Here is a 144,179-nt window from a genome sequence, read left to right on the forward strand (position 1 = left end):
AGGGTCGTGGGAAGGATGCCATTATCATTCTTGAGGCTGTTGCCGATCAAGAAACATGGTTTTGGCATTCATATTTTGGGATGCATGGATCTTGCAATGACATCAACGTGCTCGATCGGTCACCTCTTTTTGCCAAGTTAGCAAATGGAGAAGCACCACCGGTGACCTTCGAAGCAAATGGCTGCACATACAACTATGGTTACTATCTTGCGGATGGGATCTACCCGAGGTGGAGTACTTTTGTCAAGCCAATTGCAAAACCCCAAGGTAAGAGAGAACTCATATTTCAAATGCACAAGCGGTGGCTAAGAAAGATGTTTAGAGGGCTTTTGGGATTTTGTAATCCCAATTTGCTATTGTGTGAGGACCATCTAGATTCTGGGATCAAAAAACCCTTCGGTATCATGACCGCTTGCGTGATCATGCATAACATGATCATTGAGAATGAGCGTGGACAAAATTTAGATTACACCTTCTATCATTTAATGGGCATACGCGTTATGCCAATGACAAAAGAGGAGAGAATCAAAGGTTTCATGAATGTGTACAATGAAATTAGAGACTCCGATGCGCACGATCAACGTAAGAAGGATTTGATGGAGGAGCATTGGAAATGGCATGGCGAAAGTGCCGTCTAGTTTCATTATTTGTTTGTTGTATTGTGCAAAACTATGTTGTTTTTGTGTTGCATTTGATCTTGTGGATTTGATGAATTGTGTAATAATTTGATATTGTGGAAATGTGATATGTGAAATGTTTTATTTGTTTTTCGGATGTTTTATTTCAATTTGTGCGGCAGCTGCGCAGCCGTCGGCAGCTTTTACATGTCCAATTTGCATCTTCGGCTGGACTTGCTCTTTTACATCTCCAATATGCATTATCTGTTGGAGATGGCTCTTTTTTGAAGATGTAAATTTTTACATCTCCGGTTTTACATCTCCAAATGTGCATCTTCTATTTGAGATGCTCTTAGGAGCACTATAAGACTGAATTATGACCTTCAAACAATGTAGAGGCATCTATCTTGAGGCGATTTTAAACCTACGATTTGGTCCACAAAACAAAAATCATGAAGATTAAATTGTCTTTTTTAAACATTAATTATAGTATAGACACACACACACACATGCAGACATCTCAATACACACAGTTCATGGCATGATTGTTGATGAAGAATAAAAGATGAGAGAAGAATCTCATTAAAAGTTTCAAGGAGAAGCAAAAGTGCTTCTCCACGCAAATGAGTGCGTGAGGGAAAGATTTGCAAAAGGCACACTGAATGTAGTTGATGAATACAACACCAGGTTGTCGAAGAAAAAGGTTGAAGAAACAGCCCAAACAAAACACATTGCTGAGGCAGAAAAGAAAACTAAGGCGGTCGAAGCAGTTGCCCGCAAGAGAAAGTTTGAAGAACTTGAAAGTGAGCGAAAGAAAAAAACATATGCATTGTCATTTGCATGTCGTTGTGATACATATCAAATGTATATTTTTGTTGTTATGTTCATGTTACATTCATATCATTTATACATGGTTTTAACAAAGTTTTTTATCATTTTTTATAGACTAGCATATTAATTTAGTGTTAAGTGTCGTGTGTTTTTCACTATTTTTGTGCATTAGGATCAAGTATCCTATGAAAACCAAAAACTAAGAAAATCACTTCACGCATTTTTATCACTAAAGGGCCACTAGAACAAAAGATGAGCGAGAGGGGGGGTGGGGCCCGTGTTCACCCTCTGCGACACTTCTTTGCCCCTGCCATTTTATATACTACGGAAACCTTCTTAGGCATTTGTCGTTGATTTTTTTGCCGCCGCTTCATCGCGATGTGTGGCAATCCAATATGGAGTTCCTCTTAGTCTGTCAGAGGGAGGAATTTGTTGTCAGAGCCTTCTTCATCAACTTTGCTGCTCTGATGAGTATGCGCGAGTAGTGAAGGTGCATATTATCGAGGGTGGTCAGGCCCCGGGAAGTCGGTCCGCTAGGCCGACCTCTGTGCCCAATAGGCCAAGGCATGGTCTAGGCCCCTCGCTCGGTAGGAGGCCCATCATTCAGAAGACTCTAGACTTTACGGACACGCTTGAGACTCCATGTCTGAAGTAGCCTCTAGGTCCGTTAGTGATGAGTGATATTTTCAAACAATTATTCATCTTTATGTCTTCTACAATGAGTTCATTTTGTGATCCGATTGCCATATGTGAGTAATTAGGTAAGGCAATGGGTTGAGGCAAGGCCTTGCAACCCAATGTATTTGTGCAAGGGATCATTGGAATGACTTCGTATAAGGGCCTGCTCCATGCACCAGAAAAGGAAAGTGGGATTTAGCAATGCCGCCTCCCCCTCCCTTGGCAGTGGTAGAGTCTAGAGCACCATCTGTGTTGATGTTCACCCATTCAGGGTCTTGAGGCCTCTCGCATTGGTCATTTGAGGATTTGGAATGCACTAGAGGAATATCCATCAAAGACAACAATTCAAGTGCCCACTTCACAGCTTGCATAGGACCGTATGTCTCCATACACTAGTATGCGTCGGTGCTATACAAACGGTTTTTAACCCCTTTCCGCGATGGCATTTTGAACCGTCGCCTAGTGATTGACGGCGATAGGGGGTCCTTCCCACACGACCCAAAATCCATCGGGGATAGGAACCCTACAATACTCCTACTCATTTCTGCTCGCATTGCCATCGCAGTCGGTATTCTGTGGTGCTATGTTTACGATGCACGACCCATCACAACCGGTTCACTATTATAGAACGTGTATGATGTGCGGCCCATCACAAACGGTTCACTATTAAGAAGATTAGCTAATCGTCGTACGAGTGTCGGACAGGATTACAAAACGTCGGACCATCGTAAAATCGTCGTACACGACAACTATCGCACACGCTATTTTGTGGTGCAACGTTTATGATGCATACTTCATCAGAAACAGTTCATGGTTGCGAATCGTGTATGATAAGGCAACTAACACAAACGTTTAGTTTGCCCGCACCGCTTGTGATATTGTCTGACATCGCACACGCTTTGCAAACAGCAACTGTGTGCATGCTTGCACATGTTTCCTCTCTGTGAACCGTCTCGGATTATGGTGTATATCGCAAACATTTGTGTTTTACCAACCGTGTGTGCCGTAACGACCTGAAGGGCGTAATTTCGCCGTAATTTAATTGCTGCTGTTTCAAATTGTACTGGATTTGAATTTTAATTTGAATGTATGCTACAGCTTTATTCATATCCATCAGGTTCAAACAACCAATGCATTATTCGATTCATAGGTACATATGTTCAAGAATTAATTAAGAACCAAATAAAGAATGATGAACCACAGTTGTATACTTGTACTATTAAAGACGGTAAAGAAAGAGGCGAAATACATTCTGGTTGCTGAACAAGGTGAAGCGGAATGCCCATATTGTGCCCTCCTCCATGAAGAAGGCACGCACGACTCTAGTCCAACCCCTTATGATGGCCGACCGCCCATCCTTCACGGTCTTCATGAAAACATCTAGATAATCATCGTGCTCTGGTAGAAATACTTTAACCTTTGCATGCCCACCAATCATGTAGTTTGAGAGGTAATCTTGAGTAAACTGCTTTGGCAACCACTGCAAAGGAAAATGATTCAGACATTGTCATCTAACACAACTCATTATGGGCAGTAAAAAAAAGGCTGCAGAGTTCTTACTTACCATCCAACAGTTCGCTGTTGTCTTGGATAAAGTGTAAACAAATAGTTTAATTGCCATCTTTGGACCCATTTTACTAACAATCTTTATCAGCTTCCTCACTTGATGCTGGTTCATTGATATCTCATTGCCCCATACGCAGAAAGGGTCGAAGCGCGGATCTTTACCAATGACATATGTACCTAAAAGCACCAAGTTAATATTAGAAGCTAAACAGCAATTGCACAATGATGTAGTACAACACTCTTTTATAATACTCCCTCCGTTCCTAAATATTTGTCTTTCTAGCGATTTCAACAAGTGACTACATACGGAGCAAAATGAGTGAATCTACACTCTAAAATATGTCTATATACATCCGCATGTGGTAGTCCATTTGAAATATCTAAAAGGAAAAATATTTAGGAATAGAGGGAGTATCTTATAACATCCAATATACTCACATATTAGATGAATTAACATCTTATATTATGGGCCAGAAGGAGTTCAGTGCATTCTTACAAATTATTGGCTGATTAACTGCTGCTCTATCCATGGGTTACAGTTAGTTTGAGCTAGTTCGGGCTCAAATAGCCCTAAAGTATATCTAAACATCATGGCTGGTTTGAGCTAGTTGCATCTATAACCCACCCAAAAAAACTATCCAACCCAAGAGGTGCTAATTGGAGCTAGTTCTCCTAGTGCATTTATTGTCAATCTAACCCTGCCATCCAAACAACTCTTTGGATGGAGTTAGTTCAGGGTTAGTCATGAGCTAGAAACTAAATCTAACCTCTAGCTAAGTTGAGTATCCAAACAGGGTTGTGTTATTGTTGTTGCTGCTGCTGCTCTTCTACGTATATCTAGACATCATTAGAACATTAATGTAGCACTCTTCCTTGTTGCTATGTAGCCTAGGATTGCATATTTAGACATTAAGTACAGTGCATGTTGCCATGTAGCCTCAGATATATTACATATGGCCCTAGTTAACCTAACGATAAATGGGTTGCAGATATATTCAGTTAAAAGTCCAATTCACCGATTAGTCCCTTATCAGCCCCCATCCTATATGGTACCAGTTACAGATATCCTGAACAGTGAGCATATATCAGCCATGGGATGAAACTAACCTCGATGGAAAACAGCAGTCGTTCCCAAAATTTTCTTGTGTAGGTACATCGAGAAGCATGTTAAGCACAACAGGCTAAACATCAACCAAAATTATCCATGGCAGACAAAATAATCTCCAAAAGATAGCTTCAGTGTGCAGGTTTAAGCACGCCAGTAAAGCAAAACAAGTGGAAAGGTGTGCTAACTGCAACAGGCCTAACATTTAACAACAAGCAAACATAGTCACTCAAGCTGGTATTGTGCCGGTCTAAGTACACTGGTTATTGTTAAATAAAAATGGAAATGTGTGTTAACTACAAGATGCAGCAACCAAATGTAGTCATTCAAAGTGGTATTGTTGAAACTGGTACTGATGAAATTGAACTGCACAGTTCATACTTGCACATATAGAACATCACGTTGTGAATAACTGGAATAAACAAGGCATACTATGAACAACCAAAGATATCATTTGAAACTGGACATATGCTAACTACAAACAACCGAACAATAAAAAAACTTTAAAAGGGGCATATGTTAGCTATAACAGGCTTAATAGCAAGCAAATATATGCATTCCTATCGGTATGTTTAAAACTGGATTGATGAAATGTACTGCACAGTAAATAATTGCACATATAGAGCATCACATTGTGAACAACTGAAATAAACAAGGCATACTACAAACAACCAGATATAGCAATTAAAACTGGACATATTCTCACTACACTACAAAAGGGACCCGACAAAACAAATCATGGGTTTCCCCCTGTGAAGAGGCACGGCAAAACAAATCATGGGTTTCCTCACTTGTCACAGATGGGCTCGTTCCCGTGGGAAGAGCACGGACCCTGGATGTGCTCCATGTTGTCGCAGATGGGCTCCTTCCCCTTGGAAGAGCACGGCTGTAGGGTGCCCTCCCTGATGTCGCAGACAGGCGCTTTCCCCTTGGAAGAGCAGATGGGCTCTTTCCCCTTGGAAGAGCCGGAGAGGGTGCCCTCCACGTGGCCGCCGTCGATGAGGTCTGACTTGGAACCTGTGGATCCCAAGCCAGCATCGCAGAACGTGTCCTTCAGAAATGACAAAAGGGGCTCGATGGCGATGTAGGATGGCAAATTGTTGACAGCGAGCCAGAGGAGATCAGCGGCGGGGCCATGGATGAGATCGACGGCGGTTGAACCCGAGGGGTTGGGGGTGGGCCACTTAACCTGTGACATAGCCCACCTCAGGCCGTCGCTGTCGATGACCTCGATGTCATAGCCGGCGGCCGAGACATGTCCGCATACTCTAGCCCGCTGCTTGAGTGCCTGCCGCCAGTAATAGTCGTCAACTTCCTCGGCGATGTCGGGCGAAGAGACCACGATACGCCTCTTTTGGGCCAGTCGCTCCTCGAGCTCCACGGGAAGCGCAGCCGGGCTTAGGCTGCAATGCTCTGGAGTGGGGGATGGGGATGGGGATGGGAATCTGTGGGAAAGGGGGCATTTGGCAGGCATCATCTAAGAAACTCAGGGCGCCCTGGGTATGGAGATCGGTGGGTAAGCTGCACAGGCAAACCGGCAGATGTTGACAATGGAGGCCTTGCGGCAGCGGCGGCGGGAACCTTGCTAGGGTTTCGAGCGAGGGAGGGTGTGTGTGTGTGCGCGCACGCCCGAGGAGGTTTTGGTGTGTGTGTGTGGGCGGGGGGTGTTTGAGGAAATGACACGGGTACTGAAAATTTTACTACGCGGGAGTGAAATGCCGGGGCTATTGAAAATTTTGATGATAGTGCATCACACACCGTCCGGAGATAACAACCGTGTGTTATGAAACAGAAAAACCCTCGAGGCGGGCATATATTTTCTAGGGATGCAGGCAAGATTGGGAACAAGAAACATCGCACACGGTCCGAGGATAACAACTGTGTGTTATGAAACAGAAAAACCCTCGAGGCGGGTAGATATTTTCTAGGGATGCAGGCGGGATTGGGAACAAGAAACATCGCACACGGTCCGGAGATAACAACCGTGTGTTATGAAACAAAAAAACCCTCGAGGCGGGCAAATATTTTTGATGAGGGGAGCCTCGTGGAGCCCAATGTACTGTGCGGATGTGTGCGTGACAGGGGCACCGGCGTGGCACACGGTTAGTTTGAGTGAACCATGTCTTTTGTGTCACCCGACTTGTCTAATGTTCATAAATTTGGCGAAAAATGACACGGGAGAGGGTCAGAACACGAACACACTTGCATGTGGACCAAATTTATGTATTAAAAGGATGGTTTGATTTTCAAATACCAAATGCAACTTCGATGCGGCACCTATCTCGCAAAGCACACGGTATTGCTTGCCCCCACCCCCCTCGTGTCGACACAAAGGGAATCCTAAGCTATGACTGCATGCCCCCTCCCCCCAACCGAGGTTCACCCTAGCAAAGTGCGAAGTAGCTAGCAGCCCCCTCCCTCGTGTCGGCACGAAGGGAATCCTAAGCTATGAATGCATGCTCCCCCAACCGAGGTTCACCTAGCAAAGTGCGAAGTAGGTAGCAGCCCCCCTCCCTCGTGTCGGCACGAAGGGAATCTTAAGCTATGAATGCATGCCCCCCAACCGAGGTTCACCCTAGCAAAGTGCGAAGTAGCTAGCAGCCCGGCCCCCCTCCCTCGTGTCGACACGAAGGGAATCCTTAGCTATGAATGCATGCCCCCCAACCGAGGTTCACCTAGCAAAGTGTGAAGTAGCTAGCAGCCCCCCTCGTGTCACCACGAAGGGAATCCTAAGCTATGAATGCATGCCCCCCAACCGAGGTTCACCTAGCAAAGTGCGAAGTAGCAACCCCCCCCCCCACAGACACACTTCCAGTCGGCGAGCCAGAGAGGCATATCTCACCAAGATGGATCATTAAACGGACCAAGAATAATCCACCTTGGTCGTACAACCTCTCTCTTGTTGTTGGTCAAAGTGATGGTCGTCCATGCGACCCCGGAGATGGGCTAGCTCGCCAATAATCATGCAAGTAGCTAGTCCCCGAAGACAACCACTGCATGCGTGTGGCCCAAACATATGTATGGAGAGGTGTGTTTTTGAGTAACAATGGAACAACTTTGATGTGGCACCGTAATTTCGAACTAGAAATCCCCACACCGAGTGAGGGTTAGGTTGATGATGCATATGTATGTTACACCACACTTCAAGCCAACGACGGGGATTCATGCATGCATGCGCGCATAGTATATGCGCTCAAACTTAAGGTCTGAATCTCACCATGACCTATACTATGATAACACGAACCAAATGAAGAACCTGCCATGGTAACCTATCTTGTTGATGGTCAAGGTGATCATGGATGTCCACAAAGGCCCACGAATATATAGGCTTGTCGCCGATAACCATGCGAGGGAGTGTACCGTTCGAAGGCAACCACTACATGCATATGTACGGAGTTGATGCATGCAGGCATGTTTGAATACCATTTCACAATATTGATGTGGCGCGTGCGTCAAAAATCATACACTAGCTCCCCACACAAAGCGAGATCCATTCGTGACGTGTCGTTGTACTAGCCACTTCGACTCGATGGGAGGGATTCATGCATACACATGCATGTGTGTGTGCTCAAATTGTATCATGCATGTCATCCTAGAGCATGACTATATATATATATATACATACCGTATTACAAGCAAAAATAATAATCCCCTCCTAAGTCAAATTAACCTCTCTTGTTGTCAGGCAAAAAGTGAAGGAAATATGCCCTAGAGGCAATAATAAAGTATTATATATTTCCTTATATCATGATAAATGTTTATTATTCATGCTAGAATTGTATTAACCGGAAACATAATACATGTGTGAATACATAGACAAACAGAGTGTCACTAGTATGCCTCTACTTGACTAGCTCGTTAATCAAAGATGGTTATGTTTCCTAGCCATAGACATGAGTTGTCATTTGATTAACGAGATCACCTCATTAGGAGAATGATGTGATTGACTTGACCCATTCCGTTAGCTTAGCACCCGATCGTTTAGTATGTTGCTATTGCTTTCTTCATGACTTATACATGTTCCTATGACTATGAGATTATGCAACTCCCATTTACCGGAGGAACACTTTGTGTGCTACCAAACGTCACAACGTAAATGGGTGATTATAAAGGTGCTCTACAGGTGTCTCCAAAGGTACTTGTTGGGTTGGCGTATTTCGAGATTAGGATTTGTCACTCCGATTGTCGGAGAGGTATCTATGGGCCCACTCGGTAATGCACATCACTATAAGCCTTGCAAGCATTGTGACTAATAAGTTAGTTGCGGGATGATGTGTTACGGAACGAGTAAAGAGACTTGCCGGTAACGAGATTGAACTAGGTATCGAGATACCGACGATCGAATCTCGGGCAAGTAACATACTGATGACAAAGGGAACAACGTATGTTGTTATGCGGTCTGACCGATAAAGATCTTCGTAGAATATGTGGGAGCCAATATGGGCATCCAGGTCCCGCTATTGGTTATTGACCGGAGACGTGTCTCGGTCATGTCTACATAGTTCTCGAACCCGTAGGGTCCGCACGCTTAAAGTTACGATGACAGTTTTATTATGAGTTTATGTATGTTGATGTACCGAAGGAGTTCGGAGTCCCGGATGAGATCGGGGACATGACGAGGAGTCTCGAAATGGTCGAGACGTAAAGATCGATATATTGGACGACTATATTCGGACTTCGGAAAGGTTCCGAGTGATTCGGGTATTTTTCGGAGTACCGGAGAGTTACGGGAATACATATTGGGCCTTATTGGGCCATACGGGAAAGAAGAAAAAGGGCCTCAAGGGTGGCCGCACCCCTCCCCTTGGTCTGGTCCGAATTGGACTAGGGAAGGGGGGCGCCCCCTTCCTTCCTTCTCTTTTTCCCTTCCTCTTTTCCTATTCCATATGGGAGGTGGAATCCTACTAGGACTAGGGAGTCCTAGTAGGACTCCACACTTGGTGCGCCCCCTCCTAGGGCCGGCCTCCTCCTCCCTTGCTCCTTTATATACGGGGGCAAGGGGGCACCCCAGAGACACAAAAATTGATCCTTGAGATCTCTTAGCCGTGTGCGGTGCCCCCCTCCACCATATTACACCTCGATAATACCGTTGCGGAGCTTAGGCGAAGCCCTGCGTCGGTGGAACATCACCATCGTCACCACGCCGTCGTGCTGACGAAACTCTCCCTCAACACTCGGCTGGATCGGAGTTCGAGGGACGTCATCGAGCTGAACGTGTGTAGAACTCGGAGGTGCCGTACGTTCGGTACTTGATCGGTCGGATCGTGAAGACGTACGACTACATCAACCGCGTTGTGATAACGCTTCCGCTGTCGGTCTACGAGGGTACGTGGACAACACTCTCCCCTCTCGTTGCTATGCATCACCATGATCTTGCGTGTGCGTAGGAATTTTTTTGAAATTACTACGTTCCCCAACAAAAAGTAGTGATGGACCAAGCGGGCCCAGAGATGGAAAGCATCGATATAGCTGATAACCACTTAAGTGGGTGCGAGAGGACAACCACCACCGCGTTGCATGTGGGCCAAACATATATATGTTGAATACCCAAAATGCACAACTTTGATATGCCACATGCCTCAAAAACTGTAAATCATGCACCCACACAGAGCAAGGCTCATGAAGCGTACTACATATGATGGTCCCCTTCCCCCACTCTTCACCGCATACTATATGCTCCTGCGGTAATATGTACAACCCAAAAGAATCCTCATCGATGGTGAAATTAATTAACCTCTCCCGATGTAGGTCAAAGTGATGCATGCATGCATCGACGATGGCCTCGTGGGCCCACAGATGGAAGCATCACACGTGAGTGTCCTAGCTAGGATAACCACCGCGTGCATGCATGTGGCCCAAAGAGGTGTTGTGTGATGTTTGAATATCCAATTTCACAATTTTGATCTGGCACGTGCCTCGGAAACCAAAAAGTCCTGACACTGAGTGAGGTGTACTTGTTCATGGACGCGTACGTATAGTATATATGCTAGTCCCCTCCCACCTCTTCAACGCGTACTATATACCACCATAACATAAACAAAAAATATTCTACCTTGCTAGTCAAATTAACCTCACTGCCGACTGTTCGTGAAAGTGATGGATGACGACCTCGCGGGCCCACAGTAAGCGTCACACGCGAGTATCGAGTGTCGTGTAGGACAACCATCGACTGCATGTGGCCAAAACATGTATGTATGAAAGGGTTGTGTAATGTTTTAAATAATGATTTCACGACTCTGATGTGGCACCGGCCTGCCTAACAAAATGGCCAACCCACACGGTGGCTCACAACTCGTAATGTACTACGAGCCACCCGCCACCCCCAGAAGATGAACTTAGTCCTGATAGTATTTTGCAAATTATGTTGTAGATCAATAGCTCGCATTGTTGCTTCCCTGTGTTTATTTTTGATATGTTCCTAGAGAAAAATTATGTTGAAAGATGTTAGTAGCAAAGATGCGGATTGGATCCGTGATCTGAGGATTATCCTCATTGCTGCACAGAAAAATTATGTCCTTGATGCACCGCTAGGTGACAGACCTATTGCAGGAGCAGATGCAGACGTTATGAACGTTTGGCTAGCTCAACATGATGACTACTTGATAGTTTAGTGCACCATGCTTAACGGCTTAGAATCGGGACTTCAAAGATGTTTTGAACGTCATGGACCATATGAGATGTTCCAGGAGTTGAAGTTAATATTTCAAGCAAATACCCGAGTTGAGAGATATGAAATCTCCAACAAGTTCTATAGCAAAAAGATGGAGGAGAATCGCTCAACTAGTGAGCATGTGCTCAGATTGTCTGGGTACTACAATCGCTTGAATCAAGTGGGAGTTTATCTTCCAGATAAAATAGTGATTGACAGAATTCTCTAGTCACCATCACCAAGTTAGTAGAACTTCGTGATGAACTATGGTATGCAAGGGATGATGAAAGTAATTCCCGAGCTCTTCGTGATGCTGAAATCGACGAAGGTAGAAATCAAGAAAAACATCAAGTGTTGATGGTTGACGAGACCACTTCAAATGTTGATGGTTGACGAGACCACTAGTTTCAAGAAAAGGGCAAAGGGAAGAAGGGGAACTTCAAAAAGAACGGCAAGCAAGTTGCTGCTCAAGTGAAGAAGCCTAAGTCTGGTCCTAAGCCTGAGACTAAGTGCTTCTACTGCAAAGGGACTGGTCACTGGAAGCGGAACTACCCCAACTATTTGGTGGATAAGAAGGATGGCAAAGTGAACAAAGGTATATTTGATATACAGATTATTGATGTGTACTTTACTAGTGTTTATAGCAACCCCTCGGTAATTGATACTGGTTCAGTTGCTAAAGAGTAGTAACTCGAAATGGGAGTTGCAGAATAAACAGAGACTAGTAAAAGTGAACAAAGGTTATTTGATATACAGATTATTGATGTGTACTTTACTAGTGTTTATAGCAACCCCTCGGTAATTGATACTGGTTCAGTTGCTAAAGAGTAGTAACTCGAAAACGGGAGTTGCAGAATAAACAGAGACTAGTAAAAGGCGAGGTGACGATGTGTGTTGGAAGTAGTTCCAAGATTGATATGATCATCATCGCACACTCCCTGTACTTTCGGGATTAGTGTTGAAACTAAATAAGTGTTATTTGGTGTTTGCGTTGAGCATGAATATGATTTGATCATGTTTATTGCAATACAGTTATTCATTTAAGTTAGAGAACAATTGTTGTTCTGTTTACATGAATAAAACCTTTATGGTCATACACACCAACGAAAAATGGTTTGTTGGATCTCGATCGTAGTGATACACATATTCATAATATTGAAGCCAAAAGATGCAAAGTTAATAATGATAGTGCAACTTATTTGTGGTACTGCCGTTTTGGTCATATTGGTGTAAAGCGCATGAAGAAACTCCATACTGATGGGATTTTGGAATCACTTGATTATGAATCACTTGATGCTTGCGAACCGTGCCTCATGGGCAAGATGACTGAAACGCCGTTCTCCGGAACTATGGAGAGAGCAACAGATTTGTTGGAAATCATACATACAGATGTATGTGGTCCGATGAATATTGAGGCTCGTAGCAGGTATCATTATTTTCTGACCTTCACAGATGATTTGAGCAGATATGGGTATATCTACTTGATGAAACACAAAGTCTGAAACATTTGAAAAGTTCAAAGAATTTCAGAGTGAAGTGGAGAATCATCATAACAAGAAAATAAAAGTTTCTACGATATGATCGCAGAGGTAAAATATTTGAGTTACGAGTTTGGCCTTCAGTTAAAACAATGTGAAATAGTTTCACTACTCACGCCACCTGGAACACCACAGTGTAATGGTGTGTCCGAACGTCATAACCGTACTTTATTGGATATAGTGCAATCTATGATGTCTCTTACCAATTTACCACTATCGTTTTGGGGTTATGCATTAGAGACAGCTACATTCACGTTAAATAGGGCACCATCAAAATCCGTTGAGACAACGCCTTATGAACTGAGGTTTGGCAAGAAACCAAAGTTGTCGTTTCTTAAAGTTTGGGGTTGCGATGCTTATGTGAAAAAGTTTCATCCTGATAAGCTCAAACCCAAATCGGAGAAATGTATCTTCATAGGATACCCAAAGGAGACAGTTGGGTACACCTTCTATCACAGATCCGAAGGCAAGACATTCGTTGCTTAGTATGGATCCTTTCTAGAGAAGGAGTTTCTCTCAAAAGAAGTGAGTGGGAGAAAAGTAGAACTTGATGAGGTAACTGTACCTGCTCCCTTATTGGAAAGTAGTTCATCACAGAAATCTGTTCCTATGACTCCTACACCAATTAGTGAGGAAGTTAATGATGATGATCATGTAACTTCAGATCAAGTTACTACCAAAACTCGTAGGTAAACCAGAGTGAGATCCACACCAGAGTGGTATGGTAATCCTGTTCTGGAGGTCATGTTATTTGACCATGACGAACCTACGAACTATGAAGAAGCGATGGTGAGCCCAGATTCCGCAAAATGGCTTGAGGCCATGAAATCTGAGACGAGATCCATGTATGAGAACAAAGTATGGACTTTGATTGACTTGCCCAATGGTCGGCGAGCCATTGAGATTAAATGGATCTTCAAGAGGAAGACGGACGCTGATAGTAGTGTCACTATCTACAAAGCTAGAATTGTTGCAAAAAGGTTTTCGACAAGTTCAAGATGTTGACTACGATGAGAGTTTGTCACTCGTATCTATGCTTAAGTATGTCCGAATCATGTTAGCAATTGCCGCATTTTATGAAATCTGGCAAAGGGATAAACAAAACTGCATTCCTTAATGGATTTATTAAAGAAGAGTTGTATATGATGCAACCAGAAGGTTTTGTCAATCCTAAAAGTGCTAACAAAATATGCAAGCTCCAGCGATCCATCTATGGACTGGTGCAAGCATCTCAGAGTTGGAATATACGCTTTGATAAGTTGATCAAAGGATATAGTTTTATACAGACTTGCGATGAAGCCCGTACTTACAAGAAAAGTGAGTGGGAGCACTACAGCATTTCTGATAAGTATATGTGAATGACATATTGTTGATCAGAAATAATGTAGAATTATTCTGCAAAGCATAAAGGAGTTTTTCAAAGAAAGACCTCGGTGAAGCTGCTTACATATTGAGCATCAAGATCTATAGAGATAGATGAAGACGCTTGATAAGTTTTTCAATGAGTACATACCTTAACAAGATTTTGAAGTAGTTCAAAATAGAACAGTCAAAGAAAGAGTTCTTGCCTGTGTTACAAGGTGTGAAATTGAGTAAAACTCAAAGCCCGACCACGGCAGAAGATAGAAAGAGAATGAAAGTCATTCCCTATGCCTTGGCCATAGGTTCTATAAAGTATGCCATGCTGTGTACCAGATCTATTGTATACCCTACACTGATTTTGGCAAGGGAGTACAATAGTAGATCACTGGACAGCGGTCAAAATTATCCTTGGTGGAATAAGGATATATTTCTCGATTATGGAAGTGACAAAAAGGTTCGTCGTAAAGGGTTACGTCGATACAAGTTTTTGACACTAAATCTAGATGACTCTAAGTCTCGGTCTAGATACATATTGAAAGTGGAAGCAATTAGCTAGAGTAGCGCCGTGCAGAGCATTGTAGACATAGAAATTTGCAAAATACTTATGGATCTGAATGTGGCAGACCCGTTGACTAAAATTATCTCACAATCAAAACATGATCACACCTTAGTACTCTTTGGGTGTTAATCGCATAGCGATATGAACTAGATTATTGACTCTAGTAAACCCTTTGAGTGTTGGTCATATAGAGATGTGAACTATGGGTGTTAATCACATGGTGATGTGAATTATTGATGTTAAATCACATGGCGATGTGAACTAGATTATCGACTCTAGTGCAAGTGGGAGACTGAAGGAAATATGCCCTAGAGGCAATAATAAAGTATTATATATTTCCTTATATCATGATAAATGTTTATTATTCATGCTAGAATTGTATTAACCGGAAACATAATACACGTGTGAATACATAGACAAACAGAGTGTCACTAGTATGCCTCCACTTGACTAGCTCGTTAATCAAAGATGGTTATGTTTCCTAGCCATAGACATGAGTTGTCATTTGATTAACGAGATCACCTCATTAGGAGAATGACGTGATTGACTTGACCCATTCCGTTAGCTTAGCAACCGATCGTTTAGTATGTTGCTATTGCTTTCTTCATGACTTATACATGTTCCTATGACTATGAGATTATGCAACTCCCGTTTACCGGAGGAACACTTTGTGTGCTACCAAACGTCACAACGTAAATGGGTGATTATAAAGGTGCTCTACAGGTGTCTCCAAAGGTACTTGTTGGGTTGGCGTATTTCGAGATTAGGATTTGTCACTCCGATTGTCGGAGAGGTATCTATGGGCCCACTCGGTAATGCACATCACTATAAGCCTTGCAAGCATTGTGACTAATAAGTTAGTTGCGGGATGATGTGTTACGGAACGAGTAAAGAGACTTGCCGGTAACGAGATTGAACTAGGTATCGAGATACCGACGATCGAATCTCGGGCAAGTAACATACTGATGACAAAGGGAACAACGTATGTTGTTATGCGGTCTGACCGATAAAGATCTTCGTAGAATATGTGGGAGCCAATATGGGCATCCAGGTCCCGCTATTGGTTATTGACCGGAGACGTGTCTCGGTCATGTCTATATAGTTCTCGAACCCGTAGGGTCCGCACGCTTAAAGTTACGATGACAGTTTTATTATGAGTTTATGTATGTTGATGTACCGAAGGAGTTCGGAGTCCCGAATGAGATCGGGGACATGACAAGGAGTCTCGAAATGGTCGAGACGTAAAGATCGATATATTGGACGACTATATTCGGACTTTGGAAAGGTTCCGAGTGATTCGGGTATTTTTCGGAGTACCGGAGAGTTACGGGAATACGTATTGGGCCTTATTGGGCCATACGGGAAAGAAGAAAAAGGGCCTCAAGGGTGGCCGCACCCCTCCCCTTGGTCTGGTCCGAATTGGACTAGGGAAGGGGGGCGCCCCCTTCCTTCCTTCTCTTTTTCCCTTCCTCTTTTCCTATTCCATATGGGAGGTGGAATCCTACTAGGACTAGGGAGTCCTAGTAGGACTCCACACTTGGTGCGCCCCCTCCTAGGGCCGGCCTCCTCCTCCCTTGCTCCTTTATATACGGGGGCAAGGGGGCACCCCAGAGACACAACAATTGATCCTTGAGATCTCTTAGCCGTGTGCGGTGCCCCCCTCCACCATATTACACCTCGATAATACCGTTGCGGAGCTTAGGCGAAGCCCTGCGTCGGTGGAACATCACCATCGTCACCACGCCGTCGTGCTGACGAAACTCTCCCTCAACACTCGGCTGGATCGGAGTTCGAGGGACGTCATCGAGCTGAACGTGTGTAGAACTCGGAGGTGCCGTACGTTCGGTACTTGATCGGTCGGATCGTGAAGACGTACGACTACATCAACCGCGTTGTGATAACGCTTCCGCTGTCGGTCTACGAGGGTACGTGGACAACACCCTCCCCTCTCGTTGCTATGCATCACCATGATCTTGCGTGTGCGTAGGAATTTTTTTGAAATTACTACGTTCCCCAACAAAAAGTAGTGATGGACCAAGCGGGCCCAGAGATGGAAAGCATCGATATAGCTGATAACCACTTAAGTGGGTGCGAGAGGACAACCTCCACCGCGTTGCATGTGGGCCAAACATATATATGTTGAATACCCAAAATGCACAACTTTGATATGCCACATGCCTCAAAAACCGTAAACCATGCACCCACACAGAGCAAGGCTCATGAAGCGTACTACATATGATGGTCCCCTTCCCCCACTCTTCACCGCATACTATATGCTCCTGCCGTAATATGTATAACCCAAAAGAATCCTCATCGATGGTGAAATTAATTAACCTCTCCCGATGTAGGTCAAAGTGATGCATGCATGCATCGACGATGGCCTCGTGGGCCATAGATGGAAGCGTCACACGTGAGTGTCCTAGCTAGGATAACCACCGCGTGCATGCATGTGGCCCAAAGAGGTGTTGTGTGATGTTTGAATATCCAATTTCACAATTTTGATGTGGCACGTGCCTCGGAAACCAAAAAGTCCTGACACTGAGTGAGGTGTACTTGTTCACGGACGCGTACGTATAGTATATATGCTAGTCCCCTCCCACCTCTTCAACGCGTACTATATACCACCATAACATAAACAAAAAATATTCTACCTTGCTAGTCAAATTAACCTCACTGCCGACTGTTCGTCAAAGTGATGGATGACGACCTCGCGGGCCCACAGTAAGCGTCACACGCGAGTATCGAGTGTTGTGTAGGACAACCATCGACTGCATGTGGCCAAAACATGTATGTATGAAAGGGTTGTGTAATGTTTTAAATAATGATTTCACGACTCTGATGTGGCACCGACCTGCCTAACAAAATGGCCAACCCACACGGTGGCTCACAACTCGTAATGTACTACGAGCCACCCGCCACCCCCAGACGCACACACCCACACACACACCGCGAATCCACTACAACTACGATGCATGTTAAATTAAATATCCCGCGGAGGGACGTTTTAATTTCAAAAAAACACAAGAGATCATTAAGACGTTTTAGTACATTAATTGATTGATTTTCTACGGGTATAATGTGTAAAAATTAAATTTGAGCTACATGCACACGTGACAGTGCACCTAAATGGATTGCAAAAACACATGTGTCTCACTGGGTGCATGTTTACTCCCCGTGCAACAAATTTCAAACATTGAGAATCTTGATTTTTAAATTCTAGTACATCCAAAACTTATTTGAAGTTCATGAAACTTATCGTGTTGTCATATGGACACCAATAAAAAGTGGCATTGTACTTTTTTGGGGTCAAATTTGAGACCAGTTTTCATGTAATATTTATCTAATTACAAACGGAAGACTGTTAATAATTGGGAACCAATATCCCAAACGGATTATTTATTTGAACCGTGAGGGTTAGACCAACAATGGATATGTGCCATGCTTCGGTTAAGCAATAAAGCAGCAGCATTAATCATCCAAATAGAAAAACAATATACGTGCCGTCGCGCGACCCGTGTGCCGTGCGAGCAGGCGTGAGTTTCTTGGGGAACGTAGTATTTCAAAAAAATCCTACGATCACGCAAGATCTATCTAGGAGAAGCATAGCAACGAGCGGAGAGAGTGTGTCCACGTACCCTCGTAGACCGAAAGCGGAAGCGTTAACTAACGCGGTTGATGTAGTCGAACGTCTTCGCGATCCAACCGATCAACTACCGAACGCACGGCACCTCCGTGATCTGCACACGTACAGCTCGGTGGCGTGGTGACGGTGATGATGAAGTTACCGGCGCAGGGCTTCGCCTGAGCACTACGACGATATGACCGAGGTGAGTAACTGTGGAGAGGGGCACCGCACACGGCTAAGAGATTGTCTGTTGTGTTATTGGGGTGCCCCCTGGCCACGTATATAAAGGAGGGAGGAAGAGGAGGCCGACCTAGGAGGGGCGCGCCTATAGGGGGAGTCCAATTAGGATTCCCAATCCTAGTTGGAGTCCCCTTCCTTTTCCAAGAGGGGAGAGAGGGAAGGAGTAGGAGAGGGAGAAGGAAAGAGAGGGGGGCGGCGCCCCCTCCCTAGTCCAATTCGTACTTGCCATGGGGGGGGGGGGGGCGGCCACCCCTTGAGGCCCTTCTCTCCTTTCCCGTATGGCCCATTAAGGCCCACTACTTCCCTCGGAGAATTCCCGTAACTCTCGGGTACTCCGAAAAATACCCGAATCACTCGGAACCTTTCCGATGTCCGAATATAGCCTTCCAATATATCGATCTTTACGTCTCGACCATTTCGAGACTCCTCGTCATGTCCGTGATATCATCCGGGACTCCAAACAACATTCGGTACATCAAATCACATAACTCATAATACAAATCGTCATCGAATGTTAAGCATGCGGACCCTACGGGTTCGAGAACTATGTAGACATGACCGAGACACATCTCCAGTCAATAACCAATAGCGGAACCTGGATGCTCATATTGGCTCCTACATATTCTATGAAGATCTTTATCGGTCAAACCGCATAACAACATACGTTGTTCCCTTTGTCATCGGTATGTTACTTGCCCGAGATTCGATCATCGGTATCACCATACCTAGTTCAATCTTGTTACCGGCAAGTCTCTTTACTCGTTCCGTAATGCATCATCCCGCAACTAACTCATTAGTCACATTGCTTGCAAGGCTTATAGTGATGTGCATTACCGAGAGGGCCCAGAGATACTTCTCTGATACACGGAGTGACAAATCCTAATCTTGATATATGCCAACCCAACAAACACCTTTGGAGACACCTGTAGAGCATCTTTATAATCACCCAGTTACATTGTGATGTTTGATAGCACACAAGGTGTTCCTCTGGTATTCGGGAGTTGCATAATCTCATAGTCAGAGGAACATGTATAAGTCATGAAGAAAGCAATAGCAATAAAACTAAACGATCATTTATGCTAAGCTAACGGATGGGTCTTGTCCATTACACGATTCTCCTAATGATGTGATCCCGTTCATCAAATGACAACTTGATGTCTACTACGCAACCTTCTTCTTGTAGACGTTGTTGGGCCTCCAAGTGCAGAGGTTTGTAGGACAGTAGCAAATTTCCCTCAAGTGGATGACCTAAGGTTTATCAATCCATGGGATGCGTAGGATGAAGATGGTCTCTCTCAAGCAACCCTGCAACCAAATAACAAAGAGTCTCTTGTGTCCCCAACACACCCAATACAATGGTAAATTGTATAGGTGCACTAGTTCGGCGAAGAGATGGTGATACAAGTGCAATATGGATGGTAGATATAGGATTTTGTAATCTAAAAATATAAAAACAGCAAGGTAACAAGTAATAAAAGTGAGCGTAAACGGTATTGCAATGCGTTGAAACAAGGCCTAGGGTTCATACTTTCACTAGTGCAAGTTCTCTCAACAATAATAACATAATTGGATCATATAACTATCCCTCAACGTGCAACAAAGAGTCACTCCAAAGTCACTAATAGCGGAGAACAAACAAAGAGAGTATTGTAGGGTACGAAACCATCTCAAAGTTATCCTTTCTGATCGATCTATTCAAGAGTCCGTAGTAAAATAACACGAAGCTATTCTTTCCGTTTGATCTATCCTAGAGTTCGTACTAGAATAACACCTTAAGACACAAATCAAGAAAAACCCTAATGTCACCTAGATACTCCAATGTCACCTCAAGTATCCATGGGTAGATTATACGATATGCATCACACAATCTCAGATTCATCTATTCAACTAACACAAAGAACTTCAAAGAGTGCTCCAAAGTTTCTACCGGAGAGTCAAGACGAAAACATGTGCCAACCCCTATGCATAAGTTCACAATGTTACGGAACCCGCAAGTTGATCACCAAAACATGCATCAAGTGGATCGCGTGAATATCCCATTGTCACCACAGATAAGCACATGCAAGATATACATCAAGTGTTCTCAAATCCTTAAAGACTCAATCCGATAAGATAACTTCAAAGGGAAAACTCAATCCATTACAAGAGAGTAGCGGGGGAGAAACATCATAAGATCCAACTATAATAGCAAAGCTCGTGATACATCAAGATCGTGCCAACTCAAGAACACGAGAGAGAGAGAGAGATCAAACACATAGCTACTAGTACATACCCTCAGCCCCGAGGGTGAACTACTCCCTCCTCGTCATGGAGAGCACCGGGATGATGAAGATGGCCACCGGTGAGGGATCCCCCCCTCCGGCAGGGTGCCGAAACGGGTCTAGATTGGTTTTAGGTGGCTACAGAGGCTTGCGGCGGCGGAACTCCCGATCTAGGTTATGTTCTGGGGGTTTCTGCATATATAAGAGGTTTTGGCGTCGAGAACAAGTCAGGGGGGTCTCCGAGCTGTCCACGAGGTAGGGAGGCGCGCCCAGGGGGGTGGGCGCGCCCCCCACCCTCATGGGCAGCCCGGGGCTCTTCTGGCCCAACTCTTTTACTCCATGGCCTTCTTCTGGTCCAAAAAAAAGTTCTGTGAAGTTTCAGGTCAATTGGACTCCATTTGGTTTTCCTTTTCTGCAATACTCAAAAACAAGGAAAAAACAGAAACTGGCACTGGGCTCTAGGTTAATAGGTTAGTCCCAAAAATCATATAAAATAGCATATAAATGCATATAAGACATCCTAGATGGATAATATAATAGCATGGAACAATCAAAAATTATAGATACGTAGGAGACGTATCAAGCATCCCCAAGCTTAATTCCTGCTCGTCCTCGAGTAGGTAAATGATAAAAACAGAATTTTTGATGTGGAATGCTATCTAACATATTTATCAATGTAATCTTCTTTATTGTGGCAAGAATATTCAGATCCATAAGATTCAAGACAAAAGTTTAATATTGACATGAAAACAATAATACTTCAAGCATAGTAACAAAGCAATCATGTCTTCTAAAAATAACATGGCCAAAGAAAGTTATCCCTACAAAGTCATATAGTCTGGCTATGCTCTATCTTCATCACACAAAATATTTAAATCATGCACAACACCGATGACAAGCCAAGCAATTGTTTCATACTTTTGATGTTCTCAAACTTTTTCAATCTTCACGCAATACATGAGCGTGAGCCATGGACATAGCACTATAGGTGGAATAGAATGGTGGTTGTGGAGAAGACAAAAAGGAGAAGCTAGTCTCACATCAACTAGGCGTATCAACGGGCTATGGAGATGCCCATCAATAGATATCAATGTGAGTGAGTAGGGATTGCCATGCAACGGATGCACTAGAGCTATAAGTGTATGAAAGCTCAACAAAAGAAACTAAGTGGGTGTGCATCCAACTTGCTTGCTCACGAAGACCTAGGGCATTTTGAGGAAGCCCATCATTGGAATATACAAGCCAAGTTCTATAATGAAAGATTCCCATTAGTATATGAAAGTGACAACATAAGAGACTCTCTATCATGAAGATCATGGTGCTACTTTGAAGCACACGTGTGGTAAAAGGATAGTAACATTGTCCCTTCTCTCTTTTTCTCTCATTTTTTAAATTATTTTTTGGTTTTTGTTTGGGCCTTTTTCTCTCTTTTTTTGGCCTCTTTTTTTCCTTTTTTTTTCATCCAGAGTCTCATCCCGACTTGTGGGGGAATCATAGTCTCCATCATCCTTTCCTCACTGGGACAATACTCTAATAATGATGATCATCACACTTTTATTTACTTACAACTCAAGAATTACAACTCAATACTTAGAACAAAAATATGACTCTATGTGAATGCCTCCGGCGGTGTACCGGGTTGTGCAATGAATCAAGAGTGACATGTATGAAAGAATTATGAAGGTGGCTTTGCCACAAATACGATGTCAACTACATGATCATGCAAAGCAATATGACAATGATGAAGCGTGTCATAATAAACAGAACGGTGGAAAGTTGCATGGCAATATATCTCGGAATGGCTATGGAGATGCCATAATAGGTAGATATGGTGGCTGTTTTGAGGAAGGTATATGGTAAGTGTATGATACCGGCGAAAGGTGCGCGGTATTAGAGAGGCTAGCAATGGTGGAAGGGTGAGAGTGTGTATAATCCATGGACTCAACATTAGTCATAAAGAACTCACATACTTATTGCAAAAATATATTAGTTATCGAAACAAAGTACTACGCGCATGCTCCTAGGGGGATAGATTGGTAGGAAAAGACCATCGCTCGTCCTCGACCGCCACTCATAAGGAAGACAATCAATAAATAAATCATGCTCCGACTTCATCACATAACGGTTCACCATACGTGCATGCTACGGGAATCACAAACTTTAACACAAGTATCTCTCAAATTCACAACTACTCAACTAGCATGACTCTAATATCACCATCTTCATATCTCAAAACAATCATAAGGAATCAAACTTCTCATAGTATTCAATGCACTTTATATGAAAGTTTTTATTATATCCCTCTTGGATGCCCATCATATTAGGACTAAATTCATAACCAAAGAAAATTACCATGCTGTTACAAAGACTCTCAAATATAATATAAGTGAAGCATGAGAGTTCATATATTTCTTCAAAATAAAACCACCGCCGTGCTCTAAAAAGATATAAGTGAAGCACTAGAGCAAACGACAAACTACTCCAAAAGATATAAGTGAAGATCAATGAGTAGTTAAATAATTATGTAGCTATGTGAAGACTCTCTCTCATTTAAGAATTTCAGATCTTGGTATTTTATTCATACATCAAGCAAAACAAAAGAAAACAAAATGATGCTCCAAGCAAAACACATATCATGTGGTGAATAAAAATATAGCTCCAAGTAAAGTTACCGATGAACAAAGACGAAAGAGGGGATGCCATCCGGGGCATCCCCAAGCTTAGACTCTTGCTTGTCCTTGAATATTACCTTGGGGTGCCTTGGTCATCCCCAAGCTTAGGCTCTTGCCACTCCTTATTCCATAGTCCACCGAATATTTACCCAAAACTTGAAAAGTTCACAACACAAAACTTAACAGAAAACTCGTAAGCTCCGTTAGTATAAGAAAATAAATCACCACTTAGGTACTATTGTGAACTCATTCTAAATTCATATTGGTGTAATATCTACTGTATTCCAACTTATATATGGTTCATACCCTCCGATACTACTCATAGATTCATCAAAATAAGCAAACAACACATAGAAAACAGAATCTGTCAAAAACAGAACAGTCTGTAGTAATCTGTATCAAACGTATACTTATGGAACTCGAAAAATTCTGAAATAAATTTGTGGACCTGAGGAATTTGTCTATTAATCTTCTGCAAAAATAATCAACCTAAAAGCACTCTCCAGTAAAAAATGGCAGCTAATCTTGTGAGCGCTAAAGTTTCTGTTTTTTACAGCAAGATCATAAAGACTTCACCGAAGTCTTCCCAAAGGTTCGACTTGGCACAAACACTAATTAAAACATAAAACCACATATAACCAGAGGCTAGATGAATTATTTATTACTAAACAGGAACAAAAAGCAGGGAACAAAAATAAAAATGGGTTGCCTCCCAACAAGCGCTAACGTTTAACGCCCCTAGCTAGGCATGATGATTTTAATGATGCTCACATAAAAGATAAGAATTGAAACATAAAGAGAGCATCATGAAGAATATGACTAGCACATTTAAGTCTAACCCACTTCCCATGCATAGGGATTTTGTGAGCAAACAACTTATGGGAACAATAATCAACTAGCATAGGAAGGCAAAACAAGCATAACTTCAAAACTTTAAGCACATAGAGAGGAAACTTGATATTGTTGCAATTCCTACAAGCATATATTCCTCCCTCATAATATTTTTTAGTAGCATCATGAATTAATTCAACAATATAACCATCACCTAAAGCATTCTTTTCATGATCTACTTGCATAAAAAATTTACTACTCTCCACATAAGCAAAATTCTTCTCATTCGGAATAGTGGGAGTATCATAAGAGACTCGAATACTATAAATTGTTTCCACATTAAAAGAGTAATGTTCAGAAAAAGGGTAATCATAATCATGACAAGTTTTATAAATATAATCATCACTACTTTTTATAGCATACGTATCATCACAATATTATCATAAGTAGCAACTTTGTTATCATCATAATCGATTGAAACCTCTTCCAAGATAGTGGAATCATCACTAAATAAAGTCATGACCTCTCCAAATCCACTTTCATATATTATATGATTCAACACCCTCCAAAATAGTGGGATCATTACTTCCTAAAGTTGACACTCTTCCAAACCCACTTTCATCAATATAACCATCATAAATAGGAGGCATGCTATCATCATAATAAATTTGCTCATCAAAACTTGGGAGGCTAAAAATATCGTCTTCATTAAACATAGCATCCCCAAGCTTGGGACAAACATTAATTGCAGCAAATATATTCTCAAACATGTCATTCTCATCAAACATAGCATCCCCAAGCTTGGGCCTTTTCATATCATAAGCATAATCACTCTCATCATTAATAGTATGGATAACACCAATAGTATAGCAATTATTATCATCACAATGAGTAATAGGAGCAACATCAGTTGGGAGGGATACCTTTCTACCTTTGCTTCTCCGTCTTTTCTTTTTCTTCTTCACATCATGTTTGGGTTTAACCCTCTTTTTTGAGCTCCTTATTAATGAGATTGGTTGAATAGAAAGCTCCTCCTCGTTACCTGATTCATCATAAGAAATAATAGGAGGATATTGGGAAATCTCTTCCCTTTCATTAGTGTTCTCTTCATCTTCTATTTGTTTTATTTTCTTTATGTAATTGGCAATATAAGGATTTTCAATGCAATTCACCGCACAATACATAAAAATTTCTTCTAGATCAAAATCAAGAACTTTATCAAGGACAAATTTTGGCATATCCTTAGTTATACGTTTCATTTCTTCATAACCCAAAAGCAAACTATGTTCATTATGATGTGCAAGGGAAATCAAGTCATCACAATTTTTGGACACGATACGATCATGAAACAATTTGCATTGGGGATTTAAATGATCACGTTCATTGCAAAGTTCACAAGGATGGCAAAGAAATTTTAAATTTTCAGCACAAGCATCTAGCCTTTCTTGCAACCATTTAGTTTCTAAGTACTTATGCCTCTTGCAAAATCTATCTTCCCTATTTGGTGTGTACTTACAAACTCTATGCACTCCACAAAAATTGACATGCTTATAAGAGACATTTTCATCATGACTAGTGCAATCATCATTAGTACTATCGATATTCAAAGAGTTCATACTAATAACATTGCAATCATGCTCATCATTCAAAGATTTAGTGCCAAACATTCTAATGCATTCTTCTTCTAACACTCTGGCACAATTATCAGAATCCTTATTTTCATGAAAGATATTAAAAAGATGAAGCATATGAGGCACCCTCAATTCCATTTTTTGTAGCTTTCTTTTATAGACTAAACTAGTGATAAAACAAGAAACTAAAAGATTTTATTGCAAGACCTAAAGATATACCTTCAAGCACTCACCTCCCCGACAACGGCGCCAGAAACTTCTTGATGTCTACTACGCAACCTTCTTCTTGTAGACGTTGTTGGGCCTCCAAGTGGAGAGGTTTGTAGGACAGTAGCAAATTTCCCTCAAGTGGATGACCTAAGGTTTATCAATCTGTGGGAGGCGTAGGATGAAGATGGTCTGTCTCAAGCAACCCTGCAACCAAATAACAAAGAGTCTCTTGTGTCCCCAACACACCCAATACAATGGTAAATTGAATAGGTGCACTAGTTCGGCGAAGAGATGGTGATACAAGTGCAATATGGATGGTAGATATAGGTTTTTGTAATCTGAAAATATAAAAACAATAAGGTAACAAGTAATAAAAGTGAGCGTAAACGGTATTGCAATGCGTTGAAACAAGGCCTAGGGTTCATACTTTCACTAGTGCAAGTTCTCTCAACAATAATAACATAATTGGATCATATAACTATCTCTCAACATGCAACAAAGAGTCACTCCAAAGTCACTAATAGCGGAGAACAAACAAAGAGTCACTCCAAAAACATCCTAGATGGATAATATAATAGCATGGAACAATAAAAAATTATAGATACGTTGGAGACGTATCACAACTCATGTCTATGGTCAGGAAACTTAACCATCTTTGATTAACGAGCTAGTCTAGTAGAGGCATACTAGGGACACTTTGTTTTGTCTATGTATTCACACATGTATCAAGTTTCCGGTTAATACAATTCTAGCATGAATAATAAACATTTATCATGATATAAGGAAATAAAATAATAACTTTATTATTGCCTCTAGGGCATATTTCCTTCAGTCTCCCACTTGCACTAGAGTCAATAATCTAGTTCACATCGCCATGTGATTTAACACCAATAGTTCACATCACCATGTGATTAACACCCATAGTTCACATTGCAATGTGACCAACACTCAAAGGGTTTACTAGAATCAATAATCTACTTCACATCGTGTAACGCCCCGAGACCGTCGCTTCAGAAGACTTCCTTATTTTCGTGATCACCGCATGTTTCTTTTGGTGCTTGCTCTTTTATTTTTGCATTGCATCATGCCATCATGCCATCATGTCATTAAATCCTTGCATTAAAAAAAACTCATCTAAATAAAACTGTATGGATCTTCGGTCCATTTAAATCGAGGGATATTCACAATGGTGATTTCTCTTTATAACATACCCTCCCAATATAAGGGAGCTATAACAAAATATTCCATTTATTTGGAGGCCCTCGAAACAAACTTGCATTTGAAATCTCTCTCGTTTTCAAATATTCTATGTCTTGATCTTTCTCCAAATACTTAAATTCCAGTTGTGGCACTTTGAAATATGTCAAAGTAGCTCAATGCCAGTTTTCATCTCAACTTGTATTTATTTTGCCCTCCAAATAGATATTTTCTTCTATCTCTTTTCTGTAAATAGAAAAGGATTTTCCCCTTCTTTTCTTTTAATCCAGCCTGCTAGGCCTCCTGGCCTATTCCCCCTCCACCGAAATGGCCCAAGGCCCACCTAAACCTTTCCTAACCCTAGCCCGATGCCTCACCCGATCTCCTCATCTCCCTCTCGTTTCCCCTCCGCCGCCACTCACACGCTCGCATCGAGCCAAGGAGAGGAGCTCCCTGTGCCCCTCTCCCTCGCGTCCTCGCCGTGGTCCTGCATGCTGCCCGGTGCCCCGCCGCCGAAAATCGCGAGGCCGCAGCCTCCTCCTCGTCCAGAGACGCAGCGCCATCCCCTCCTCCAGCCGCGCCCGTCCTGGAGCTCGCCCGCCGTCCAGTCGCGTCGCCATGCCTGGCTTGCTCCGGCCATGGCCACGTCGCCCCGCGCCTCTGCCTCCGCGCCACTCGTCGGAGCCCCGCGAGTTCGTCCCCGCCGCGCCAAGCCCTCTCCATCGACCTCCGCGACCAGCGCCTCCACTACCTCCCCGTCGCTGCGCCTGCCTCCTCTCGTCGCTGCCGCCTTCCGTTCCTCGTCACCGCGCCAGTAGCCGTCGCTGCCGTGGTCTTCTGCATCGCCAAATCCCAGCACCCGCGGCCCTCTGCTTCGCCTCGCCAAACCGTCGATGTTCCTCCTCCGGTGCCCTGTCCCCGTTGGTTTTGCTCGAGCACGCCACCACTGCACCTCAAGTTCTGCTACATGAGCACCTCAAGTTCTGCTACAGGAGCACCTCAAGTTCTGCTACATGTAACAGCTAGTACCTTGGAACGTCTACGACTACGCGGACTCACCAAGTACCACGACGACCGTGTACCACTACTTCCACTACGACCGTTTCAAGAACGTCAACTTCCTCTACACCGCACCGAAATGCCGAGTTCCTCGCCGTGACCCCGAACATCTACGGAAACTTGTGCGACTATGAACGTGAACGACTATCGTTGACCCTAAGTTACTCGGATTCGTCAAGTACCTCTCTGAAAACGAACGGGTGCCACTACTTCCACTACCGTCGCCGAAGACCCGTGTAACGGAACCGTCAAGTTCGACCTACCTTCGTGTGTACCACTACTTCCCCTACGACACGTGAACAACTACTTCCACTTCGAACGCGTTCCGCCCCAAATGCATGCTTCGAAGGTATAACCCCGAGACGATGACCCGTGGATGAGCGCTTGTGATGTGTTGTATGAGATGCCCGTGTTTGCACCATGTTCGAATTGGTCCTTGCACGTTCCTCGTTTCCTTGCCACCGTCATGTGGGAACCCGGTAACCGGGATCACCCCACCATCGTTTGCATGTTCCGTTCATCCACAGTTTCTTTTGCACCGACATCTCGACGAGTTGTCGGATCACCGTTATGTTGCCGTGGCATCATTTTCGGATTCGTTGCCGTGGCACCCCTTTCTTCCACCACGGTAACAAATGCCCCGTATCATTTTATACCAACATTTTCATAAAATTGCTTAAAACTTGCATCTGTCATTCGCATCATGATAACAACATTTAAATGTTTACAACTGATGTTTGCATTAAAATTGTTAAATGACATATGGGGATTTTCCGGAATTGTTATTTGTTATTTCCGGCCTCTTTTAAACTTGCCTAAATAGATAGTTTATTATGCTTCACCTCTTGCCATGGTAATCAACATTTAATATGGTCGAGTACATAACGAGAGAGAACTAAATAATTAAATGTGGTGTTTCTTCAATATGCAACTCGTTGCATATTGAGCTCCACTTAAATTGTAGTGTTGTTTGTTGCACTTTGCCATGCCATGCCTCATTAAACCGGACATGCATCATACTTGATTGTGCATCATGCCATGTGTATGTGTTGGTTGTTTACCATGTTGTTTGTTTCTTTCCGGGTTGCTTCTCTCATTAGCTTCGGTTTCTTTCCGGAGTTGTGAGGATTCGTTCGACTCCGTCCGTTTGTCTTCTTCATGGACTCGTTCTTCTTCCTTGCGGGATCTCAGGCAAGATGACCATACCCTCGAAATCACTTCTATCTTTGCTTTGCTTGTTGCTCGTTCTATTGCCATGCTGCGCTACCTACCACTTGCTATATCATGCCTCCCATACTGCCATGTCAGCCCCTAACCTTTTCACCCTTCCTAGCAAACCGTTGTTTGGCTATGTTACCGCTTTGCTCAGCCCCTTCTTATAGCGTTGCTAGTTGCAGGTGAAGATGAAGATTGCTCCATGTTGGATTATGTTTATGTTGGGATATCACAATATCTCTTATCTTAATTAATGCATCTATATACTTGGTAAAGGGTGGAAGGCTCGGCCTTATGCCTGGTGTTTTGTTCCACTCTTGCCGCCCTAGTTTCCGTCATACCGGTGTTATGTTCCTTGATTTTGCGTTCCTTACGCGGTCGGGTGATTTATGGGACCCCCTCGACAGTTCGCTTTGAATAAAACTCCTCCAGCAAGGACCAACCTTGGTTTTACCATTCGCCTACCTAAGCCTTTTTCCCTTGGGTTCTGCAGACTCAAGGGTCATCTTTATTTACCCCCCGGGCCAGTTCTCCTTCGAGTGCTGGTCCAAACCGAGCGATGTCCGGCGCCCCCTGGGCAACCAGGGTCTATGCCAACCCGACGTCTGGCTCATCCGGTGTGCCCTGAGAACGAGATATGTGCAGCTCCTATCGGGATTTGTCGGCACATTCGGGAGGCTTTGCTGGTCTTGTTTTACCATTGTCGAAACGTCTTGTAAACCGGGATTCCGAGACTGATTGGGTCTTCCTGGGAGAAGGTTTATCCTTCGTTGACCGTGAGAGCTTATAATGGGCTAAGTTGGGACACCCCTGCAGGGTATTATCTTTCAGAAGCCGTGCCCGCGGTTATGTGGCAGATGGGAATTTGTTAATATCCGGTTGTAGAGAACTTGACACTTGACCTTAATTAAAATGCATCAACCGCGTGTGTAGCCGTGATGGTCTCTTCTCGGCGGAGTCCGGGAAGTGAACACGGTTTCTGGGTTATGTTTGACGTGAGTAGGAGTTCAGGATCACTTCTTGATCATTGCTAGCTTCATGACCGTTCCGTTGCTTCTCTTCTCGCTCTCATTTGCGTATGTTAGCCACCATATATGCTTAGTGCTTGCTGCAGCTCCACCTCATTACCCCATCCTTTCCTTTAAGCTTAAATAGTCTTGATCTCGCGGGTGTGAGATTGCTGAGTCCTCGTGACTCACAGATACTTCCAAACAGTTGCAGGTGCCGATGATACCAGTGCAGGTGACGCAACTGAGCTCAAGTGGGATCTCGATGAAGATCTTGTTCGTTGTGTTGTTTCTGTTCTTTTTGATCAGTAGTGGTGCCCAGTTGGGACGATCAGGGATCTTGCAGTTGGGTTGTCTTCTTTTCTTTTGGTTCCGTAGTCGGACCTATGTGTGTACTCTGATTGATGTATGATTTATTTATGTATTGTGTGAAGTGGCGATTGTAAGCCAACTCTTTATCCCATTCTTGTTCATTACATGGGATGTGTGAAGATGACCCTTCTTGCAACAAAACCACAATGCGGTTATGCCTCTAAGTCGTGCCTCGACACGTGGGAGATATAGCCGCATCGTGGGCGTTACACATCGCTATGTGATTAACACCCAAGAGCACTAAGGTGTGATCATGTTTTGCTTGTGAGATAAATTTAGTTAACGGGTCTGCCACATTCAGAGCCGTATGTATTTTGCAAATTTTCTATGTCTACAATGCTTTGCACGGAGCTACTCTAGCTAATTGCTCCCACTTTCAATATGTATCTAGATCGAGACTCAGAGTCATCCAGATCGGTGTCAAAGCATTGCGTAACTCTTTACGACGAACTCTTTATCACCTCCATAACCGAGAAATATCTACTTAGTCTTCTAAGGATAATTTTGATCGCTGTCAAGTGATCCACTCCTAGATCACTATTGTACCCTCTTGCTAAACTCATGGTGAGGTACACAATAGGTCTGATACACAGCATAGCATACTTTATAGAACCTATGACTGAGGCATAGGGAATGACTTTTCATTCTCTTTCTATTTTCTGCCGTGGTCGGGTTTTGAGTCTTTACTCAACTTTACACCTTGCAACGCAGGCAAGAACTCCTTCTTTGACTGTTCCATTTTGAACTACTTCAAAATCTTGTCAAGGTATGTACTCATTGAAAAAAAATCTTATTAAGCGTCTTGATCTATCTCTATAGATCTTGATGCCCAATATTTAAGCAGCTTCACCGAGGTCTTTCTTTGAAAAACTCCTTTCAAACACTCCTTTATGCTTTACAGAAAATTCTACATTATTTCCGATCAACAATATGTCATTCACATATACTTATCAGAAAGGCTGTAGTGCTCCCACTCACTTTCTTGTAAATACAGGCTTCACCGCAAGTCTGTATAAAACTATATGCTTTGATCAACTTATCAAAGCGTATATTCCAACTCCGAGATGCTTGCACCAGTCCATAGATGGATCGCTGGAGCTTGCATATTTTGTTAGCACCTTTAGGATTGACAAAACCTTCTGGTTGTATCATATACAACTCTTCTTTAATAAATCCATTAAGAAATGCAGTTTTGATATCCATTTGTCAGATTTCATAAAATGTGGCAATTGCTAACATGATTTGGACAGACTTTAAGCATCGATACGAGTGAGAAAATCTCATCGTAGTCAACATCTTGAATTTGTCAAAAACCCTTTTCGACAAGTCGAGCTTTGTAGATAGTAACACTACTATCAGCGTCGTCTTCCTCTTGAAGATCCATTTATTCTCAATAGCTTGGCGATCATCGGGCAAGTCCACCAAAGTCCATACTTTGTTCTCATACATGGATCCCATCTCAGATTTCATGGCCTCAAGCCATTTCGCGGAATCTGGGCTCATCATCGCTTCCTCATAGTTTGTAGGTTCGTCATGGTCAAGTAACATGACTTCCAGAACAGGATTTTCGTACCACTCTCGTGCTGATCTTACTCTAGTTGACCTACGAGGTTTGGTAGTAACTTGATCAGAAGTTTCATGATCATCATCATTATCTTCCTCACTAATTGGTGTAGGAATCACTAGAACTGATTTCTGTGACGAACTACTTTCCAATAAGGGAGCAGGTACAATTACCTCTCAAGTTCTACTTTCCTCCCATTCACTTCTTTCGAGAGAAACTCCTTCTCTAGAAAGGACCATTCTTAGCAACGAATATCTTGCCTTCGGATCTGTGATAGAAGGTGTACCCAACAGTTTCCTTTGGGTATCCTATGAAGACACATTTCTCCGATTTCGGTTCGAGCTTATCAGGTTGAAGCTTTTTCACATAAGCATCGCAGCCCCAAACTTTAAGAAATGACAGCTTAGGTTTCTTGCCAAACCATAGTTCATACGGTGTCGTCTCAACGGATTTAGATGGTGCCCTGTTTAACGTGAAAGCAGTTGTCTTTAATGCATAACCCCAAAACGATAGCGGTAAACCGGTAAGAGACATCATAGATCGTACCATATCTAATAAAGTAAGGTTATGACGTTCAGACACACCATTACACTGTGGTGTTCCAGGTGGCGTGAGTTGTGAAACTATTCCACATTGTTTTAAATGAAGGCCAAACTTGTAACTCAAATATTCGCCTTCATGATCAGATCGTAGAAACTTTATTTTCTTGTTACAATGATTCTCAACTTCACTCTGAAATTCTTTGAACTTCTCAAATGTTTCAGACTTGTGTTTCATTAAGCAGATATACCCATATCTGCTCAAATCATCTGTGAAGGTCAGAAAATAACGATACCCGCCGCGAGCCTCAACACTCATCGGACCGCATACATCGGTATGTATTATTTCCAATAAGTCCGTGGCTCACTCCATTGTTCCGGAGAACGGAGTCTTTAGTCATCTTGCCCATGAGGCATGGTTCGCAAGCATCAAGTGATTCATAATCAAGTGATTCCAAAAGCCCACCAGCATGGAGTTTCTTCATACGCTTTACACCAATATGACCTAAACGGTAGTGCCACAAATAAGTTGCACTATCATTATTAACCTTGTATCTTTTGGCTTCAATATTATGAATATTTGTATCACTACAATCGAGATTCAATAAACCATTCACCTTGGGTGTATGACCACAGAAGGTTTTATTCATGTAAACAGAATAATAATTATTCTTTGACTTAAACGAATAACTGTATTGCAATAAACATGATCCAATCATATTATGCTCAACGCAAACACCAAATAACATTTATTTTAGGTTCAACACTAATCCCGAAGGTAAAGGGAGTGTGCGATGGTGATCTTATCAACCTTGGAATCATTTCCAACACACATCGTCACCTTGCCCTCAACTAGTCTCTGTTCATTTTATAACTCATGTTTCAAGTTACTAATCATAGCAACTGAACCAGTATCAAATACCCAGGGGTACTATGAATACTAGTAAAGTACACGTCAATAACATGTATATCATATATACTTTTGTTCACTTTTCCATCCTTCTTATCGGCCAAGTATTTGGGGCAGTTCCGCTTCTAGTGACCATTTCCTTTGCAGTAGAAGCACTCAATTTTAGGCTTGGGTCTAGCATTGGGCTTCTTCATGGGAGTGGCAACTTGCTTGTCATTCTTCTTGAAGTTCCCTTTCTTTCCCTTGCCCTTTTATTTTAAACTAGTGGTCTTGTCAACCATCAACATTTGATGCTTTTCTTGATTTCTACCTTCGTCGATTTCAGCATCACGAAGAGCCCGGGAATCATTTTCGTCATCCCTTGCATATTATAGTTCATCACGAAGTTTCAGTAACTTGGTGATAGTGACTAGAGAACTCTGTTAATCACTATTTTATCTGGAAGATTAACTCCCACTTGATTCAAGCAATTGTAGTACTCAGACAATCTGAGCACATGCTCACTGGTTGAGCTATTCTCCTCCATCTTGTAGGCAAAGTACTTGTCAGAGGTCTCATACCTCTTGACTCGGGCATGAGTCCAAAATACCAATTTCAGCTCTTGGAACGTCTTATATGCTCCATGGCGCTCAAAACGTTTTTGAAGTCCCGGTTCTAAGCCGTAAATCATGGTGCACTAAACTATCAAGTAGTCATCATACCGAGCTTTGCCAAACGTTCATAACGTCTGCAACTACTCCTGCAATAGGTCCGTCACCTAGCGGTGCATCAAGGACATAATTCTTCTGTGCAGCAATGAGGATAATCCTCAGATCACGGACCTAGCCCGCATCATTGCTACTATCATCTTTCAACATAGTTTTTCTCTAGGAACATATCAAAAATAAACGGGGAGCTAGATCGCGAGCTATTAATCTACAACATAGTTATGCAAATACTATCAGGATTAAGTTCATGATAAATTAAAGTTCAATTAATCATATTACTTAAGAATTCCCACTTAGATAGACATCCCTCTAGTCATCTAAATGATCACGCGATCCATATCAACTAAACCATGTCCGATCATCGCGTGAGATGGAGAAGTTTTCAATGGTGAACATCACTATGTTGATCATATCTACTATATGATTCATGCTCGACCTTTCGATCTTAGTGTTCCGAGGCCATATCTGCATATGCTAGGCTCGTCAAGTTTAACCTGAGTATTCTGCGTGTGCAAAACTGGCTTGCACCTGTTGTATGTGAACGTAGAGCTTATCACACCCGATCATCACGTGGTGTCTCAGCACGAAGAACTGTAGCAACGACGCATACTCAGGGAGAACACTTATACCTTAAAATTTAGTGAGAGATCATCTTATAATGCTACCACCGTACTAAGCAAAATAAGATGCATAATAAGATAAACATCACATGCAATCAAATAAGTGATATGATATGGCCATCATCATCTTGTGCCTTTGATCTCCATCTCCAAAGCACCGTCATGATCACCATCGTCACAGGCTTGACACCTTGATCTCCATCGTAGTATCGTTGTCGTCTCGCCAACTATTGCTTCTACGACTATCGCTACCGTTTAGTGATAAAGTAAAGCAATTACATGGCGATTGCATTTCATACAATAAAGCGACAACCATATGGCTCCTGCCAGTTGCCGATAACTGTTACAAAACATGATCATACAACAATTTATATATCATCACGTCTTGACCATATCACAGCACAGCAAGCCCTGCAAAAACAAGTTAGACGTCCTCTACTTTTTTGTTGCAAATTTTACGTGGCTGCTACGGGCTTTAGCAAGAACCGTTCTTACCTACGCATCAAAACCACAACGATTTTTCGTCAAGTGTGCTGTTTTAACCTTCAACAAGGACCGGGCGTAGTCACACTCGATTCAACTAAAGCTGGAGAAACAAACACCCACTAGCCACCTATGTGCGAAGCACGGCGGTAGAAACAGTATCATGAACGCGGTCATGTAATGTCGGTCTGGGCTGCTTCATCCAACAATACCGCCGAACCAAAGTATGACATGCTGGTAAGCAGTATGACTATTATCGCCCACAACTCTTTGTGTTCTACTCGTGCATATAACATCTACGCATACACCTGGCTCGGATACCACTGTTGGGGAACGTAGTATTTCAAAAAAAATCCTACGATCACGCAAGATCTATCTAGGAGAAGCATAGCAACGAGGGGGGAGAGTGTGTCCACGTACCCTCGTAGACCGAAAGCGGAAGCGTTAAGTAACATGATTGATGTAGTCGAACGTCTTCGCGATCCAACCGATCAAGTACCGAACGCAGGACACCTCCACGATCTGCACACGTGCAGCTTGGTGATGTCCCTCGAACTCTTGATCTAGTTGAGGCCGATGGAGAGTTCCGTCAGCACGACGGCATGGTGACGGTGATGATGAAGTTACTGGCGTAGGGCTTCGGCTAAGCACTATGACGATATGACCGAGGTGTGTAACTGTGGAAGGGGGCACCGCACACGGCTAAGAGATTGTCTGTTGTGTTATTGGGGTGCCCCCTGGCCACTTATATAAAGGAGGGAGGAAGAGGAGGCCGGCCTAGGAGGGGCGCGCCTATAGGGGGAGTCCAACTAGGATTCCCAATCCTAGTTGGAGTCCCCTTCCTTTTCCAAGAGGGGAGAGAGGGAAGGAGTAGGAGAGGGAGAAGGAAAGAGAGGGGGGCACCGCCCCCTCCCTAGTCCAATTCGGACTTGCCATGGGGGGCGTGCAGCCACCCCTTGAGGCCCTTCTATCCTTTCGTGTATGGCCCATTAAGGCCCACTACTTCCCCCCGGCGAATCCCGTAACTCTCCGGTACTCCAAAAATACCCGAATCACTCAGAACCTTTCCGATGTCCGAATATAGCCTTTCAATATATCAATCTTTACCTCTCGACCATTTCGAGACTCCTCATCATGTCCGTGATCTCATCCGGGACTCCGAACAACCTTCGGTACATCAAATCACATAACTCATAATACAAATCGTCATCGAACGTTAAGTGTGCGGACCCTACGGGTTCGAGAACTATGTAGACATGACCGAGACACATCTCCGGTCAATAACCAATCGAGGAACCTAGATGCACATATGGGCTCCTACATATTCTACGAAGATCTTTATCGGTCAAACCGCATAACAACATACGTTGTCCCCTTTTTCATCGGTATGTTACTTGCCCGAGATTCGATCGTCGGTATCACCATACCTAGTTCAATCTCGTTACCGGCAAGTCTCTTTACTTGTTCCGTAATACATCATCCCGCAACTATCTCATTAGTCACATTGCTTGCAAGGCTTATAGTGATGTGCATTACCGAGAGGGCCCAGAGATACCTCTCCGATACACGGAGTGACAAATCCTAATCTTGATCTATGCCAACCCAACAAACACCTTTGGAGACACCTGTAGAGCATCTTTATAATCACCCAGTTACGTTGTGACATTTGATAGCACACAAGGTGTTCCTCCGGTATTCGGGAGTTGCATAATATCATAGTCAGAGGAACATGTATAAGTCATGAAGAAAGCAATAGCAATAAAACTAAACGATCATTTATGCTAAGCTAACGGATGGGTCTTGTCCATCACATCATTCTCCTAATGATGTGATCACGTTCATCAAATGTCAACTCATGTCTATGGTCAGGAAACTTAACCATCTTTGATTAACGAGCTAGTCTAGTAGAGGCATACTAGGGACACTTTGTTTTGTCTATGTATTCACACATGTATCAAGTTTCCGGTTAATACAATTCTAGCATGAATAATAAACATTTATCATGATATAAGGAAATAAAATAATAACTTTATTATTGCCTCTAGGGCATATTTCCTTCAGAGTTGACGGGACGCATGCGAGCAGTCCGCCGCGCAGGCAGACGGGGAGGCGTGCGTGCAGGCGTGTGAATTGATGGAGGCGTGCGCGCTACGCAGTGTCATTGGGAGGCGTGCGAGTAGCTATGTGAAACTTTGATAGGCATGCCAGTAGTCCAGTCCGCCGCCCGCCTCTCTCCCACAACTCCCACTACTCCATATTAATGGTGCGCCCGAGCGGCCACACCCTCCATCCTCGGCACACACACACAACCCTCTCTCTCCGCTTGCATCCTCGACGCCACTCTCAGTCCTCAAAGCCGTCAGTGTATGAGGATGCTGCCGAAGCGCCCCATCGGAGGGAGTGGCGATGCCGGGGCTGCTAAAACACCAGAGCACGGCGTGGAGATGGAGACAGAGGTTGCCGTCACTGCCGGCGAGTTATCGCTGCACCCTGACATCATCGATGGCGTCGAGCTTCCAAGCCGGATGTGGAGGTCCACATCGACTCTGGTGACGGCCCCGACGATGACTCCGATGACCACTCCGGTGATGACTCCGACGACGACGGACAACTGGTTAGTCATCTATACCCATTTATGTGTCAAATAGATCATAGGGTTTCTCTGGTTACTCCTGCCTCCCCCTTTATGGAATAGAAATCCTATGGTTATGTTCTCCCAATCCATGAAATCTGAGTAAGTTTCGTTAGATCCGTGTAGTGTATTGATTGTTTGAATGGTACAAGTCATAAGTGATTAGTTGTTTCATCTGTGCAAATGATTTCTGCTAGTAATCCGACTAGGGTTAGTGTTCGTGCTAATAATTCCTAGCCAGGACTTGACAATTGATTTTGAATGACCTACATATGTTTGTGCCATTATCTTCTTCAAGATTGGTCTGTACATAGACGACTGTGCTTAAAATTGAACCATAATATCTGGATATGTATAAATAAATAGCCATAAATTCCTAATCCTACTTCACGACATGTAATCATTGATTTTATGCCAAATTTGTTTTACTATTTGTATAGGTGCTGTCTGATGATGTGGACAGCGAGGATGAAGATGGCCAGAGGAGGTACAAGAGGCAAATCCTGAGGGAGCTTTTTGTGGGAATGCATAACAGGCGTATTAGGACTCGGAACGGCGGCTATCGATGGCCATTTTGCAACCACAAGCTTCATGACGCATATCTAAGTGTTCTGGCGCATGCAATAGGACGGACTGTTGGCTCCTTCAAGCAGAAGTATTCTCGCAGGGTGGCGCACGGCGTGTACGCCGAGTACCTGGAGAAGCTTCAGGATCGTGCCGGCATGTGAGATGAGATGTGGGATGGATCAAACTATGTGCACTTGAGTATGCTTAATGACGGTTGAACTATGTACTTATGGTTGAACTATGCTTATGTACGTGTACGCTTATTATCTATGTCTGAGTATGTTAAATATTTGGTCAGAATCTGGTAAAAATTACAAAGGGGGACCATTAAACCAGAACGAAGGTAGTACGTCAATCACACACGGTTCCCAAAATTGGAATCGTGTGCAATGACTTTCATTTTGCATGTTGCATCAATCACACACTGCTCGCTCTAGCAAACCGTCGCCTCCAATTTTTTTTATGGGACAGAAAACCCTAACCATCCCCACATCACAAAAATCCTCACCCCGCCCGCCACCCCCTCCGATCCCCATTCACACCTGCACAAGCTCCTCCGTGTCTATGCCATGGCACCGCCTATCACGGCAGTAAACACTTAGCTCGACGCCTTCCGCCGCCGCCAGGCTGCCGGCAAAGCCCACCACATTTCGCCACTTCCGCTTGCCGCCGCCTATCGCCATCGACTTTCTCGACGCTGCTCCCGGTCGACCCAGCTCCGCTCGGTTGGGGAATCTGCCGTACTGAGGGTTCTTTCTCATGGACGACAAGGTAACTAATTTAATGAGATATTATCTCATCTCTTATCCGAGTTCATCTGCCTCCTTTAATCAGCCGGCGGAAATCGCCGTGAATTCATTTTTATTCGAGCTGATCTGAGGGTTTTCTTTCATTCATAGAATGTACAGTGCGCCGACACATCGGGACTTTGCGACCTCCGCCAGAGATTCCATCTCACCGTACCAAATCACTTGAGGGCGCGCGCGGTATGTTCAATCTCACCCGAAATCAGTTGGCATGGCCTACTTTCCTGAACATATTCTAAATATTGCTACATTTGGATAAAAGGTGCCACATGCACCATATACATCAAAGGGGATTTCCCCCCTCTTCTTTCTATATTAGGCAAATTAATGATGTATTGTTCTTTCGATTACTCTCATATTTCCATGACATCATGTTTACCCTATCTGTTTAATTATAGACTTTTGTCCTTCGATTTCAACTGTTGTACAGTTCTTTCAATTTGGGCCCATATTTGCATGTTACCATATTTTCTTTAACAATCCTACCATTTTCTGCAGTGCATCCCTTGCTATGCAACATATTATGTAGTGCACAATCTTTCGCTGTACATAGATCAAGACTGCACGGATGTCATACTGCACACAAACCATGGATTTACAATCGTTGCTACTGTAGGACCTTATGAACATGGTGACTCCTATTTTGACACTGGATTTTGGAAAGAAATTTCTAAGTTTTATGTACTAAAAGCTGGCACTAAAATTGCACTGCACATAAAAGGGCCTGGTCATGAGATATATGCTAACTTCGCCGACAAAATCATCCGTCTAGACTTTGTTCCAAGTAATCTTTCTTTTCAACTATCTGCATGTTGACTTACCCAACAATGTCAAATGAATTGTGTAGTATTTAAGCAACCAACTGTTATTCCCTTTTCTTACTATATTCCTACCTAATAACTTCTAGTTACCAATACACTTTTCTATTGCCCTGTTTTAACTAAATATTCCCTGTACTCCCATTTCTATCAGAAAGCGCCGCTGACAAGGAGACTCTATAGGTGGAGAACGGGGCTACCAAGAAGTGGAGGCGGGGCGAGCTAGAACCGCAAGCGACTCCAGCAGGCCTAGACTTCATCAACAGCCTCCCCGATGATATGTTGACAGTCGTCATCTCCCTCCTCCCAATCAAATATGGGGCGCGGACAACCGTCCTTTCTCCGCGGTGGCGCCCCCTATGGAACTCCAGCCCTCTCGACCTCATCGACACCCACGAGCTCTGCCATGGCTATCACAAAAGCTTGGATGCGTTCTCCAAGATACTCGGCAGTCACCTTGGCCCAACCAACGGCCTTAGAATGTGCAAGTTCCATTCCAATGGTAGGGATCAAGCCAAGCTTGACGATTGGTTCCGATCCCCCGCCCTAGATCAGCTCGAGGAGCTCACTTCTGATGATGGGCATATGCGGTCGCTGCCAACATCCGCACTCTGCCTCGCGCCCACGCTGTGCGTCGCCAATTTCAGGAACTACTATTCCCCTCCCCCCTTAATGACGCGCCCGCTCTTATTCTACCATGACTGAAGCACCTCGAGCTTGTCGCTGTCTACCTCTCAAACGGTGACATGGAGCGCCTGCTCCGTGGCTATACTGCACTCAAGTACCTTCGTCTTCAGGCGATCAATGGGTTGAGTACCTTCGACATCACCTCCATGACTCTCCGGACTATTTATGTGTGTTGCTGGTGCGGCAGGAAGACATCACAAGATGTGTACCACGGTATGGTCATTGAGGACACACCTGCACTTTAGAGATTAATTGTAGTTGATCAAGAAGGTCCAACAAGAATCAATGTCATTTCTGCACCGAAATTGACAGTGGCGGGCTACTCGTCTGACAAATACTCCGAACTTGTTATTGGATCCACACCCGTTCAGGTACACCATCCGCCTTCTACCTCTCCTTCTACAAATTAACATTATTTCTAATTTTGAAGATGTTTGTTCGTCTGTCATTCAGAAAATGATTCCGACAAGCTTGACCCCGAAACTACGCATAGTGAAGGTCTTGGCACTAGAATCTATCGGCCCCAACCTAGAGCAACTTGTCAGTTTCCTGGGATGCTTTCCGTGCCTGGAGAAGCTATATATCGAGGTGATGTTCCTTTCCTGTTAAATGTTAGCCATAAGGGAGTTCAATTTGTGACACTTTTTTCCAAGTTTACAATGAAAATGTACTACGATTTCTAAAGGATTCTTTTGGAGGATTTCACTACATACATGTTCCACCCCCCTATTGGTTGCATGATCCATATGGTTACAATCAATAAGCATTTCTCCTTTGGATTCATCTGTACTAGTTTTCTTAGGGAACTTTTCATCCACTCCAGCCTCTTGTGAAGAAGGCTACATTTTTCTAGAATGTAATCAAATGCCCATGTTAATCATGTCTGATCGAAGATGGCATGTTAGTGCATTTTACAAATCTTGCAAACCAAATAGGCTTGTAGTAATGTTCAGAACTGCAAGTAGGCACTAACACATTTTCTTCTTTTGCAGATAAGATTAGGCCCAGTGGTGGATAATGTGATACAATATAACAATCACGTCAAATGCCTAGATCTGCATCTCTCAGAAATTACTTTGAACTCCTATCGAGGGACCTTACCGGAGATTATATTCACCAGGTTCTTTGTTCTCAGAGCAAGGGTGCTGAAGGAAATGAGGTTTGCACTACATTTATTTCGCAAAACCGAATGGTTTGTTGATCAACGCCGGCGCCTGCGGCAGAATGGAATAGGCTCCACAAATGCTGAATTTCATTTTGGAACTTCAGATGACAGAGTAATCGGAAGTCATCGTGTCAAACCCATACATGACTTCTTAGTGGCTGACCCCTTTGCAAAAATTCCGAGGTTTTGAAACCAGACTTAGAAGTGGTAATATTAGTTTGAACCTCTCTGATATCCATGTTCAGCGGATCAGCGCGAGCGTTTGCAGCCGATGAGCTGAATTTCATTTCTAATATCAGTTTGAACCTTGTAACCTTTGAATTTGAGCCGTGTAACTCTGGAATTTGAACCTTGTAATATTTCGAGCTTTTGTGGCACAATCATTGAAATGACATCGTATGAGACTCATATATTGGTAGCACTATTTTGACCTTAATATGCAATGGTCTTAGATTTTATTAACCATTCTCGAATCTGTTTACCTTGTCGATCTCACAACCCACGATCTGTATACCTATCTCGACTGTGATCTTTGACATTATTGCACACAGCTGGTTTCTTCCATTGTGTGCCTTGTAGAGCGCAGAATTAATTATCGCACTCAAGTGTCCATCATCACCCTTCCGTGTAACTTTGACCTTATCACCCATGGGTAAACTTATGACCGAAGTCATTCCATGCACTTTGTTTTTACAAAGCTTTTTGCCAATAAAAGCCCATGATTTGTCCCTCTTCTAGCCGACGCATGGCCAAACTAGCCGGGTGGGAACCTTGCATGGTAAACTGCGCGGTAGCATGGGAACAGGCTCACCGATGATACATTTGGCGCCTCTTCGAGCCCACGCGTGCGGTGTGGTGTTGTCAAGCGTGCACTGGAATCCTCCGCTATGAATGCCGTGACAAGACGTGACGATTACAGGCCGTCCGGCCCCCATTTATTACAGTGTCCAACCTTTCGATCGTGCCCCACCATTGCAAGAAGCACACCCACCACGAGAAATCCTTAAAGGGTATCCTGCGCGACTCCAATGGCGCTCCGAGCGGCTGCCAACGACGAGCGGTAGTTCACCATGCATGCCGCGGTGGACACCCACAGAAGGTTCATGGACCTCTCGGTGGTGTACACCAACGACCCGGTCTGGGTGGAGCACTCCATCCACATCATAGAGTTGTTGCTTGCAGAGGAGAAGTACAAGGTGGTGGGGTTCGACCTCGAGTACACCCGCGCTCGTGCCGGGTCTCGTCCCAAGGTCGCCGTCGCCCAGATGTGCGCGCGCCACCACGTCCTCGTCTACCACTACTACCTGGCCACAAGGCCTTGCGAGCGTTTTGCCAGGTTTGTCAACAGCCCCCACTACATGTTCGCTACGGTGGACCTCGCCAATGATGTAAAGGCGCTCGAGAATTCGGGCATCGCCTGCCAGAATCTTGTCGCAATCCAGCGCCAATACAAGATCTGTGGCAGCAAGGAGCATGAGAAGGACTCACTTGTTCACCTTGCTGAGGCCATCATCGACCCCTACTATAGAGACATGAAGGATTTGTGCAACAAGGACAAGCGTGCCTGGCACTCGGCCTGGATGGAGAAACTTGACAAAGCTCACGTCGTGTACGCGGCCAAGGAGGCGTACACGAGCTACGACATGTATAGGCGGATCGTTGACATGAGGAAGTGCCTCCTTCCCCAAAACGGCTAGGGATCTAGCCGGAAGCAGAGCAATGGCAAGCATTGTCGCAACAATAAGTAGATGATTAGATCCTCATTTCTCCTACTTTAGTATGCATGTAATTGCTTACTTTGGTGTGTGGAAATGTTATGTGTGTAGTCACTTGTGTAATTGTATGCTTAATTTGGTTATGCAATGCTGTCTTTCGAAGTATATATGTTGATGCTCTGTAGACAGAGCGTAGATGTTGTGCGGACAAAGAAAATCACATCGCACACGGACTAAACAATGGAACCCGCCGGTGATGTTTTCATCAATCACTCACAATTGTATACCAGCAATCGTTTGCTCACAACACACACGACTTGTTACAAGTAATCGTCTATGTTGTTATCGGTCTTCGCACACGTTTCCGATTACAGACCTGTTTGCCACGTATCACACACATCTTGTTAAGTTGAACCGTTTCTGTTCTCATGTCTCAACGCAAACAGTTCATCCGAGTGAACCGCATGCGTATATTGCACACACCTTGATCTGGCTGACCGTTTCTTTTGTGTTGCCTAATCACAAACAGTTCATCCGAGTGAATCGTATGCTATATATTGCACACACCTTCATCTGGCTGCCCGTTTCTTTTGTTGCTCCTCATCGCAAACAGTTAATTGAGCTGAACCGTATGCCCTGCATCACACACACAGCTAAAATCTGAACCATGTTTGATGCATCCTCCATCACAAACGCCTTGCACCTTTTTTGACGGGTTTTTTACACCACTGTTTGCTATTATGGCATCGCACACAGTTTCCTCGAAGGGTCTCTGATCGTAGTGTCGCGTTAGCAGCATCCTGCAGTAGTGATACCATGAGTCAAGCGATTGAAGGACGACCAGATATGATACATGACAGTAGTAATCTGGCTCCTCTCTTGCTCGTTGAACAAACTGTCCACAAGAATAGCTTTGGAACACGTCACATGATGCAATTTTGGAAGCATGTCGCATCCCAGAATTTCTCCGCATGGGAACAGTGGATCAATGCATGCATCAGATCCTCGTCCATCGCTTCACAGATTTCACATCTCGGAATAGCTTTAATGTGTCGATATTTCAGCGTCATCGAGTATGGGAGGACGCCCCGAAGAACTCTCCACCAAAAAACTCGGATTTTCAAACAACTTTTAGCTTCCATGGGGTTGATCATAACTATTATTCTGCCAATCAAGATCCCATAATTGTCTCTTCCTTTGGAGCAGGTAGCTCATTTTAGCAAATCTAACAAAGTGGTTGCCAAATTGTTCCAACGCCTAGGTTAGAAAATTCACGTCACCATTGGACCTAAGTGGTATGTTAAGTGTTGCGTCAGCATCAACTGGAAGAAAATTCCGCCGCAACAAATCCACCTTCCAGCCTCCCATCTTTGCATCGATAAAATCTTAAACTTTGTCGATATGACCATTACTAATTCTTCTTGAATGTGCGAAAGTAGCCTGTTGATACGTCTCCAACGTATCTATAATTTTTTATTGTTCCATGTTGTTATATTATCATTCTTGGATGTTTTACAATCATTTTATAGCAACTTTATATCATTTTTTGGGACTAACCTATTGACATAGTGCCCAGTGCCAGTTGCTATTTTTGCTTGTTTTTTACTTCGTAGAATATCCCTATCAAACGGAGTCCAAATGCAGCGAAACTTTTGGAGAATTTTTTGGACCAGAAGACAACTTGGGGGCCAAGAAAGACCAGAGGGGAGGCCCGTGTGGACCACAAGACACCAGGGCATGCCCAGGAGCCCAAGCGCACCCTGGTGGTTGTGGGGCCCACGGGGGTCTCCAACACCACCTCTTCACCCTATAAATTCCCAAATATTTCAGGAACCCTAGGGGAGTCGAAGAAACACAACACAATTTCAGCCGCTGCAAGTTCCAGAACCATGAGATCCATTCTAACACCACCACGGAGGGGTTCATCATCCTCATTGGTGCCTCTCCGATGATGCATGAGTAGTCCACATATGGGTCTGTAGGCAGTAGCTAGATGGCTTGTTCTCTCTTTTTGATTCTCATTGCAATGGTCTCTCGGAGATCTATTTGATGTAAACCTTATTGTGGTGTGTTTGTTGGGATCCGATGAACTTTGAGTTTATGATCAGATCTATATCCATGAATATTATTTGAGTCTTCTTTGATCTCTTATATGCATGATTATTTATAGCCTCATATTTCTTCTTCGAATCTTTGGTTTAGTTAGGCCAACTAGATTAGATGCTATTGAAAATAAGATGGTCACCGAAGAACAAATTGAAAATTTGGATAAAAGGATGCAAAATCTTGCTAATAAAATTGGGTCAAAAGTGGGTGATGTTCTTAAGTTACTAAGGGAGAAGGAAACCATAGTTAACGAAAGAATTGGAGAAAGTCATTCTCAGATTGATAAGTTGGAAGAAATTTTAGTAACTTAAGCTCGACCTTTTCTTCTGTTAGAACTATTGAAAAAACTCCCATAAAAATTTGCGAGTCTACTCAAGTCACTAAGAACAAGGGTGCCACTTCTAATAGCAACAAAGAGGATCTTAAAATGATTAGTATCCATCCTAATTTTTTTGAAGTAGTGAAAGGCCCTACCTGCAAGAATGAAATTTAAACTCTTATTCCTAGAAGTATTGTTATTGAAAATATGCATGCTAAATCCTTGAGGAATTCTAGTTGTGTTATCGAGGAGTTGAAAACCAAAGGTGACAATACTTGAATCTATGCATTATGCCTATCTATGGGCATAAAATGATAGCGCTTGTTGGGAGGCAACCCAATGAATAAAATTTATTTTTGCCTTTTTTCTTTCTGTTCTTAAGTGTCCACAAAATTATGCTACTATTCTGGTTGTGTTTTTTATGTTTTAATTAGTGTTTGCTCCAAGTAAAGCCTTTGGGATCATGTTTGGTGATAGTTGATTTGATCTTGTTGTAAAATAGAAGCTTTTGCGCCCAGTAGAAGAATTGTTAAAAATGATAAAAGCATGATAAAATTCTGAATTTTCTTACACAGGATTGATATACAAGTTGCCCATGTTGTCCTAATTTTTCACAATTTTTGGAGTTACAGAAGTATGGACAAAGTCCAGATTACTACAGACTGTTCTGTTTTTGACAGATTTTGTTTTCGCTGCATTATGTGCTTATTTTGATGAATCTATGGATCGTCTTGGAGGGTATAAGCCATGGAAAAGTTGGAATACAGTAGATATAATGCAATAATAAAATATGAATGGGTTTGCAACAGTACTTAGAGTAGTGTTTTGCTTTATTATACTAACGGATCTCACGAAGGTTTTGTTAAGTTTTGTGTGATTGAAGTTTTCAAGTTTTGGGTGAGATCACGATGGATGAGGAATATGGAGTGAAAAGAGCCTAAGCTTGGGGATGCCCATGGCACCCCATGTTATTATTCAAGGAGAACTAAGAAACTAAGCTTGGGGATGCCCCGGAAGGCATCCCCTCTTTTTTTTCTAACAACCATCGGCAATTTTACTTGGAGCTATATTTTTATTCGTCACGTATCATGAGTTTGTCACAAGTATCCTTGCTGGACACACCTATTTGAGAGAGCCAAAATTATGCTATGATTTGTTAGAATTGCTCTATGTGCTTCACTTAAAAAAATTGAGCTATGGAATTGCTCTAGTGCTTCACTTATATCTTTTTGAGCATGGTGTGCTTTAATATTTTTGAAGAAATACTCTCATGCTTCACATAGATTTATTTGAGAGTTAGTAAACTTTTGAAGAAATTCTCTCATGTTTCACTTATATTATTTTGAGAGATGAAAATCTTTATGCTCGTGTTCTTCACTTAAATTTGTTTGTGCTTGTCAAAAGCAATTGCAATATATGAAACTAGTCCCGAAGTGATAGATATTCAAGATGGATATAATAACAACTTTCATGAAGATCATTGCACAAAATAAACTTGATTCTTTGTAATAGTTTTGAGATATGATGATAATAATATATGAGTCATGTTGGTGAGTAATTATGCTTTAGTAAGAATATTGATGTTAAGGTTTGTGATTTCCTATGCAAGCACGAAAGTCAATAGTTATGCAATGAAATTACATCCTACTTATGGTGCATTATTCGGTGTTAGTTATGCTTAATGCTCGTTTATGTGAATTTTTGTTTCTTGGTTTGTTGCTTCTCAATCTTTTTGCTAGCCTCCACTTGTACTAAGTAGAAATAGTACTTATGCATCCAAAATCCTTAAAACCAATTTTGCCATATGAGTCCACCATACCTACCCATATGCGGTATTTCTATGCCATTCTAAGTAAATTTGTATGTGCCATCTCTAATTTTCAAAATGAATTTCCTTTTTGTGTGCCCGTACTGCTCATGAAGCGGCAAGGGGTGGCCAATATTTTCCATGCTAGATGTGTTATTCTGAAGATGAGTGTTTATTCACTTGTCATTGCACGAGAGTACGGTGGTAATAGGGATGTCGTCAATGCATATCACAATCAGCATCCGCTCCTGGACGACCTCCCAACCTTCGCGTCGACGCTGGAGAAGACATCGTCTCAACGCCGGAGCCCGAGGACACAAGTCCACCACAAGGATGTCACTGCCGCCACAACATCCCCGCTTGAACAGACTTGTTTCCAAATCCATCGCCGACCATAGAGACAATCGCCTCGCTGGAGAAGAATTTGGAGCTTCTTTATTTAGCATCATCATCACCGCCGTAGAAGCCAAGACATTGAACGATGCAAAACCTAAGCTACTAGGGCCCTAGAACCTAAAGCTAAAGCGATCTGCACGCATGGGATCTGGCGACCCCCCTCACCAGCAATGACCAAGAGTTCGTCGGCGGAGGGGGGACGCTGGAGAACGGCACCGAAAGGCTAGCCTCTTGCTGGTGGCGGCTAGGGTTTCAAGCCGCGGACGAGAGGAAAACTGTGTCTAATGGACGCCTTTCGATCCTGGTTGTGCTTATTTTGTAAGTGCATCAAGTGCCCCCTTAGTGGTTTTTGAGTATTGAAGACATATAGGTTGAGGAACGAATGTGTTTATGAGTATACACAGAAAATAGAGTTCTTGAATATTTGGTTTAACACATGGAAGACGACCGCTAAAAATGGATTTCTTCAAGTGAAGAATTTGGTGATGAAATAGGTACGACCTTTGAAGAAATTGATGTGAAGACTTTGAAGCTTGAAGACTTTGTTTTCATAGTTCCTTTTCTTCTTATTTGAGTCATAGGAAAAACTGTACTGTTAAAGGGGTCTAGGTGAAACATGTTTCAAATTTCCAAAGTGATGCTCAAACTTAGTCAAACCTATATACACACAAAACCCTCTTCGAGTGAAGCCTTTGGAAATCTCTAGAACAATTGATGTCTACTACGCAACTTTATTCTTGTAGACTCGTGTTGGGCCTCCAAGAGCTGAGTTTTGTAGGACAATAGCAATTTTCCCTCAAGTGGATGACCTAAGGTTTGTCAGTTCATGGGAGGCGTGGGATGAAGATGGTCTCTCTCAAACAACCCTGCAACCAAATAACAAAGAGTCTCTTGTGTCCCCAACACACCAAATACAATGGTACATTGTATAGGTGCACTAGTTTGGCGAAGAGATGGTGATACACGTGTAGTAATGATAGTAGATATTAATTTTTGTAATAGGAACAATAAAAATAGCAAGGTGGCAAGTAACAAAAGTGAACACAAACGATATTGCAATGCTTGAAAATGAGGCCTAGCTAGGGTTCATACTTTCACTAGTGCAATCTCTCAACAATGCTAATATAATTGGATCATATAACCTTCCCTCAACGTGAGATGAAGAGTCACTCCAAAGTTATTATCTGGCGGAGAACATAAGACGAAATTGTTTGTAGGGTACGAAACCACCTCAAAGTTATCCTTTCCGATCGATCTATCGAGCTATCCCTATAAGTGTCACAAACAACCCAAGAGTTTGTACTAAAATAACACCAGATGATACACATCAACCAACTCTAATGTCACCTAGATACTCTAATGTCACCACGAGTATCCATGAGTTGATTATACGATATGCATCTGAAAGCACAAGTGCTCCCTGGGTGATTTTGGTAATTAATGTCAACATATCTCTTGTTTGACTAATACCTTTACGTAGTGTATTTCAGATCAGTTCAACAATGGCGTGGTAGGGATAAGAGGATGTGGAACCCCTTCAAAATGCTAAGGACAAAGATTGGCAAAGGCTCAAGACTCTTCATTTTCATTTTAGTGATCTGAGATCACACTGAGTCCATAGGAAAGCCAATACTATTAAAAGGGGATGAGGTGTTGATTAATGGTCTACTTTCTCAAAGTTCTTAGTGATATTGCTCCAAAACCCTCAACCACTTTCTCATTTCCACATATGTCCAAAATCTAAAGTCAAACTCGGCCCCACTGATTTGATCTCTCTGGAGCCACCGAGTTCATTTGACCTAGCCACTGCGAGAAACCCTAGACGATTCGGTCTCACCGATCGGGATCTCGGTCTCACCGAGATGGCCTTGCAAACTCTCTGTTGCCTATTGTAATTATTTCGATCTCATCGAAATGTGCAATCGGTCCCACCGAGTTTGCTTGACCAACTCTCTGTTTGCTCATTGCTGAAATCGGTCTCACCGAGTTTATGCAATCGGTCTCACCAAGATGAGGTTTTGCCCTAACCCTAGCACATCGGTCCCACTGAGTTGATCATGTTGGTCCCACCGAGATTCCTAACATTCACATTTTGAACTAAAACATTCTCACCGAGTTCTTCTATTCGGTTTGACCGAGTTGGATCAAATGTGTGTAATGGTTGGATTTTGTGTGTAACAGTTGGATCTTGTTGGCTACTCCGATTCGGACTACGCCGGTGACAAGGTTGATAGAAAGTCCACTTCGGGTACTTGTCGATTTCTTGGTAGATCTCTTATATCTTGGTCCTCCAAGAAACAAAACTCGGTATCCTTTTCCACCGCCAAAGCGGAATACATTGCTGCCGGATCATGTTGTGATCTGTTACTTTGGATGACCCAAACTCTTAAGGATTATGGGATATATGTGAAACATGTTCCATTGCTATGTGATAATGAGAGTGCTATTAAGATTGCTCACAATCCCGTGCAACATTCTTGAACTAGGCATATTGAAGTTCGTCATCATTTGACTCGAGATCATGTTGCTAAAGGAGACATCAATCTAAAGCATGTTCGTACCGATAAGCAATTGACGGATATATTCACCAAAACGCTTGATGAGAAAGTATTTTGCCGTTTGAGAGGTGAATTGAACATCATTATTGATGCCTCAAGCTTGGAGTAGAAACTCCATTTGGATACATGCAAGGCATGAGCCCTTTTTGACCAATCCTTGATATTTCTCTTATGATGATGATCATATTTCTTGGATCTATACTTGTACTCTTGCATCTTATCTAACCTTGTAGGTACTTGGATGAGCCAAATCTATGAGATTGCAAGTCACTCACATCTTGAGCAATCTCTACATCACCAAGTTCCTACCTTATGGATGTTGAATACAAGGAAGCATGAATCCAGTCAACATATCCTTTGACAATTTCTATATATATCAAATTTCATTTGGTATCAAGTTTCATGATTGTCATTTTGGATACACAAGTGCTCTTCCTTGCAAGACTAACCCATGTAGGAAGATGAACTCAAACTATAAGTTGTGCTCCCAACTCTTGATGAACTACATCAACTTTGAGCATCCAACACAAGTTCAACTACATGATCAAGATCAACACCACCACCCAAGGTATGTTATTCCATCTTAGAGAAGCTTTATTCCAAGTCATGGGTCAAAGCAACTCAACAAGATGTGAATACATCAAAGTGCTTAAACAAAAAATGGTAACCCACTTGTGCACGTCGGTCCTAAACAAACGGTTTTTAACCCCTTTCCGCGACGGCATTTGGAACCATCGCCAAGTGAGTGTGTGCGATAGGGTGTCCTTCCCACACGACCCAGAAATCATCGGGGATAGGCCCTCTGGGACCCAGGCTGGGGCCGTGTGCGATCGGGCGAGGCATCGAAACCCAATCATTTCCGTTCGTATGTATATCCCACACGGTAATCCAAGAAAATCATTTTCGTAGGTATGTACATCCCACACGGTGAATCCCAGAAAAACATTTACGTTCGTATGTATATCACACAGTCAATCCAAGGAATACGTTTCCGTTCTTATGTACATCCCACATAGTCAATCCAGGGAAAACGTTTCCGTTTGTATGTACATCCCACACAGTTTTATGTGTAGGCTCGTTTGTGAAAGGTGTAACTATCACACACGCTCTGCCTTGGTTAATTGTTTGCTTTCATTAACTACATCACACACGATTTGATGTAGAAAACTGTGTGGCATTGGGCTATCCATCACAAGCGCTTTTACTACCAGAACCATTTGCAAAGTTCCATGACGGTCTATTCTCTTTTTATTTTTGCCTGTAATTTATTATTCTAATTGGAAATTTTGAAATATGAAACGTGCAATTCTAATTCTCAGCACAATGGTTCAACAACGAATCCATAAATAAAATTGTCAGTACAATATGTTCAGTAATTACAGGATTAGGCAGCAATTAACTATGATGAACCACAATATTTAAAGGCGGTAAAGTTGAAGAGACAAGTGTAAATCATTTTGACTGCCGACGGTCTTGAAGAAGCGGAATGCCCATAATGTGCCTTCCTGCATGCCATAGGCACGAACCACTTTTGTCCAACCCCTTGTGACGATCGCCCGCCCATCCTTCACCGCCTTCAGGAAGACTTCTAGAGCATTATCATGGTAGCATGAATTATATACTTTAACCTTAGTTGCCTCCACTCCGGTCATGTAGTTTGCAAGGTAATCATCAGTAAATAGCTTCAGAAACCACTGAAAAGATAAAAATATCAGATACTGAGGTCTAATAGAGTAACTTGTTGTGGGCAGCGGGAAAAGGCAACACATTACTTACCATCCTAAAGTTCATTGTTGTCTTCGACAAAGTGTAAATAAAGAGCTTAATTCCAATCACCCGTTTCTTTCGCCTAACAATCTTTCTTAGTTTCCTCACTTGACGCTTGTTCATGAATATCTCATTGCCCCATACGCAAAAGGGAACGAAGCGTGGATCAGTACCGCTCATATATGTACCTACAAGCAACCAGTAAATGTTAGAAGCTAAACTGAGATTGCACAAATGATGTAAAATACAACTACCTATGTTCCTAAGTACAAGTATTTTTTTTTGAGATTTCAATATGAACTACATACAGATGTATATAGAATTATAGATATAGTTTAGATTAGAATCTAGATTCACTCATTTTGCTCCTTATGTAGTCTATATTGGAATCTCTAAAAATACTTATATTTAGGAATAGATGGTGTATAAGACATGGGATGCAGCTAACCTCGACGGCAAACAACAGCATCGCCCATTGTAGCCCTGTGTAAGTACATGGAAAGCCAATGTTAACTACAACAGGGTTAACATCCACCAAAAATAGCAAATGGTAATAAAACGGCAGCATCTGTAGTGATATCTTCATTTCGAAAGAGTAGCACGGTAGCAAAGGGACGGATTAAAAAATGGATACAACTGTTAATTGCAACAGGCTTAACAACATCCTAATTCATGTTTTGTAAGTTTGTAGCCATTGAAATACAACTCTTTAAAAATGGATACAATTGTTAATTGCAACAGGCTTAGTGGCCATTGAAACCGGCACTGATAAAAATGCAATTGGCAGAGTTAAACATCACAGGACAGGGGCTGCCAGAGCAGATAATGGCCCATCTGTCTATAAAAAGGTAGGGAAAATAGCTAAAACGTGTTAGGCATGTTTACGGCAACATGCTTAATACATCAACAATACAAAACGTAGCCATTAATTGCAACTGGTATTGGTAAGATGAACTGGTGGGTACATACTTGGTCAGTCCTGAGAGGTAGTTGCTGGGGCACTTCATCTTGGCCAGAGCACACCCAAAGTTAGCGGCGGCGGAGGTGAGCTATTCCTCCGGGTTGAAGCGTGGATCAGTGCCACTGACATGTGTACCTACAGGCAACCAGTAAATGGTAGAAGTTAAACTACAATTGCACAAATGATGTGAAATACTGTAAGACATGGGATGCAGCTAACCTCGACGACAAACAACAGCATCAACCGTTATGACCCTGTGTAAGTACATGGACAAGCATGTTAAGTACAACAGGGTTAGCATCCACCAAAAATAGCAAATGGGGCAGCATCTCTAGTATATCTTCATTGCGAAGAGTAGCATGGTAGCAAATGGACAGATTAAAAAATGGATACAACTGTTAATTGCAACAGGCTTAACAGCATCCTAAGTCATGTTTTGTAAGTTTGTAGCCATTGAAATACAACTGTTTAAAAATGGATTCAACTGTTAATTGCAACATGCTTAATAGACATTGAAACCGGTACTGATAAAAATGCAATTGGCATAGTTAAACATCACAAGGCAGGTGCTGCCAGAGCAGAGTATGGCCCAGATGTCTATAAAAAGGTAGGGAAAGTAGCAAAAACGTGTTAGGCATTGCTGGGGCACTTCATCTTGGCCAGAGCTCGCCCAAAGTCAGCGACGGCAGAGGCGAGCTGTTCCTCCGGGTTGAAGCATGGATCAGTGCCACTGACATGTGTACCTACAGGCAACCAGTAAATGGTAGAAGTTAAACTGCAATTGCACAAATTATTTGAAATACTATAAGACATGGGATGCAGCTCGCCTCGACGGCAAACAAAACCATTGGCCGTTATGACCCTGCGTAAGTACATGGACAGGCATGTTAAGTACAACAGGGTTATCATCCACTAAAAATAGCAAATGGGCAGCATCTCTGGTGATATCCCGAGTCATGTATTGTAAGTTTGTTGCTGGTATTAGTGAAATTGAGCTGGACACGGTAATATTTGAACATCACACAGTGTGCAGTACTGAAATAAACAAGGCACGAACATGCTTAGTACATCAACCGTACAAATCATAGCCGTTGCAAGTGGTATTGGTAAGATTTAGCTGGCCAGATCTTACCTGTTAAGTCCTGGGGGTAGTCGCCGGGGGACTTCATTTGGGCCAGAGCCTGCACCATGTCGGCGGCGGAGGCGGAGGCGAGGTGTTCCTCCAGGACACCACGCACAACAGCCATCGCGCCATGGACCGCCATTAGCTCCTAGCGGGGGGGGGGGATTTGGAGGCATGAGGATGTTTCACAGGCGCCATTTAAGCAATCAGGTCGGGGTCGTGATAGAGATTGGTGGGTTACCTGACTGGATCCGAGCAGAACGTAGATGTGGTTGAAGCTGTGGTTGCGGCGGCGGCGGTTTGAGATGCCGATAGGGGGAGGCGCGAGGGAGGGGGGATTCTGAGGGGAAGGGGATGTGGTTGGAGGAATAAATTCTGAAATCACGCACCTAATGAAAATTTCGGTGCGAAACTTGAAACTTGGGCGGGGGAAACACACAACACAGACGAAGCATGTAAAATACTTGTGTGCGAGAAAAAAGAAAGTTGGCAGATCCCGTGTCCAAAAAAATGTACACGTGTACTTGATTTTTTTCGGTCAATGGTACGCCTGGTTTATTAGGAAACATCGCACAGGTAACTGACTTATGGGTCATTAACGCAAAAAAGCAGACGGGTACGGCATAGAAACCGTATGTTTTGTGATCTTCTAATGATTAACGCAAAAAACGCACACGGGCACACGTGATAATCAACGCTCGAAGCCCTCAAAGGATGCTCTTACCGACATTCTACGTTAATACTACAAACTTAAAGTACTACTGGTAATTTGCTCTAATACTACAAACTTAAACTACTTCTCACATGCTGCCATCAGGGCATGTTGGCCAGACGCCGGTGTTCTCCTTCCCGGCCTTGTAGGCGGCATCCCACCGTGCTTCGTTCTCCGCCAAGCTCTCCTCACCACCGCGTGCGGCCTCTTTTTTCTTGCAGAGGCGGGACTCTCTTTTCTTGACTGCTTTCTGCCTTTTGCGCTCCTTGTGTGCGGCTTTGGCCGCCTCTAGATCCACCACCCATTCGGCCATGGCAGCCTCAAAGTCCACCCATGTAACTGTGTGGCCGCCGGCAGCGATGAACTCAGCGCGGTGAGATACCATCGCTTCATTACCATGTGTGCAGTCGTGGGCGGCGAGGAACGCGTCGCGGCGGGATGCCATCGCTTCCTTACCAGTTACTGTGCGCCACGGTGCCATGGACGACACCTGGAGAGAGCTCTGGGACAGAGGGGCCGAGCAGTCGTACAGTGCGGTGGTATTCAAGAGCTCAACGACAAACGATAACAGAAATTTGGCTTCCCTTACAATTTTGCTCGTTCATTATCGCACACGATTCGTCTCCGTCGCTTCCGGAAACAGTGTGCGCTGAGCCTATTGTGTGTTGCGTTGTGATTGGCCGGAACCCCAGCCACGCAGATCGCGCACGTGCATCGTTGGATGTGCCGCGATCGAACGGCAATCCACGTCCCTCACATCACACCCATGCACCTGTAGCTGGATTGGACTTATATGCGCTAAATGCCTAGAAAATGCACATAATCCCCTAAATATGGTAAATGAGCCCGAAAAAAATGCCAAATTTGAACACGGTGATTTGCAGGGTGTATGTTTGTCGTAGAAAAAAACTCCAGGGCAAAGAACCAAGAAAATTTGGATTCCCCTTCAATCTTGGGGATTTCCCTCTCGAAAGCATGGAACTTCCTCGGTGATGGTTCGATTTATGAAGGGCGTTCATGACGACATAAGCCAAACCTTCTCAAATTTTTACCAGGGCATGGTGAGGTCATACCATGGCACCATGCCAGGTGTCATGTTTTTTAAGCATTCATTTCATTTTTTCTATAGTTGAAAACCCAACAAACAAACATTTGTGGTTGATTATTGCAACACATTTCATTGAAATATCTGTCCATTCCTTGTAAAAGGCATGAGAATTTACTAATGGCATGAGCATGGTTTTCTAGGCCGTTCTTGTGGACCCTTTCATCCACCGATTGTTTGAACTTGAATTATGCGCATTAATGCCTAGGAAATGCACATAATCCCCTAAATATGGCAAATGAACCCGGAAAAGTGCCAAATTTGAACACGGTGATTTGCAGGTTGTATGTTCATCGTAGAAAAAAACTCCTGGACAAAGGAAAAAGGAAATTTGGACCTCCCCTTCAATCTTGGTGATTTCCCCCTCAAAACCATGAAACGTCCACTATGATGGTTCGATTTATGGAAGGCGCGCATCACGACATAAGGAAAACATTCTCCAATTTTTACCAGGGCATGGTGAGGCCATACCATGGCACCACGACAGGCGTCATGTTTTCCAACCATGTGTTTCATTTTTTGTATAGTTGTTAACCGAGTAAACGACGCGTTTATGGTTGACTATTGCCACACATTTCCTTGAAATATCTGCCCATTCCTTGTAAAAGGCATGAGAATGTACTAAATAAATAACACGAGCATGGTTTTCCAGACGGTTCTTGTGCACCTTTTCATGCACCGATTGTTCTAATTTGAATTATGTCCATTAATGCCTAGAAAGTGTACACAATCCCCTAAATATGGTAAATGAGCCTGAAAAAAATGTCAAATTTAAACATGTTGCATTTGAGGCGGTATGTTGATCGTTGGAAAAAACTGAATGACAAGCTAGGATGGAAATTTGGATTCCCCTTCAATCTTGGGGATTTCCCTCTCGAAAGCATGGAACTTCCTCGGTGATGGTTCGATTTATGAAGGGCGTGCATGACGACATAAGCCAAACCTTCTCAAATTTTTACCAGGGCATGGTGAGGTGATATCATGGCACCATCCCCGGCGTCATGTTTTTTAGGCATTTATTTCATTTTTTCTATAGTTGAAAACCCAACAAACAAATATTTGTGGTTGACTATTGCCACACATTTCATTGAAATATCTATCCATTATTCCTTGTAAAAGGCATGATAATTTACTAAATGGCATGAGCATGGTTTTCTAGGCCGTTCTTGTGGACCCTTTCATCCATCGATTGTTTGAACTTGAATTATGCGCATTAATGCCGAGGAAATGCACATAATCCCCTAAATATGGCAAATGAACTCGGAAAAGTGCCAAATTTGAACACGGTGATTTGCAGGTTGTATGTTCATCGTAGAAAAAAACTCGTGGACAAAGGACAAAGGAAATTTGGACCTCCCCTTCAATCTTGGTGATTTCCCCCTCGAAACCATGAAACTTCCTCGGTGATGGTTCGTTTTATATATGGCGCGCATCACGACATAAGGAAAACATTCTCCAATTTTTACCAGGGCATGGTGAGGCCATACCATGGCACCACGACAGGCGTCATGTTTTCCAACCATGTGTTTCATTTTTTGTATAGTTGTTAACCGAGTAAACGACGCGTTTATGGTTGACTATTGGCACACATTTCCTTGAAATATCTGCCCATTCCTTGTAAAAGGCATGAGAATGTCCTAAATAACACGAGCATGGTTTTCGAGACCGTTCTTGTGCACCTTTTCATGCACCGATTGTTCGAATTTGAATTATGTCCATTAATGCCTAGAAAATGCACATAATCCCCTAAATATGGTAAATGAGCCCGGAAAAATGTCAAATTTGAACACGTTCATTTGAGGCGGTCTGTTGATCATTGGAAAAAACTGAATGACAAACTAGGACGGAAATTTGGATTCCCCTTCAATCTTGGGGATTTCCCTCTCGAAAGCATGGAACTTCCTCGGTGATGGTTCGATTTATGAAGGGCATGCATGACGACATAAGCCAAACCTTCTCAAATTTTTACCAGGGCATGGTGAGATCATACCATGGCACCATGCCAGGTGTCATGTTTTGTAAATATTTATTTCATTTTTTCTATAGTTGAAAACCCAACAAACAAACATTTATGGTTGACTATTGCCACACATTTCATCGAAATATCTATCCATTATTCCTTGTAAAAGGCATGAGAATTTACTAAATGCCACGAGCATGGTTTCCAGTCCGTTCTTGTGGACCCTTTCATGCACCGATTTGTTTGAACTTGAATTATGTGCATTAATGCCTAGGAAATGCACATAATCCCCTAAATATGGCAAATGAACCCGGAAAAGTGCCAAATTTGAACACGGTGATTTGCAGGTTGTATGTTCATCATAGAAAAAACTTGTGGACAAAGGACAAAAGGAAATTTGGATCCCCCTTCAATCTTGGTGATTTCCCCCTCGAAACCATGAAACTTCCTCGGTGATGGTTCGTTTTATATATGAAAGGCGTGCATGACGACATTTTTACCAGGGCACGGGGAGGTCATACCATGGCACCACACAAGGCGTCATGTTTTTCCAAGCATGTATTTCATTTTTGTATAGTAAATGCACATAATCCCCTAAATATGGTAAATGAGTTTAGAAAAATGTCAAATTTGAACACGTTGCATTTGAGGCGGTATGTTGATCATTGGAAAAAAACTGAATGACAAACTAGGACGGAAATTTGGATTCCCCTTCAATCTTGGGGATTTCCCTCTCGATGGCATTGAACTTCCTCGGTGATGGTTTGATTTATGAAGGGCGTGCATGACGACATAGATCAAACCTTCTCAGCTTTTAACCAGGGCACGGTGAGGCCATACCATGGCACCATGCCAGCCGTCATGTTTTTCAAGCACATATTTCATTGTTCTATAGTTGATAACCCAGTAAATGACGAGTTTGTGGTTGACTATTGCCACGCATTCCATGAAATCTCTGCCCATTGATGTCTACTACGCAACCTTCTTCTTGTAGACGTTGTTGGGCCTCCAAGTGTAGAGGTTTGTAGGACAGTAGCAAATTTCCCTCAAGTGGATGACCTAAGGTTTATCAATCCGTGGGAGGCGTAGGATGAAGATGGTCTCTCTCAAGCAACCCTGCAACCAAATAACAAAGAGTCTCTTGTGTCCCCAACACACCCAATACAATGGTAAATTGTACAGGTGCACTAGTTCGGCGAAGAGATGGTGATACAAGTGCAATATGGATGGTAGATATAGGTTTTTGTAATCTGAAAATATAAAAAACAGCAAGGTAACTAATGATAAAAGTGAGCGTAAACGGTATTGCAATGCAAGGAAACAAGGCCTAGGGTTTATACTTTCACTAGTGCAAGTTCTCTCAACAATAATAACATAATTGGATCATATAACTATGCCTCAACATGCAACAAAGAGTCACTCCAAAGTCACTAATAGCGGAGAACAAACGAAGAGATTATGGTAGGGTACAAAACCACCTCAAAGTTATTCTTTCCAATCAATCCGTTGGGCTATTCCTATAAGTGTCACAAACAGCCCTAGAGTTTGTACTAGAATAACACCTTAAGACACAAATCAACCAAAACCCTAATGTCACCTAGATACTCCAATGTCACCTCAAGTATCCGTGGGTATGATTATACGATATGCATCACACAATCTCAGATTCATCTATTAAACCAACACAAAGTACTTCAAAGAGTGCCCCAAAGTTTCTACCAGGGAATCAAGAAAACGTGTGCCAACCCCTATGCATAGGTTCATGGGCAGAACCCGCAAGTTGATCACCAAAACATACATCAAGTGAATCACGTGATATCCCATTGTCACCACAGATACGCACGACAAGACATACATCAAGTGTTCTCAAATCATTAAAGACTCAATCCGATAAGATAACTTTAGAGGGAAAACTACATCCATCACAAGAGAGTAGAGGGGGAGAAGAAACATAAGATCCAACTATAATAGCAAAGCTTGCGATACATCAAGATCGTGCCAAATCAAGAACACGAGAGAGAGAGAGAGAGATCAAACACATAGCTACTGGTACATACCCTCAGCCCCAAGGGTGAACTACTCCCTCCCAGTCATGGAGAGCGCCGGGATGATGAAGATAGCCACCGGTGAGGGTTCCCCCCTCCGGCAGGGTGCCGGAACAGGGCCCCGATTGGTTTTTGGTGGCTACAGAGGCTTGCGGCGGCGGAACTCCCGATCTCTTCTGTTCCCCGAAGGTTTTAGGGTATATGGATATATATAGGCGGAAGAAGTACGTCAGGGCGCGCCCCCTGCCTCGTGCCTTCCTCGTTGCTTTCTTGACATGGACTCCAAGTCTCCTGGGTTGCTTTCCTTCCAAAAATAACTTCTTCAGAAGGTTTCATTCCATTTCAACTCCGTTTGATATTCCTTTTCTTCGAAACACTGAAACAAGGGAAAAAACAGGAACTGGCACTGGGCTCTGGGTCAATAGGTTAGTCCCAAAAGTAATATAAAAGTGTAAAATAAAGCCGATAAACATCCAAGATGGATAATATAATAGCATGGAACAATAAAAAATTATAGATACGTTGGAGACATATCAGCATCCCCAAGCTTAATTCCTGCTCGTCCTCGAGTAGGTAAATGATAAAAACAGAATTTTTGATGTGGAATGCTACTTGGCATAATTTCAATGTAGTTCTTCTTAATTGTGGTATGAATATCCAGATCCGAAAGATTCAAGATAAAAGTTCATATTGACATAAAAGTAATAATACTTCAAGCATACTAACTAAGCAATTATGTCCTCTCAAAATAACATGGCCAAAGAAAGTTCATACCTACAAAATAATATAGTTTAGTCATGCTCCATTTTTGTCACACAAGAATGCTCTCATCATGCACAACCCCGACGACAAGCCAAGCAATTGTTTCATACTTTAGTAATCTCAAACTTTATAAACCTTCACGCAATACATGAGCGCGAGCCATGGACATAGCACTATGGGTGGAATAGAATATGATGATGGGGGTTTATGTGGAGAAGACAAAAAAGGAGAAAGTCTCACATCAACGAGGCTAATCAATGGGCTATGGAGATGCCCATCGATTGATGTTAATGCGAGGAGTAGGGATTGCCATGCAACGGATGCACTAGAGCTATAAATATATGAAAGCTCAACAAAAGAAACTAAGTGGGTGTGTATCCAACTTGCTTGCTCACGAAGACCTAGGGCACTTGAGGAGGCCCATTGTTGGAATATACAAGCCAAGTTCTATAATGAAAAATTCCCACTAGTATATGAATATGACAAAACAAGAGACTCTCTATCATGAAGATTATGGTGCTACTTTGAAGCACAAGTGTGGTAAAAGGATAGTAACATTGTCCCTTCTCTCTTTTTCTCTCATTTTTTGCGCCTTCTTTTTTTATGGCCTTTCTCTCTCTTTTTTTATTCCTCACTTGGGACAATACTCTAGAAAAGATGATCATCACACTCCTATTTATTTACAACTCAATGATTACAACTCGATACTAGAAGAAAGTATGACCCTATATGAATGCCTCCGGCGGTGTACCGGGATATGCAATGAACCAAGAGTGACATGTATGAAAGAATTATGAACGGTGGCTTTGCCACAAATACTATGTCAACTACATGATCATGCAAAGCAATATGACAATGATGAACCTGTCATGATAAACGGGATGGTGGAAAGTTGCATGGCAATATATCTCGGAATGGCTATGGAAATGCTATAATAAGTAGGTATGGTGGTTGTTTTGAGGAAGATATAAGGAGGTTTATGTGTGAAAGAGCGTATCATATCACGGGGTTTGGATGCACCGACGAAGTTTGCACCAACTCTCAATGTGTAGCGACCCGACCTCAGACGGTCAAGTCTCTGTGCATAAGTGTCATCCCTGGATCGGTATGCTGACACACACAGTACTCGAGGATTTATAACAGAGGTAAATCACATGTATAAAGTAACATAAATACTATTACCTCAATCCAAATAGCGGAAGTAACAACAAGGTTGTGGATTCCCATCAACACCAATGGCAAAGTTGAGTGTAGAAATCGTAACCCTAACGTATCACTTACTCGTCGTAAGAATCCTGCAACATGAGACGTTGCAGCCACAAAGGGTCAATACATTGAATGTACTGGCAAATTCACACCATAGAGAAATGATGAACAATGGCTATCACTACATGCACATATGGCTGGTGGAAAAGCTCTATGGTTATAAGGTTTTTGCGAAAAGCCAATTTTTTCCTACTGCAAAGGAATATATTTTATTTAACTACAAAGTTGGTTGAAAATATTGAGAAGGTAAACCCCCTCTCAATACCAAGAGTAATCATTAACAACCCAACAAATTAATTAAGTAACGTGATGAGATCAACATGATAATCCAAGAACTAGATACTCAAGAAGTCCATAACCGGGGACACGGCTAATCATGATTAGTTTGTACACTCTGCAGAGTTTGCGCACTTTTCCCCACAAGACTCGATCTCCTCCGTTGGATTTCTCGCACTTCATGATGTTTGAGAAACGGATGACCGAGACACAGTCTTTCAGAAGCGTTAGCACCTTACGATGGGTAGATAGTTACACCTACTTTCCCCTACATCTGCTAGTCTACCACTGTAAGAGTTCACACGACTTAATCAACTATGCTAGAGCCCATAATAGCTTGTGGTTGCACACGGAAGTTTCTAGCATGAATAATTTTATGATCCCTTTGAGCCTGGGTAGCAGTCCATAGGAGAATCACACGGTACCCCGGGATTTCCAAAAAAATACAGGCAATCACTGGAATTCCCCAGGTGCCTCAATCCACCCAGATGTGTATTCAAGTTGCCACCTTAAGTTGAACCATTAATTAACAATCTCACATCTGTCATGAATACTCTCAAACCCAATCCACGTCTACGAGCATAGCATAGCAGTATAAGCATAACGGAATAGTAACTCCCAAGGTTTGAATGCAGGGCAATAGGTTCCTACCTCATCAACTACTTCCCAATACCCACATGTTATCAATCCTACTCATGCAATGTTTGAGGGTGAAACTAATGCATAAAAACTGGGTATGGAAGGGATATGATCAAAGTGTGAACTTGCCTGCAATGTTGATGAAGATGATTCGCACTCAACACTCTTGATAGTTCTACTCGTCACACTCCGGTCAATCTATCGTAAGCAAGCAATAGTAACCACGCATAAGCAATCACTCAAAAGATCGGGAAGAACGAAGAAGACAATTCAGAAAACATCAAAACCAAGCAAATAACTCTTGCAACATAAAACAATTTCTAACAGTACCAAAATTAAGTGAATTTGGCCTTATCAGAAAGTTTAGGTCAAGAGCTTCGATTTGCAAAAAGAATCAATTAAATCGGAGTTATAAAACTCAAGTTATGATCAAAAGAAGTTTGAATGCTAATCTGTTCTAATTCAAATTTTAAACTTTCAAAAACATGTTCAAGTTGTTTTACTGGATAGAGGGGATCACAACGAAGAAGTGGGCATTGGTTTCGTTGGATTTTGGACTAACGAGTAAAAAGTTGTGATTGTTTGAAAAACAGGGGCCAATCTGTAAATAAAATATTCAGAAACAAGTCCCTGGCACGAAACTAAAAATAAAAAGAAAGAGACTAAACAGTGAACGTTCGCTACAGAGAACTAAAGAACGATCTCGTTCACTACCGAACCCTAACTAATGAACGTCCATAAAATAAATCTAACTAAAGAGAAAAACGATCTAACTAACCCAAAAGAACCGAAATAAAAACCTAATTAGGGTTTTACCAGTCGGGGCGGTTTTTACCGGTTAAACGGGGTCCGGCCGGCGGCGGTCAACGGCGAGGCGGGTGGCGGCTCCGGCGAGGCGAGCGGCGGCTCCGGCGAGAGGCGGCGCGGGGCGGCTACGTGGCACGAGGCAGCGGCAGTGGCGGTAGGTGGCGCGGGCGAAGTGCGGCGGGGCGGCGCAGCTTGTCGGCGGCAGCGGCGAGATGCAGCGGGCTCCGGCGGCTCGGCGAGATGCGGGAGAGGCGGCGCGGTGCGGCAGAGAGAGAGGCGGGGCCCGGGGCCGCTATTTAAGGAGGGGAGGAGGCGCGAGGCGTGGGCGAGGGGGCAACGGAGAGGCGGCGAAGGGAGTCTGGGCGGCGTACGGCGGCGGCGACGCCGTGCGGGAGTCCGTCCCGAGCTCGGGGACGAGCGGGGCGCGGCGCTGGGCTGGGCCGGCTGGCTGGGCTTCGGCCCAGTTGGCCCGCGGGGAAAGAAGTTTTTTTAATAAAGATTTTCCACACGATCAAAAAAGAATAAAACAAAATAAATAAAAATATTATATAGGCATATAATATATCAAAATTTCCAGAAATTTTTTTCCTACAACATGAACATTTTACTAACGTCAAATAAAATCCTCAAAAATTCAAATAAAGCAAAGAGTGCTTCTGGTGCAATAAAACCCACTAAAAATCATTTAAAATACCAAAATGATTTCAAATTAATTTGTCTCCAATTTTTTTATTGTAGGGAATCATGTTACCCTATTTTCCGTATATTTTATTTTTGGAGAAAAATAATTTGAATAAAACCCAAATATCTCCAAATTGAGAATAATTTCCAAAAGGACTTTGAATTTGATCTTTGAAACTCTCAACTCGTATTTCATATAATTTGAAGAAGTCATTTTATCTTCTCTCGTGAAAATCATTGAGTTGCATAAAGTTTCAGAATTGGAAATATTTTCAAATGAAATTCAAATATTTTCCACACCCCTTGTCATTTAAATAAATGGAAGAAGTCATGTCATCTTCTCTCCAGGGTTTTGTGGTGAAAAGAATTTGAATTCACGGAGATCATAAAAGCAAAAATGAAAGTTTGGGAAAGTCCTTTTATTCCCTCTCATTTAACTTTCAAAAAGTTTCGAATTTCACTCAATTTCACTCAATCAATCAACAATCAATCAAATCTATCTATTTATTATAACATTCCAAAATTTAGAATTTTGGGATGTTACAAACCTACCACCCTTAAAATGAATCTCGTCCTCGAGATTCGGAGAGGCTAGAAAGAAAATAGGTTAGGTTTGGGGTCTTCTCAAAATCCATCTATCATCACAGGGGTCTGGGGTGCTACCACCCTTAGAAACATGGTTACGATTCCATCAAAACTTATATACTCCATCCATTATTCTTGACAATGTCGGTCTTCTCAGATTCTCGGGAAAATTCCTTCTCTGGGCTCTTCCGGTAGTGGCATAACCTTTACCTCGATTCTTGTGTCCTTTTATCTTGGTAAGGTTATTCCGAGACTGGGTCTTCATAGCTGATAGGTCTGGCGCCAATACTAAACAACTATCGATATCTCATGGTGGTCAACAATTTATGGTTTGTCCTGCCGGAAATGGGTCTGGGTTGAACCTCACCGTATAATCTACGGTTGGCAACAACTGCCGTGTACAAGGGAAAAATATTGCTATACCATTCTAAGGTTTAAACAAGGTTTTGATCGTCGTCTCTCTACTATAGGTAAGTCACTCAGATTTACCATCCCATTTAGCAAGGCGAACAATAAGACTAAGTCGGTATGGTGATCAATCCATCCCGCACCCAAATCATTACCCTGTATATGGTTTAGAGAATCTCGCCTTCTAACACTCGGTCATCCTCACAAGCATAACAGAATTTCTCTTGTCGACGAACTAGGTTCGGATAAATCCATTGATTCTGCAAGCCAAACAAACATCTATCGTTCCTTCACAACTCTCGGGTTTGCGTAAACTCCTATAAAATCGTCTGTTGCTAAAATCGTAACTTCTTCCAGGGTTTTTCCTTCAGCAAGAATGTGCTTGCTTCTTGGGAGGTCCTGGGGCCTGTGGGTTATGGCCTATCATCACTTGTAGTCCTTGAACTTATCATCGGGCAACTGATCATTATTCCAACTTCCAACTTCCTAGTATTCTTAAATCCATCCAATTGTACTGTCTTCCTTCCTTCTATTGGCACCAAACTAGGACATGATTACTCAGACTCATCATGGAATTTCCATTGATCCATATTTCCAACATCATACCTCCTTTATATCCAATAGTAATTCATCTCTTCATCCTCGTGGGATATCCCACATACCGAGATAAAAAATTTATACTTATGAAGTCCATACTCCACTTCGTGGAACATCATTATCCTTTCCAGGGTCAAGCGTCCTTAAAGGGGAATATTGGCCATCTCTGCATGGCACTTCTTGAACTGGGAAACGTGAAACACATCATGAACTCCTGACAGTCCTTCGGGTGACTCCAACTTGTCGGCCACTTCTCCCATACGCTCCAAAACTCGGTATGGTCCTACAAATCTCGGGGCTAACTTTCCCTTAACTCCAAATCGTTTAACTCCTCGCAGAGGTGGTACACGAAGATATGATATGTCTCCGATTTCATAGACTACCTCCTTGCATTTTTGAGTCTGCATAACTCTTCTGCCTGGACTGAGCTGCCTTCAGTCTATCTCAAATCAACTTAACATTCTCTTTTGACTCCTTGATCACATTTGGTCCAAACAACTGACGATCTCCAACTTCATCCCGCATCAACGGTGTCTGGCTCCTTCTCCCATACAAAGCTTCAAAAGGGGCCATCTTCAAACTGGCTTGGTAACTGTTGTTGTATGAGAACTCCGCGTAAGGTAGATTATCATCCCTACTAGATCCATAATCTAGCGCACACGCTCTCAACATGTCCTCCAGAATCTGATTGACTCTCTCGGTCTATCCATCTGTCTGCGGATGAAAGGCTGTACTGAACTCTAGCCTAGTACCCAAAGTCTGGTGCAGCTGATTCCAAAACTTTGAGGTAAATTGTGTTCCTCTATCTGATACGATGGTCCTCAGAACTCCATGCAGACATACGATCCTGGTCATATATATCTTGGCCAACTTCGCACTTGTATAGGTGGTTTTCACTAGGATAAAGTGAGCCACTTTGGTCAAGCGAATCAACTACTACCCAGATAGAATCATATCCCGATCGGGTTCTGAGAAATCCGATAATGAAATCCATGCCAAGCTTATTCCACTTCCATTCGGGCATCGACATAGGCTGTAGTAATCCGGCTGGCTTCTGATGCTCTGCATTTACTCTCTGGCATACATCACCTACGACTACATACTCCGCAATATCCTTCTTCATACCAGTCCACCAGAAACGCTCCTGCAAATCCAAATACATCTTGGTGTTTCCAGGGCGAATCGAGTATGGTGAGTCATGAGCCTCCTGAAGTATTAACTTCCTGATCTTTGCATTATTGGGCACGTATACACGGTCCTCGAACCATAAGGTGTCGTGCTCATCCTTACGAAAACCTTTGGTCTTTCCTTTGCTCATCCTCTCTTTTACCTCAGCAATCTCTTTGTCATCCTTCTGAGCTTCACGGATCTTTCCCAACAATGTAGACTGAACTTCCATTGGTGCAACAAAACCTTTGGGAACAATCTCCAACCGAAGTTCCCTGAGATCCTCAACTAACTCCTTTGGTAATCCTCCACTTATGAGGGTATTCGTCCTTGTTTTCTTTATGGTTGTGTCCTATTTCTCCACAAAGCTTGTATGCACAAGGTTTCTACCTATCCTTTCCATAAGGCCTCAACTTCCGGGACACAAGACGAGATCTTTGTAGAGTCAGCTTAAATTCTTCCCAAGTGGTTACTCTTTGCCATCCATTGATGGTTTGGTACATCCTCCACCAAGTAGCAGCAACTCTTACAAAGCACTGAAGAGCATGTTGGGCCATATCCTTTCCGTTTATCGTGTTATTCTCCATATGATCCTCCATGTTCTGAATCCATCGCTCCATCTCCAATTTAATCATTGGTCCAGAAAATATAAGCTCATCTCCATTCATCCTCTATTGGGTCCAAGGGTTTTGGGGGTGGGATAAGAGAGATAGAGATGGATACACACAATACAAACAATAGTTTTGAAAAGACGGATTTTATTTTGTGGATGTCGGAAAAACAACAAACAAAATGACAGCTCACAATCGTCGCATCTAACGTAGGTATATAATAGGGGTTTGGTCTTCTAAAGGTCAATAAATCTTCAAAGTCATCAAACTCTTCAAGTCTTGTTCATGCCTCCAATGGCTTCTTCCAATCATGCTTGTCTTTCTCCAGTTCTTTTGCCAGATCATCTCTATTGACGTGAAGTCTCTCGTGACATCCTTTAATATTTTTGGATTTGCGTTCCAAACTTCCGGGTTTCAAAATCCTTGACATGAACCATGGCACTACGGTCCTTCCGTTCCTGATGAATCTCCTGTATCTCGAGGTTTTGCTCCTCCAGCTTGGCTACATTCAGCTTCTAGGTCCTGAGTTCTTCACGAAATGCTTCCTTTCAAATACGGCATCTTGTAGCTCCATCTTAACTTCTTGATGTAACACTCCAGATCCTGGTGATACACCGGCTAAGGTTAAAACTTCACCTTGCTGATAGGTGCTTCATCAGCCTTCTACCATCAAATCCTTCCATGCATATGCATGCTTAACTCAGCACGGTGACAATAGCATAAGTGGGCGATAACATCATGGATAGCCATGTTTCTGCTCTTGTCATTTCCATGAGCTATCTCTCCATAGTTGATACCTCCTGCCTTAGGGTTTTCCTTGACAGAACTTTGAGTTTTTAACTCTCCATGCTCCGGTCTTTCTTTGATACACCTTGATCTCGGGTATTGACAACTTCCATAGTCTGCCAAGTTCCATAAGGGTAGCCTTCCTAGGTCATAAAAAAATCTGGGAATTCTTCAGAGCCTTCAAATTCTCCTAGTCTTCGGAGACTTCAACTGTTGTAGTTTCCATTATCATAATGTATGGTAAAATCCTCTTCATTCCAAATGGTTTTAATTGTCCGATATCTTGTACTTCTTGGAGTGGTCTCATCAGTCGAATCTTCAAATGGTCAAAAGGGGAAAGGGGTATAGTCTCACTTAAAGGGAATGTTTGAATAAGCTCAGAAGAGAAGAGAGGTAAAAGATCTTTTTGAAAAAGAAAGTTTTAGATAAAATCCTTCCTATGGGCTTGCCAGTTTCTAGGGTCACGTCCTATAGTCAACATGTGCTCTGATACCATCTTGTAGCGACCCAACCTCAGACGGTCAAGTCTCTGTGCTTAAGTGTCATCCCTGGATCGGTATGCTGACACACACAGTACTCGAGGATTTATAACAGAGGTAAATCACATGTATAAAGTAACGTAAATACTATTACCTCAATCCAAATAGCGGAAGTAACAACAAGGTTGTGGATTCCCATCAACACCAACGGCAAAGTTGAGTGTAGAAATCGTAACCCTAACGTATCACTTACTCGTCGTAAGAATCCTGCAACATGAGACGTTGCAGCCATAAAGGGTCAGTACATTGAATGTACTGGCAAATTCACACCATAGAGAAATGATGAACAATGGCTATCACTACATCCATATATGGCTGGTGGAAAAGCTCTATGGTTATAAGGTTTTTGCGAAAAGCCAATTTTTCCCTACTGCAAAGGAATATATTTTATTTAACTACAAAGTTGGTTGAAAATATTGAGAAGGTAAACCCCCTCTCAATCCCAATTAAAAGTAATCATTAACAACCCAACAAATTAATTAAGTAACGTGATGAGATCAACATGATAATCCAAGAACTAGATACTCAAGATGTCCATAACCGGGGAGACGGCTAATCATGATTAGTTTGTACACTCTGCAGAGGTTTGCGCACTTTTCCCCACAAGACTCGATCTCCTCCGTTGGATTTCTCGCACTTCATGATGTTTGAGAAACGGATGACCGAGACACAGTCTTTCAGAAGCGTTAGCACCTTACGATGGGTAGATAGTTACACCTACTTTCCCCTACATCTGCTAGTCTACCACTGTAAGAGTTCACACGACTTAATCAACTATGCTAGAGCCCATAATAGCTTGTGGCTGCACACGAAAGTTTCTGGCATGAATAATCTTATGATCCCTTTGAGTCTGGGTGGCAGTCCATAGGAGAATCGCACGGTACCTCGGGATTTCCAAAAAAATACAGGCAATCACTGGAATTCCCCAGGTGCCTCAATCCACCCAGATGTGTATTCAAGTTGCCACCTTAAGTTGAACCATTAATTAACAATCTCACATCTGTCATGAATACTCTCAAACCCAATCCACGTCTACGAGCATAGCATAGCAGTATAAGCATAACGTAATAGTAACTCCCAAGGTTTGAATGCAGGGCAATAGATTCCTACCTCATCAACTACTTCCCAATACCCACATGTTATCAATCCTACTCATGCAATGTTTGAGGGTGAAACTAATGCATAAAAACTGGGTATGGAAGGGATATGATCAAAGTGTGAACTTTCCTGCAATGTTGATGAAGATGATTTGCACTCAACACTCTTGATAGTTCTACTCGCCACACTTCGGTCAATCTATTGTAAGCAAGCAATAGTAACCACACATAAGCAATCACTCAAAAGATCGGGAAGAACGAAGAAGACAATTCGGAAAACATCAAAACCAAGCAAATAACTCTTGCAACATAAAACAATTTCTAACAATACTAAAATTAAGTGAATTTGGCCTTATCAGAAAGTTTAGGTCAAGAGCTTCGATTTGCAAAAAGAATCAATTAAATCGGAGTTATAAAACTCAAGTTATGATCAAAAGAAGTTTGAATTCTAATATGTTCTAATTCAAATTTTAAAACTTTCAAAAACATGTTCAAGTTGTTTTACTGGATAGAGGGGATCATAACGAAGAAGTGGGTGTTGGTTTCGTTGGATTTGGACTAACGAGTAAAAAGTTGTGATTGTTTGAAAAACAGGGGCCAATTTGTAAATAAAATATTCACAAACGAGTCCCTGGCACGAAACTAAAAATAAAGAGAAAGAGACTAAACAGCGAACGTTCGCTACAGAGAACTAAAGAACGATCTCGTTCACTACCGAACCCTAACTAATGAACGTCCATAAAATAAATCTAACTAAAGGGAAAAGCCGATCTAACTAACCGAAAAGAACCGAAATAAAAACCTAATTAGGGTTTTACCAGTCGGGGCGGTTTTTACCGGTTAAACGGGGTCCGGCCGGCGGCAGTCAACGGCGAGGCGGGCAGCGGCTCCGGCGAGGCGAGCGGCGGCTCCGGCGAGAGGCGGCGCGGGGCGGCTACGTGGCACGAGGCAGCGGCGGTAGGCGGCGCGGGCGAAGTGCGGCGGGGCGGCGCAGCTCGTCGACGGCAGCGGCGGTTGCGGCGTGATGCGGGAGAGGCGGCGCGGCGTGGCAGAGAGAGAGGCGGGGCCCGGGGCCGCTATTTAAGGAGGGGAGGAGGCGCGAGGGGGCAACGGAGAGGCGGCGGAGGGAGTCCGGGGGGCGTACGGCGGCGGCGACGCTGTGTGGGTGCGGGAGTCCGTCCCGAGCTCGGGGACGAGCAGGGCGCGGCGCTGGGCTGGGCCGGCTGGCTGGGCTTCGGCCCAGTTGGCCCGCGGGGAAAGAAGTTTTTTTAATAAAGATTTTCCAGACGATCAAAAACAAATAAAACAAAATAAATAAAAATATTATATAGGCATATAATATATCAAAATTTCCAGAATTTTTTTTCCTACAACATGAACATTTTACTAACGTCAAATAAAATCCTCAAAAATTCAAATAAAGCAAAGAGTGCTTCTGGTGCAATAAAACCCACTAAAAATCATTGAAAATACCAAAATGATTTCAAATTAATTTGTCTCCAATTTTTTTTATTGTAGGGAATCATGTTACCCTATTTTCCGTATATTTTATTTTTGGAGAAAAATAATTTGAATAAAACCCAAATGTCTCCAAATTGAGAATAATTTCCAAAAGGACTTTGAATTTGATCTTTGAAACTCTCAACTCTTATTTCATATAATTTGAAGAAGTCATTTTATCTTCTCTCATGAAAATCATTGAGTTGCATAAAGTTTCAGAATTGGAAATATTTTCAAATGAAATTCAAATATTTTCCACACCCCTTGTCATTTAAATAAATGGAAGAAGTCATGTCATCTTCTCTCCAGGGTTTTGTGGTGAAAAGAATTTGAATTCACGGAGATCATAAAAGCAAAAATGAAAGTTTGGGAAAGTCCTTTTATTCCCTCTCATTTAACTTTCAAAAAGTTTCGAATTTCACTCAATTTCAGTCAACCAATCAACAATCAATCAAATCTATCTATTTATTATAACATTCCAAAATTTAGAATTTTGGGATGTTACACAATGTGAGAAAGGGCAATGCACGGTACCGAAGAGGCTAGAAATGATGGAAGGGTAAGAGTGCGTATAATCCATGGACTCAACATTAGTCATAAAGAACTCACATACTTATTGCAAAAATCTACAAGTTATCAAAAACCAAGCACTACGCGCATGCTCCTAGGGGGATAGATTGGTAGGAAAAGACCATCGCTCGTCCCCGACCGCCACTCATAAGGAGGACAATCAAAGAACACCTCATGTTTCAAATTTGTTACATAACGTTTACCATACGTGCATGCTACGGGACTTGCAAACTTCAACACAAGTATTTCTCAAATTCACAACTACTCAACTAGCACAACTTTAATATCACTACCTCCATATCTCAGAACAATCATCAAGCATCGAACTTCTCTTAATATTCAACACACTCATAAGGAAGTTTTTACTAGTCTTGAATACCTAGCATATTAGGATTAAGCAAATTACCATGCTGTTTAAGACTCTCAAAATTATATAAGTGAAGCACTAGAGCAAACAACAAACTACTCCAAAAGATATAAGTGAAGATCAATGAGTAGTTGTATAATTATGTAGCTATGTGAAGACTCTCTAACATTTAAGAATTTCAGATCTTGGTATTTTATTCAAACAGAAAGCAAGGCTAAAGAAAATAAAATGACGCTCCAAGAAAAACACATATCATGTGGTGAATAAAAATATAGCTCCAAATAAAGTTACCGATGAATGAAGACGAAAGAGGGGATGCCTTCCGGGGCATCCCCAAGCTTAGGCTCTTGGTTATCCTTGAATATTACCTTGGGATGCCTTGGGAATCCCCAAGCTTAGGCTCTTGCCACTCCTTAGTCCATAGTCCATCGGATCTTTACCCAAAACTTGAAAACTTCACAACACAAAACTTAACAGAAAATCTCGTGAGCTCCGTTAGCGAAAGAAAACAAAACACCACTTCAAGGTACTGTAATGAACTCATTATTCATTTATATTGGTGTTAAACCTACTGTATTCCAACTTCTCTATGGTTTATAAACTATTTTACTGGCCATAGAGTCATCAAAATAAGCAAACAACACACGAAAAACAGAATCTGTCAAAAACAGAACAGTCTGTAGTAATCTGTAACTAACGCAAACTTATGTAACTCCAAAAATTCTAAAATAAATTGGTGGGCCTGAGGAATTTGGATAGTAATCATATGCAAAAAGAATCAACTAAATATCACTCTCCAGTAAAAAGTTTTAGCTAATCTCGTGAGCGCTAAAGTTTCTATTTTTTTACAGCATGATCATAAAGACTTCACCCAAGTCTTCCCAAAGGTTCTACTTGGCAAAAACACTAATTAAAACACAAAACCACATCTAAACATAAGCTATATGGATTATTTATTAATAAACAGAACCAAAAATCAAGAAACTAGAATAAAAATTGGGTTGCCTCCCAACAAGCGCTATCGTTTAATGCCCCTAGCTAGGCATGATGATTTCAATGACGCTCACATAAAGGATAAGAATTGAAACATAAAGAGAGAATCATGAAGAATATGAATAGCACATTTAAGTCTAACCCACTTCCTATGCATAGGGATTTTGTGATCAAACAATTTATGGGAACAATAATCAACTAGCATAGGAAGGCAAAACAAGCATAACTTCAAAACTTTAAGCACATAGAGAGGAAACTTGATATTATTGCAATTCCTACAAGCATATATTCCTCCCTCATAATAATTTTCAGTAGCATCATGAATGAATTCAACAATTTAACCAGCACCTAAAGCATTCTTTTCATGATCTACATGCATAGAAATTTTATTACTCTCCACATAAGCAAATTTCTTCACATGAATAATAGTGGGAGCAAACTCAACAAAATAATTATCATGTGAGGCATAATCCAATTGAAAACTAAAATCATGGTGACAAGTTTCATGGTTATCATTATTCTTAATAGCATACAAATCATCACAATAATCATCATAGATAGCAACTTTGTTCTCATAATCAATTGGAACCTCTTCCGAAATAGTGGAATCATTACTAAATAAAGTCATGACCTCTCCAAATCCACTTTCATAATTATCACAATAATATTCAACATCCTCCAAAATAGTGGGATCATTACTTCCTAAAGTTGACACTCTTCCAAACCCACTTTCATCAATATAATCATCATAAATAGGAGGCATGCTTTCATCATAATAAATATTCTCATCAAAACTTGGGGGACTAAACATATCATCTTCATCAAACATAGCATCCCCAAGCTTGTGGCTTTGCATATCATTAGCATCATGGGTATTCAAATAATTCATACTAACAACATTGCAATCATGCTCATCATTCAAATATTTAGTGCCAAACATTCTAATGCATTCTTCTTCTAACACTTTGGCACAATTTTCCTTTCCATCATACTCATGAAAGATATTAAAAAGATGAAGCGTATGAGGTAAAATCAATTCCATTTTTTTGTAGTTTTCTTTTATAGACTAAAAAACTAGTGATAAAACAAGAAACTAAAAGATTCAATTGCAAGATCTAAAGATATACCTTCAAGCACTCACCTCCCCGGCAACGGCGCCAGAAAAGAGCTTGATGTCTACTACGCAACCTTCTTCTTGTAGACGTTGTTGGGCCTCCAAGTGCAGAGGTTTGTAGGACAGTAGCAAATTTCCCTCAAGTGGATGACCTAAGGTTTATCAATCCGTGGGAGGCGTAGGATGAAGAAGGTCTCTCTCAAGCAACCCTGCAACCAAATAACAAAGAGTCTCTTGTGTCCCCAATACACCCAATACAATGGTAAATTGTATAGGTGCACTAGTTCGGCGAAGAGATGGTGATACAAGTGCAATATGGATGGTAGATATAGGTTTTTGTAATCTGAAAATATAAAAGCAGCAAGGTAACTAATGATAAAAGTGAGCGTAAACGATATTGCAATGCTTGGAAACAAGGCCTAGGGTTCATACTTTCACTAGTGCAAGTTCTCTCAACAATAATAACATAATTGGATCATATAACTATCCCTCAACATGCAACAAAGAGTCACTCCAAAGTCACTAATAGCGGAGAACAAACGAAGAGATTATGGTAGGGTACGAAACCACCTCAAAGTTATTCTTTCCAATCAATCCGTTGGGCTATTCCTATAAGTGTCACAAACAGCCCTAGAGTTCGTACTAGAATAACACCTTAAGACACAAATCAACCAAAACCCTAATGTCACCTAGATACTCCAATGTCACCTCAAGTATCCGTGGGTATGATTATACGATATGCATCACACAATCTCAGATTCATCTATTAAACCAACACAAAGTACTTCAAAGAGTGCCCCAAAGTTTCTACCGGAGAATCAAGACGAAAACGTGTGCCAACCCCTATGCATAGGTTCATGGGCGGAACCCGCAACTTGATCACCAAAACATACATCAAGTGAATCAAGTGATATCCCATTGTCACCACAGATACGCACGGCAAGGCATACATCAAGTGTTCTCAAATCATTAAAGACTCAATCCGATAAGATAACTTCAAAGGGAAAACTCAATCCATCACAAGAGAGTAGAGGGGGAGAAGAAACATAAGATCCAACTATAATAGCAAAGCTCGCGATACATCAAGATCGTGCCAAATCAAGAACACGAGAGAGAGATCAAACACATAGCTACTGGTACATAGCCTCAGCCCCGAGGGTGAACTACTCCCTCCTGGTCATGGAGAGCGCCGGGATGATAAAGATGGCCACCGGTGAGGGTTCCCCCCTCCGGCAGGGTGCCGGAACAGGGCCCCGATTGGTTTTTGGTGGCTACAGAGGCTTGCGGCGGCGGAACTCCCGATCTCTTCTGTTCCCCGAAGGTTTTAGGGTATATGGATATATATAGGCGGAAGAAGTACGTTAGGGGAGCCACGAGGGGCCCACGAGGGTGGAGGGCGCGCCCAGGGGGGTGGGCGCCCCCCTGCCTCGTGCCTTCCTCGTTGCTTTCTTGACGTGGACTCCAAGTCTCCCGGGTTGCTTTCCTTCCAAAAGTAACTTCTTCAGAAGGTTTCATTCCGTTTCGACTCTGTTTGATATTCCTTTTCTTCGAAACACTGAAACAAGGGAAAAACAGGAACTGGCACTGGGCTCTGGGTCAATAGGTTAGTCCCAAAAGTAATATAAAAGTGTAAAATAAAGCCCATAAACATCCAAGATGGATAATATAATAGCATGGAACAATAAAAAATTATAGATACGTTGGAGACGTATCACCCATTCCTTGTAAGAGGCTTGAGAAATTACTAAATACCACGAGTATGGTTTTTCTAGACCATTCTTGTGCACCGTTTCATGCACCGATTGTTTGAATTTGAATTACGTGCATTAATGCCTACAAAATGCACATAATGCCTGAAATATTGTAAATGAACCCAGAAAAGTGTCAAATTTGAACACGGTGATTAGCAGGGTTTATGTTCATCGTAGAAAAAAACTCATGGATGAAGGACAAAGGAAATTTGGATTCCCATTCAGTCTTGGTGATTTACTATCGCACACGATTCATCTCTGTCACCTCTGCAAACCGTGTGTGTTCACTCACACATGCAAAAGGAAAAGAAAACCCTCGCCCACTTTGTCCCCACTCACTCACCGCAGATTCCTCCGCGACTCTGCACCCTAAGATCGACGGCTGTTGGCGGCGGGCGTAGGTCGCGCTCCAAACGGCACCGGATTACGCCTCCACCGCTTTCCGCCGCCTATCTGCACCGGCATTCTAGACTCTGGTCGACTGGGTTTTCTGCGGGATTGGGCCAGGGATTTTTCTCATGGAGAAGGTAATCAACTTAATTAGCAAAATATTCACTCATCTCTTATCGCAGTCCGTCCGTCGCTGTTAATCAACCAGCGGAAATCGCCGTGGAATCATTTTTGTTCCAGCTGATTCGTGGGTGCTCATTCATGTGTCCACAGTGCGAGCACAAATCGGGCAACTGTGGTCGTGGCCAGTCGGAAACGAAGTTCTATCTCACCATTCTAGATGACTTCAGGGAGCGCTCAGTATGTTCAATCTCAACCTACCACGGTCGGCATGGCCTAAATTTGTGAACATATACCGTCTGTTGCTACATTATCTATATATTTGCAACAAATCTTTGTTACATTATCTAGTTTTAATTCTAGATTTTTGTACTTTGCTTTCATATATATATATATATATGGATCTGTTCTATCAGTTACTCCCATATTTGCATCTTGCTCTGTTATTTCAATATATCTAATTTACGATCTTAATTTTCATTTCAAGTAGTACATCCCTTGCTTTGCAAGAACAAGAGTAGAAGGAAATCTTGGGCTTTACTTTGCCGATGACTCCCAGGATGTCATATTGACAACGCAACATGGATTTACAATGATGGTCAGCGTAAAACTTGATAAAGATGGTCACTCCTATTTTAATGCGGACCTTTGGAGAAAAATGTCTAAGTGTTATGAACTGAAAGCTGGCAATAAAATTCTAGTGCGTGCACCACAGCCTGGTCTAATTAACATGGATGTTTACTTGCCCAACGTCATCAGCCGATCAAAGTCTGATCAAGGTTAGTGTCCTTTCAACTTTCTCCTTGCTGTCATATTACTATTTAAGCAACCAATTGATCACTATTTAAGCAACCAATTGTGATATCATATTCTGACTCCGTTCCTAGGCAGTAACAAATTCTATTTACCAATTTATGCGCACTATATATTCTTCTACCATGTTCTGAATAAATAATACCTTTCCACCTTTTAAGGAGGATATGTTGGATGCATAGTGAACGATCTGTATGTTACTAAGCGTACCAAATTTCACTGGAAGGACTTGAAGCATGTCATAAACTTTGTTGATAATCTGACAGAGATAACACAGTCTATGAACGCTGGATTTTGGATGGGATTAATTAGACCTATGGTGCACACACTGAACAAGACCAATTGTGTGCACAAAACGCTGGTAAAAAGTCTTATTTTAATGTTGATGCTCATAAACTATATATATCTTCAACGATATGTTACAATTATTTTTTATTCTACATGTCAACAGAAATTGCCCCCTGTAGTAGTTCCTGGATCGATTTCCCGGTGTGGTCGAATTACACTTGTGCCTGCTAATAACTCCAAAGTGATTGCAAGGTACTACATTTCCCGCAGAAATGGAACCATTCAAATTAACAAGTTCTCGCTTCTCGTGGCAATGTATCCATATTGGAAAATTGGAGACACTGTTCTACTCATGATCTAGAAAGGCACTGGAGGGCTCTTCCTTTTCATTGACGAGATGCCGAGTCGCCGTGATCAAGCTGCTTCCAGTGGATGGTTGTGGTTGTTGGCCCTCAGCCTCTTAAAATGTGCTAGCTATTACTATATATGTTAAGTATGTAGATATGGACCATATAGTTGTTGGCCCTTAGCCTCTTAAAATGTGATAGTTGTTACTATGTTAAGTATGTAGATATGGACCATATGGTTGTCAAAACCGTGTTATGAAGATCCTCCTTTTGTCGAATAGTGTAACCACTATATATATGTTACTCAAATGTTGTTACCCAAGTTCATAACTTTTCATGGAAAGTATTAGTACACAGTTCATTGAGTTTAAGCGTGTGCCCGATGACCTGAAGGCATTTGCATATTAACTGTCCATATTGCAAATTCACACACATCTTAACATAAGGAAACGTATGTGTAACATACTAATCATCGCACACGAGTACTCGCAGACGCATCGTGTGCGATACTCCGCCACCGCAAGCAACTAGTTTGCATTTTCAAAGTTTTTTGTACACACAGAATCACACACGAAGTAACTGCATTGACCGTCTGTGTTGTAATTTCTCATCACAAACAGTTCATCCGAGTTGGCTGTTTGCCACACACATCTTGTTTACACGACTCGTTTGTGTTCTTTTGGCTCATCGCAAACAGTTCATCCATGTGAACTGTATACCGCATATCACACACATCTTGTTAAGTTGAACCATTTCTGTTGTGTTCCCTAATCGAAAACAGTTCGTCCGAGTTAACCGTATCCTGTATATCGCACACACATTGATATGGCTGCCCGTTTCTGTTGTTCTACCTCATCGCAAACAGTTCGAATGGATTAACCGAGTGTCCTGCATCGCACACACATTGTTATGGCTGCCCGTTTGTGTTGTTCTGCCTCATTGCAGATAGTTTGAATGGATTAACCGTGTGTCTTGCATCGCACACGCAACTAAAATCTGAACCGTGTTTGATGGCTCCGCCATTGCAAATGTTGTGCACCTTTTTGACAGTTTTTTTACACCATCGTTTGCGGTTATTGCATCGCACACAGTTTCGGCAAAGGGTCTCTGATCATAGTGTCACGTTAGCAGTATCCTGCAGTAGTGACCCCACTTTGAGCTTAAACGATGAGTATGACCTACGGTCAAGTGTCATCACTTGACTCCTCAGTCAATATACTCTAACATAGGTGACTTTGTCGCCGACCCCTTCTAGATGAAGTTCTCTAGTGTTTCTTTGTTTTATGTTTTGCATATGTCTCTTGCTTATTTGTTCCCCTTATAAAACAAAGTTCCTTTTGTATGCTTTTCTCTGTATTTTCTGCATCTAATTCATTGCAAATCCTTGTGAGATTTAGTTTTCCTAGTGAGATGAGTTGACAAAAAAATTCCTCTACATTGAACTTGGACTCACCGTTCCAAGCCTATCGGCTAGACCGAACTACAAGAATACCTTGTATATAGTTCATCGGTACAACCGACGTGGACTGACTCGGTCTGACCGATATGCATCATCTATGACACTGCCAACTCAGTGTCACCAATGAAAACAGATCGGCCTTACCGATTTCACTGCTGAGAAAACTTTTTATCATTGCATATTTTATTTCTTCTCCAGCCCCACTCAATGATTCTTATCCTCTACCCACATCTTAATCTACATTCTGGTTTGTAGTATGTCTCAAGGACCAAACCTATTTGACTCATGCTCCAGAAGTTCCCTTCTTGGAAATTGATGTCAAAGGGGGAGAGAGAGCACATCAAAGCTTATCATATGGGAGAGAGAGCACATTGATAACCCACAAGTATAGGGGATCGCAACAGTTTTCGAAGGTAGAGTATCAACCCAAATTTATTGATTCGGCACAAGGGGAGCCAAAGAATATTCTCGAGTATTAGCAGCTGAGTTGGCAATTCAACCACACCTGAAAGACTTAATATTTGCAGCAAAATATTTAGTAGGAAAGTAGTATGGAAGTAACGGTAATAGTGGCAAAAGTAACAATAGCAGTTTTGTAGCAATCGTAACAGTGGCAACGGAAAAGTAACTTAGCAACCTGTGAATGATGCTGCTCTTGGTTGGGGCAATGCTGTGTGGGGAGATGAAGCTGAGGATGAGCAGGCCCCGCAGCCGGCTGCTCCTGAACAAGATCAGGTTTCTATTGTGATTGATCAGCCGGAGGGATCAGTTTCTATGGACCAGCAGGAGCAGGGCGTTGATCTTCAGCCGCAACATGATGTGCATCTCCCAGATCATCAACTCCAGCCACTGCAGCAACATGTCTTCGAAGAGAATCTGCTGGCAATTGTGCCTTATCAACCACCTATTATTCAGCACCATGAGATCTTCATAGGAATGGCTGGGCCTCCTCTCCCTTCGGAGATGATCTGGAAGAGGTCTTTTCAGAACCTGATGTTTGATTTTTTTAGTTAAGGAGGTACCAAGGTCTATCTTCTTCAAACCAATGGGTACAATCATCTATTCCAAGCAGTCTTGGTCCCTAGCCTTTGATGAATCCAGGAAGATGTCTTTGTTGACTGCTTCTTTGCCCATTGTTCCTTCTGTAAGAAAATCTGTGATGGTAAAGCGCCCCGTGGACAGAGCTTTATTTGAGGAACTGCCGGCGGATTCTGCTCCTGTTACTGAAGAGGTTATGTCTGGTAATTATGTTGTTTCTGTCTCTGCTGAGTTTTCTTCATCACCTGTGGTTTTCTTTGTGGAACAAACTATTGGGAGAAAGCAGAGAGGGAAGAAGAAGGTGCCTGTTGTTGATACGTCACTGAGACGTTGCACTAGGCGGCAAAGTTGGATGGTTTCAAAAATGTGGTTTTCGAGCAGCTCTCGCTTCAGCCAACAAAGAAGCGCCCTCGCTCCAAGCCCATGGAGGACAAGGCCTGACCCACTTCTGCAGGTGTCCCTGAAGAAAACCAGCCTGCTGCACCACCGCATACCCCAATTCATGTTTTGCAGGCTGTGGGCGCGGAACTGGAGATTGATCCTTCTCTCCTATCAGTGGACAAGCTTATGGCTAATCCACAGGAGGATTCATCTTCGTCTTCAGTTTAATGAATATGCTAGCTACTTTGTTAAGGGCTGGAGAGCCTGTTATGTTTGCTTACTTTATTGTCGAACTGGGTCTTGTTAGGGAAGTGGCACTCTGCGGTACGGAACATTGTTGTCTTTTGGGTTGCATGGCATTGTGTGTCATGCTGTGTTCGCTCTACTCTTCTTTGGTTGTTAATGAATCGTGTGTCAACGGGTAGCTGGAAAATTTTATGTTGGAATGTTCGCGGTCTGAATTCTGATACTAGGCAGCGTTCTGTCAGGGAGAAAGTGACTGAAAGTCAGTGTGCTGTGGTTTGTCTTCAGGAGACTAAGCTCTCTTCATGCTCGCGTACAACTATTAAATGCATCTGTCCTTATGGCTTTGATCAATTTGTTGAGTCCCCCTCGAGAGGTGCTTCTGGGGGACTTTTAACTGCGTGGCGCTCTGACGTGTTTCATGGTACTCTGCTGGAAGTTAAACCCTATGCCATTGTTATGCAGTTTACCTCAGTTCATAATAATGAGCAATGGTTTCTCGTGAACGTTTATGGTGCCTGTCAGGGTGAGTTGCGAGATGAGTTTGTTTCATGGATCTACAATTTGGATATTGACCCGGATCAGAAGTGGATGTTGATGGGGGATTTTAACTTTATTCGATCCCTTGAGAATAAGAACCTCCCTGGTGGTGATATCAATGACATGTTTATTTTCAATGAAATTATTGGCCACTTGGGACTGTTGGAACTTCCTTTAAAAGGAAGAAAATTTACTTGGTCTAACATGCAGGACACACCTCTTCTGGAACAACTTGACTGGGTTTTTACCTCTGCTAGTTGGATTAGCTTATACCCCATGACGCAAGTGACTCCTCTTGCAAAAACTGCGTCTGATCATGTGCCATGTTTGATTTCCATCAATACATCAATTCCAAAGGCGCATATTTTCAGGTTTGAAAATTATTGGGTCCATCAGCCAGGTTTTATGGATTGTGTTCAGGAGGTTTGGGCTCATCCTTCTCATAAGACCCATATTTCGGCAGTTATTGTTGATAAACTAAAGGCCTTGCGGTTTGCGTTAAAGAAATGGCAAAAAGGTTTATCACATATTAAAGGGTTAATTGAGAAATGCAACTGGGTAATTCTTTGGTTGGATAATCTTGAGGACATGAGATCTTTATCCAGGCCTGAGAGGAACTTCAGGAAAGTTAGTAAACTGCATCATGAGCATCTTCTGCACATGCAATATCTATACTGGAGGAAGAGATGTACCATCAGGTATATCAAAGTGGAAGAGGAAAATTCCAAGTTTTTTCAGGCCATGGCAACTGAGAGATATAGAAAGAATTCTATTGCTAGCCTGTTGTTGTCTGATGGCTCTGTCACTTCGGATCATGTGGAAATGGCCAAGGAGTTCTTATCTTCCTTCAAATGCAGAATGGGTACTGTTCTGCCCATACCTTTAGACGACAATATCTTGTCTTTAATACCAAGGGTCCAAGGCTTGGAAGTGCTCACCAAACCTTTTGATCTGAAGGAAATTGAGCAGGTTATTAAAGAAATGCCCATTGATAAGGCGCCTGGACCTGATGGTTTCAATGGACTCTTTCTAAAAAAGTGTTGGCACATCATCTCTGCTGATTTTATTCGGCTGGTACATGAGTTTCATGCTGGAAATGCTCAGTTAGAGAATCTCAATGATGCATACATTACTCTGATCCCAAAGAAGCAGACTCCAGAGAGTGTGGGGGATTTTAGGCCTATTTCCCTCACTAGTGTTGGTCCGAAATTTCTTACAAAGCTTGCTGCTAACAGATTTCAAGAGGAGATCACCAAATGTGTGCATAAAAATCAGTATGGTTTCATAAAATCAAGAACAATCCAGGATTGCCTTGCTTGGACATTTGAGTATATCCATCAGTGTAATCAGTCTAAACATCCCATCCTTTTGCTTAAGTTAGATTTTGAAAAGGCTTTTGATTCTATCCAGCATGAGGCAATCATAAGGATTCTTGTTGCAAAAGGTTTTGACAGCAGATGGATCACATGGATTAAACAGTTGTTGTCATCTGGAACTTCTTCTGTCTTGCTTAATGGAGTTCCTGGTAACCATTTTAAATGCAAGTGTGGAGTAAAGCAAGGAGACCCTATTTCTCCCGTGCTCTTTGTTATTGCTGCAGATCTCTTGCAGACATTGATTAATGATCTCCTCCAACAGGGTTTAATAAGTAGGCCATTGCCAACCCATGATCCAGATTTCCCTGTTGTTCAATATGCTGATGATACACTGCTTTTCTTAAAGGCTGAAAGGGGTCAATTGGAGGCACTGAAATCAGTGTTATATTCTTTTTTAGAGGCAACTGGTCTTTAGATCAACTTTCATAAATCCTCCATGTATCCTATTAATGTGAATGATCATGATGCTACTGATCTAGCTGCTTTATTTGGCTATAATTTAGGCAAAATGCCTTTCACATATTTGGGCCTGCCAGTGGGGACTACCAGACCCAAGATTGTGGATCTCCTTCCCCTGGTGGATTGTATGGAGAGGAGACTGACAGCCAGTTCTTGGTTTTTGCCTCAAGGGAGCAGATTGCAATTAGTGAACTCTGTCATTTCTTCCTTGCCTATCTTCTTCCTTTGCAGTTTGTCAATTCCTCAGGGTATTCTGAAGCAGTTGGAAAGGATTCAGAGGCAGTGTTTATGGAGGAAATATGGTTAGGAGAGGGGCCATTCTCTGGCTGCCTGGCCACTTGTTTGCAGGCCCAAATCCAAGGGTGGGCTTGGAACCCTAAATCTTGGTTTGCAAAATGAAGCCCTCCTTAAGCATCTGAATAAATTTTATAATAAGATGGATGTGCCATGGGTTCACTTGGTTTGGGACTCTTACTATTTCCAAAGGGTCCCACATGATACTATACTCTGTGGTTCTTTTGGTGGAGAGATGTCTGCAAGTTAATGGATAAATTCAGAGCAGTTACTTCTGTTCATGTTCATAGTGGAGATACTGTTCTGTTTTGGTCTGATCATTGGCAAATTGGGAACAGTTGTGTTCCTCTTCAAGAGCGTTTTCCTAGACTTTATTCCTTCTGTCTCCACAAAAACCTCTCAGTCAGGGAAGTCTTTCAGGCTAATAGTTTCCAAGATCTTTTTTATTTGCCTCTGTCTGAGCAAGCCTTTCAGGATCTACAACAGCTTTCATCCTTGATGGGATCTTTCCAAATGGACAGTGGCTGTCATGATTCTTGGGGGTGGAGGCATGGTAAGAAGTCTGAATATACTGCAAAGAAGTTTTATGACTTTGTTTATCAGCCAATGGTAGCAAACCCAATTCCAGGGTGGATTTGAAAGAGTTGCTGCACCATGTCGATCAAAATGTTTGCTTGGATTGTTATAATGGACAGGGTTAACACTAAGGACATGATCCAGAGGAGGCATTGGAAGATTAATGATGGGCCTAAATGTGTACTCTGTCCAACTGGGACACTTGAGGACAGAAACCACCTTTTTTCCAGTGCAATTTCAGTGTCCGTGTGTGGAATTATCTTCAAATTATTTGGAAAGACAGTGATGACATGGTGGACATTGTGTGTCATGCTAGAAAGGATTTCAACAAACCTTTCTTTGGGGAAGTGGTCTTTATTGCCTGGTGGAATACATGGAAGGTCAGGAATGACAGAGCTTTCAGGAACATCAGACCTTCTTTCAGGGCGTGGAGAAATGGCTTCATTTGTGATCTTACACTCCTCTCTCATAGAATCAAGAGGAAGTATAGAGAGGCTTTGCTTAAGTGGATTGATTTCCTACCTCCTTGAGGGGGGCTTTCTTTGTGTAATGCTGTAATTATTAGGTATAGTTCCCCCCTTACTTTGTATAGCCTCCTCTAGGTTCCTGTAGTTTCCTTTTCTTTTCCTCATCTTGAGGAAGCCCTGTATTGTTCTGCTTATTTTTATTAATAAAATGCTGTGGGGTGCAAGCCCTGCAGTCTTCAAGGTCAAAAAAACTTAGCAAAGATCAATATGAGACGAGCTCGTAGGCATTGGATCAATGATGGATAATTATGTCGGATGGCATTCATGATGCAACAGTTATAACATAGGGTGACACAGAACTAGCTCCAGTTCATCAATATAATGTAGGCATGTATTCCGTATATAGTCATACGTGCTTATGGAAAAGAACTTGCATGACATCTTTTGTCCTACCCTCCCGTGGCAGCGGGGTCCTATTGGAAACTAAGGGATATTAAGGCCTCCTTTTAATAGAGAACCAGACCAAAGCATTAGCACTTAGTGAATACATGAACTCCTGAAACTACAATCATCACCGGGAAGTGTCCCAACTATTGTCACTCCGGGGTTGCCGGATCATAACACGTAGTAGGTGACTATAACTTGCAAGATAGGATCAAGAACACAAATATATTCATGAAAACATAATAGGTTCAGATCTGAAATCATGGCACTTGGGCCCTAGTGACAGCCATTAGGCATAGCAAAGTCATAGCAACATCAACCTTAGAACATAGTGGATACTAGGGATCAAACCCTAACAAAACTAACTCGATTACATGGTAAATCTCATCCAACCCATCACCATCCAGCAAGCCTACGATGGGATTACTCATGCACGGTGGTGAGCATCATGAAATTGGTGATGGAGGATGGTTGATGATGACGATGGCGACGATTTCCCCTCTTCGGAGCCCAAAACGGACTCCAGATCTGCCCTCCCGAGGAAGAACAGGAGGTGGCGGCGGATCCATATCGTAAAACGCGATGAATGCTTCTCTCTGATTTTTTCTCCCCGAACGTGAATATATGGAGTTGGAGTTGAGGTCGGCGGAGCTTCGTGGGACCCACAAGACAGGGGGCGCGCCCAGGGGGGTAGGGCGCGCCCCCACCCTTGTGGACAGGGTGTGGGTCCCCTCTGGTTGATTCTTTCGCCAATATTTTTTATATATTCTAAAATAATCTCTGTGAAGTTTCAGGTCATTGAGAGAACTTTTATTTCTGCACAAAAATAACACCATGGCAATTTTGCTGAAAACAACGTCAGTCCGGGTTAGTTCCATTCAAATCATGCAAATTAGAGTCCAAAACAAGGGGCAAAAGAGTTTGGAAAAGTAGATACGATGGAGACGTATTAACTCCCCCAAGATTAACCCATTGCTTGTCCTCAAGCAATTCAGTTGACAAACTGAAAGTGATAAATAAAAACTTTTACAAATTCTGTTTGATCTTGTTGTTGCAAATATGTAAAGCCATCATTCAAGTTTTCAGCAAAGATTATGGACTAACCATATTCACAATAACATTTAGGTCTCACATTTACTCATAGCAATGGCATAATCAACTAGCGAGCAATAATAATAAATCTCGGATGACAACACCTTTTCAAAACAATCATGATATGATATAACAAGATGGTATCTCACTAGCCCTTTCTGAGACCGCAAAACATAAATGCAGAGCACCCCTGAAGATCAAGGACTGACTAGACATTGTAATTCATGGCAAAATAGATCCAGTCATAGTCATACTCAATATAAATTAATAACAATGCATACAAATGACCGTGGTGCTCTCTAACAAGTGCTTTTTATAAGAGAATGATGACTCAGCAATAAAAGTAAATAGATAGGCCCTTCACAGAGGGAAGCAGGGATTTGCAGAGGTGCCAGAGCTCGAGTTTTTGAAACACAGATAAATAATATTTTGAGCGGTATGCTTTCATTGTCAACATAACAACCAAGAGATCTCGGTATCTTCCATACTAGATACATTATAGGCGGTTCCCAAATAGAATGGTAAAGTTTATACTCCCCCACCACCAACAAGCACATTCCATGGCTGGTCCGAAACAATGGGTACCATCCAACTAACAACAGTCCTGGGGGAGTTTTGTTTGCAATTATATTTTGATTTGATTTGAGCATGGGACTGGGTATCCCGGTTACTGGCCATTTTCTCGTGAATGATGAGCGGAGTCCACTCATCGTGAGAATAACCCACCTAGCATGGAAGATATTGACAACCCTAGTTGCTACATGAGCGATTCGAGCATATAAAAGAGATTATCATTTGAAGGTTTAGAGTTTGGCAGATGCAAATTTACTTGGAACAGCAGGTAAATACTGCATATAGGTAGGTATGGTGGACTCATATGGAACAACTTTGGGTTTAAGGAAGTGGATGCACAAACAGTATTCCCGCTTAGTACAAGTGAAGGCTATAAAAAGACTGGGGAGCGACCAACTAGAGAGCGACAACAGTCATAAACATGCATTGAGATTAACCAACATTGAGTGCAAGCATGAGTAGGATATAAATCACCATGAACATAAATATCGTGGAGGCTATGTTGATTTTGTTTCAACTACATGTGTGAACATGTGCCAAGTCAAGCCACTCGAATCATTCAAAGGAGGATACCATCCTATCATACTACATCACAACCATTTTAAAAGCATGTTGGCACGCAAGGTAAACCATTATAAACTCCTAGCTAATTAAGCATGACATGAGTAACTATAATCTCTAATTGTCACTGCAAACATGTTTCATTCATAATGGGCTGAATCAAGAACGATGAACTAATCATATTTACAAAAATAAGATAGGTCAAGTTCATACCAGCTTTTCCTCATCTCCACCATTTCATCATATATCGTCATTATTGCCTTTCACTTGCACGGCCGAAGGGTGTGGATAATAATAATAGTGCACGTGCATTGGACTAAGCTGGAATCTGCAAACATTTATTCAAAGGAGAAGACAAGGTAATATTGGCTCTTTGTTAGATCAACAATAATATATATGAGAGCCACTCAACATTTTCATCGTGGTCTTCTCCTCTCGACCCCCAAAGAAAAGAAAAGAATTTCAAAGAAACACACTGAAATGTTTTTGGAGTTTTTGTTTTTCTAAAGAAAGTAAAACAAGAACGAGAATTTTTTTTCCACGGGAAAGCTCCCAACAAGCCAAAGAAGAACGGGAAATCTTTTTGGGTTTTCTTTAATACTACAACTAAGCATGGAAAGTAAACTAAGCAGGAGCTACAACTATTTTTTTTGGTTTTTCTCAAAGTCTTTCAAACACACAAGAAGAAAGCAAAAATAATAAAATAAAGTAACATGGATTATACAATGAAAAAGTATGAACACTGTCAACTAGAATGAGTGTGTGATCATGAATGTAATGTCGGTGAGAAATACGTACTCCCGCAAGCTTAGGCTTTTTGGCCTAAGTTGGTCTAGGGCCACTCCTGGCCCGGATTATATCCGAAATCATAGTTGGCGTTGTACTATGCTGCGGCAGCTACCGCTTGGCGAGCTGCTTCTTGGAGGCGAGCAGCCTCCGCTGCTCTCTCATACTCATTCGCCTCCTCTCTAGTTTAAAATATCTCCCATTTACCTCCACACAAAGGAATCGGTGAGGTAATAGTATTGTCGGCGTTTATCTGACACGAAGTCCTCAAGGCCGACATTTTGTACGTATGCATAAAACTCATCCTTGAAATCTGCATGAACCATGAATTCATCCGACGGCCATTCACAAGGCCCCACTTGAGCTTCCAGTGGTGGTTCAAGGTCCGGCTCATGTATCGCGAGCCTCAGTGCTTGCTTCCATGAAGAACCACCTTGGTACATTTTTCTAGGCATTTTTCTTCCTTTGAAAAATTTCTGAAATTTTTAGTGAGTCAAAATAAAAGTGAACCAAACTCAACAAAATTGATAGCAACTACTCCTACAAGTGTCTAGAGGCTACATCATGCATCAAAACTACTTTGGACCATATAAATTTGACATGCAAGCTCAAGAACAAGGTCACCACAACAGCAAAAATTTGCATTAAATAAAGCACTAGAGAAAAAAACTAATTGGACCATTGGAGGAGTCACATACCGAAGAACAATCCCCCAAAGCAGTTTTGCAAATGAAGCTTTGCACAAGGAGATCGAAAATGGCAGCAAGATGAGCAACAACACGGGTTTGAGCTATGGGATGATTTTTTCTGGAGGAAGACGAAGTGGATGGGTGCTGGAATAAGTGGAGGGGACCCACATGGGACCCACAAGACAGGGGGGCGTGCCCAGGGGGTAGGGCGCGCCCTCCACCCTTGTGGCCCACTGGTGAAGCCCCCTAGTGTGTTCTGAGTGCCAAAAATTCTCAAATATTCCATAAAAAATCATACTAAATTTTCAGGGCATTTGGAGAACTTTTATTTTCGGGACATTTTTTATTGCACAGATAATTCAAAAAACAGACAAAAAAAATACTAATTTTGCTTTATTTATTCTAAATAACAGAAATTAAAAAGTGGGTACAAAAAGTTGTGTTTTCTAAATTCATCCATCTCATGCTCATCAAAAGGAATCCATTAACAAGGTTGATCAAGTCTTATTAACAAACTTCTTCGGAATGACATGAAACTGGAGAATTTTCGAATAACACTAGGTTACCTCAACGAGGATATGCATGTCCCCAACAATAAGAATGTCATATTTCTTTTTGACAGTAGGAAGAGGGAATTCAAAACCTCCAATAGTAATAGTTGAGATTTTTCCAATAGAATTGATACTATGAACTTGAGGTTGTTTCCTCGGAAAGTGTATCTTATGCTCGTTACCATTAACATGAAAGTGACATTGCCTTTGTTGCAATCAATAACAGCCCCTACAATATTTAAAAAGGGTCTACCAAGGATGATCGACATACTGTCGTCCTCGGGAATATCATGAATAACAAAGTCCGTTAAGATAGTAACGTTTGCAACCACAATATGCACATCCTCAAAAATACCGAAGGGTATAGCAGTTGATTTATCAGCCATTTGCAAAGAGATTTCAGTAGGTGTCAACTTATTCAATTCAAGTCTATGATATAAAGAGAAAGGCATAACACTAACACCGGCTCCAAGATCACATAAAGCAGGTTTAACATAGTTTCTTTTAATGGAGCATGGTGTAGTTGGTACTCCTGGATCTCCAAGTTTCTTTTGTATCCCATCCTTAAAAGTATAATTAGCAAGCATGGTGGAAATTTCAGCCTCCGGTATCTTTCTTTTATTAGTAACAATATCTTTCATATACTTAGCATATGAAGGCATTTTAAGCATATCAGTCAAACGCATACGCAAAAAGATAGGTCTAATTATTTCAGCAAAGCGCTCAAAATCCTCATCATCCCTTTTCTTGGATGTTTTAGGAGGAAAGGGCATGGGTTTCTGAACCCATGGTTCTCTTTCTTTACCATGTTTCCTAGCAACGAAGTCTCTCTTATTACGTTGATTCTGTGATTGTGGGTTATCAAGATCAACAACAGGTTCAATCTCTACATCATTATCATTACTAGGTTGATCATCAACATGAACATCATTATTAACATTATCACTAGGTTCATGTTCATCACCAGATTGTGTCTCAGCATCAGAAATAGAAATATCATTGGGATTCTCAGGTGTATCTATAACAGGTTCACTAGAAGCATGCAAAGTCCTATCGGTTTTCTTTTTCTTATTATTACTAGGACTAGGTGCATCAGTATTAATTCTCTGAGAATCTTGCTCAACTCTCTTAGGATGGCCCTTAGAATACAAAGGTTCCTGAGTCATCTTACCACCTCTAGTCATAACCCTAACAACATTATCATTGTTCTTACTATTCAACTCATTAAGCAAATCATCTTGTGCCTTAAGTACTTGTTCTACTTGAGTTCTAACCATGGAAGCATGTTTACTAATAAGCTTAAGATCATTAACAGCTCTACTCATATAATCACCCAAGTGGTCAAGCATGTAAGCATTACGTTTCAATTGTCTACTAACATATGCATTGAAATTTTCTTGTTTAACAATAAAATTATCAAACTCATCCAAGCATTGACTAGCAGACTTATTATGAGGAATATCGTCTTCATTAAATCTAGAAAGAGAGTTTACCTCTACTACCTATGTCGGGTTATCAAGACCATGTATTTCTTCAATAGGTGGCAGATTCTTAACATCTTCAGCTTTAATACCTTTTTCTTTCATAGATTTCTTTGCCTCTTGCATATCTTTAGGACTGAGAAATAGAATACCCCTTTTCTTCAGAGTTGGCTTAGGAGTCGGTTCAGGAAGTGTCCAATCATTATCATTACTCAATATAATATTCAATAGCAATTCAGCTTGCTCAACAGTTCATTCCCTGAAAACACAACCAACACAACTATCCAAGTGGTCTCTGGAAGCATCGGTTAGTCCATTGTAAAAGATATCAAGTATTTCATTTTTCCTGAGAGGATGATCAGGTAAAGCATTAAGTAATTGGAGAAGCCTCCCCCAAGCTTGTGGGAGACTCTCTTCTTCAAATTGCACAAAGTTAAATATTTCCTTTAAAGCAGCTTGTTTCTTATGAGCAGGGAAATATTTTTCAGAGAAGTAGTAAATCATATCCTGGGGACTACGCACACAACCAGGAGCAAGATAATTAAACCATAACTTAGCATCACCCTTTAATGAAAAAGGAAACAACTTAATAATATAATAATAGCGAATTTTTCATCATGAACAAATAGGGTGGTTATATCATTCAATTTAGTAAGATGTGCCACAACAATTTCAGGTTCATAACCATAGAAAGGATCAGATTCAACCAAAGTAATTAACTCAGGGTCGACAGAGAATTCATAATCCTTATCAGTAACAAATATAGGTGAAGTAGCAAACTTAGGATCATATTTCATTATAGTATTCAAAGACTTTTCTTTCAGCTTAGCTAACAATTTCTTAAGATCATCTCTATCATTGCAAGCAAGAAAGTCTCTAGCAGTCTCTTCATCCATAATATAACCCTCAGGTACAACAGGCAATTCATATCTAGGGGAGAATCATAATCTTCAGTTTCAATAATATCAATTTTAGTAATTTCATTCTCTCTAACCCTAGCAAGTTTTTCATCAAGAAATTCACCTAGTGGCACAGTATTATCAAGCAGAGAAGTAGTTTCATCATAAGCATCATGCATAGCAGAAGCGGCATCATCAATAACATGCGACATATCAGAATCAATAGCAAGGTGTTGCAATTTTACTCAAAACAGAAGGTGAATCAAGTGCACAACTAGATGGCAGTTCCTTACCTCCCCTCGTAGTTGAGGGAAAAATCTTGGTTCTTTGATCTTTCAGATTCTTCATAGTGATCAACAGATATAAAACCAAAGTGACTCAGAGAATAGAGCTATGCTCCCCGGCAATGGCGCCAGAAAAAGGTCTCGATAACCCACAAGTATAGGGGATCGCAACAGTTTTCGAGGGTAGAGTATTCAACCCAAATTTATTGATTCAACACAAGTGGAGCCAAAGAATATTCTCGAGTACTAGCAGCTGAGTTATCAATTCAACCACACCAGAAAGACTTAATATCTGCAGCAAAATATTTAGTAGGAAAGTAGTATGGAAGTAACAGTAATAGTGGCAAAAGTAACAGTAGCAGTTTTGTAGCAATTGTGACAACGAAAAAGTAACTTAGCAAAGATCAATATGAGACGAGCTCGTAGGCATTGGACCAATGATGGATAATTATGTCAGATGGCATTCATCATGCAATACTTATAACATAGGGTGACACAGAACTAGCTCCAGTCCATCAATATAATGTAGGCATGTATTCTGTATATAGTCATACATGCTTATGGAAAAGAACTTGCATGACATCTTTTGTCCTACCCTCCCGTGGCAGTGGGGTCCTATTGGAAACTAAGGGATATTAAGGCCTCCTTTTAATAGAGAACCAGACCAAAGCATTAGCACTTAGTGAATACATGAACTCCTCAAACTACGGTCATCACCGGGAAGTGTCCCGACTATTGTCACTTCGGGTTGCCGGATCATAACACGTAGTAGGTGACTATAACTTGCAAGATAGGATCAAGAACACAAATATATTCATGAAAACATAATAGGTTTATATATGAAATCATGGCACTCGGGCCCTAGTGACAACCATTAGGCATAGCAAAGTCATAGCAACAACAATCTTAGAACATAGTGGATACTAGGGATCAAACCCTAACAAAACTAACTCGATTACATGGTAAATATCATCCAACCCATCACCATCCATCAAGACTATGATGGTATTACTCACGCACGGCGGTGAGCATCATGAAATTGGTGATGGAGGATGGTTGATGATGACGATGGAGACGATTTCCCCTCTCCGGAGCCCAAAACGGACTCCAGATCTGCCCTCCCGAGGAAGAACAGGAGGTGGCGGCGGCTCCATATCGTAAAACGCGATGAATCCTTCTCTCTGATTTTTTCTCCCCGAACGTGAATATATGGAGGTTGAGTTGAGGTCGGCGGAGCTTCGTGGGACCCACAAGACAAGGCGCGCGCCCAGGGGGTAGGGCGCGCCCCCACTCTTGTGGACAGGGTGTGGGTCCCCTCTGGTTGATTCTTTCAGCAATATTTTTTATATATTCCAGAAATAATCTCCGTGAAGTTTCAGGTCATTGAGAGAACTTTTATTTCTGCACAAAAATAACACCATGGCAATTCTGCTGAAAACAACGTCAGTCCGGGTTAGTTCCATTCAAATCATGCAAATTAGAGTCCAAAACAAGGGCAAAAGAGTTTGGAAAAGTAGATACGATGGAGACGTATCACGCATCTAAGCTCCTCCAGATGCTTGTTAACTAAAGAGGAGAGAAGTCACATGTCTTTAAGAGGGGAATGACATGTCAATATATGGTTTCATTGCTTTATTTTTTTCTTGCTTTGGTTTTCTCTTACCCTACCTTCCCCCATTATCCAATATCAGATTCAGGGGGAGAAAGAGTCCATATCTAGGGAAGAAAATCTGCTGGCATATCTTTAAATCCTTGGGGACATGTCTATCCAAATGAAGTACTAAGTACTCACCCATTACATGTCATCCCAGTCTTGGTACTCTTGTGGTTTCCTGAAATTGCTTTAATTAGAGTGTTCTTGTGTTACCTAACCCTGTTTTCTCAAGTTCATTTCTTCCAAAGCCAGCTCAAGACCATAAGGTAAGTATATGCATCACACTCATGTGCATGATGATATCTTGCTGCTGCACATATTTTTTGCAAGAAGGATTCATGAACATGAAGGTAGACTTCCTTTTATTTACATCATTTGCTCTGATGCATATAGCCAAGATACATGTAACTCATTGCTTGCTCTGGTATGTTTATGCATTCACATGTTCTTATAGTCTATCCTCACATGATTGCATACATGTAGGGGGGCCTATGCATGTTACATGTCTTTCCAAAGCTTTACTTGTTACTGGTCATATTGTTTATCTAAAGCTTTGATGTATGTTGTCATTGATTACCAAAAAGGGAGATATTGAAAGCACAATTGCTCCCTGGATGATTTTGGTAATTAATGTCAACATATCTCTTATTGGACTAATACCTTTACCTAGTGTATTTCAGATCAGTTCAACAATGGCGTGGCATGGACAAGAGGATGTGGAACCCCTTCAAAATGCTAAGGACAAAGATTGGCAAAGGCTCAAGACTCTTCATTTTCATTTTAGTGATCCGAGATCACATTGAGTCCATAGGAAAGCCAATACTATTAAAAGGGGATGAGGTGTTGCTTAATGTTCTACTTGCTCAAAGTGCTTAGTGATATTGCTCCAAAACCCTCAGCCACTTTCTCATTTCCACATATGTCGAAAACCTAAAAGTCAAACTCGGCCCCACCAATTTGATCTATCCGGAGCCATCGAGTTCATTTGACCTAGCCACTGCCAGAAACCCTAGACAATTCGGTCTCACCGATCGGGATCTCGGTCTCACTGAGATGGCCTTGCAAACTCTCTGTTGCCTGTTGTAATTATTTTGGTCTCACCGAAATGTGCAATCGGTCCCGTCGAGTTTGCTTGTCCAACTCTCTATTTGCTCAGTGCTGAAATTGGTCTTACCGAGTTTATGCAATCGGTCTCACCGAGATGAGGTTTTGCCCTAACCCTAGCACATCGGTCCCACCGAGTTGATCATGTTGGTCCCACCGAGATTCCTAATGTTCACATTTTGAAGTAAATCGGTCTCACCGAGTTCTTCTATTCGGTTTGACCGAGTTGGGTCAAATGTGTGTAACGGTTGGATTTTGTGTGGAGGCTATATGTACCCCTCCACCCCTTATCCATTCAAGAGAGAGCCATCAGAACAAGCCTACACTTTCACTACTCATTTTCTGAGAGAGAACCACTTACTCATGTGTTGAGACCGAGGCATTCGAATCCAACCACAAGAATCTTGATCTCTAGCCTTCCCCAAGTTGCTTTCCACTCAAATCATCTTTCCACCATAGCCAAATCTATAAGAGCGAGTTGAGTGTTGGGGAGACTATCATTTGAAGCACAAGAGCAAGGAGTTCATCATCATCACACCATCTATTACCTTTTGGAGAGTGGCGTCTCCTAGATTGGTTAGGTGTCACTTGGGAGCGTCCGACAAGATTGTGGAGTTAAACCAAGGACTTTGTAAGGGTAAGGAGATCGCCTACTTCATGAAGATCCACCCGAGTGAGGCAAGTCCTTCGTGGGCGATGGCCATGGTGGGATAGACAAGGTTGCTTCTTCGTGGACCCTTCGTGGGTGGAGCCCTCTGTGGACTTGCGCAACCATTACCCTTCGTGGGTTGAAGTCTCCATCAACGTGGACGTACGATAGCACCACCTATCGGAACCACGCCAAAAATCTCCGTGTCTTCATTGCGTTTGCTCACTCCAATCCCATCCCTTTAATTTCTTGCAATTAGCATGCTTTACTCTTTCCACTGCTCATACTCTTGCCATGCTTGCTTGAAATGTATTGTGAATGCTTAAACTTGTGCTAAAACTCCACCTTAACTCGAAGAACCTAAAAACTGCCACTTTTGCTTGTTGAGCCTCCCCCCTCTAGACACCTCTTCCCGATCCTTTCAGCATCAAACAATTTCAGATTCATAATACTCAATCCAACACAAAGAACCTCGAAGAGTGCCCCAAGATTTCTACTAGAGAAACAAGGATGAAAACATGCATCAACCCATATCCACAGATTACCCCAATGTCACCTCAGGAATCCGCGAGTTGAGTGCCAAACCATATATCAAGTGAATCAATATGATACCTGATGTAGGGTGGAACCCTATACGGCCGATCTTTCACGAAAGGAGCGAATCCCAACTAAGAACACGAAGAACACATGGAAGAACGGAGAGAAATCACAAGGGGAAACACTCAAGAACAAGTCCAATCACACATCCACTAGACAATCAAACACACAAGATCCACAAGGTACATGAACAACAAAGGGAAAGATACAAGGTAAGGTTCATCTCCATGAGGAGGTCTTGAAGGGGGCCACCCAAGAGGGGGTCTTGATGATATATCCCGCAGGATCTTCTCCTAGATGGAGGTCATGGCCTCCAAAAGGAGTAGTAATCTCTCTCTCTCTCTCTCGCTCTCTCTCTCTCTCAAGAGTAGAGTAGTACAAGGAGCAAAGCTCTCTATCAAATGAGCTATCACTTTGCTAACCCTAACTAGGAGGAGGGGAAGGAGTATATGTAGTCTAAGCCATGAAGGGGTATGTGGGAAAGGGATACATGGGCCTCTGGCCCGACTCTGCGCGCAGGTAGACGCTGGATGTCCGGGCTAGGGGGCGGATGTCCGGGCTCTCGTGAGACGCCGGATGTCCGAGGCGGTTGGCCGGATGTCCGGCCCGAGCGGGGTGACCTTCTGTTGGCTCCTGTTGTTGATGCCGGATTTCCGGGGGAAGGCCGGATGTCCGGGCTGTGGCGTCGCGCCGGATGTCTGGGCCCATGGGCCAGATGTCCGGCCGCTGATGCTTTGGCCGTCTGTTGGTGCAGCTGTTGGGCGCCTGCACAGGCGCCGGATGTCCGACCTCTGGCCTGGATGTCCAGCCGCTGTAGCTTCAGCAGCTCCGTCTTCTTCCATCGTCGCTTCCAGGCTTCCCTCGTGGATGGTGTAGTTGTTCCTTGGCGCTTGCACTCCTCCTCGTAGTCTGTAGTGTTCCAACAATACCTATGCATGCACACGAGTGGAGTTTCAAGTAGTATACCATCCTCGAAGGTGTTAAGTGAGCACGTGTAAAGGAGATGATTCACCTTTGTGTATGTGAAGTAGATGTTGCACGTGTCACTCGCCAAACGGACTCTTGACATGGTGATGTCCATAGGATGCTCCGCATCATCTCCCCTCCCTTGGGAACGATCCGACCTCGGATCGAAAACCAAATCACCATGGGAAAGAGATGGCTTCGCCGTGTAGAAGTGGACGTGCACCAAGTACTTGTCATCTTGAAGCTCGAAATGGGCACTCTCCAATGTCGCACCGTCTAGTGATTCCTGCAAAAGGAGTAAGGACAACAAACACTTGGAAAAACAAATGTGGTTAGCGTTAGTGCAAAACCAGGCATTCTAGAGGTGATTCACCAAACAAGTGACGTCATCATACAAATCATATGGTGTGACAAAGGGTTGTGACATGGCATGTAAGCATATCAATCGAGCACAAGCAAAGATATCATGGGGACAAGCATGTAAATGTGAGGTAGTGATGCAAATATGTGTAACAAGAGAATAAGCATCTACCTCAAAGTCATAGCAAGCATGGGCAAAGCACTCAATGAAAGGTCTATGGTAGGCATAATAAGCATTCACAACACCAAATAGAATGAAGTGTCTAAACACATGGGTCAAGTGTAAGACAATCCAAGCATAATGTGCATGGGGTGTAGTGAATATCGTGTGGCACTCAACACAATGGAAAGAGCAATTGTTCATCATGTGTGAGGCAATCAAGGCAAGCATGTAGCAATCAATGGGACATGGCATATGTGAAGTGATGACATTGTTGCAACCAAACATATGAGAGGAGCAAGTAATCCAAGAATTGGATGCAACACACAAGGCATATATATCATGATGCATGGAACGGTGAAAATGACAAGTCAAAGCAAGATCTCTAACATGTTCACAATCAAATGGTCCAAGATGACCAATAAGTCTCAAGGTGCAAGCAACACAAGTTGTATGATCCACAATGTCCATGCTCACGAAAGATGTCACCTTGAAGGCGTGTCCTTGTGCATTCTTCACAATGCGGAAGTACAAGCAAGTGCGATGTAGAATTGTCGCGGTAGAAGGTGGTTCGCTCTCAAGAGCTCGAATGGTCAACTCACGTGAAGTGGAAGTCAACACAAAGTCCAAGTATCCTACACATGCACAAAAGAAAGCAAAGAATATATGCGCATGGTAGATAAACACATCATCCATCATGATGGTTCTCTTCTCTTGCACATAACCATTAGAAGCATAAGTGCATGAATAATATGATGCAACAATGGCTATATTCTTGGCACTAGGTATATGATGCAAAGAGGTGACAAGCATGCTTCACAAGAAATATGTCAAAATCTCCAAATATATGTGAGAATGCTATGGGGGCAAACTCATTATCATGACTAAAGGCATAATTGCACTCAATACATGGCAAATCATCTAGCATGAGAGAGGCAACATATGGAGATATATGACAAGAAGCAATAATAATCATGTGCAAAGCATGTAGATGGTTGTCATCAACCGCATCAAATAAGGAAGTATGAATCAATGGTGATGCAACATAAGCAATCATTGTAATCAAGTCGGGCAAACTAGTGGAGCGAAGATGCAACACACTAGAGGAAATCATGGCAATCATGTCATGTGAGCAAATAATAGGCATAGGCAATGCACATGACATATCGCAAGGACGAAGACAAAGCAAGATCATAGTATAATCATAGGCATGGGGCACAAAGCAAACATGGCAATAACAAGTGATATCTCCACCAAGCTTGCAAATACACATACAAGTACTAGAACCAATCATCATGTGTAATGCAAAGCATGGGTCACAAATGCATGGTAAAGGCATATGAATAAGCATGTCATGCAAAGTGAACATGGCAAGATGGGCATATAATATGTAATGTACAATAACCCATAGCCAAGTGAGGGCCATGTAGAAGAAATGCGCGAAGTATTTGCGCGAAGAGAGCGGTGGGGAAGGTAATCCATGGGATCCCAAGTCATCGTTGCTCTCTAGAGCTCGTTTTGTCAACTCATGGGATTGTGAGGTTGACAAGTAAGCATGGGTACCTACACAAAAGATACACAAACCAAAGAAATTGTGTGCGTGATAAATGTACACATCATCCATCTTGATGTGTATGTGCACGTGTGAGTTGGCACAAGATAAGCATCGCTCAAATAAATTTGATGCATGGTATAAGAACATGTCATCCATCATGAAAGAATAGTTATTGTGTATGACACGATGGGGATGCAAATTTAGCATAGAAGTATATGGCACATCAATAGCATGTTTATTCATGGGAAGCATATTGTGCACACAAGTATTGGGATCATGCAATGAATGGGATGGATCAAAATCTCCTAAATTGTATGAGGAAACTATGGGGATCTCCTCATGAGCAATATTGGAAACATCATATGAAGAAAATGGACAACATCCAAAACAATGCATATCCATAGCTACTGGTCATGGCATGGCATATGAGATAAATGATGCAAAGGGAGCATATCAATATCATCGCAAGAAAAACAAATGCCAATAACCATGGGCTTGTCATCTATGCCATAAGTACAAATTGGGTTAATTTTAATGGCATATGCATAGTCACTAAGATGAGATTGCAAATATGACATATGATTGATCTCATGCATAGCATATGACAAGTCAAGCGGATTGTCAAATATGATGTGACCTAAAGAATTACCACAAGAAATCCTATGTAACATGGCATCACAACTAATAGACTCCACATGGCAATCATCAAACTCATCATAAATGAGTAAATCATCGCATGGGGAAATCGTACTAGCATGAAGCATGGTAATAGGTTGATCAACATCATGCAAGCAATCAATGTCAAGAATGTCCACTAGTGGGACAAGAGCATCACCTTCACCTATGTTACCTTGTTCATTCCACTCAAGTAGTGTAGGTGAGGTGGGAAGGACCAAATGGTGGTCATCATCATCAACTTGATGGAACCATGTGGGGGGTGCATGATATTCCACCATGGCCATCGTCTTGTCCAAAGGGAGGATGAAGTCGTCGAGGGTCGGCGCGTCATCATAAATGGGACCTAGCACCAAATGAGAAGACACAATAGAGGTAGAGGTCAAGTAATTAGAAATCATAGTGTCCTCACATGACCTATCAACTATCACACTCTCTCTATGTGGTGGTTCACTCACTCCCTCAAGGTAGGTGCACTCAAAGTCACATATGGTGGAGTCACTCATCTCACTCAAGTGGTGGGGGTTGTGGCTCTCCTCACATGGGAATTGGGGCAACACATCATATATGGGGCTAGTGGTGAAGTCACTCTCACTCTCAATATGGTGGCTAAAGTCACTCAAGTCATCATACGTCGCCGTGGTTGAGGTGAAATACTCAACCATCTCATCGCCGTCATAATGGATGAAGGCCGAAGATGGCACATCATCACTCTCCTCCATGACCGAAGGGAAAATCCCATGCTCGATCATCTCTTCATCGTCGCCGTGGATGAAGGCCGAAGATGGCACATCATCACTCTCGCCTCCTAAGATGGAAGCGTCATCCTTGCTCGTCACCAAGTCGCTCGCCTCCAAAGCTTGGTCCTTGAAGGTCTCCGTAGTCGTACTCGTCGCCGCACCATCTTGAAAAAGAGTCGTGGAGGACTCGACATCATCAATGCCACAAAGAGGGATGGCGGTGAAGTTGAACTTGGGAGCATCGTCCTGGAGCTCATCGGGCTTGGACATCTTGGTGGTACTAGCCTCATGCTCATCATCTTTGATCTTGGTCTTCGAGAAGTGTGCTTGGGGTGGATAATCCTTGGCCTTCATGAGTTCTTGTTCAGCCTTGAGAGCACCAATGTAGTTGTCGTCGAGGGACTTGTAGTTCTCGAGGAAGATAGTCTTGGAGATGTCATTGTTCAATCCCATCATGAAGTGCAACTTCATTGACATGGGATCATCCACGCCGGCTCGTCGCAAGGCATGCTTCATCTCCTTGAACTACTCGTCAATGGACTTGGATCCTTGGGTGGTGTTCTCCAATTGGCGTAGAAGTTGTTTCGTGTAGGTTGGAGGCACAAACTCTCGTTGCAAAGCTCTCTTCGTCTTGGGCCAACTCATGTCGTAGCTCTCCGAAGGTGTGTGAAGCCACCAAGGGGACGCGTAGTCGTGGAAGTTCCTTGTGGCACACTTCACTTGATCTTCGGGAGGAACTTGATGTAGCTTGAGGTAGTCGTCCATCAAACGCTCCCACTCGAGATACTCCTCGGGTACTAGAGTCCCATAGAAAGGAATCTCATGGTCGGTGTCGAGGTCGTAGTAGAACGTGGAAGTCGCGGACTTGAGCTTGGGGAGCCTCTCTTGAGGTGCTTGTGGGCAAAGATGCCGTATGTCCAAAGGCGAAGATGCCTTGAAGTCGCTTGGCGAAGATGCCAAGGGAGATGGTGAAGTCGTTGAGCGATTGTTGGTATTGAGCTCTTGACCTTCACGTTCTTGTCGGTGGTGGTGTCGATGCCGATGTGATCTTGCCGGAGATGGTAGCTCGGAAGCATGTGTACTTGAGCGTCTTCTCGAAGATGATGAAGATCTCTTGTAGGACTTGATGAGGGCTTTGATCTCCTCCATTTGAGCTTGCATCTTGGCGTCGTTGGAGTTGCTCGTGGCATCGAAATTGTCGTTGTTGTTGTAGACCGAAGGTGAAATGCCTTGCCTATCCATCACAAGACTCGAGTAGAGGTGAGTAGGAAATGAGATAAACAATACCAAGTTACCTTTTCCCAAAGTTGAGGATGTATGTTGTTTCACTCAATGTGAGATGAAAGAATAGTTGAATTGGTACCGGACTTGTTCACTCACACCTATCAAGTAAAGCTTATGGAGTAGCTCGGTGAGGATAGTGGCACCAAAAATTTAATGTAAAATGTTAGCAAGAGTCAATAATGTTGAAAGAGATTCACAAATTCGCAAGTGAAACAAGTATACCAATAGCAATGGGTGGCACACGGAAACACACACACGAATAGATAAATGGGGTCGTGCAACCAAGGAATGAGCACAAAATGTGGAATCCACAGAAAACGCTCGTGTTGCACAACTCAAGAGAGACGCTAGCACGATTGCTCAATAGGCGGATACGACACTTGTGCACAACCTATAAGATGCAAAATGGATAAACTTTCTATCCCAAGTATGCTATGTATGTAAGGTTCCCGGTGTTTGATCCAAGATGATTAGATATGACAATCTTATGCAATGTGGTATGATGCTATGGCACTTGCTTACAAGCTTCTTTGCTCTTTCTCTTTTTCTTTGCTTAAAAGCTTATTCTCTTTTTTTTAATATGGCCACAATGCGAAATGCACAAACCAAGATAGCAATTGTATATATGCGGGAACAAACTTGTGGCACAAGAGATGATATAATGATACCAAGATGATACCAATATGATATGGTATGTATGCAATGGAAGGTGTAGATCACTAATGTGCACAAGTAATGTTGCCGGCAATACTCAAATGGCTAGTCTCGATAGGCAAGTGACGCAAAATGGGCTAGGGGTTATCAATGCAATTGCAAGGGAATGTACAATGGAGGGATACCACGATACCAAGATGATATGGAGGTTACCGTCCGTGGCGATGATGAGTGGAGGTGATCTTGATGGAGATACCAAGATGATGGAGACTCGTCCCTAAGTAGCCGAAACACCTTAGGAAACGGAAAAACCGCGAACTCAAAATCTCAAACGTCAACTGTCAAATTGTGGTAGCGTAAAGCGGTGGTTGTTTTGCGGAAACTCAATGGGATTGCAGAAATGCAATGATGGGGTTTGGAGTATGCAATGCGGAAGTGGAGGGTAAGGTGGTGGACTATACACGGTGTCGGAGTTGGAAGCACGATCCCTAAGTAGCCGAAACACCTTAGGAGACACAACTCACAACACAAACAAAATTGGGTTAAGTTGGGGTGGTGGAAGTGTATGGTGGGTAAGCCTATGCGGAAGTTATGGTGGTGGTTGATGAAGAAGCAACCGTCCCTAAGTAGCCAAAACACCTTAGGAGACTCGAATCACTACTCAAGCAACCACTAATGCTATGGGGAACAAATTGGGTTAGGTTGCAGAAGGCTATGGTGTTTATGCGGAAGTTATGGTGGAAGTCCTAGGCAAAGATGCCAAAGTGCCAAAACTTTGATGGAGTCAAACAGTGATGTAACCTATCTAGATGGATAGAGGATGTCAATAGCTACTCAACGAGCTAAAGAACGCGGAAATCGGTCTCCGGAGTGAAAGTTACGGTCAAAACGGTGAAACACGGGAGGCCGATGCTCCAGGGGTCGGACATCCGGGGTCGGGGCCGGATATCCGGGACTTGATGTCCAGAACCGCGCGCGAAATTGCGCCCAGGAGCCGGATGTCCGGCTTGGGGCCCGGATGTCCGGCCTAAGGCCCGGATGTCCGGCCCGACGATTCCAGATCGGGATTTGGACTTCGAAACTCGATTTGGGGTGGAAATTGATGATTTTGGGGCAAAATTTGACGGATTTTGTGGATCGAAACTGTGGAAACTTAGGGAAATGCTAGATCCACTTGAAACCAAGCAAATCCATGGATCAAAATCAACTAAACATCATCAAACCAACAAATCACAAAAAAAATTGGGGCAATTTTTGTGGGGCAATTTTCGAATTAGGAACAAAATCAACAAAACTAGGCTAGAAAACAAAGAGAGGGGGCTCCGAAATCGTGATCAACGTGACTCATGATACCAAGATGATGTAGGGTGGAACCCTATACGGCCGATCTTTCACGAAAGGAGCGGATCCCAACTAAGAACACGAAGAACACGGGGAAGAACGGAGAGAAATCACAAGGGGGGACACTCAAGAACAAGTCCAATCACACATCCACTAGACAATCAAACACACAAGATCGACAAGGTACATGAACAACAAAGGGAAAGATACAAGGTAAGGTTCATCTCCATGCGGAGGTCTTGAAGGGGGCCACCCAAGAGGGGGTCTTGATGATATATCCCATATGATCTTCTCCTAGATGGAGGTCTTGGCCTCCGAAAGGAGTAGTAGTCTCTCTCTCTCTCAAGAGTGGAGTGGTACAAGGAGCAAAGCTCTCTATCAAATGAGCTATCACTTTGCTAACCCTAACTAGGAGGAGGGGAAGGAGTATATATAGTAAGCCACAAAGGGGTAAGTGGGAAAGGGATACATGGGCCTCTGGCCCGACTCTGCGCGCAGGTAGACGCTGGATGTCCGGGCTCTCGTGAGACGCCAGATGGCCGGGGTGGTTGGCCGGATGTCCGGCCCGAGCGGGGTGACCTTCTGTTGGCTCCTGTTGTTGATGCCGGATTTCCGGGGGAAGGCCGGATGTCCGGGTTGTGGCGTCGCGCCGGATGTCCGGGCCCATGGGCTGGATGTCGGGCCGCTGATGCTTCGGTCGTCTGTTGGTGCAGCTGTTGGGCGCCTGCACAGGCGCCGGATGTCTGACCTCTGGCCAGGATGTCCGGCCGTTGTAGCTTCAGCAGTTCCGTCTTCTTCCATCGTCGCTTCCAGGCTTCCCTCGCGGATGGTGTAGTTGTTCCTTGGTGCTTGCACTCCTCCTCGTCGTCTGTAGTGTTCCCACAATACCTATGCATGCACACGAGTGGAGTGTCAAGTAGTATACCATCCTCGAAGGTGTCAAGTGAGCACGTGTAAAGGAGATGATTCACCTTTGTGTATGTGAAGTAGATGCCGCACGTGTCACTCGCCAAACGGACTCTTGACATGGTGATGTCCATAGGATGCTCCGCATCAATACCCCATTTCACCACGGGTATTCATAGCAAGACATACATGAAGTGCTCTCAAATCCATATAAAGTATTCAATATGATAATAGCGAAATCTCAAAGAGTAAAACTCAATTCATCACAACAAGATAGAGAGGGGGAAACACCATATGACCCAACTATATTAACAAAGCTCGTGATACATCAAGATTGTGCCAAATCAAGAACACAAGAGAGAGAGAGAGAGATCAAACACATAGCTACTAGTATAAACCCTCAGCCCTGAGGGTGGACTACTCCCTCCTCATCATGGTGGCCGCCGGGATGATGAAGATGGCCTCTGGTGATGATTTCCCCCTCCGACAGGGTGCCAGAACAGGGTCTAGATTGGTTTTTCGTGGCTACAGAGGCTTGCTGTGGCGGAACTTTTGATCTAGGGTTATTTCTGGGGGTTTCTGCATTTATAGGATTTTTTGGCGTCGGATTTCACGCAATGATGGGCCTCAGGGGGCCCACTACCCACCAGGGCGCGCCATAGGGGGTGGCGTGCCCTAGTGCCTTGTGGGCAATAGGGCCCCCCTCCAGTGGTTCTTTGCTCTAGTATTTTTTTTTCTTCCAACAAAATCATCAAAAAGTTTCGTCTAATTCCGAAAACTTTTATTTCTGCACAAAAACAACAACACGGTAGTTCTGCTGAAAACAACGTCAGTCCGGGTTAGTTCCACTCAAATCATACCAAGACCATATAAAATTGTTGTAAACATGGCATGCGAACTTCATAAGTTATAGATACGTTGGAGATGTATCAACAGTTGATGCATTTGCCAACTACAGTGATGAAGTTCATCTGGTCGCTGATGAATTTGGTCAGGCTGAGGAGTTAGGAGTTCGCCAGTGCAATCTGCCTACCGTGAGGAAATTGTGTGCCCTGACGAATTTGAGAGTTCAAATTCCAACCGTTGTTGTGCCGCGAACCAACTATTGAGTGGGTCCTTATCGTGACAACCATCAAATCAGAGAAGGGCATTTATGACAATTCATGTTGGGTTGCCCCCTCACTATAAATAGTCGCCCCCCCACAACCACTTGTTGGTTGGCTGCTCCGAGAGAACTTGACGCTTGTCATTTGGGAGCAACCCATCCTCTAACAACTTTGAGAGAATCCTAAGTGAGGAAAAACCCAGAGCCAAAGTGATTGAGCATCACTGAAGAGATTGATCTGTGTGATCCGACGCCTGTTACCTTTGAAGACTGTCATTTTTCCAGATGGTTAGGTGTCAAATTCTGAGTACACCAAGAGTTGTGGTGTGCTGGTGAACAAGTCTGTGAAGGTTTTGGAAGTCTACCTTGAAGACTTAACACAAGTGATTGGGAAAGGACTAAGTGACCATAGCTCAAGAGGAATATGGTGAATACTGTGTGCCCTATGAGTTGTGACTCAGCCACCTCAACCAGACGTACAATTGATACACAACTGGAACTAGTCTACCAAATTGCACTGTCTTCACCGATCCAACCTGGTTCCAAATTCCTCATCCTCCTTTACATTATTCTGTTGTTGAAGAATTTGTGATCTATACTCTGACAAATTTGAACTGAAGAATTTCATCATGCTATCTTTCATTTCCTTAGTTCATATTCTTCATACTTGTATGATTTACGGTTGCATGTTCTTCACTCTTACGTATCCTGATTGCATGTACTTTGATTTTGTGATGACTTAGTTTCCCTTGCATTTCTATTTCTTCACTCTGATCTTTGTCAAATTCTTCAGAGTTTGACGAATTTCTAAAAATCTCCCATTCACCCCCTTTGGGAGATAACCTACGGTTTCAATTGGTATCAGAGCAAGGTACTCCCTTGTTTTGTGTGATTTTTGGTTTAACCACCTGGAGTTTTAGTTATGTCAACCGCAGGTATGATCAAGGTTTCCTGCTATGTGCCCCATCTTCGATGGCACAGACTATCCTTACTGGAAGAACAAGATGCGCATGCATGTTGAGGAAATTGGCAACGATCTCTGGTTCGTCGTTGAGAACGGCGTTTGTCGGCATTGTGGGAATGGGGGTCCCCAGACTTGCCTACCTGCGGCCCACGGCGTGACTCCACTCGCGGCCCAGTACGGCCCGTCTTCACCAACAAACGTCCAAGACCCTCGCGAGGCGGACGACACAGGACCTCCTCTTTGGTGCTAAGGAGGCAAGCGCATGCGATGAGTACCGAGGCATCAGACAAAGTTTCCATATCGGTGCAACAAGACCAAGACCAGTAGGACGAAGGTCACCGTGGAGCCTAAGACAGCGTCATCACCAGAGCCTTTGGCAGGCGAACACCACCTTTAGTCAGGATAGCTTGTCCTAGCTGCCCCCCTTCAAAATGGCCGTTGTGGCATCCCTTCCCGCTCAATATTTGGGAAGAGGACCAGGGCCTCTATAAATAGGACTAGCCACCACAGTAGGAGGCAACTCATCTCGAACTGACCTCAACGGATTCAGATCATCCTCACACCTACCAAGCACAAGAACACCTCGCCTCAGGAGGCTGTTCTTCCCCTTGTACTGTTCATCCTCAGCCCAAGAGGCAATCCACCACACCACACTAGAGTAGGGTATTACACCACAACGGTGGCCCGAACCAGTATAAATCTCGTGTCTCTTGTGTTGTGAGTTCGTCGAGCTAGGCTTTGAGATCGCGGTGAGGCTAAGGGCGTGATTAGGTAGGGGGAAATCTTCGTGCGCACCCCAGTGTTCGAACCTCAAGGGTTTTGCCGAAACTCGAAATCCGACATTTGGCGCGCCAGGTAGGGGGAGGAGATAGAATGGCGCGCCAGGTAGGGGTGCGCCGAAGCTTTTCTTCCGTTGATCCGCGCTGGTGATAAAGAACTGAGGGCGGCCTCACGGCCGTATCAACCTCAGGGAGCCCTTGAGCTCAGTGTCTGGCCTCATCACAACACCTCCCCTCGGGAGAGTCACGCGAGGGGGCTGGGCACAGTGGCTGCTCTTGGGTCACGCCCAAGCGTACGCCACCCAGCCAGGTCCCCCGGACCTGGCCGTCGTGCGCCCCTCCCGAGCCGAGCCTCGGTGAGGACAAAGGTATGAAGGTCGTTCGAGCGTCAAGGGGGGCTCCTGAGCATTGCGACTCAGGAGCCTAACTGGCCACATAGCCCCTCACTCCTTGGTCTCGTCCTGGTGATCCGGACGACCCAACGGCGGTTGAGGTATGCGCGGGGTCGGGCCCTGCCGACGTAGAACACTAGACCTACCCTCGCATCTCCTTTCCATAAGCTGTTTGCACGTCAAGGGGGACTCCTAAGCATCGCGACTCAGGAGTCTAACTGGCAACGTAGCCCCTCACTCCTTGGTCTCGTCCTGGTGATCCGGACGACCCAAAGGCGGCTGAGGTATGCGCGGGGTCGGGCTCTGCCGACGTAGAACGTAAAGCAAATGGGAAGGAAATCGCAAAAATTCAAAGCAAATATTACAAGACATATTGTTCTCCGAGTATCAAACACAAGTTTAAATGCCTCCACGAGGCACGGTACATGTTGCAGGAGTTTAAACAGGAAAGGAGCCGCAAGCAAGTCATCCCTGGACACCGCCGGCACCCGCAAGAGGCGCTCCTTGGTGGCGTCGCCTTCGCCTATACCATCGGCCGGGGCTGCAGGGCTAGTAGCACCGTCGGTCGAAGGCGCGGGAGCGAAGGCGCGGAACTTCTTCAGCAGGGCCTCCACCTTACCCTTCACGGCTGCGGCAGTGGCTGTGCAGTGCTTGTCGTCCACAGGCTCCAGCAGCTCGTCAAGGCGGGCGGCTGGATCGCGAAGATGGAGGTGGCTGAAGACGCGCGTCAGCGCAACTGAAGAAAGGATGCGACCTCTTTCTCTGCCATGGGGCCGATGCCGCTCACAACTTCCTCAAGCGCCTTGACCAAGTAGGGAAGCAGCTGGGCGGGGCCGTCCTCGTCGGTGGTGAGTGGCTTCTCCAAGCCCTTCTCACAGAGTGTCTTCAGTGCCACGCAAGACCTCTCCTCGAGGAGCGTGAAGGCCGCGCGCTCCTCGGCCAGAACCCTCGCCTTGGCGTCAAGTTCGGCTTCCTCCGCCTTCACCTTCTGCGCTAGCTCCTCCAGCCGACCGTGCTCAATGGCCTGCGCCTTCGCCGACTGCTCCAGCTCGGCGTCGCGACCCTTGATGGCATCTTCTCAAGCCTTAATATTCTCCTCCTCTGCCTTGCGGCTACGGGCTTCTTCTGCACGCTCGTTGCGCAGAGTCTTCAGCTCGGCCTCCAGCGCCCGGCAGCGATCCTGGGCGGCCTCGACGTCCTTCAGCGCCGCCTCACGAGCAGCCGCTGCTTGGGCGGCGACCTGCTTCTCCTTCTCGGAGGTTGCCGTGGCCTGGCTCAATGCCGCCCGAACGGAAACGTCAGAATGGAGCCAGCCAGAGACTAGCTCCAGGCGCCCAGCCACCAGGCGGGGGTCGGCGCCCTAAAGATCTTCTCGCAGCCGGGTCATCTGAGAAAGAGCGCACTCCAAGACATCAGGGGAGGTGGAAGGACCTGGAATCAGCGGTGCAGCGGGAGGAGGAGGAGAAGGTATCGTCACCATAGCCTGGGAGACTGGGGGCTCCTGAGCCTTGGAGACCTCAGCAGCCGAGCCAGACACCGGTGCCTCCGGAGCCAGCGGGGCCACAGGGCCTAACTCCTCCCGAGGATTATCCCCCAGGTCTCGCGAGGATGACCGAGCTGGAGAGACATGAGCACCAACGCCGCCCTTCTCCACGGAGGGAGACGCAGCCGGAGCAGGCAGGCTGGTCCCGAGCAGCGCCACCGCCTCCTCCTTCCTCTTCTTCACCGCAGGAGTCGGCCTAATCGCACGACGGAGAAGCGTCAAGGTCAAGCAGAAGAAGCAAGAACGAAACAAGGCAAGAGCACTTACTGGTCCACCGCGGTGTAGTCCACCCTCCTCTTGCTAAGCTTGAAGCCCGAGAGCCTCCCAGCCCGGGGCGCGGGTGCACGGGCTCCAGGGGCAGAGGAAGGAGCAGCAGACGGGCCAGAAGCAGCCCCAGGCGGCGTCAGAACAGGAGCGTCATCTCGGGAAACCAACGCCGACCTGCCCCTCATCGTCGTCATCAGGCATGGTGCAGAGGAGGTCAGCCTTGTGCAAGGGGGAGGTCTCCCCCATCCGCTCGGGGGTCGCCTCCGAGTCGCGCTCCTCGTCTTCCTCCTCTTCCTCCTCCTTGTGAGAGTCATCAGAAGACACCTCCACCGGCACCGTCGCAGCCAGGACCGCAGGAGGCGCTGGCGGCACCAGCCCGCGCCCATCAAAGGTTGGCCTGGCAGCCACGACCTGCGCCCCGTCCTCGCGACGGAACAACGGAACGAAGGCACTCGGCGGGTATTCCTGGTCGTCCCCGACCAGGAGGCGAAGAGCCGCAGCCAGCTCTTTCTCAGGCAAGGCTTCCGGGCTCAAGAGAAGCTTGTCTTCTTCACCCCAAGCCTCCATAAGGGGAGCGTACGCACCTGAAGCGGAGCCACGCGCAGCATCAGGAATTCCCTCAGGAGCATGGCCCCAGTCACCTTCGCCGCCTTCGTCTTGCCTGGCTTCAGGTCGGCGTTCATCTTCTCCAGCACCGACGTCACCCGGTCATCAGTGAGCTTCGCATGAGACCACCCCGCGTCGGACTGGGGCATCTCCGTTGGCAGCGCCAAGCGAGGGTGGACGCACTTGGCGTCCATCATGACCCACTTGCTCCTGAAGCTGTCGGCTTTCTTCCCAGCCTTCGAGATCGAGTTGGCCTTGCCGGCCGCGATGAAGTTGGCGAACACGGAGGTACGACCATCGTTGATGCGGAGGAAGAAGAAGTAGCACAGCAGAGCCATGGACGGCATCACACTAACATACGCCTCGCAGTAGAAGGCGAAGATCGACAGAAGGAGAACAGAGTTGGGATGAAGATGCAGCGCATGCAGCCCGTAATGGCCAAGGACCTCATAGAAGAAGTCGGAGAAGGGGGGAACAAGCCCCGTGATGATGCTGCTCATGAAGAAGGGGAAGAAGGTGCTTCCCGCGGGCTCCGGCACGCCAGAGCCAGCCCAGAGCTTGGTCTTTCCCCTCTCGTTGCTCTCTCCCGCTGTCAGTAGGCGCGTGACGGCGAGGTGCTTCTCTAAGACATTGGGCACATCCAGAGCCGGCTCGTACCAGGCGGGCGGCGAAGAAACCTTGACCTTTCGGGGTGCCATTGGTCGCTGATTCGGAAGGTGATGGGAGCAGATCTGGAGATTTCAGAAGCGAGGGGCGAGAAAGGGGATCTGGAGCAAGGCGGAAGAAAGCAATGAAGGCAAGCGTAGCCCGCGCCAGCCTTTTGTCAGGCGGGCAGTTGACGAGGCAGCATGGGGAAGCGGAGACGCTCACGTCCAATCAATCGCCACGCGTCGACCAAGGCCACAGGCTGTTGGGACCCGCGGCGCTCCGTACTTGCCCTTTGGCTTTGCCTCAAAGCCAAGTCCGAGTGCGCCTTGGGCCCGGGGGCTACTGTCGGCGTTCTGGGAACGGGGGTCCCCAGACTTGCCTGCCTGCGGCCCACGGCGTGGCTCCACTCGCGTCCCAGTATGGCCCGTCTTCACCAACAAACGCCCAAGACCCTCGCGAGGGGCCAAGCCTCGCGAGGCGGACGACACAAGACCTCCTCGAGAGTGGCCTCACCAGGCTAGCTCGCGAGGAGCGGAGAGATCAAGGCAAGGTGAACCTCGCGAGGTTCCAATGACGTAAGCCATGACGACCAAGGCCAGGCGGGTGCCAGCGCGTGCAGTGTCCTCGTTTCCTCTTTGGTGCTAAGGAGGCAAGCGCAGGTGATGAGTACCGAGGCATCAGGCAAAGGTTTCCATATCGGTGCAACGAGACCAAGACCAGCAGGACGAAGGTCACCGTGGAGCCCAAGACGGCGTCATCACCAGAGCCTTTGGCAGGCGAAGACCACCTTTAGTCAGGATAGCTTGTGCTAGCTGTCCCCCTTCAAAATGGCCGTTGTGGCATCCCTTCCCGCTCAATATTTGGGAAGAGGACCAGGGCCTCTATAAATAGGACTAGCCACCACAGTAGGAGGCAACTCATCTCGAACTGACCTAAACGGATTCAGATCATCCTCACACCTACCAAGCACAAGAACACCTCGCCTCAGGAGGCTGTTCTTCCCTTGTACTATTCATCCTCAGCCCAAGAGGCAATCCACCACACCACACTAGAGTAGGGTATTACACCACAACGGTGGCCCGAACCAGTATAAATCTCGTGTCTCTTGTGTTGCGAGTTCGTCGAGCTAGGCTTTGAGATCGCGGTGAGGCTGAGGGCGTGATTAGGTAGGGGGAAATCTTCGTGTGCACCCCAGTGTTCGAACCTCAAGGGTTTTGCCGGAACCCGAAATCCGACAGCGTTCCCACTGTTGCTTCTAGCATCAATGCCGCTGATGTGAAGAGATTCAAGCAACTCGATTCTCAAGTGAAGAACATCATATGTGGACATCTCAACAAAGGACAGTACGATAGAGTGAGTGCACTTGAAACATCAAAGCTGATCTGGGATAGGCTCTCCAAGGTCAATGAGGGAGTTTCCACTCAATATGACTCTCGAGTTGATGTACTTCGAAATCTCTTCAATTGCTTCAAGAGGCTTGATAATGAAAATGTTCAACAAACTTTCGATCGCCTCATTGATATCGCCAATGAGCTACAAGCACTAGGTGCCGCTGACATCACTGACCAGGAGGTGGTGAAGAAATTGTTGAGGTCTCTTGGCAGCTCCTTTGACACCTTGGCCCTAGTGATTCGAGAGCGTCTTAATTACAAGTCACTTGATCCTGCTGATATCCTTGAGAGGCTCAATACTCATTAATTTCAGCAAGCTGAGAAGAGAGATATGTATGGTCCCAGCTATGGACGACCTCATGCTCTGAAGGCAAAGGCTAAAGCCAAGGCAATTTCTTCATCTGAAGAAGAAGAAGTGTCTGAATGCAGTACTGATGATGCTGAGGAAATTGGCTGAGAGCTGGCTATGCTTGTGAGGAAGTTCCAAAAGTTCTCCAAGAGAAAACACTTCAGAAAGTCTTCAAAGTATGATTCGAAGAACATTGAATCTTCTGCTCGAGACTACGACAAAAGAACTTGTCACAAATGCAAAAAGGTAGGCCATTACATTGCTGATTGCCCCCTCTGAAAAAGGGCTCAAAGAAGAAAAACGTCTAGCAAGGATGACGACTCTGATGACAAGAAGAAGAAGTCATCAAAGTCTTCATGAAAATCCTCGTCAAAGAAGAAACCACCTCCGGCAGAGCTCGCGCTTTCATTGGGAAGGAAATGGATTCTTAGGAAGAATCTGAGGAAGCCGAGGAATCTCAGGAGGAGTCCGACTCTGGGGTTGCAAGCTTGGCCCTAGCTACTGAGTTCGTCAGCAAGTCCATCTTCGATCATGAAGAAAAACATGACTCCACCAACTCTGGAGACTGTGCTGATGACTTCACTCCCACCTATTGCTTCATGGCAAGAGGTGCCAAGGTAACCTCACGATAAGCTTACTTTAATACTTCAAGTGATGATGATGACTCTGAATGTGAAACTTGCTAAAATTGTAACTGAACAACAAAATGCTATGGAAAAGATTCAAAAATTGCTAGACAAAAATGATGATATGTTAGATGAGGAAATGGATCGTGTTCAAGGTTTGTCTGAAGACCTCAGACGCCTAAAGTCACAATATGAAAAACTTGAAAGTTATCATGTGGCCTCTCAGCCACACACGAGAAGCTGTCCTATGAATTTCTTCAAAGGAAGCAAGAACTCGAGAAGCCGAGAGTGTCTTATGGTGATCTTCAGAAAGACAACGATTCATTACTCACTCAACAGATCGACACCGCTTAGGAAGAATTGTTGCTCCTTGCTTAAAATGCCTTGAACATGATAATGCAAACTCTCCAGCTGAATGTTCAAATGCTTCAACTGCTGCTATATCTTCAAATGTCTCTGTGGTTTCTATCCCCTCATCTGAGGAGACCACAAGTGTTACCGACGAAAATGCAAGTCTGAAGGAATTGTACGTCACATGCATGTACAAAAGCCTCAAAGGGCACCAAACTCTTTGTGATGTGCTCAAGAAGCAGATTTGAGCAGGAACCCTAGCAAAGAGGGTATTTCTTTTGAGACAAAGCAGAATGTTGATGATCTTATTGGAAACCTGAGCAGTATCCCAAAACCACATGGGTTGCCCCAAAAGGACCTCCACTTGATCCATCCACTCTATCTGGCTACAATTGTGATACTCCACATTCTTCTGATGAGTCACTTGACTACAACTACAAGTTGTTCAAAAATCAGAATGGTGAAGTATTTGCTAGGTTTGTTGGTACTAACTGCCGGAATGGTCCCTCAGTGAAGAAAATCTGGGTGCCCAAAAGTGTTCTTCAAGATCTTCAAGTGAATGTCATCTTGACACCACTGAAGAAAAGAAATAACCCCAGGGCAAATTCTTCACCTGGACCAAAGTCGTCAAATGGACGCAGACCAACTCATGCTCATACTAACACTTCCATGCAAGGAAACAGACAGAGATCTGATGAATATCTGCATTATTCTTCAAATCACTATCTGCACAAATCTGCTAAGAATTTTTGTGCATATTCTTATGAGTACTACACTCCTCCTGTGAAGGGAAATGCATATTCTTCAATGCCTAAGTTCTCTATCAATGCTTTGCATTACGTTGCTTCTCAGCCACCCATTCAGGTATGGGTGGTGCAGAAGAACTAATCTCTTCTGCAGGGTCAGGTCTTCAGACACAATGAATGTCTGATGAATTTGCTGAAGACCTGACATAATGCTTGATGGGATGCAAGCTAATCATGATGAAATGAATTCCTAATTTCACACATCCCTATGTTGCTTGTATATCCTTACTGGTGAAATTCACTGATAAAATTGATCATCATATTCTTCAACTGAAGTATACGAATTTTTAAGTGAGACTAATGCTTCTACAGGATGATACTCCAAAAGCTAATTAATGGGTTCTGGACAGTGGTTGCACCAATCACATGACCGGTGTCAGGAATCTCCTCACTGATGCTCCCCTTACTCCATCTCATCTGAAGCATATCATTGGCATCGAGGGTGTCAAATTCGTCAAAGATCACCTTTGCGGTGCTTGCGAGGTTGGAAAGATGACCAGATCCAAGCACTCCACGAAGACAATCATGACCACTACTTGATACATCCATTTGCATCATGTTTTCCTACTGTTATTTTTTTAATGCAGAATAATGCCTTTTAGAGTAATTCTAATGCCTTTTCTCTCATAATATGCAAGGTTCACACAAAGAGGGAGAATACCGCAGCTGGAATTCTGACTTGAAAAAGCAACGTCAGGCTACCTATTCTGCACAACTCCAAATGAGCTGAAACTTCACGGAGATTTTTTATGGAATATATAAGAAATATTGGAGTAAATAAGTACCAGAGGGGGCCCACTGGGTGGGCACAACCCACCTGGGCGCGCCAGGGAGCCCGGGCGCGCCCTGGTGGGTTGTGCCCTCCTCGGCCCACCTCTGATGCCCCTCTTTTGGTATATAAGTCATTTTGACCTAGAAAAAAAATAAGGAGAGGACTTTTGGGACGAAGGCCTCCCTCTCGAGGCGGAACTTGGGCAGGAGCAATTTTGCCCTCCGGCGGAGCGATTCCACCGGGGGAACTTCCCTCCCGGAGGGGGAAATCATCGTCGTCATCATCACCAACAACTCTCCCGTCTTGGGGAGGGCAATCTCCATCAACATCTTCAACAACACCATCTCCTCTCAAACCCTAGTTCATCTCTTGTGTTCAGTCTTTGTACTGGAACTATAGATTGGTACTTGTCTGTGACTAGTAGTGTTGATTACATCTTGTAGTTGATTACTATATGGTTTATTCAGTGGAAGATTATATGTTCAGACCCATTATGCTATTTAATACCCCTCTGATCTTGAGCATGATTATCATTTGTGAGTAGTTACTTTTGTTCCTGAGGTCATGGGAGAAATCTTGTTGCAAGTAATCATGTGAACTTGATATTCGTTCGATATTTTGATGGTATGTATGTTGTGATTCCCTTAGTGGTGTCATGTGAACGTCGACAACATGACACTTCACCATATTTGGGACTTAGGGAATGCATTGTGGAGTAGGTATTCTATGATGGGTTGCGAGAGTGACAGAAGCTTAAACCCTAGTTTATGTGCTATTCCGTAAGGGACTGATTTGGATCCAAAAGTTTAATCCTATGGTTAGAATTTATTCTTAATACTTTTCTCATAGTTGCTATTGGGGAACGTAGTATTTCAAAAAATTTACCTACGATCACGCAAGATCTATCTAGGAGATGCATAGCAACGAGCAGGGAGAGTGTGTCCACGTACCCTCGTAGACCAAAAGCAGAAGTGTTTAGTAACGCGGTTGATGTAGTCGAACTCTTCGCGATCCAACCGATCCTAGAACCAAACGTACGGCACCTCCGCGTCCAGCACACGTTCAGCTCGATGACGTCCCTCGAGCTCTTGATCTAGTTGAGGACGAGGGAGAGTTCCTGTCAGCACGACGGTGTGGCGACTGTGATGATGAAGTTACCGACGCAGGGCTTCGCCTAAGCACTACGATGATATGACCGAGGTCTGTAACTGTGGAGGGGGGCACCGCACACGGCTAAGAGAAGGCTTGATGTGCCTATGGGGTGCCCCCTCCCCCGTATATAAAGGAGGGGAGGAGGAGGCGGCCGGCCTAGGGGGCGCGCCAAAGAGGGGAGTCCAACTAGGATTCCCAATCCTAGTTGGACTCCCTTTCCTTTTCCGGAGAGGGGGAAAGAGGGAAGGGAGAGGAAGAGGAGAAGGAAAGGGGGGCGTGCCCCCCTCCCTAGTCCAATTCGGAGTCCCTATAGGGAGGGGCGTGGCTGCCCCTTGTGGACTGCCTCCCCTCTTCCCTATGGCCCATGTAGGCCCAATCTTCCCCCGGGGGGTTCCGGTAACCTCCCGGTACTCCGGAAAATGCACGAATCACTCGGAACCATTCTGATGTCCGAATGCAACCTTCCAATATATGAATCTTTACCTCTCGACCATTTCGAGAGTCCTCTTCATGTCCGTGATCTCATCCAGGACTCCGAACAAACTTCGGTCATCAAATCACATAACTCATAATACAAATCGTCATCAAACGTTAAGCGTGCGGACCCTACGGGTTTGAGAACTATGTAGACATGACCGAGACACATCTCCGGTCAATAACCAATAGCGGAACCTGGATGCTCATATTGGCTCCTACATATTCTACGAAAATCTTTATCGGTCAAACCGCATAACAACATATGTCATTCCCTTTGTCATCGGTATGTTACTTGCCCGAGATCGATCATCGGTATCATGATACCTAGTTGAATCTCGTTACCGGCAAGTCTCTTTACTCGTTCCCTAATGCATCATCCCGCAACTAACTCATTAGTCACATTGCTTGCAAGGCTTATAGTGATGTGCATTACCGAGAGGGCCCAGAGATACCTCTCCGATACACGGAGTGACAAATCCTAATATCGATCTATGCCAACCCAACAAATACCTTCGGAGACACCTGTAGAGCATCTTTATAATCACCTAGTTACGTTGTGATGTTTGATGGCACACAAAGTTTTCCTCCAGTATTCGGGAGTTACATAATCTCATAGTTAGAGGAATATGCATAAGTCATGAAGAAAGTAATAGCAATAAAACTTAACGATCATTATGCTAAGCTATTGGGTGGGTCTTGTCCATCACATCATTCTCCTAATGATGTGACCCCGTTCATCAAATGACAACACATGTCTATGGCCAGGAAACTTAACCGTCTTTGATTAACGAGCTAGTCAAGTAGAGGCATACTAGGGACACTTTGTTTTGTCTATGTATTCACACATGTATCAAGTTTTCGGTTAATACAATTCTAGCATGAATAATAAACATTTATCATGATATAAGGAAATATAACTAACAAATTTATTATTGCCTCTAGGGCATATTTCCTTCAGTCTCCCACTTGCACTAGAGTCAATAATCTAGTTCACATCGTCATGTGATTTAACACCAATAGTTCACATCTTTATGTGATTAGTTCACACCTCTATGTGACTAACACCCAAAGGGTTTACTAGAGTCAATAATCTAGTTCACATCGCTATGTGATTAACACCCAAAGAGTAGTAAGGTGTGATCATGTTTTGTTTGTGAGAGAAGTTTAGTCAATGGGTCTGCCACATTCAGAGCCGTATGTATTCTGCAAATTTTCTATGTCTACAATGCTCTGCATGGAGCTACTCTAGCTAATTGCTCCCACTTTCAATTTGTATCCAGATTGAGACTTAGAGTCATCCGGATCAGTATCAAAGCTTGCATCGACGTAACCCTTGACGACGAACTTTTTGGCACCTCCATAACCGAGAAACATGTCCTTTTCCACTAAGGATAATTTTGACTGCTGTCCAGTGATCCACTCCTGGATCACTATTGTACCCTCTTGCCAAACTCATGGTGAGGTACACAATAGGTCTGGTACACAGCATAGCATACTTTATAGAACCTATGACTGAGGCATAGGGAATGACTTTTCATTCTCTTTCTATTTTCTGCCATGGTCGGGTTTTGAGTCTTTACTCAACTTCACACCTTGCAACACAGGCAAGAACTTCTTCTTTGACTGTTCCATTTTGAACTACTTCAAAAACTTGTCAAGGTATGTACTCATTGAAAAAACTTATCAAGCTTCTTGATCTATATCTATAGATCTTGATGCTCAATATGTAAGCAGCTTCGCCGAGGTCTTTCTTTGAAAAATTCCTTTCAAACACTCCTTTATGCTTTCCAGAAAATTCTACATCATTTCTGATCAACAATATGTCATTCACATATACTTATCAGAAAGGCTGTAGTGCTCGCACTCACTTTCTTGTAAATACAGGGTTCACCAAAAGTCCGTATAAAACCATATGCTTTGATCACCTTATCAAAGCGTGTATTCCAACTCCGAGATGCTTGCACTAGTCCATAGATGGATCGCTGGAGCTTGCACACTTTGTTAGTACCTTTAGGATTGACAAAACCTTCTTATTGCATAATATACAACTCTTCTTTAAGAAATCCATTAAGGAATGTAGTTTTGACATCCATTTGCCAGATTTCATAAAATGTGGCAATTGCTAACATGATTCGGATAGACTTAAGCATCGCTACGAGTGAGAACATCTTATCATAGTCAACACCTTGAACTGGTCGAAAACTTTTTGCGACAATTCGAGCTTTGTAGATAGTGACACTAATATCAGTGTTCGTCTTCCTCTTGAACATCCATTTATCCTCAATGGCTCGCCGATCATCGAGAAAGTCAATCAAAGTCCATACTTTGTTCTCATACATGGATCCCGTCTCAGATTTCATGGCCTCAAGCCATTTCGCGGAATCTTGGCTCATCATTGCTTCCTCATAGTTCGTAGGTTCATCATGGTCTAGTAACATGACTTCCAGAACAGGATTACTGTACCACTCTGGTGCGGGCCGTACCTACGAGGTTCGGTAGTAAGTTGATCTGAAATTTCATGATCATCATCATTAGCTTCCTCACTAATTGGTGCAGGAATCACTGGAACTGATTTCTGTGATGAACTACTTTTCAATTCGGGAGAAGGTACAATTACCTCATCAAGTTCTACATTCCTCCCACTCACTTCTTTCAAGAGAAACTTCTTATGTAGAAAGGATCCATTCTTAGCAACCAATATCTTGCCTTTGGATCTGTGATAGAAGGTGTACCCAACAACTTCCTTTGGGTATCCTATGAAGACACATTTCTCTGATTTGCGTTCGAGCTTATCAGGTTGAAGCTTTTTCACATAAGCATCACAACGCCAAACTTTAAGAAACGATAGCTTAGGTTTCTTGCTAAACCACAGTTCATATGGTGTCATCTCAACGGATTTAGATGGTGCCCTATTTAACGTGAATGCAACTGTCTCTAATGCATAACCCCAAAACGATAGTGGTAAATGGGTAAGAGACATCATAGATCACACCCTATCTAATAAAGTACGGTTACGACGTTCGGACACACCATTACTCCGTGGTGTTCCAGGTGGCATGAGTTGTGAAACTATTCCACATTGTTTTCAAATGAAGGCCAAACTCGTAACTCAAATATTTGCCTCCGCTATCAGATCATAGAAACTTTATTTTCTTGTTACGATGATTCTTAACTTCACTCTGAATTTCTTTGAACTTTTCAAATGCTTCTGACTTGTGTTTCATCAAGTAGATATACCCATATCTGCTTAAATCATCTGCGAAGGTCAGAAAAGAACGATACCCGCCGCGAGCCTCAACACTCATCGGACCACATACATCGGTATGTATTATTTCCTATAAGTCAGTGGCTCGCTCCATTGTTCCGGAGAATAGAGTCTATAGTCATCTTGCCCATGAGGCATGGTTCGCAAGCATCAAATGATTCATAATCAAGTGATTCCAAAAGTCCATCCGCATGGAGTTTCTTCATGCGCTTTACACCAATATGGCCTAAACAGCAGTGCCACTAGTATGTTGCACTATCATTATCAACTTTGCATCTTTTGGCATTAATATTATGAATATTTGTATTACTGTGATCGAGATTCAATAAACTATTCACCTTGAGTGTATGACCAATGAAGGTTTTATTCATGTAAACAGAATATCAATTATTCTTTGACTTAAATGAATAACCATATCGCAATAAACATGGTCCTATCATATTATGCTCAACGCAAACACCAAATAACATTTATTTTAGGTTCAACACTAATCCCGAAGGTAAAGGGAGTGTGCGATGGTGATCTTATCAACCTTGGAATCACTTCCAACACACATTGTCACCTCGCCCTCAACTAGTCTCTGTTCATTTTGTAACTCCTGTTTCAAGTTACTAATCATAGCAACTGAACCAGTATCAAATACCCAGGGGCTACTATGAACACTAGTAAAGTACACATCAATAACATGTACATCATATATACTTTTGTTCACTTTGCCATCCTTCTTATCCGCCAAGTATTTGGGGTAGTTTCGCTTCCAGTGACCATTTCCTTTGCAGTAGAAGCACTCAGTTTCAGGCTTGGGTCTAGCTTTGGGCTTCTTCATGGGAGTGGCAACTTGCTTGCGATTCTTCTTGAAGTTCCCTTTCTTTCCCTTGCCCTTTTACTTGAAACTAGTGGTCTTTTCAACCATCAACACTTGATGCTTTTCTTGATTTCTACCGTCGCCGATTTCAGCATCGCGAAGAGCTCGGGGAATCATTTTCGTCATCCCTTGCATAGCATAGTTCATCACGAAGTTCCAGTAACTTGGTGATAGTGACTAGAAAACTCTGTCAATCACTATCTTTATCTGGAAGATTAACTCCCACTTGATTCAGGCGATTGTAGTACTTAGACATTTTGAGCACATGCTCACTGGTCGAGCTATTCTTCTCCATCTTGTAGGCAAAATACTTGTCAGAAGTCTCATACCTCTCGACTCGGGCATGAGTCTGAAATACCAATTTCAGCTCTTGGAACATATTATATACTCCTTGGTTTTCAAAACATTTTTGAAGTCCCGGTTCTAAGCCGTAAAGCATGGCGCAGTAAACTATGAAGTAGTAATCATACCGAGCTTTGCCAAATGTTCATAATGTCTGCATCTGCTCCTGCAATAGGTCCGTCACCTAGCGGTGCATCAAGGACATAATTCTTCTGTGCAGCAATGAGGATAATCCTTAGATCACGGACCCAGTCCGCATCATTGCTACTATCATCTTTCAACTTATTTTTCTCTAGGAACATATAAAAAATAAAATAGGGGAGCTATACACGAACTATTGATCTACAACATGGATACGCAAAAACTATCATGACTAAGTTCATGATAAATTAAAGTTCAATTGGTCATATTACTTAAGAACTCCCACTAAGATAGACATCCCTCTAGTCATCTAAATGATCACGTGATCCATATCAACTAAGCCATGTCCGATCATCACGCGAGATGGAGTAGTTTTCAATGATGAACATCACTATGTTGATCATATCTACTATGTGATTCACGTTTGACCTTTCGGTCTCAGTGTTCCGAGGCCATATCTGCATATGCTAGGCTCGTCAAGTTTAACCCGAGTATTCTGCGTGTGCAAAACTGGCTTGCACCTGTTGTATGTGAACGTAGAGCTTAGCACACCCAATCATCACGTGGTGTCTCGGCACGACGAACTGTAGCAACGGTGCATACTCAGGGAGAACACTTGTACCTTGAAATTTAGTGAGGGATCATCTTATAATGCTACCGCCGTACTAAGGAAAATAAGATGCACAAAGGATAAACATCACATGCAATCAAAATAAGTTATATGATATGGCCATCATCATCTTGTTCCTTTGACCTCCATCTCCAAAGCACCGTCATGATGACCATCGTCACTGGCTTGACACCTTGATGTCCATCGTAGCATCGTTGTCATCTCGCCAACTATTGCTTCTACGACTATCCCTACTGCTTAGTGATAAAGTAAAGCAATTACATGGCGATTGCATTTCATACAATAAAGCGACAACCATAAGGCTCCTGCCAGTTGCCGATAACTGTTACAAAACATGATCATCTCATACAACAATTTATATCTCATCATGTCTTGACCATATCACATCACAACATGCCCTGCAAAAACAAGTTATACGTCCTCTACTTTGTTGTTGCAAGTTTTACGTGGCTGCTACGGGATTCTAGCAACCGTTCTTACCTACGCATCAAAATCACAACGATTTTTCGTCAAGTGTGTTGTTTTAACCTTCAACAAGGACCGGGCGTAGTCAAACTCGATTCAACTAAAGTTGGAGAAACAGACACCCGCTAGCCACCTGTGTGCGAAGCACGTCGGTAGAACCAGTCTCATGAACGCGGTCATGTAATGTTGGCCTGGGCCGCTTCATCCAACAATACCGCTGAATCAAAGTAAGACGTTGCTCATGAGCAGTATGACTATTATCGCCCATAACTCATTGTGTTCTACTCGTGCATATAACATCTACACATAAACCTGGCTCTGATACCACTGTTGGGGAACGCAGTATTTCAAAAGTTTTACCTACGATCATGCAAGATCTATCTAGGAGATGCATAGCAACGAGCGGGGAGAGTGTGTCCACGTACCCTCATAGACCGAAAGCGGAAGCGTTTAGTAACGCGGTTGATGTAGTCGAACATCTTCGCGATCCAACCGATCCTAGCACCGAACGTATGGCACCTCCGCGTTCAGCACACGTTCAGCTCGATGACGTCCCTCGAGCTCTTGATCCAGTTGAGGATGAGGGAGAGTTCCTGTCAGCACGACGGCCTGGTGACAGTGATGATGAAGTTACCGGCGCAGGGCTACGCCTAAGCACTACGATAATATGACCGAGGTGTGTAACTGTGGAGGGGGGCACCGCACACGGCTAAGAGAAGGCTTGGTGTGCCTATGGGGTGCCCCCTCCCCCGTATATAAAGGAGGGGAGGAGGAGGCGGCCGGCCTAGGGGGCGCCCCATAGAAGGGAGTCCAACTAGGACTCCCAATCCTAGTTGGACTCCCTTTCCTTTTCCGGAGAGGGGGAAAGAGGGAAGGGAGAGGAAGAGGAGAAGGAAAGGGGGGCGTGCCCCCCTCCCTAGTCCAATTCGGACTACCTATAGGGAGGGGGCGCGGCTGGCCCTTGTGGGCTGCCTCCCCTCTTCCCTATGGCCCATGTAGGCCCAATCTTCCCCCGGGGGATTCCGGTAACCTCCCGGTACTCCGGAAAAATGTCCGAATCACTCGGAACCATTCCAATGTCCGAATGCAACCTTCCAATATATAAATCTTTACCTATCGATCATTTTGAGACTCCTCTTCATGTTCGTGATCTCATCCGGGGCTCCGAACAAACTTCGGTCATCAAATCACATAACTCATAATACAAATCGTCATCGAACGTTAAGCATGCGGACCCTACGGGTTCGAGAACTATGTAGACATGACCGAGACACATCTATGGTCAATAACCAATAGCGGAACCTGGATGCTCACATTGGCTCCTACATATTCTACGAAGATCTTTATCGGTCAAACCGCATAACAACATATGCATTCCCTTTGTCATCGGTATGTTACTTGCCCGAGATTCGATCGTCGGTATCATCATACCTAGTTCAATCTCGTTACTGGCAAGTCTCTTTACTCGTTCCGTAATGCTTCGTCCCGCAACTAACTCATTAGTCACATTGCTTGCAAGGCTTATAGTGATGTGCATTACCGAGAGGGCCCAGAGATACCTCTCCGATACACGGAGTGACAAATCCTAATCTCGGTCTATGCCAGCCCAACAAACACCTTCGGAGACACCTGCAGAGCATCTTTATAATCACCCAGTTACGTTGTGATGTTTGATAGCACACAAAGTGTTCATTCGGTATTCGGGAGTTGCATAATCTCATAGTCAGAGGAATATGTATAAGTCATGAAGAAAGTAATAGCAATAAAACTTAACGATCATTATGCTAAGCTAACGGATGGGTCTTGTCCATCACATCATTCTCCTAATGATGTGATCCCGTTCATCAAATTACAACACATGTCTATGGTCAGGAAACTTAACATTGATTAACGAGCTAGTCAAGTAGAGGCATACTAGGGACACTTTGTTTTGTCTATGTATTCACAGATGTATCAAGTTTCCGGTTAATACAATTCTAGCATGAATAATAAACATTTATCATGATATACGAAATATAAATAACATCTTTATTATTGCCTCTAGGGCATATTTCCTTCAGTTGCGGATGCTTGCGAGGGGGTTAATCATAAGTAGGAGGTTTGTTCAAGTAAGAACAACACCTAAGCACCGGTCCACCCACATATCAAATTATCAAAGTAGCGAACACAAATCAAACCAACATGATGAAAGTGACTGGATGAAATTACCGTGTACCCTTAAGAACGCTTTGCTTATCATAAGAGACCGTTTTGGCATGTCCTTTGCCTCAAGAGGATTGAGCTACCTTGCTCTTTTCGATAAGCAAAGCGTTCTTGAGGGTACTCGGGATTTTCATCTAGTCACTTTCATCATGTTGGTTTGATTTGTGTTCGCTACTTTGATAATTTGATATGTGGGTGGACCGGTGCTTAGGTGTTGTTCTTACTTGAACAAACCTCCTACTTATGATTAACCCCCTCGCAAGCATCCGCAACTGAAGGAAATATGCCCTAGAGGCAATAATAAAGATGTTATTTATATTTCGTATATCATGATAAATGTTTATTATTCATGCTAGAATTGTATTAACCGGAAACTTGATACATCTGTGAATACATAGACAAAACAAAGTGTCCCTAGTATGCCTCTACTTGACTAGCTCGTTAATCAATGTTAAGTTTCCTGACCATAGACATGTGTTGTAATTTGATGAACGGGATCACATCATTAGGAGAATGATGTGATGGACAAGACCCATCCGTTAGCTTAGCATAATGATCGTTAAGTTTTATTGCTATTACTTTCTTCATGACTTATACATATTCCTCTGACTATGAGATTATGCAACTCCCGAATACCGAATGAACACTTTGTGTGCTATCAAACATCACAACGTAGTGGGTGGACCGGTGCTTAGGTGTTGTTCTTACTTGAAGAAACCTCCTACTTATGATTAACCCTCCCGCAAGCATCCGCAACTACGAGAAAAGTATTAAGAATAAATTCTAACCATAACATTAAACTTTTGGATCCAATCGGTCCCTTACGGAATATCGCATAAACTCGTGTTTAAGCTTCTGTCACTCTCGCAACCCATCATCTAATTGCTACTCCACAATGCATTCCCTTAGGCCCAAGTATGGTGAAGTGTCATGTAGTCGACGCTCACATGACAGCACTAAGGGAATCACAACATACATACTATCAAAATATCAAACACATATCAAGTTCACATGATTACTTGCAACATGATTTTTCCCAAGACCTAAATAACAAAAGTAACTACTCACAAATTATAAACATGCTCATGATCAGAGGAGTATTAAATAGCATATTAGATCTGAGCATATAATCTTCCACCAAATAAACCATATAGTAATCAACTGCAAGATGTAATCAACACTACTAGTCACCCACAAGCACCAATCTATAGTTCCGGTAACAAGATTGAACACAAGAGATGAACTAGGGTTTGAGATGAGATGGTGTTGTTCAAGATGTTGATGGAGATTGCCCTCCCCAAGATGGGAGAGTTGTTGGTGATGATGATGACGATGATTTCCCCCTCCGGGAGGGAAGTTACCCCAGCGGAATCGCTCCGCCGGAGGGCAAAAGTGCTCTTGCCCAAGTTCCGCCTCGAGGCGGCGGCGCTTCGTCCCGAAAGTCCTCTCCTTATTTTTTCTAGGTCAAAATGACCTATATACCAGAAGATGGGCACCGGAGGTGGGCCTGGGTGAGCACAACCCACTAGGGCGCGCCTGGGCTCCCTGGCGCGCCCAGGTGGGTTGTGCCCACCTGGTGGGCCCCCTCTGGTAGTTATTTGCTCCAATAATTCTTATATATTCCATAAAAAATCCTCGTGAAGTTTCAGCTCATTTGGAGTTGTGCAGAATAAGTAGCCTGATGTAGCTTTTTCAGGTCCAGATTTCCAGGTGCCGGAATTCTCCCTCTTGGTTTGTACCTTGCAAATTATGAGAGAAAAGGCATTAGAATTATTCCAAAAGGCATTATTATGGATAAAAACATTATAAATAACAGTAAGAAAACATGATGCAAAATGGATGTATCAACTCCCCCAAGCTTAGACCTCGCTTGTCCTCAAGCAGAAGCCGAAATCGGAAAACATGTGCACATGCTTTGAGAGAGAGGTGTCGATAAAAACAAAATACAGACATAGAAGCATCATGTTGATTATTATAACAACAACAAAATTAAACATATGACTTTTATCATAGAACTTTTATCATATACTTCTCATGAATAAGTCACAGTTCATCACACAATTGAAGTATAAAGCAAAAACACTATGAAAAACCAACAAACTATGTTCTCAGTCAACTTTGCAACTACAATTCATAATATTTTCAGGAAGGGTCACGTATCAGAGCCTTTAGGCAAGTCCACATACTCAACCATCATATAGTCTTCTATGATTGCTAACACTCACCGCGTACACATTAGCAAAACGTTTCAACCGGACACATAGAAAGATAGGGGCTTATAGTTTCGCCTCCCAACGTATTCACCTTAAGGGTGATGTCAACAACAATAACTCATGCTATCTATATTCAACTGGACATATGTGCCTAGATCTTTCCTCACCACATGATGCTTGCCAAAGGAGAAAAATAAAAAGGAATAGAAGGAGAACTTTGACTCTTTGCATAAAAGTAAATACATAACAGTAAAAGCTAGGCCCTTCGCAGAGGGAAGCAGAGGTTGCCATGCGCTTATTTGTTTGTATGCTCAACCCCTTAATGCAAAAGAACGTCACGTTGCATTGCCCCTTGTGATAGCGACCTGTATTATGCAGTCTGTCGATTTTATTCTTCACCATCACAAGTTCGTGCAACGCTCAATTTTCTCTTACACTAAATGATCTCACACTTTTAGAAGCAATTTTTATTGCCTTTTTGCACCGATGACAACTTACTTGAGGGATCTTGCTCAATCCCTAGGTAGGTGTGGTGGACTCTTGAAAATAAGATTTGGGTTTAAGGGTTTTTGGATGCACAAGTAGTCTCTCTACTTAGTGCGGAATTTTTGGCTAGCAAAGATAGGGGGCAAGCATCACATGTTAAAGGATCTATGACAATATGACTTCTATGTGAATATAAACAAACATAAACCATTAAGTTGTCTTCCTTGTCCAACGTCAACAATTTTGGCATATAATATTTTGATGAGGGCTCACAATCACAAAAGATTTCTAGGATAGTATATTTATATGTGAATCTTCTCTTCCCTTATTAATTCTTTCATGTGTTGCATCATTCACTAATGTTATGTTTTCAACCTCTGATAAAATTTTCTACTTATACTTTTCCTTATGTGGTGCCATCACCTACCATAGGATTAGTATATAATCTTTTCTTTATTTATTTCCTTTCTTTTTATTTATTTCCTTTCCCTTTTTTCCTTCTTTATTTGCTACATGAAAGTAAAGAAAGCAAAAACCCACACTAAACTTTATTATATAACTTGCACACGATTACAAGGATAGATCACTAAGCAAACTCTCAAGGAAGAAAGGATCAAACTAACCTTTATTCATCTAATGCAAAAGATCGAACTAAAATAAGTAAAAGCAAAAATATAGTGGGATGATATGATACCGGGGCACCTCGCCCAAGCTTGGCGGAATCCAAGGGGAGTGCCGATACCGGATACTCAGTTCTCCTTTGGTTGTGAAGAAGGTGATGGTGGTGATGACAATTGTGCCTTCAACTTTTCCATATTGTAGTTGAGGAGAGCAATTTCCTCTTTTAAATCATCGACCTCCAACTCCAACTTCAAGATCTTGTCACATAAATCTCCTTTGCTTTTCTGCCGAAAATGAGAAGGAATAGATCGGTTAGGTCTCTTAGGGAGACTAGACTTCTTGAACTCTACGTGCATATCCCCAGGTTGAGGTAGAGGAACCTCCTCCTCCTCCGAGCTTGAATCATCAACCCTCATCAAGTGAGCATCCTCCTCGTCATCCGTAGTTCGACCATAAGGAGATAGGTCCCCATAGGTCTTCGGGTCAGCAATGAGATGTGAGACATAGCTCTCACCGTCGGAGTCTTGGGATGACATATTTTCAAAACTGTGCAGAAAACAACAAGAAAAGAGAACAGAGGATTTATCCACGATACGGCGATCAACAGGTTCGGGAAGTATATATAGATTTTTTTATCTTGGAGGACAAGCATACGGGAGAAAAACGGAGTACAAAAGGTGTCCCAGGTGGGCACAACCCACCTGGGCGCGCCCTGGTGTCTTGTGCCCACCAGGGGATGCTTCCTGGAAGTTTCTTTATTTCCAAAATTCTTAAATATTCCAAAACTGATAAAACATATTTTTGCAGATTTTTCGGAGTCCGTTTACTTACAGTATCATGTACCTCCTTATTTTCACGATTCTGGAGTGTTCCGGAAGGACTCTTTTATGTGTTCTTCCGGTGTCAAAGTTTGGATAATATTACTTTCAACGTCAATGGGCGTACCTGAGATATAATGCTTTATTCATTGCCCATTGACAACCTTTGGGTTAGTACCTTCGGGATTATTTATTTTAATGGCTCCTGATACGTCTCCAACGTATCTATGATTTTTGATTGTTCCATGCTATTATATATTCTGTTTTGGACATTTAATGGGCTTTATTATACACTTTTATATTATTTTTGGGACTAACCTATTAACCGGAGGCCCAACCCAAATTGCTGTATTTTTGCCTATTTCAGTGTTTCGAAGGAAAAGGATATCAAACAGAGTCCAAATGGAATGAAACCTTCGGGAACGTGATTTTCGGAACAAACGTGATCCAGAGGACTTGGAGTGGACGTCAAGCAACCGACGAGGAAGCCACGAGGCAGGGGGGTGCGCCTACCCCCTGGGCACGCCCTCCACCCTCGTGGGCCCCTTGTAGCTCTCCTGACTGACTTCCTTTGCCTATATATATACTCATATACCCTGGAAACATCATATACGGAGCCAAAACCCTATTTCCACCGTCGCAACCTTTCTGTACCCGTGAGATCCCATCTTGGGGCCTTTTCCGACGCTCCGCCGAAGGGGGCATTGATCACGGAGGGCTTCTACATCAACACCATAGCCTCTCCGATGATGTGTGAGTAGTTTACCTCAGACCTTCGGGTCCATAGTTATTAGCTAGATGGCTTCTTCTCTCTCTTTGGATATCAATACAAAGTTCTCCTTGGTTCTCTTGGAGATTTATTTGATGTAACTCTTCTTTTGCGGTGTGTTTGTCGAGATCCGATGAATTGTGGGTTTATGATCAAGATTATCTATGAACAATATTTGAATCTCCTCTGAATTCTTTTATGTATGATTGGTTATCTTTGCAAGTCTCTTCGAATTATCAGTTTGGTTTGGCCTACTAGATTGATCGTTCTTGCAATGGGAGAAGTGCTTAGCTTTGGGTTCAATCTTGCGGTGCTCGATCCCAGTGACAGTAGGGGAAACGACACGTATTGTATTGTTGCCATCGAGGATAAAAAGATGGGGTTTATATCATATTGCATGAGTTTATCCCTCTACATCATGTCATCTTGCTTAAAGCGTTACTCTATTCTTATGAACTTAATACTCTAGATGCATGCTGGATAGCGGTCGATGTGTGGAGTAATAGTAGTAGATGCAGGCAGGAGTCGGTCTACTTGTCACGGACGTGATGCCTATATACATGATCATACCTACATATTCTCATAACTATGCTCAATTCTATCAATTGCTCGACAGTAATTTGTTCACCCACCGTGATACTTATGCTATCTTGAGAGAAGCCACTAGTGAAACCTATGGCCCCCGGGTCTATTTTCTATCATATTAATCTCCCGTCAACAAGCTATTTCTCGCACCGTTTATTTTGCTTTCTTTACTTTTACTCTTGATCATAAAAATACCAAAAATATTATCTTATCATCTCTATCAGATCTCACTCTCGTAAGTGACTGTGAAGGGATTAACAACCCCTTTATCGCGTTGGTTGCGAGGTTCTTATTTGTTTGTGTAGGTGCGTGGGACTCGAGCGTGGTCTCCTACTGGATTGATACCTTGGTTCTCAAAAACTGAGGGAAATACTTACGCTACTTTACTGCATCACCCTTTCCTCTTCAAGGGAAAACCAACGCAGTGCTCAAGAGGTAGCAAGAAGGATTTCTGGCGCCGTTGTCGGGGAGTCTACGCACAAGTCAAGACATACCAAGTACCCATCACAAACTCTTATCCCTCGCATTACATTATTTGCCATTTGCCTCTCGTTTTCCTCTCCCCCACTTCACCGTTGCCGTTTTATTCGCCCTCTTTTTCCGTTCGCCTCTTTTTCGCCTGCCCTTTTGTGTCCCGTGTGCCATCATGGCCAGTCCCCTATCTGCTCCTTCGTCTCCCACGTTTGAAGTTCTTCACTTCAATCGAAGACAAGGAGAAAACTTAAAAGATGCTTGGTTTAGGATGATGGAATCTTATCGTAATTTCACCCTAGAGGTGAATTTTAGAATTTTGCTTCGCAGTCTTTATGTTGGACTAAGTATGTCCCATAGACAACTCTTGGATTGTGTTGCCAAAGGAAATTTTATTGAAATTGATCCCAGTATTGCGCATGAAATCATAGAGGGGGTAGTGGGAACACTACCTCAGAAAAAGGGGCCACAACATACCCAGGAAGGGACTCAAGTTTTTGAAAAGATTTGCGAAGTAACTAAAATTTTACAAAAATCTCTTGAACCTCTTAAGAGTGTTAGCGGAAATCTTCACCGCATGAATATGTTGATTACCCTTTGCAATAAGCGGTTGGATTCTTTAGATCTAAAAATTTCCAAATATGAAGGGAAACGTAAAGAACCTCCCGGATTCGAGCATGATTCCGCTAAAAAATTAAAAGCCAAAGATGGCAATACCTAGATCTATCCTTGTTTTTATGCCTAGCTAAGGGCGTTAAAGGATAGCGCTTGTTGGGAGGCAACCCAATTTTATTTTAGCTTTTTGCTTTTTGCTCCTGTTTAGGAATAAATCTTTTGATCTAGCCTCTGGTTAGATTTGTTTTTGTGTTTTAATTAGTGTTTGTGCCAAGTAAAACCTATAGGATCTTCCTGGATGACAGTTATTTGATCTTGCTGAAAATTCCAGAAACTTTCTGTTCACAAAAACAATTGTTAAAAATCACCAGAACGTGATAAAATACTGATTCCAATTGCAGCAGATCAATAAACAAATTATTTAGGTCTTCCTATTTTTGTAGAATTTTTGGAGTTCCAGAAGTTTGCGTTAGTTACAGATTACTACAGACTGTTCTGTTTTTGACAGATTCTGTTTTTCGTGTGTTGTTTGCTTATTTTGATGAATCTATGGTTAGTAAAAGAGTTTATAAACCATATAGAAGTTGGAATAAAGTAGGTTTAACACCAATATAAATAAATAATGAGTTCATTACAGTACCTTGAAGTTGTGTTTTGTTTTCTTTCGCTAACGGAGCTCACGAGATTTTCTGTTAAGTTTTTTGTTGTGAAGTTTTCAAATTTTGGGTAAGGATTTGATGGATTATGGAACAAGGAGTGGCAAGAGCCTAAGCTTGGGGATTCCCAAGGCACCCCAAGGTAAATCCAAGGACACCAAAAAGCCAAAGCTTGGGGATGCCCCGGAAGGCATCCCCTCTTTCGTCTTCGTCCATTGGTAACTTTACTTGGAGCTATATTTTTATTCACCACATGATATGTGTTTTGATTGGAGCGTCTTGTATGATTTGAGTCTTTGCTTTTTAGTTCACCACAATCATCCTTTCTATACACACCTTTTGAGAGAGACACACATTATTCGGAATTTATTAGAAAACTCTATGTGCTTCACTTATATCTTTTGAGCTATATAGTTTTCGCTCTAGTGCTTCACTTATATCTCTTAGAGCACGGTGGTGCTTTTGTTTTATAGAAACTATTGTTCTCTCATGCTTCACTTATATCATTTTGAGAGTCCTACAAAACAGCATGGTAATTTGCTTAAATTGTGAAATTAGTCCTAAATATGATAGGCATCTAAGATTAGTAAAAACTTTCTTATAAGTGCGTTGAATACTAAGAAAAGTTTGATGCTTGATGATTGTTTTGAGATATGGAGGTAGTAATATTAAAGTTGTGCTAGTTGAGTAATTGTGAATTTGAGAAATACTTGTGTTGAAGTTTGCAAGTCCCGTAGCATGCACGTATGGTAAACGTTGTGTCACAAATTTGAAACATGAGGTGTTCTTTGATTGTCCTCCTTATGAGTGGCGGTCGGGGACGAGCGATGGTCTTTTCCTACCAATCTATCCCCCTAGGAGCATGCGCGTAGTGCTTGGTTTTTGATGACTTGTAGATTTTTGCAATAAGTATGTGAGTTCTTTATGACTAATGTTGAGTCCATGGATTATACGCACTCTCACCTTTCCATCATTGCTAGACTCTTCGGTACCGTGCATTGCCCTTTATCACCTTGAGAGTTGGTGCAAACTTCGCCGGTGCATCCAAACCCCGTGATACGATACACTCTATCACACATAAACCTCCTTATATCTTCCTCACAACAGCCACCATACCTACCTATTATGGCATTTCCATAGCCATTCCGAGATATATTGCCATGCAACTTTCCGCCGTTCCGTTTATCATGACACGTTTCATCATTGTCATATTGCCTTGCATGATCATGTAGTTGACATCGTATTTGTGGCAAAGCCACCATGCATATTATTTCATACATGTCACTCTTGATTCATTGCCCATCCCGGTACACCGCCGGAGGCATTCATATAGAGTCATATTTTGTTCTAAGTATCGAGTTGTAATCATTGAGTTGTAAATAAATAGAAGTGTGATGATCATCATTCATAGAGCATTGTCCCAAATTAAAAAAGGGAGAAAGGCCAAATAAAAAAAGGAAAGGCCCCAAAAAAAGAAAAAAAAGAGGGACAATGCTACTATCCTTTCTTCCATACTTGTGCTTCAAAGTAGCACCATGATCTTTATGATAGAGAGTCTCTTGTTTTGTCACTTTCATATAATAGTGGGAATTTTTCATTATAGAACTTGGCTTGTATATTCCAACAATGGGCTTCCTCAAATGCCCTAGGTCTTCGTGAGCAAGCAAGTTGGGTGCACACCCACTTAGTTTCTTTTGTTGAGCTTTCATGCATTTATAGCTCTAGTGCATCCGTTGCATGGCAATTCCTACTCCTTGCATTGACATCATTCGATGGGCATCTCCATAGCTCGTTGGTTAGCCGCGTCAATGTGAGACTTTCTCCTTTTTTGTCTTCTCCACATAACCCCCTTCATCATATTCTATTCCACCCATAGTGCTATATCCATGGCTCACGCTCATATATTGCGTGAAAGTTGAAAACAATTTGAGATTACTAAAGTATGAAACAATTGCTTGGCTTGTCATCGGGGTTGTGCATGATGAGAGCATTCTTGTGTGACGAAAATGGAGCATGACCAAACTATATGATTTTGTAGGGATGAACTTTCTTTGGCCATGTTATTTTGAGAAGACATAATTGCTTAGTTAGTATGCTTGAAGTATTATTACTATTATGTCAATATTAAACTTTTATCTTGAATCTTTCAAATCTGAATATTCATGCCACAAATAAGAGAATTACATTGAAAATTATGCCAAGTAGCATTCCACATCAAAAATTCTGTTTTTATCATTTACCTACTCGAGGACGAGCAGGAATTAAGCTTGGGGATGCTTGATACGTCTCCAACGTATCTATAAATTTTGATTGTTCCATGCTATTATATATTCTATTTTGGACATTTAATGGGCTTTATTATACACTTTTATATTATTTTTGGGACTAACCTATTAACCGGAGGCCCAACCCAAATTGCTGTTTTTTGCCTATTTCAGTGTTTCGAAGGAAAAGGATATCAAATGGAGTCCAAACGGAATGAAACCTTCGGGAACGTGATTTTTGGAACAAACGTGATCCAGAGGACTTGGAGTGGACGTTAAGCAACCGACGAGTAAGCCACGAGGAAGGGGGGCGCGCCCTCCACCCTCGTGGGCCCCTCGTAGCTCTCCTGACCGACCTCCTTCGCCTATATATACTCATATACCCTGGAAACATCATATACAGAGCCAAAACCCTATTTCCACCGCCGCAACCTTCTGTACCCGTGAGATACCATCTTGGGGCCTTTTCCGACGCTCTGTCGGAGGGGGCTTTGATCACGGAGGGCTTCTACATCAACACCATAGCCTCTCCATGATGTGTGAGTAGTTTACCTCAGACCTTCGGGTCCATAGTTATTAGCTAGATGGCTTCTTCTATCTCTTTGGATCTCAATACAAAGTTCTCCTCGATTCTCTTGGAGATCTATTTGATGTAACTCTTCTTTTGCGGTGTGTTTGTCAAGATCCAATGAATTGTGGGTTTATGATCAAGATTATCTATGAACAATATTTGAATCTCCTCTGAATTCTTTTATGTATGATTGGTTATCTTTGCAAATCTCTTCGAATTATCAGTTTGTGGCCTACTAGATTGATCTTTATCGCAATGGGAGAAGTGCTTAGCTTTGGGTTCAATCTTGCGGTGCTCGATCCCAGTGACAGTAGGGGAAACGACATGTATTGTATTGTTGCCATCGAGGATAAAAATATGGGGTTTATATCGTATTGCATGAGTTTATCCCTCTACATCATGTCATCTTGCTTAAAGCGTTACTCTGTTCTTATGAACTTAATACTCTAGATGCATGCTGGATAGCGGTCAATGTGTGGAGTAATAGTAGTAAATGCCGGCAGGAGTCGGTCTACTTGTCACGGACGTGATGCCTATATACATGATCATACCTAGATATTCTCATAACTATGCTCAGTTATATCAATTGCTCGACAGTAATTTGTTCACCCACAGTAATACTTATGCTATCTTGAGAGAAGCCACTAGTGAAACCTATGGCCCCCCGGGTCTATTTTCCATCATATTAATCTCCCGTCAACAAGCTATTTCTGGCACCGTTTATTTTGCTTTCTTTACTTTTACTCTTTATCATAAAAAAACCAAAAATATTATCTTATCATCTGTATCAGATCTCACTCTCGTAAGTGACCGTGAAGGGATTGACAACCCCTTTATCCCTTTGGTTGCGAGGTTCTTATTTGTTTGTGTAGGTGCGTGGGACTCGAGCGTGGTCTCCTACTAGATTGATACCTTGGTTCTCAAAAACTGAGGGAAATACTTACGCTACTTTACTGCATCACCCTTTCCTCTTCAAGGGAAAACCAACGCAGTGCTCAAGAGGTAGCAGCTCCAGACCGGTAAACCTCCTCGATGACATTTGGGCCTTCCCATTTTGAGAGGAGTTTTCCTGCAAAGAATCTGAAACGAGAGTTGTACAAAAGAACACATTCTCCGACTTTAAACTTACACTTTTGGATTCTTTTGTCATGCCATCTTTTAACTTTTTCTTTGAATGATTTTGCATTTTCATAAGCTTGGGTTCTCCATTCATCTAGAGAGCTAATATCAAATAACCTCTTTTCACCAGCAAGTTTGGAATCATAGTTGAGTTCTTTAACTGCCCAAAATGCTTTATGTTCTAACTCAAGAGGCAAATGACAAGCTTTTCCATAAACCATTTTATAAGGAGACATACCCATAGGATTTTTATATGATGTTCTATAAGCCCAAAGTGCATCATCTAATTTCTTAGACCAATTCTTCCTGGACCTATTAACAGTCTTTTGCAAAATTAATTTTATTTCTCTATTGCTAAGTTCAACTTGACCACTAGACTGAGGATGATAGGGTGATGCATTTCTATGGTTAACATCATACTTGGGAGTCATCTTATGGAAAGCACCATGAATAAAGTGTGAACCACCATCAGTCACTAAATATCCAGGGACTCCAAACCTTGGGAAAATAACTTCCTTAAGCATTTTAATAGAGGTGTTGTGATCAGCACTACTAGTTGGAATAGCTTCTACCCTTTTAGTAACATAATCAACAGCAACCAAAATATGTGTATACCCATTAGAGGAAGGAAAAGGTCCCATGTAATCAAATCCCCAAACATCAAATGGTTCAACAGCAAGTGAATAATTCATAGGCATTTCTTGACGCTTACCATATTACCTATTCCTTGACATTCATCACAAGATAAGACGAACTTACGGGCATCCTTGAAGAGGGTAGGCCAATAAAATCCAGACTGCAATACCTTATGAGCAGTTCTATCTCCAGCATGATGCCCTCCATAAGCTTCAGAGTGACATTTCCATAGGATTTGTCCCTGTTCATGCTCAGGTACACAACGTCTAATAATACCATCTACTCCTTCTTTATAAAGATGTGGGTCATCCCAAAAGTAATGTCTTAAATCATAGAAGATTTTTTTCTTTAGTTTGTATGTAAAGCTAGCTGGTAAATATTTAGCAACAGTGTAATTAGCATAATCAGCATACCAAGGAGTACTGTGAGCAACATATATTGCAGCTAACTGCTCATCAGGAAAACTATCATCAATAGGTAGTGGGTCATCAGGCACATTTTCAAGCCTAGACAAATTATCAGCTACTTGGTTCTCAGCTCCTTTTCTATCAATTATATGTAAATCAAATTCTTGTAACAAGAGAACCCATTGAATAAGTCTAGGTTTGGCATCTTTCTTTTCCATAAGATATTTAATAGCAGCATGGTCGGTGTGAACAGTTACTTTGGAATCAACAATATAAGGTCTAAATTTATCACAAGCAAACACCACTGCTACGAATTCTTTTTCAGTAGTAGCATAGTTTCTTTGAGCATTGTCTAGAGTTTTACTAGCATAATGAATAACATTCAATTTCTTATCAACTCTTTGTCCTAGAACAGCACCAACAGCATAATCACTAGCATCACACATAATTTCAAAAGGCAAGTTCCAATCAGGTGGTTGAACAATAGGTGGAGATATTAAGGCTTCCTTGAGTGTTTCAAAGGCTTCTAAACAATCATCATCAAAAACAAAAGGAATATCCTTTTGCAAGAGACTAGTGAGAGGCCTAGAAATTTTAGAAAAGTCTTCGATAAATCTCCTGTAGAAACCAGCATGACCTAGGAAACTACGAATACCTTTTATATCTTTAGGACATGGCATTTTCTCAATTGCATCAACCTTAGCTTGGTCCACTTCAATACCTCTTTTTCAGAAATTTTATGACCCAAGACAATGCCTTCACAAACCAGAAAGTGGCACTTATCCCAATTCAAGACAAGATTTGTTTGTTCACATCTCTGCAAAACTCGATCAAGATTGCTTAAACAATCATCAAAAGACTTCCCATAAACAGAAAAGTCATCCATGAAAACCTCAACAATCTTTTCACAAAAGTCAAAGAATATAGCAGTCATACATCTATGAAAGGTAGCAGGTGCATTACATTAACCAAAAGGCATACATCTATAAGCATAGGTTCCAAAAGGACAAGTAAAAGTGGTCTTTTCTTGATCAGGTTGAGAAACAGGTATTTGTGAAAAACCAGAATATCCATCAAGGAAGCAAAAGTGTGTGTGCTTAGATAATCTTTCAAGCATTTGATCAATAAAAGGCAAAGGGTAATGATCTTTTCTAGTTGGTTTGTTTAATTTTCTAAAATCAATTACCATTCTATAGCCTGTAACAATTCTTTATGGAATAAGTTCATTCTTATCATTAGGAACAACAGTTATACCTCCTTTCTTAGTAACACAATGAACATGACTTACCCATCTACTATCAGCTATAGGATAGATTATACCTACTTCCAGAAGTTTTAATATTTCCGTTCTTACCACTTCTTTCATCTTCGGATTTAACCAATGTTGGTGATCAACAACGGGTTTAGCATCAGGTTCCATATTAATTTTGTGCTGACATAGAGTGGGACTAATGCCCTTTAAATCATCAAGAGTATATCCAATAGCGGCTCGATGCTTCCTTAGAACTTTCAATAATCTTTCTTCTTCATGTTCTGAAAGGTTAGCACTAATAATAACAGGATATATCTTCTTTTCATCAAGATAATCATATTTCAAAGTGTCTGGCAATTGTTTTAATTCAAACACAGGATCACCTTTAGTTGGAGGAGGACCTCCTAGAGTTTCAATAGGCAAATTGTGTTTAAGTAGAGGACGTTGTTCAAAGAAATTTTTATCTATTTCATTTCTTTCATGCATATGTAAATCATTTTCATGGTCTAGCAAATATTGTTCTAAAGGATCAGTAGGTGGTACAACAATAGAAGGAAGACCAATTAATTCATCCTAGATAGGCAATTCTTTTTCATGAAGCTTTCTATTAAACTTGGAAAAATTAAACTCATGAGACTCGTCACCAAAACTAACACCGACAGTTTGTTTCTCACAATCTATCTTAGCATTAACAGTGTTCAAGAAAGGTCTACCAAAGATAATGGGACACAAGTCATCTTGTGGGGAACCAAGAACAAGAAAATCAGTAGGGTATTTTATTTTCCCACACAAGACTTCAACATCTCTAACAATCCTGATTGGTGATATGGTGTCTCTATTAGCAAGTTTAATAGTAACATCTATGTATTCTATTTCTGCTGGTGTTATGTCATTCATAATTTCTTGATATAATGTGTAAGGAATAGCACTCACACTAGCACCTATGTCACATAAACCATGGTAACAGTGATCTCCTATTTTAACTGAGATGACAGGCATGCCAACAACAGGTCTATGTTTATCCTTTTTATCAGGTTTGGCAATTCTAGTAGCTTCTTCACAAAAGTAAATAACATGCCCATCTATATCTTCTTCCAAGAGATCTTTAACCATAGCTATGCTAGGTTCTACTTTAATTTGTTCATCGGGTTTAGGTGTTCTAATATAACTTTTGTTGACCACAGTTGAACCTTTAGCATGTTCCTTTACCCTAACACGGAAAGGTGGTTTCTCAATATAAGCAGAAGGAACAACTGAATCAACATTATAAAGTATAGTTTCTTCTTTAATTGGTACCGGTTCTTTAATTTCTTCTTTAATAGGTGGGCGATATTCAAACCACTTCTCTTTAGGGAGTTCAACATGAGTAGCAAATGATTCACAAAAGGAGGCTACTATCTCTGAGTCAAGTCCATATTTAGTGCTAAACTTTTGAAAAGCATCAGTATTCATAAAAGATTTAACACAATCATACTTAAGCTTAATACCTGACTCTTTACCTTCGTCGAGTTCCCAATCTTCAGAGTTGCGTTTAGTTCTTTCCAAAGGATCCCACCGGAATTCAATATTCTTCTTCATGAAAGAACCAGCACAAGAGTATCAAGCATGGATCGATCATTATGAAAAAGCCGAGCATAAAAATTCTGGATAATAATTTCTCTTGAGAGCTCATGATTGGGGCATGAATATAACATTTACTTAAGCCTCCCCCAAGCTAGAGCGATACTTTCTCCTTCACGAGGCCAAAAATTATATATATAATTCCGATCACGATGAACTAGATGCATAGGATAATTTTTTTGGTGGAACTCCAATTTCAAACGATTCCAATTCCATGACCCAATATCATCACATAGCCTATACCATGCCAATGCTTTTACCTTCAAAGATAAAGGGAAAACCTTTTTCATAACTTCATCTCCGGGTAAACCTGCAAGCTTAAACAATCCACAAATTTGTTCCACATATATCAAGTGCATATTAGGATGTTCGGTTCCATCTCCTGCATAAGGATTAGCTAGCAGTTGTTCTATCATACCCGAAGGAATTTCATATTAAATATTTTCAGTAGGTGCAGTAGGTTGAGGGGTACGTAATTATGGTTCCGGACGAGGTGAAGATACCCTGAACAAACACCTCAAAGGATTGTTTTCCGTAGTAACAAGTGACAATAAATTTCAACACACTATATAAATGTTTCGTTACCAAATTCCACTTACCAAAGGCACTTCGCTCCTCGGCAACGGCGCCATAAAATAGCCTTGATGACCCATAAGTATAGGGGATCAATTGTAGCTCTTTTCGATAAGTAAGAGTGTCGAACCCAACGAGGAGCAGAAGGAAATGACAAGTAGTTTTCAATAAGGTAGTGTCTGCAAGTGCTGAAATTGTAAGTAGCGGAGTAGTTTGATAGCAAGATAATTTGTAACGAGCAAGTAACAATAGTAGTAACAAAAGTGCAGCAAGGTAGCCCAATCCTTTTGAGGCAAAGGACAGGCCAAAACAGTCTCTTACGATAAGCAAAGCCTTCTTGAGGGTACACGGGATTTTCATCTAGTAACCATATAGTAATCAACTACAAGATATAATCAACACTACTAGTCACCCACAAGAACCAATCTATAGTTCCTGTAACAAGATTGAACACAAGAGATGAACTAGGGTTTGAGATGAGATGGTGCTGTTGAAGATGTTGATGGAGATTGCCCTCCCCAAGATGGGAGAGTTGTTGGTGATGATGAGGACGATGGTTTCCCCCTCCGGGAGGGAAGTTCCCCTCGCGGAATCGCTCCGCCGGAGGGCAAAAGTGCTCCTGCCCAAGTTCCGCCTCGAGGCGGCGGCACTTCGTCCCGAAAGTCCTCTCCTTGTTTTTTCTAGGTAAAAATGACCTATATACCTAACATGGGAACCGGAGGTGGGCCTGGGTGAGCACAACCCACCAGGGCGCGCCTGGGCTCCCTGGCGCGCCCAGGTGGGTTGTACCCACCTGGTGGGCCCCCTCTGGTAGTTATTTGCTCCAATAATTCTTATATATTCCATAAAAAATCATCATGAAGTTTCAGCTCATTTGGAGTTGTGCAGAATAGGTAGCCTGACGTAGCTTTTTCAGGTCCAGATTTCCAGCTGCCGGAATTCTCCCTCTTGGTGTGTACCTTGCAAATTATGAGAGAAAAGGCATTCGAATTACTCCAAAAAGCATTATTATGGATAAAAACATTATAAATAACAATAAGAAAACATGATGCAAAATGGACGTATCAAAACTCTAGGAGGTCCTCCTCCACCTAAAGGTGATCCTATGTTTGAATTAAAACAATTGCGAGACACTTTGAAACATGCTTATCTTAATGATAAAAATATATATCCCGTTATTATTAGTGCTAACCTTTCAGAACATGAAGAAGAAAGATTATTGAAGGTTCTGAAGAAGCACCGAGCTGCTATTGGATATACTCTTGATTATTTAAAGGGCATTAGTCCCACTCTCTGTCAGCACAAAATTAATATGGAACCTGATGCTAAACCCGTTGTTGATCACCAATGACGTCTAAATCCTAAGATGAAAGAAGTGGTAAGAACTGACATATTGAAGCTTCTGGAAGCAGGTATAATTTATCCTACAGCTGATAGTAGATGTGTAAGTCTTGTTCATTGTGTCCCTAAGAAGGGAGGTATTACTGCTGTTCGTAATGATAAGAATGAACTCATTCCGCAAAGAAATATCACTGGCTATAGAATGGTAATTGATTTTAGGAAATTAAATAAAGCTACTAGAAAAGATCATTACCCTCTGCCTTTTATTGATCAAATGCTAGAAAGATTGTCAAAGCACACACATTTTTGCCTCCTTGATGGATATTCTGGTTTTTCTCAAATACCTGTCTCACAACCTGATCAAGAGAAAACCACCTTTACTTGTCCGTTTGGAACTTATGCTAATAGACATAT

The sequence above is a fragment of the Triticum aestivum genome, chromosome 3D (assembly GCF_018294505.1).
Source record: "Triticum aestivum cultivar Chinese Spring chromosome 3D, IWGSC CS RefSeq v2.1, whole genome shotgun sequence".
Classification (NCBI taxonomy): Eukaryota; Viridiplantae; Streptophyta; class Magnoliopsida; order Poales; family Poaceae; genus Triticum; species Triticum aestivum.